Source organism: Staurois parvus, unplaced genomic scaffold (genome assembly GCF_062004578.1).
Source record: "Staurois parvus isolate SC_StPar_1 unplaced genomic scaffold, SC_StPar_1.0 ptg001448l, whole genome shotgun sequence".
NCBI lineage: Eukaryota > Metazoa > Chordata > Amphibia > Anura > Ranidae > Staurois > Staurois parvus.
In genome coordinates, this window is record NW_028319244.1 from 1 (window position 1) to 116,573 (window position 116,573).

At 46.8% G+C, this 116,573-nt stretch overlaps 2 protein-coding genes across 2 annotated transcripts; one reads left to right on the plus strand and one right to left on the minus strand.

Moving 5' to 3' along the window:
* Nucleotides 1-4,370: 4,370 nt before the first annotated feature.
* Nucleotides 4,371-32,583, minus strand: LOC149435924 (EF-hand calcium-binding domain-containing protein 12-like). The gene is made up of 9 exons (XM_089662253.1): nucleotides 31,958-32,583; nucleotides 23,913-24,807; nucleotides 21,976-22,176; nucleotides 19,372-19,540; nucleotides 15,700-15,962; nucleotides 11,430-11,643; nucleotides 8,939-9,113; nucleotides 6,848-6,973; nucleotides 4,371-4,686 (listed from the first exon to the last, which is right to left on the minus strand). The coding sequence occupies exons 2-9, from the start codon at nucleotides 24,696-24,698 to the stop codon at nucleotides 4,527-4,529; spliced, it is 2,094 nt and encodes a 697-aa protein (XP_089518379.1). The 5' UTR covers nucleotides 24,699-24,807; nucleotides 31,958-32,583; the 3' UTR covers nucleotides 4,371-4,526.
* A 2,431-nt stretch (nucleotides 32,584-35,014) lies between these two features.
* Nucleotides 35,015-92,868, plus strand: NR2C2 (nuclear receptor subfamily 2 group C member 2). Its single transcript, XM_089662254.1, has 14 exons — nucleotides 35,015-35,171; nucleotides 48,814-48,903; nucleotides 50,491-50,688; nucleotides 55,047-55,149; nucleotides 60,190-60,369; nucleotides 64,497-64,644; nucleotides 67,574-67,667; nucleotides 70,807-70,940; nucleotides 73,264-73,447; nucleotides 73,542-73,663; nucleotides 78,121-78,260; nucleotides 82,036-82,173; nucleotides 84,518-84,623; nucleotides 90,838-92,868. The coding sequence occupies exons 2-14, from the start codon at nucleotides 48,832-48,834 to the stop codon at nucleotides 91,010-91,012; spliced, it is 1,794 nt and encodes a 597-aa protein (XP_089518380.1). The 5' UTR covers nucleotides 35,015-35,171; nucleotides 48,814-48,831; the 3' UTR covers nucleotides 91,013-92,868.
* The last annotated feature ends 23,705 nt before the right edge of the window (nucleotides 92,869-116,573 follow it).

Below are 116,573 nucleotides of genomic sequence, written 5' to 3' on the forward strand. Positions count from 1 at the left end.
GGTGCGGGGCAGAGCTCTACCTGTGTGCATGCTGGGAGTTGTAGCTGTAAAGCAGGACTTGTAGCCCCCCACTGCTCCATGTAGTGTAATGCTGGGCCTTGTAGTCCTTCACTGCCCCCCCCCCCCGTAGTGTAATGCTGGGCCTTGTAGTCCCTCCACTGCCCCCCCCGTAGTGTAATGCTGGGCCTTGTAGTCCTCCACTGCCCCCCCGTAGTGTAATGCTGGGCCTTGTAGTCCTCCACTGCCCCCCCGTAGTGTAATGCTGGGCCTTGTAGTCCTCCACTGCCCCCCCGTAGTGTAATGCTGGGCCTTGTAGTCCTCCACTGCCCCCCCGTAGTGTAATGCTGGGCCTTGTAGTCCTCCACTGCCCCCCCGTAGTGTAATGCTGGGCCTTGTAGTCTCCACTGCCCCCCGTATGTAATGCTGGGCCTTGTAGTCCTCCACTGCCCCCCCCGTAGTGTAATGCTGGGCCTTGTAGTCCTCCACTGCCCCCCCGTAGTGTAATGCTGGGCCTTGTAGTCCTCCACTGCCCCCCCGTAGTGTAATGCTGGGCCTGCTAGTCCTCCACTGCCCCCCCCCCCCGTAGTGTAATGCTGGGCCTTGTAGTCCTCCACTGCCCCCCCCGTAGTGTATTGCTGGGCCTTGTAGTCCTCCACTGCCCCCCCCCCCGTAGTGTAATGCTGGGCCTTGTAGTCCTCCACTGCCCCCCCCCCCCCCCCCCCGTAGTGTAATGCTGGGCCTTGTAGTCCTATACCGCCCCCCCGTAGTGTAATGCTGGGCCTTGTAGTCCTCCTCCCCCAGTCCCTGAGTCTCTCATACACAGTGAGGAGAGCAGCGCCCAGCACCGGCCGCCATACTCCTCTCCCCGGCCGTCAGGCCCATGGGTAACATGACACTCCCGCACCTTATCCCTCTCTCCCCTCCACAATATCGCCTCACAGCCGCCCTCTATAACCTCTCCGACAGGCCGGGGTCACTCACAGTCCGACTACCGGGAGAGAAGCGGCGGATGGAAGAAGATTCACTCACCGATCCGGAGCGTCCGCCTTCTCTGCAGACAGCCCGAGGAAGAGAGAGAGCGAGAGCGTGCGGGCAGGGTATAGAAGAACTCGGCCACTTCCGGGCAGGGTAATAGCGCCACGGCATCAGCGGCGCCTGAAGGTACTGCAGGTCTGATGTGCGGCTGATTAAAATTCTTTTGCTGCTGGAACTCACTTTCTTTCTTACTTCTTCCTTTTCTCTTTCTTTCTTTCTATCTCTCTCCCTCCTTTATTTCTTTCTTTTTCTCTCTCTCTCTCTCTTTCTTTTCTTTCTCTCTTTTTCTTTCTCTCTCTCTTTCTTTTTCTCTTTTTCTTTCTTTCTCTTTCTCTCTCTCTCTCCCCCCCCTCTCCCTCTCCATCGCTCTCTCTCTCTCCCCCTCTCTCTTTTCTCTTTCTTTCTTTCTCTCTCTCTCTTTTTCTCTCCCCCCTCTCTCCTTTCTTTCTTTTTCTCTTTCTCCTTTCTTTCTTTTTCTCTTTCTTTCTAAGCATGCTTGTTATACTCACTGTGGAACCTAAGGGGTTAATCCTCCACATTGTGTAAAAGGCTGTTTGATCCTGTCTTCTCTGTTCCTCCTCTTGTTCAAATGTCCACATCTTATCTCTTGATAAGACAGACTGAACCCGTAGCCCTACTGCACACGCTCAGTTTGGTGTGTATTGCTAGAGAGATTTTTCTTTCTTTTTTTTTTCTTGGTAGAGTGCATGTGATCAGCACTGTCCAGAAGTCAGGGGTTCTGCATCCTCCTAGAGCAGAAAGAAAACTCCTCCTACAAGCTTTAACCCGTGCTCTTCTGGACACTGATGGAAGTCACAAGACTGCTCTTACCAGCCCTTTAAGAGTTCTAAAAGCTGGGGGGGGAAGACGGGCATTTGGGGCACATGACCCAATGTGATTGGCTGTTATTATTATTATACAGCATTTATATAGCGCCAAAAGGTTTGCTCAGCGCTGTACATTATAGTGGGGGGACAGTACATGAGACAATACAGTAACAATACAATACACGAGGGTTCGAGGGCCCTGGTCCTTGGAGCTTACAATCTAGGAGGGAGGGGGGTAGAGGTACAGGAGGAATAGCTGTGGGGGATGGAATGGTAGGAGGAGTGGTAGGAGGAGTGTTAAGGCCCCATATGTGTGTTCAGCTGGTATCAAGAGGTTAATCATTGAGGCTCTGCATCACATTAGGGTGGTACTTACTGCTCGGTCATACCAGTGCAAATTCAGGTGTGATTTGCAAAATTGAAAATTGAAATCGCACCTGAAATCGCATCTAATGAATGAGAATGTCAGTGTCTTAATATGCGCGATTTGCTGCAACGTGATTTCCAAAGTAATTCTTGCATTGCAGTTTATTGCAATATCACATACATAGACTATAATGGAAATCGCACTGCAAAGTAGCAGTAAGTCATCGGTCACACCGCTGCGATTTAAAATCGTGCAATTTGTGTGCAATTTCAGCGTGATGATTTCTGAAGATTTTATTGCTACTTGAGAAGATTTTCAACGATTCTTGCAATTTGCAGTGCGATTTCCATTATATTCTATGCATGTGAAATCGCAACAAAAGCGCAGAAAAGTAATGTGAAAAGAAATGCAAGAACTACCTTAGAAATCGTGCTGCAGCAAATCGCACATTCAGACATCAACATTCACAGTCATTAGATGCCATTTCAGATGTGATTTCAATTCCCAAATCACACCTGAAATTGCACCGGTGTGCACTAAAGTCTTCAGAAATCACACCTGAAATCGCACTGAAATTGCACACAAACTGCATGATTTTAAATTGCAGCTGTGTGACCGGTGACTTACACCCCGGTCAAATCAAAGCCGAGTTTGAAATTGTGCGACTTACAGTGAAGTCGAACGATTTCAAAATTTGGGTGACCTGCCGATTTCATTGTGATTTGCAAGACATGTGACACAGAGGTCTATGCAAATCGCACCAAAAGTAGTGTATGCCCTACTTTGGAAATCGGTGCGGCTCTGACCAAGTCGGAACCGCCCCGATATGATTGCTGTAATTGCGGACAATACGGTGCGACTTGGCATGCGATTTGCAAGTCGCATAGCATGCAAATCGCATGACAAGTCGCACCGGATGCGACCGGGGTGTAAAGTCTTCAGACATCGCACCCAAGGTCACGCTGAAATTGCACACAAATCACGCAAATTTAAATCGCAGCGATGTGACCAGCAACTTATTCTGCAGTCACATTAAGCCTGACTTTGAAATTGTGCGACTTACAGTAAAGTCGCACAATTTCAAAGTCAAGGGACCTGCCAATTTCAGGTGCGATTTGCAAGACATATGACACAGAGGTCTATGCAAATCGCACCAAGAGTAGTGCATGTACTACTTTAGAAATCGGTGCAGCTCCAACCATAGGACCGCTGTAATTGCGGACAATAGGGTGCGACTTGACATGCAATTTGCAAGTCGCATAGCATGCAAATCGCATGACAAGTCACACCCAATGTGACTGGGGTGTTAGCGTGATTTCAGGCGCGATTTGGGAATTGAAATCGTACCTGAAATCGGATCTAATGAATGCGAGTGTCTTAACACGTGCGATTTGCTGCAGCGCCATTTCAAAAGTAGTTCTTGTATTACTTTTTCTGCAGTTTGTTGTGATTTCACATATAGACTACAATAGAAATCGCACTGCAAAACGCAATGGATACGCAATCGCTGGTAAATCTTTACAAGTTGCAAGCAAATCTTCAGAAATCGCAAACAAAACGCGTGATTTTAAATCGCATTCAGTGTGAACCAAGTCTTACCCTCCATTCACATCAAGCCTGACTTTGAAATCGTGCGACTTACAGTGAAGTCGCATAATTTAAAAATCGGGTGACCTCCCAATTTCATTGCGATTTGCAAGACGTCTGACACAGATATCTATGCAAATCGCAACGAAAACTTTAGAAATCGATGCGGCTCTGACCAAGTCGGAACCGCACCGACCTGACCGCTCTGATAGCAAACAATAGGGTCTGACTTGGCATACAATTTGCAAATCGCATGCCAAGTCGCACCCAATGTGACCGGGTGTTCAGGTGGTCTGCATGCAAATACATCCTGCCTAGGAACGCCCACTCCTCCAGGCCGACACCCACCCATCATAGCATTTTTATATTTGCATAACTACTTCCAAGGGCCAGTCCACTGCTTCCATCAGGACTGAGGGCTCTTGAGAGGAGTACCAAGGCAGAAGGATGTGATGTTTTCAGGAAGCCATGTACAGCACCCTGCCAGCCATGATTTACCTGCACTGCATAGAGAAGCGCAGGGACCCAGTGATGACATCATTAGGTCTATGTAATAAAAGCAGAAACGTTTTATTTAAACATTTGATGATGATGATGATGATGATGATGATGATGGTTGAACAAGCGGAGGCAACAAATGATCAGATTTAATCTTTAATGACATCTGATGTCACAGGAAACGCTCAGGTGGTAGGAGGAGATGGAGGGTCTCATCCTGGGCGGGTGACCTGGCTGTTTGTCAATGAATGGTGTGGATCTGATCCAGCAGCCTGCGGAAGGTAGAAGCGGAGTTTCTCCACCAGCTGCCCGGGCCAGAATGCATTGTCGTCAGATGTAAAGAAGCGATGGGGGAATTTCCTCTTCAGGTTCCTAGAAATGAAAAAAGAAGGTGGATATAATGGGTCACTTATAACGAGTTTAATGGGTGCATTCTTAACCAATTGCCGGTAGGTGCAGGCTCAGGAAGGTCAATAAACGCTGCTGGCTTTCTTCTCGGTTTGGGGTGTGTATGCGCAATCCCACCGCTGACCCGCACTGTGATTGGACGCAGCACGAGTTTCAGCCAGTGATTTTGGCTGAAACCAGCTAATCGGCGGTGTCCAATCACAGCACAAAGTTCTGTGCTTACAAACACATAGAACTCTGTACACAGAACAGCAATCTGGCTGTTTCTTCTCCATGAAAAGCAGGGAGAAAAAAAACAGACAGATCTGTTAGTAGAAGCAGCACTCATTACACTTATTAGGCACACAGTGAACCCCTTGAGTGCCCCTAGATGTAACCCCGTCCCGGCCAGTGTCATTAGTACAGCATACAGTATTATATCTGATCACTGTATTAGTGTCACTAGTGACATCAGTGTCAGCTAGTTAGAGTCCCCCCCAGCAAGGGTCTGTTAGCGCCAGATTGCCTACCACAGTCCAACTACAAGTCACTGAGCACCACCATTACCAGTATAGCCTATACAGCTGCATTAGTTCCTATATATATATATATATATATATATATATATATATATATATATATATATATATATACACACATACATACACACACATACATACATACATACATATACACACACACTGAGCTACTAACCAGGCCTTAAGAGTTACTCGCCACCAGCAAACACACATAAACAGAGACACCTGTACACACACACAGACATGTACACACGCACAGAGACACATGTACACACACACACGTATACACACACAGACATGCATACACACAGATACATGTACATACACAGAAATACACACGCACAGACACATGTACATACACATGTACATGCATACACAGACACGCTGTTAAGTGCTCTCTCCTCTCCCCTGAAGCCACCACTGGCTGACATAGAGGATCATGTGACCAGAGTGAGCTGCAATTACACACACCCTATAAAAAAATTGCAGTACTTCGTTGTTCACGCACAGAGCCAGGTACTGCACTCTAGGGGGAGACAGAGCACAGCACACACCCCTTACTTTGCTTAGCTATTGTATGTATATATATGCATACACATACACAGTGTATATGTATATATATATATATATATATATATATATATATATAGTTATAGCATCTACAAACTATACTGTATATATACACACACGCAGTATATACTATTGATTTCACACAAACCAATCAATATACACTTTTTGGGAATTTTTTTTTCACCAAAGACATGTCGCAGAATACACTTTGGCCTAAATTTTAAAACAAATTTGACTTTTTCAATTTTTTTTTTATTGGATGTGTTTTATGACAGAAAGTAGTAAATATTGTTTGTTTTTTTTCCAAAATGTTTGGTCTTTTTTTGTTTATATAATAAAAAAAATTAAAAAAAACCCCAGTGGTGATCAAATACCATTAAAAGAAAGCTCTATTAGTGTGAAAAAATTATATCAATTTCATTTGGGTACAGTGTTGCATGACCGAGCAATTGCCAGTTAAAGTAGCACAGTGCTGAATAGCAAAAAAAAAAACGGCCTGGTCACGAAGGGGGTAAAACCAAGTGGTTAAAGAGGAACTGCACTTCTAGGTCTTTCGCATTTCACAGCTCCCTTTCTGCGCCACCATCTTCACATGTGCAGAAGTCTTTGGGGACTTAAAAACTTGAAAAGTGGGGAGCGGCACACTAGTTTTTACAGTCCATAAAAGATTTTATTCTGCAACAAAAGCCCGCTCAGTGCATCCACATCAGAGCTAATAAACGTGTATGGCAAAATGTACGGCTGCGATCGCACCGCACACAAATCGCATGTGATCTGTACAGGAATGCGGTGCGGTTTCTGTGCGAATCACATGCGATATACCGTACCGCACATATGTGAACCCGGACTAAATTGCCATTGAACCCCGTGTGTGTCCTCTTGTGTGTGTGTACCAAGGCCAAACATTCCAGGGGAGGGTAACTTTTGAGCACACCTGTAGGTAGAAGCTGGTGTACTGGGTCAGCTCCAGGGATACTCCAGCAGTTGGTGTCCGACACATGGAGGGACACAGGCGTTGTTCTGATTATTTGACTCACCCACTCATCTCCTGAAACTGCTCCAATGTCGTCCAGCATCTCAGGGTTTCTGTCCCGGCTTTCTGCTTTCCTCTCACCTTGGTTTTCACCCTGGCAACGTAGGTGTTGGGAGGGTATGGGCCACTACTAGAAAACACAGGATTGAGTGAGAGTTAGAAGAGGCAGAGACAAATTAGAGGACTGACCAGTGGACTCCAAACCGTGGCCCATTGGGGGGCGATTGCAGCCTTTCTTGCCTTTATCTGACCCTTGGGGCACTGTTCTTCCCACTGACATCAACAATGGGGCACTAGTAAATTGTAAAACTGGCCCTTTATTTAGACATTTTGGAGACCCCTGGGATAGAAGATAAAATACAAGTTTTTGGGAGTTAGATGTGGAGCAGAGGCTCAGAATATTCTGGGGATTCTTATATCTCTCGTAGACTGTAGTGACAATAAGTGTCATCTGTAGTCAGGGCTGCTGTTAGAAACCATGGGGCCCCATACAGCCAACCTAACAGCCCCCCCAAACAAAAAAACACTGCTAATGAGGCTTCAGTTATGAATGAACACAATGAGTGATTTGTACAAATCACTCATTGTGTTCATTCAGAAAAGGAAGGGGCTGGTAAATGTGACATATAGGCTGGACCCTTCCCCCACTCTCCATCCTACTGTGTGCTTGCAGCAGCCAGTGGGAAGGAGAGGAGGGAAGCCGGCAGCACTGTTGGGACACATAGTGGAGCAGGGGAAAATGTATGGTGCACAGGGAGAGTGGGAAACTACAGGAATGCTACAAGAGATGGTCAAAGAGTACAGGAATTCTACAAGAGATGGTCAGAGACTACATGAATTCTACAAGAGATGGTCAGAGACTACAGGAAAGCTACAGGAGATGGTCAGAGACTACAGGAAAGCTACAAGAGATGGCCAGAGGCTACAGGAATTCTACAAGAGATGGTCAGAAACTACAGGAATTCTACAAGAGATGGCCAGACGCTACAGGAATTCTACAAGAGATGGTCAGTGACTACAGGAATTCTGCAAGAGATGGTCAGAAACTACAGGAATTCTACAAGAGATGGTCAGAAACTACAGGAATTCTACAAGAGATGGTCAGAAACTACAGGAATTCTACAAGAGATGGTCAGAAACTACAGGAATTCTACAAGAGATGGTCAGAGGCTACAGGAAGTCTACAAGAGATGGTCAGAAACTACAGGAATTCTACAAGAGATGGTCAATGACTACAGGAATTCTACAAGAGATGGCCAGACGCTACAAGAATTCTACAAGAGATGGTCAGAAACTACAAGAATTCTACAAGAGATGGTCAGAAACTACAAGAATTCTACAAGAGATGGTCAGAAACTACAAGAATTCTACAAGAGATGGTCAGAAACTACAGGAATTCTACAAGAGATGGCCAGACGCTACAGGAATTCTACAAGAGATGGTCAGAAACTACAAGAATTCTACAAGAGATGGTCAGAAACTACAAGAATTCTACAAGAGATGGTCAGAAACTACAAGAATTCTACAAGAGATGGTCAGAAACTACAAGAATTCTACAAGAGATGGTCAGAAACTACAGGAATTCTACAAGAGATGGTCAGAAACTACTGGAATTCTACAAGAGATGGTCAGAAGCTAAAGGAATTCTACAAGAGATGGTCAGTGACTACAGGAATTCTACAAGAGATGGTCAGAAGCTAAAGGAATTCTACAAGAGATGGTCAGTGACTACAGGAATTCTACAAGAGATGGTCAGATACTACAGGAATTCTACAAGAGATGGTCAAAGGCTACAGGAATTCTACAAGAGATGGTCAGAGACTACAGGAATTCTACAAGAGATGGTCAGATGCTACAGGAATTCTACAAGAGATGGTCAGAGGCTACAGGAATTCTACAAGAGATGGTCAGAGGCTACAGGAATTCCACAAGAGATGGTCCGTGACTATAGGAATTCTACAAGAGATGGTCAGAGACTTCAGCTATGCCACTAGAGATGGTCAGTGACTACAGGAATTCTAGAAGAGATGGTCAGAGACTACGGGTTATGTAGCTTTTTTTTAACTCCAACTCCAGATTGCACAGGGCAGCTCACCAGAGCCTGGGGTAACTGTCGGGATCCTCGTCCACGCTGTGTCTTCCTTTGGACATTTTTGTTGCAGAGCTCTTCCTCGCGAATCTGTCTTTGGATGAAAGTCCTACACCTGGCTGTCGGAGGGGAAGCTGATCTCCTGATTCACAAACCAGCTTGTCTCCAGGATACAATAAAGCTGCATGAAAAGTGCAGATTCAGTTCAGAATGGTGCATAGGTGGTGGTATTGATAGTTGTTTGCCCTGTGATCAAACTAACTTGGTCAGACCCACCCCACTCTTCCTCAGTACTAGAACTCTGCATGCGAACCCATGTGATAAGGGGTTTGGCTGTTACGGTTCCCCAAAATGATGCTTGTTGTATCCAGGATCTTGGCGGGTGCTGCGTCTTATTGCCATCTACCCTTGTGCGAATAGATATAATACTTACCAATAAGATCACCTGACTGTTGCTGACCCAGATTGACCTGCCTGCTCCATTGATTTCTGCCTGCCTTCTACTCCTGCCTGGACCTGACTACTCTACTTCCTGCTGCCTGTCATGACCTCTGCCCTGGACCAGACTAATCTCTTGTTTGCCTCCTGCCAAGACCCCTGGCTGGATCTGAAAATTCTTCGATCCTGAGGAACACAACCTGGTGACAGCAAAGTAATCTGGCCCATCTCTACCTTCAGGAGCTCTGGTGAAGACCAACTGTCACTTAGACCCTGTGCCTTGGGTGTTATCTTCCATGGGAGTCATGGGGTGGACTGGGGTCACTATTGGGGTGCACTGGAGTCATGAGGTGCACTGAGGTCACTATTTGACACACTATGCCCTGGGGTGCATTGGAGTCCTAGGGACGCAAGGGGTTCGCTATTTGACACAGCATGCTGTGGGGTGCACTGGTGTTATAGGGCACACTGACACTATTGGGGAAAACTGGTGTCATAGGGCACACTGATTGACACGATTGGGGAACACTGGTGTCATAGGGCACACTGACACTATTGGGGTACGCTGGCGTCATGGGGCACACTGGTTGTCACCATTGGGGTGCACTAGGGTCCCTATTTGACATAGCATGCCCTACAGTGCATTGAAGTCCAAGGGACATACTGGGGTCAATAGATCACAGTAGACTCTCTGGGGTCCACTAGAGTGACAGAGCCCACAAAGGTGCAACTGGGTGTCCTGGGTACACAGGGCACTTTATACACTATACTGGCCACACTGGAGTCCCAGGATGCACTGGGATCATTAGATCAGACAACATGCTATGGGGTGCACTGGAGTGATGAGGCACACAAGGTGCACTGGGTGTCCTGGGTGTACAGGAGACACTCGGTACACTGGGTATACTGGCCTAACTGAAGTCCCAGGGTGCACTGGGGTCATTAGGTCACACAAGATGCTGTTGGGTGCACTGGAGTGGCAAGGTGAATAGGGGCGCACTGGTGTCACAAGGTGCACTGGGTGTCTTGGGTGCACAGGAGATACTTGGTACACTGGGTATACAGGTCACACTGGAGTCCCAGGGTGCACTTCAGTCACTAGATGACACAAGATGTTCTGGGGTGCACTGGAGTGACGAGGCAATCAGGGGTGCACTGGTGTCACAAGGTGCACTGGGTGTACAGGAGATACACTGGATATACTGGCCACACTGGAGTCCCAGGATGCACTGGGGTCATTAGATCACACAAGAGGCTATGGGGTGGACTGGAGTGGCAAGGTGAACAGGGGTGGACTGGAGTGGCAAGGTGAACAGGGGTGCACTGGTGTCATAGGGTGCACTGGGTGTACAGGAGACACTCGGTACACTGGCCTAACTGGAGTCCCAGGGTGTACTGGGGTCATTAGATCACACAAGATGCTATGGGGTGCACTGGTGTCACAAGGTGCACTGGGTGTCTTGGGTGCACAGGAGACACTTAGTACATTGGATATACTGGCCTAACTAGAGTCCCAGGGTGCACTGGGGTCATTAGATCACACAAGATGCTATGGGGTGCACTGGCGTGGTATGGCATCAAAAGGTACACTGGGTGTCTTGGGTGCACAGGAGACACTTTTGGTTTACTGGCCACACTGGAGTCCAAGGGTGCACTGGAGTCACTAGATGACACAAGATGTTCTGGGGTGCAGTAGAGTGATGGAGCACACAAGGGGTGCATTGGTGATATAAGGTGCTAGTGGTGCATTGGAGGCACTCCGTGTACTTGGCAAACTGGAGTCTCAGGCAGACTGGCGTATTGGCGTCGGGCACAGAAGACACACAGGTAAGAAGTACAGCAAGGAAAGTGGTTGGCTAAACGCCGAACCAAGGATCACATTCCAATTAAAAGCCGCACCAACCAGGATAGCTGTCACCTTATTGGCCATGACACCACTGCTCCGGGTAAAACCAGGAAATGTTGAGGACTGAGCGCTGGAGAAGAGACCCAGCACTGGATCCCAGAAGAAGTCCAATAGGTGTTACCTGTAGCAAGGTTCAGTATCTTTAGTGCCCACCTTCTTCCAGCAGCTCTTCTGTAAGGGGAACATTGTAGGCTTGGCACAGTTTTAGGATCTTATGATATTGCTGTAGGCCCTGCCTTCTGAACTGCTCCACCAGCTCGGCTGACTCCTCCTCCAGCGTAGACGGCAGGGAATGGGCGTCAACAGCAGCGTTGCCTGTTCTTACCAAACGGCATTGATCTAACCAGTCCAAGAGGCGGGTGTTGCTCTGGAAGAAGACAGTAAAGTATTAAAAAATAAACTGATAACTCAAAATTAACATTTGGATGATCTCTTTGTCTGTCCATCATCTTTTGATGATTTTCCATTATCTATTGGGCTTATCCCAGAATCTGAATATCCATTCTTCAAGTGCATGTATAGCCAAGACTTTTTTTCCAAGGTTTGGATGGAGTAAGAAAGGGTTAAAGATCCACCTTTAAACCCTTGTCTACCAAGGAACTTTTTTTAAAAGGCATGGCACAAAACGGGTTGAAGCAGGGGTGTCAAACTGGCGGTCCTCCAGCTGTTGCGAAACTACAAGTCCCATCATGCCTCTGCCTTTCGGAGTCATGCTTGTAACTGTCAATCTTGCAATGCCTCATGGGACTTGTAGTTTGGCAACAGCTGGAGGGCCGCCAGTTTGACACCCATGGGTTAAAGCGAGCTCATAGCTGCTGCGGTCTTGAAATTGATATCAATTTTTTTTTGTAACAGTTGCGGAAATTGATATAAATTTTAAAAAGTTGGCTTTCAGATGAAAGTGATTTGGGCTTCATAGAGCTCTGGAGTGTGCTCTCAACTCCGGCGGCACCAGGGGCGGACTGACCATTTGGAAACTCGGGCACTGCCCGAGGGCCTGGGGTCAGTAGGGGGCCCCATGAGATGCCCCTGGTACCTTTTTCATAGGCTTTTTTGAGTTTGGGCAAGGACACAGGGGCCCCATGATCCCCTATTGCCCGGGGGCCCCAAGAGTTGTCAGTCTGCCCCTGGGTGGCACCCATGCTGGTTTCCGGGCTATCCCATTCCTCTGTGAAGTCTGGTTGCTCCTACAGCAAGAGCAGAGAGTTATCGGTGAACATCCATTCCCCGATCCCCCCACGACTAATGAACCAATGTGTTTTATGTCACTACCAGGAGCGGTCTGACAACTCATGGGGCCCCCGGGCAATAGGGGATCATGGATCCCCTGTGTCCTTGCCCAAACTCAAAAAAGCCTATGAAAAAGGTACCAGAGGCATCTCATGGGGCCCCCTACTGACCCCGGCCCTCGGGCAGTGCCCGAGTTTCCAAATGGTCAGTCCACCCCTGGTCACTACTGGGTTCACAGCTGTCATACCTTGGATACTGTAGCTGGGGATGTAGCTAATCAAGCATGACCAGTGCTTGATTAGCTGCAGTGAAGGGCAGGGGAGACATAGGGGGGTGGGGTCCAAAAGACCACTGATGTCTCAATAAAGAGGATCTGTCACCTGCCCAATGCTATAACATAGTGGGCCTCTTAGCTTCCTTGTGATAGCAAAAAAGTTAAAGAAAAAAAGTGTAAAAAAATAAATGAACGAAGTGTGAAGTTCTCCACCTTCTATATCGCTGACATGTACCGTGATGAAGGATATAATAAAAAAAGAACAATTAAAAGAATAAATTATATAAAAAAAAATAAATTAAAGTACCCCCGTCACACCCCAATATAAAACACACAGCATAGGGAAAGCATGTGTATGCAAACATAAATTACTCCACACGTGTGAGATATCGCCACAAATGCTGGAGTGAGAGCAACAATTTTAGGGCCATAATTCACAGGCCCATGTACACGGGACACTTCTGAACGATGGAAACTGACTGCTGAAAAACGTAGGTTAAAAAAAGTCTGTTTAGCCACGTTTACAAAACGTGTTTATGTGCGTTTAGAAGCATTTTTTAAAGATAAGCACAGGAGAACCTCCCAAATGCCCAGAATGCACTGAAAAGTGGTAAATTATGAACTATTTCAGACTGTTTCAGAGAAATACAGAGAGTAGAAGCAGAGACAGCAGTATGTGTTGAGACTAGCTAAGGTGTGAATTGCTCATTAACATTTCTTTTGTTTCCAAGGGTGGGAAAGGTGTCTGGTGGAGGGAGTCATTAAGGTCACCTGGCAGGGGGTCTTCATGAAGAATTTGAGGTGTGAATGGTCATTAACATATCTTTTGTTTCCAAGGGTGGGAAAGGTCTGAGGTGTGAATTGGTCATTACAATGTGTGACAAGCTAGGTAGGAACATCCTGTGTTCAGTGTTTTGTCCATCTGAGTACCTTGAAAATGCTTTGCGTGCATTTTTCATGATGAAAAAATACTCTGGACAGCATTGGGAACTGGAAGAGTTAAAAAAATTTCAAATGCAAACGCTTATAAACGCGATTTGCTGCGTTTACAAGAGTTTTGCGTTTGAAACGCTGATAAAACTGACTGCTGAACGCAAGTTTTCTGCGTTAAAAAAACGACTGTAAACTCAAATGCCTGTAAACGACGATGTGTACATGGACACATAGGAAAACATCAGGGAGAGTTCAGGGGCTGCTGAAAAAAAACGCAGAAAAGCTCCTAAACGTGAGTTTATCAGCCGCAGTGTACAGGAGCCCTAAACTGTAACTTGACAACCTGGAAACTCTTTTAGGGATTGGCCTATAGACAGTTTTGGGTTCTTTGCCATTTCATAGCCATCCACAAGTTTAAAGCAGAGTTCGACTCATCCTGTCAAAAAATAAAAGTCAGCAGCTACAAAAACTGTAGCTGCTGACTTTTAAAAAACAGCCACCTACCTGTCCCTCGGTCCCGTGGTGTGTCCCCCGCAGCCCGTTTCACCGGCCATCCTGTATTCCAGAAGGCCGGCATCTTCAGTGTGGGCACCCGGCTGTGATAGCTTGCGTCTTCACAGCCAGGTACCCACTGCGCATGCGCGAGTACAGGGAGGGAGGACACCTTTCCGTTTCCGATCGCCTAGGCGATCGGACCGGAAGTGGAAGGGGGTACTTGTCAAATTCGGGTACCCGCTCCCCAAAGGTGCCAGTCCTTAATGGGGAGCGGGGGAGCAGTCCTTAAAGCAGAACTGCCCCTTTTGGGTGGAGCTCCGCTTTAAAACTTGGCATTCCTGATACCGATTTCCTTTTAGTTTTCCTTTTCAATTTGTTAAACAACCTCATCTTTTAGGCTGGTTTCACACCGATTCCATTTTTCATCTGCTTTTGAGAAAAAAAAAGTGGAAGAAAAAATGTGTGACCATGTATTCCTATGGAACTCTTCACACTGATCCGTTGTGGGTCACGCACGTTTTTTAAAATCTTGCTTGCTGCGTTTTTGGTGAAGGTTTGTTGTACAAAAAAAAAAAAAAACGCCCCTCCCCATTAAAATCAATGGAAAATGTGGCAAAAACACAAACAAATGCACCTGCGGTGTGTTTTTGACACACATGTCCTGTAAAGAACAGAAAAATTGCAGCAAAAATGCATATGCCAGCCGTCCATTTTACCAAACAATTGGGTATAATATTGTATTTGCACTAAAATTCTTTTTTTTGTGTGTGTTTTCCCCTGAAATTATGCTTTTTGTAAACCGCTGCACAAATATCTTGTAACATAAAAAAATGCAACTACCGCCACAGGATTTAACATAAATTCCAGCAAAGAAAAAAAAAAAATCTGATTTTAACACGTGCGTGAATATTTTAAAAATGACTGAGGACATCTTGAGGGAAAAAAGTGATTACTGCGGGTTCAACGCAGGGATTTGACCATTTGACCACTCGGGCACTTCCCCAGGGCCCAGAGTCAGTAGGGGGTCCCATGAAATGTCCCAGGTACCTTTTTAATAGGCTTTTTTGAGTGTGGGCAAGGACACCGGGGCCCCATGATCCCCTATTGCCCGGGGGCCCCATGAGTTGTCAGTCCGTCCCTGGTTCAACGCCAGATTGATGGTACAGCCTAGGTTGCTTTTTTACACCTGCTAGGGGATATTTGAAAAATACATAATTTGATGGCTTTCCATTGGTGGCCTCCTTCTGAAAATATTAGTTTCCTGGCTGTGTCTGGCTTTAATACCTCTAAATCACTGACCCAGAACAGGTAGATGGAAATCAGAACTCCTTATCTCTATAGGAGTCCTGTGACAATAGCATGGTAGCCAGGCAGAAAGCATTTCCAGAATAGATAGCAGGAAAGCAAACATAGCCAATGGCTGGAGAGTCAAGAAGTGACAGTTAGACTTTTGCTGCTGGTCGCCATCCTATAGAAATGTCATCTGCTCACTTTTGCTCTTCTTTTCCTCTCCCGATAATTCTTCCCGATCACCTCCATGTCCTCGTAGCTGAGGGGCCTCATTTCCCCCAGATTGACAGGAGGCACCTGGAGAAACTGGGATTTACTGCCTTCACTCTGGTCACTGCGGCCCACCTGAGATCTGGTCCTGGTATCCCCAACACTGAGCAGTGAGACTGAGAGTGCCGAAGAGGGTTTAGTCTCACCGGAGTCACTTTTCTGGTCAGTAGCAGGTCTGAAACACTTTACAGATGCTGCAAAAAAAAAAAAAAAGAAGATTTCTAATATTACTGTTAACATATTTCTTAATAATATTATTTTTTTTTTATGTATTATTATTTTCTTAATTAATATTATAGATTATTATTGATCATCATTGTCACGGTTCCCCCACACGCCACGCCCACAGCGACTAGCTAATCGAGGCGCACACGTGCAGCCGAGACTTGGGGTAAGAGGGAATAAAGGGGACTCAACTTTGAATATATAAAACCGTAAACAGGTGAAACTCGCAAAATTAGAATATCATGCAAAAGTTCATTTATTTCAGTGCAGCAACTTAAAAGGTGAAACTAATATATGAGACTCATTACATGCAAAGCAAGATAGTTCAAGCCGTGATTTGTCATCATTGTGATGATTATGGCTTACAGCTCATGAAAACCCCAAATCCACAATCTCAGAAAATGAGAATATTCCATGCAATCAATAAAACACAGATTGTACATAGAACAATATCGCACCTCTGAAAAGTAGAAGCTGCATATGTACTCAGTACTTGGTTTGGGCCCCTTTTGCAGCAATTACTGCCTCAATGCGGCGTGGCATGGAAGCTATCAGCCTGTGGCACTGCTGAGGTGTTTTGGAAGACCAGGATGCTTCAATAGCGGCCTTCAGCTCTTCTGCATTGTTCGGTCTCATGTCTCTCATCTTTCTCTTGGCAATGCCCCATAGATTCTCTATGGCGTTCAGGTCAGGCGAGTTTGCTGGCCAATCAAGCACAGTAATCCCACGGTCATTGAACCAGGTTTTGGTGCTTTTGGCAGTGTGGGAGGTGCCAAGTCCTGCTGGAAAATGAAGTCAGCATCCCCATAAAGCTGGTCTGCGGAAGGAAGCATGAAGTGCTCCAAAATCTCCTGGTAGACGGCTGCGTTGACCCTGGACTTAATGAAGCACAGTGGACCAACACCAGCAGGTGACATGGCTCCCCAAATCAACAAAGACTGTGGAAACTTCACACTGGACTTCAAGCATCTTGCAGTGTGTGCCTCTCCATTCTTCCTCCATACTTGGGGTCCTTGGGCCTCTCCATTCTTCCTCCATACTCGGGGTCCTTGGGCCTCTCCATTCTTCCTCCATGCTCGGGGTCCTTGGGCCTCTCCATTCTTCCTCCATACTCGGGGCCCTTGGGCCTCTCCATTCTTCCTCCATACTCGGGGTCCTTGGGCCTCTCCATTCTTCCTCCATACTCGGGGTCCTTGGGCCTCTCCATTCTTCCTCCATACTCGGGGTCCTTGGGCCTCTCCATTCTTCCTCCATACTCGGGGTCCTTGGTTTCCAAATGACATGCAAAAGTTGCTCTCATCAGAAAAGAGGACTTTGGACCACTGAGCAACACACCAGGTCTGTTTTTCTTTAGCCCAGGTAAGACGCTTCTGACATTATTTGTTGTTCAGGAGCGGCTTGACAAGAGGAATACGACATTTGAAGCCCATGTCCAGGATCCATCTGTGTGTGGTAGCTCTTGATGCACTGACTCCAGCCTCAGTCCACTCCTTGTGAAAGTCCCCAACACTTTTGAATGGCCTTTTCCTGACAATCCTCTCCAGGCTGCGGTCATCCCTGCTGCTTGTGCACCTTTTTCTTCCACGCTTTTCCCTTCCTCATAACTTTCTATTATTGTGCTTTGATACAGCACTTTGGGAACATCCAACTTCTTCTGCAATTCCCTTTTGAGGCTTTCCCTCCTTATGGAGGGTGTCAGTGATGGTGTCAGGTCAGCAGTCTTTCCCATGATTGTGATTCCTACTGAACCAGACTGAGCGACCATTGAAAGGCTCAGGAACCCTTTGCAGGTGTTATGGCTTAATTATCTGATTAGAGTGGGACACTTTGAGCCGAGAATATTCCACCTTTTCACAATATTCTCATTTTCTGAGATTGTGGATTTGGGGTTTTCATGAGCTGTAAGCCATAATCATCACAATGATGACAAATCACGGCTTGAACTATCTTGCTTTGCATGGAATGAGTCTCATATATTAGTGTCACCTTTTAAGTTGCTGCACTGAAATAAATGAACTTTTGCACCATATTCTCATTTTTCGAGTTTCACCTGTATAAGATCAGCCGTGATGTACTTCCACAGCCCGCAATACCCTTTGGCCACCACCAGAGGGAGATTCCACTCCAATCCTGCTGGTCGACCACACACTGGCAGATACAAATCTTATATACAATCTGGTGCACTTCTAAGGTCCCTCCAGCTATCCTACAGCTTGAGCCCCGGTGTTAATCACCCTTCCACTGTCCACACACCCCCACACCAGACACCACAAAAGGTATCCTGCCACCACCCAGCAGTTTATCCGCAGAACGGTCTGCTGAGACACCACACACAGATCTCCGTCTGGCCGATCTGTTACCTTTACAATCTGCATGCAATCTGCCCACACACAGTGCAATTGCATACAGATTGGCAATGAGCTTGACCGAGCGTTTTAAGGCACTACAATACAATACAATCTAATCTCTCCGGAGATATGAGCCCGAGCTTAAATACACAAAAGCCACTAATTCATTTTAAGATTTAATTTCCCGAAAGTGGGCAGTGCATAAAATATGTACAAAATATAAAAAGTTACAGAAATACAGAAAATACTAGAAGACACACAAATGACTATTCACTATAAAATAAAAAGGGAATAAAAGACAGAAGTAAAACTTTACCAGGATTTACCCTGCGACTGGAGCAAGTCAGAAAAGTCAGCAATCTGTTGGTCGATCAACCAGCTCCATACGAATCACAATGTCCCAATGCCCGGGTACTCCATTTATGGCGATATGGACGTAGGCGGGACATTAGTCCTCGGCCAATTGACCCTGGGGGTGTTCCTGCACCCGCCCACAGGATGTTCTGGGTGCTGACCTGCCCAAGTTCAATCAGGCCAAGACCGGCTTGAAACACCAAGTCGGGGATTGGATTTCTGACACCAGCGCATCAGTCCCATCGGGACAATACCAAACACTGTTCAACTGTCGCACTCCAGCGCCACCTAACCATTTCCTGCATTTTCCTGGCCTTCTACCTAAGCCGCAAATATGGTTGTCATACATCGGTGTGACGCACAGAGTGCCCTATCAGAAGGAAGTATTTCCATCTCTCTGCAACTAATATTTTAGCTTTTATGAGAGATTAAACATACCCCTTTGCTGTATGTAGACACTTTTAGCTCCCCAGACAGATCGGCGACCCCCTGCTGTCATGAAGCCGGAATGTCTCCAGCCATTTCCTTTAAACGCAGAAAAACTCCTAAACATCAGTTTATCAGCTGCAGTGTACATGAGCCCTAAATGGTGGAGGATGAGGATCAGCATTCTCCATCAGACCAGCATGTGTCCCCGTCCCCAATGTGTGCTCATAATTTATAGACCACACTGTACCTCCGGTCCCCGGACTGACAGACACGCCCCTCCTAGGTTCTCCCAGGTTCTTCTTCCACCACAAGTGCCGTCCAACACAGAGCTCCTTATAGTTGATGCGATTCGGACGTTTGTTTCCGAGAGAGATGACCAAATCGTCAAACTGCAGATCGCTGATGGGAATATTGGTCTGGAAGAGAAGGGAAGCCGAAAATAAAAAAAATGATGGCTGTCTAGTCCGATGCATAGATCTGAACAATATTTTGTAGACAATTTTCATTAAAACTGAAGTTGACATGTACTGGAGGCCAGGCGACCTACCCAATCCGTGTTTTTGGGTGCGTGTGTGCACCCCCTGCTGCGATTGTATGCAACATGGGTTAAGTCAATGGGTTTCAGCCAATGATTTTGGTGGAAACCTGCTGATCAGCTTTGTCCAATCACAGAACAGAGTCCTGTGTTTACAAAACACACAGAACTCTGTGTACACAGAACAGCCATCTGGCTGCTTCTTCTCTGTGCAAAGCAGGGAGAAAAAACAGCCAAATATGGAAGTAAAAGCAGCACGTTACACGTCGTTAGGCACACAGTTAACCCCTTGATTGCCCCTTAATAACAATGTACAATATTGTACCCAATCACTATATTAGTGTCACTAGTGAGATCAGTTTGTCAGTTAATGTCCTTCCCAGCCAGTGTCAGTTAGTGCCAGATTTCCCTCCACATTATCACAGTTACATGTTGTTAGGCACACAGTTAACCCCTTGATTGCTCCTTAATAACAGTGTACAATATTATACCCAATCACTGTATTAGTGTCAATAGCGAGATCAGTGTCAGACAGTTAATGTCCTTCCCAGCCAGTGTCAGTTAGTGCCAGATTTCCCTCCACATTATCACAGTCCACACATTACTACCAGTATAGCCTCTATAGCTGTTTAAATTGCAGTATATATACCATAGTTTGTAGGCGCAATAACTTTCACACAAAACTATCAATACACACTTCGTCCTCCTGCACACGGGATATTTTTACAGCGGCTGATTTTGGCTTTTGAGGTTTTTTTCTACAACCAGTGAACCCCCCAGCATGTTATCCTATGTGTCCATACACACAGAGACTGGAATCAACGTTTTTTGGCTGGAAAGAAACCCAGGGATAGTGGGTTTCTAGAGGAGTTTTTTAGATGTAAAAACACTCTACCGCGCTTCTGGATGAAATGCAGAAAAACGCCGCTAATCGCAGCAAAATGCAGCTAAACGCTAATGCAAAAACACTAAAAAAGCTTTAAAACTCCACATTTTTAACGTGACTTTACACAGCTAATGTTACCAGCGTTATCAAAGCGCCCCGTGTGCGTGGAGCCTTATTGGGATTTTTTTTTTTACCAAAGACATGTAGCAGAATACATTTTGGCCTGAATTTATGAAGAAATTGGATGGAAAGCCCTAGACTAGGGGTGTCAAACACCATTTCATCGCGGGCCGTATCAGCATTATGGTTGCCCTCAAAGGGCCGGTTGTATCTGTAAGGCTAGATGTCCAGAGCATTCCACCCCCCCTTACATCAGATGTCAAGAATCCCACACTCTCCCTAAAATCACAGTGCACCCCCCTTGGGGACAGAGCTGGAAAGCAGAAAGTGCAGGGTCTGGAGGAGGACCAGAGGAGGAGTGGAGTCAGTTACCAGAGTCTGCTGAATCCAGGGGAGGCAGAGATGACAGGGGTGCTGCAGCTGCACTGAAAGGTGCAGGATTTGGCAGAGGAGTTCTATTCTCCTCTCTGCTGCTGAGACAAGGTGGGGGTGGAGACAAGGGGGTACCTGCAGGAGAGGTTCAAGGGCCACATGAAATGGCCTGGAGGGCTGGATTCGGCTCGCTGGACTTGTGTTTGACACCTGTAGGCTAGATGATGCTGGACGTCCACCAGCCAGAAAATGAGGTGGAGCTCTATCTGACTTGCTGCAGCTTCTAATGCACATTGTGAGAAGCTCCCAGTGTGCAGTGAAATCAAATTAAGTAATTTCAGTCCAGGAGAGGAGCCGGTACACCTGTGCAAGACTGAAGGGGAGGAGCAGGTACACCTGTCCAAGACTGGAGGGGAGGAGCCGGTACACCTGTGCAAGACTGAAGGGGAGGAGCCGGTACACCTGTGCAAGACTGAAGGGGAGGAGCCGGTACACCTGTGCAAGACTGAAGGGGAGGAGCCGGTACACCTGTGCAAGACTGAAGGGGAGGAGCCGGTACACCTGTGCAAGACTGAAGGGGAGGAGCCGGTACACCTGTGCAAGACTGAAGGGGAGGAGACGGTACACCTGTGCAAGACTGAAGGGGAGGAGCCGGTACACCTGTGCAAGACTGAAGGGGAGGAGCCGGTACATCTGTGCAAGAATGGAGGAGCCAGTACACCTTAAAAATACTGAAGGGGAGGAGCCGGTACACCTGTGCAAGACTGAAGGGGAGGAGCCGGTACACCTGTGCAAGCCTGAAGGGGAGGAGCCAGTACACCTGAGCAAGACTGGAGGGGAGGAGCCGGTACACCTGAGCGAGCCTGAAGGGGAGGCCGGGAGTCAGATGTAAATGGAATAAAAATACAAAGTAACCATAATACATTCTGGATTGTCACCTCTTTGCGGATGGACTTCAGATCCTTGCTGGAGATCTCCTTCCTCTTTCTCTTGTCTGTTTGGTTGTAAAGGTCGACAAGTCGAAGGCGGCTCTGATGCAGATAACTGTCCAGGATGGCGAGAGCTTCGGGGTCGGGCTGTTGGATGGACGGTGTGACCGCACTGAGCTGGGAGCTCCTGGGAACGCTGCGCTCCACTTCCTGCAGGATCAAAAGAAGAATTTTGAAATAATTCGAGGCAGACACACAACCTCAGGAGGCGCCAATTACTAAAAGGAAGCAATCTGGAATCTGATTGGCTGCTGTGAGCAACACAGATATTTTGCTTTCAGTTACTTTTGAATGACAAGGCTAAACAGAGCAAATGAAGGAAATATCAAAGTTGATTTAATTGGATATGTTTTATAACAGAAAGTAGAAATATTGGGGGGTTTTCCAATTTTTTTTCTTCCAAATCGTCCTTTTTTTGTTTATAATAAAAAAAAACCAGTGGTGATCAAATACCACCAAAAGAAAGCCCTGTTTGGGTTAAAAAAATGATATAAATTTCACTTGGGTAGTGTTGCATGACTGAGCGATTGCCAGTAAAAGTAGCACAGTGCTAAATAGCAAAAAATGGCCTGGTCATAAAAGGGGTAAAACCTTCGGCAGGGCAAACGCCTCTCAGCTCCAGTCTTGGAGTGCTGAAACCTTGAACTGACTCTGCAGCTATTGAGCTAATATGGAGGCTGTGGGACAGATGTTATCGGATATCTGCCATTACTTTCACTCCCCTAGTGCCTAACTCCTTAGGATGGCCATACACTATACAACTTTCTTTAGAAAATTGCTTTAGATTTACCAAAAACCATATAATGTGAGGTCAAAACCTAAACAACACTTTCTATCTATCATCTATCTATCTATCTATCTATCTATCTCTCTATTATCTATCTATCTATCTATTATCTATCTATCTATTATCTCTCTATTATCTATCTATCTATCTATTATCTATCTATCTATTATCTATCTATTATTATCTATCTATCTATCTATCTATCTATCTATCTATCTATCTATTATCTATCTATATCTATTATCTATCTATCTATCTATCTATCTATCTATCTATCTATCTATTATCTATCTATTATCTATCTATTATCTATCTATCTATCCACTTGTATCCAACCCTTGGCGATTGCATGGACCGTCACTCGTAAGCGACTTTTCCATGAATTCTCTTAGCAATTATTTTACAGGGTAGGTTGCCGGGTCTTTCCCCGGCCCCCACCATGCAGGTTAATTGGCTCCTGTCTAAACTAGGACAATTTAGACAGGAGCCAATTAACCTAGCAGCATGTCTTTGGAGTGTGGGAGAAAACCGGAGTACCCGGAGGAAACCCACACAAGCACAGGGAGAACATGCAAACTCCATGCAGGAGGCGCCATGGTTGGGAATTGAACGCATGACCAGGGGCGGACTGACAACTCATGGGGCCCCCGGGCAATAGGGGATCATGGGGCTCCTGTGTCCTTGCCCAAACTCAAAAAAAGCCTATGAAAAAGGTACCAGGGGCATCTCATGGGACCCCCTACTGACCCCGGGCCCTCGGGCAGTGCCCGAGTTTCCAAATGGTCAGTCCGCCCCTGCCCATGACCCATTTACTGCAAGGCAGACGTACTAACCACTAAGCGACTGTGCCGCCCCAAGCAACACTTTCATTTGTATTCAATTAGGCGGGCCCTTCTGCTATATAGTTGAAGGTAAATCTAAAGAAAATTGGGCAGAAATTGGACAGAAAATTGTAAAGTATATGGCCAGCCTTACTCGAGTCCCGCAAAAATCCAACAGCAAGCCCCAACCCGTTTTACAAACCCGATATTCTGTAATTTACAATTGGTAGGCCTTTTGATTCTGTCTGTCAGAAGGAAAGAAATCAACAAAAACTTACAGAACCGGCCATATCTTGATGGGTCTGCTGCGACATCTGACTTTTTAAACGCCTCTCGGCCATTTTATCTTGCACCCGTGTCTCTAATGCGGTCAGGTTTGGTTTTCCTTGCAGCCACCTCTCTACATCCCCCATACTGTCCAGTTGTGCCCTTAGTTGCTTTCTTTCCGATATCCATTTGGAAATGTTCTGCTCACCCTCCCTGGTCCCCAGGATCTTCTCACCCTCCCTGGTCCCCAGGATCTTCTCACCCTCCCTGGTCCCCAGGATCTTCTCACCCTCCCTGGTCCTCAGGATCTTCTCACCCTCCCTGGTCCTCAGGATCTTCTCACCCTCCCTGGTCCCCAGGATCTTCTCGCCCTCCCTGGTCCCCAGGATCTTCTCACCCTCCCTGGTCCCCAGGATCTTCTCACCCTCCCTGGTCCCCAGGATCTTCTCACCCTCCCTGGTCCTCAGGATCTTCTCACCCTCCCTGGTCCTCAGGATCTTCTCACCCTCCCTGGTCCCCAGGATCTTCTCACCCCCCCTGGTCCCCTGGATCTGCTCATCCCTTGGTTTAGCGGTGACTCTCAAAGCTTCTATTGACTTTCCTGCACGATTCAAAGGGTCAGACTCTACTTTCTGCATTGGAAGGGCAATGATGCGCCGGGTCCGTGACTTCGGTGGTTCAAAAGTTCTACAAGCCACCTTGAAGAAGAGCGTCTGGGAGAGATCCCGCTGCTTGTATTTCTTGATATCATTGTCGGAGGATTGGAGGACATCCTGGAAGTTCACTTCTTTAGCCATCGCTACATTTAATGTTGGTGGTGCCCAATAATGAAGACTGCGCCAGGCTCCTCGTGGGCAGGGCTAAAGGTGGGGATACAGTGGCAGCATGACCTCTGTTCTCTGGTGGCTGCAAGAGAAAGAGTTTGGACTTAAAGGACCACTAAATCTCGAATCCTTATTCAGTTCTCATTCTTAACTGCTTAGGGGGGGACCACCTACCGTAGGTTTACTGCGGCAGAGCGTCCTTGCTGTGTATTAGAGGGTAGGTGGCGTGCACAGGCACACCCTACGTCCTGGCTGTACTGTCATTCGCTACAGAACAAGCCGATCAGTTGGTCCTGGCCAATGCTTTATGGCCCGGGGCCTACTGGTCGGCTGAGCAAATGAAAATAGAGCTCTATGTTGGTAAACAACACAGAGCTCTCTACAGAATGCAGTGATGTGGCTTGTCTTTTTTCTACCTGGAAAGCAGGGAGCTAAAACAGTCACATTGCTTAGTAAAAGCAGCACACATTACTCACTTTACAACTTGCTAAGCATACAGTTAACCCTTTGATTGGCCTTAGATGTTAACCCCTTCCCAACCAGTGTCATTAGTACAGTAACAGTGTATATTATTAACACTGAACACTGTATTAGTGTAACTGGTGAAGTCAGTGGCATTCAGTTCCAACAAAGTGTCAGTTAGTGTCGGATTGCCCACCACACTATCACAGTCCCACTATAAATTGCTGATCGCCACCATTACTCGTATAAAAAAATAAATAAAATTAAAATTCCAGTGTATATACCATCGTTTGTAGATGCTATAACTTTCACGCAAACCAATCAATATACACTATTGTTTTTTTTTTTACGAAAGACATGTAGCAGAATACTACATGTCCCATATATTGATTGGGAAACCATTGGTGAGCCTCAAAAACAGGAAGGCCAGATTAGAGTTTGCCAAACGACATGTAAAAAAGCCTTCACAGTTCTGGAACAACATCCTATGGACAGATGAGACCGACATCAACTTGTACCAGAGTGATGGGAAGAGAAGAGTATGGAGAAGGAACTGCTCATGATCCTAAGCATACCACCTCATCAGTGAAGCATGGTGGTGGTAGTGTCATGGCGTGGGCATGTATGGCTGCCAATGGAACTGCTTCTCTTGTATTTATTGATGATGTGACTGCTGACAGAAGCAGCCGGATGAATTGTGAAGTGTTTCGGGAATATTATCGGCTCATATTCAGCCAAATGCTTCACAACTCATTGGACGCTTCACAGTGCAGATGGACAATGACCCAAAGCAGACTGCAAAAGCAACCAAAGAAGTGGAATGTTCTGCAATGGCCAAGTCCATCACCTGACCTGAATCCGATTGAGCATTTCACTTGCTGAAGACAAAACTGAAGGGAAAATGCCCCAAGAACAAGCAGGAACTGAAGACAGTTGCAGTAGAGGCCTGGCAGAGCATCACCAGGGATGAAACCCAGCGTCTGGGGATGTCTATGCGTTCCAGACTTCAGGCTGTAATTGACTGCAAAGGATTTGCAACCAAGTATTAAAAAGTGAAAGTTTGATTTATGATTATTATTCTGTCCCATTACTTTTGGTCCCTTGACAAGTGGGAGGCACATATGAAAACTGTTGTAATTCCTACACCGTTCACCTGATTTGGATGTAAATACCCTCAAATTAAAGCTGACAGTCTGCAGTTAAATCACATCTTGTTCGTTTCATTTCAAATCCATTGTGGTGGTGTATAGAGCCAAAAATGTTAGAATTGTGTTAATGTCCCAATATTTATGGACCTGACTGTGTATATATATATATATATTTTTTTTATTTGATATGTTTTATAGCAGAAAAGTAAAGGTTTTTTTCCCCAAAAATTTTCTGTCTTTTTTTGTTTATAGAATAGAAAATAAAAAAACCCCGTTGGTGATCAAATATCACCAGAAGAAAGCTCTATTTGTGTGAAAAAAAGGCTAAAAATGTCTTTTGGTTACAGCGTTGTATGACAGGGCAATTGCCAGTTAAAGTAGTGCAGTGCCGAGTAGCACAACAAAAAAATGGCCTGGTCATGAAGGGGGTAAAACCTTTCCGAAGCTCAAGTGGCCATAGATGAACTCCAAGCAAGCAATATTTATATTGATTCAGTAGGTGCAATCGAACTCTGTATACGAGGTGGAGAGCATGACATCACCGCTCCTACTTTTCACTTCCTCCAATCACAGAATGCTTTGAAGATGTTAGCATCTAGCCATTACCTCTCATGCTTTAAGCTGGCCATACATAGAGAGATTTCTGTTCAAACTCGTAATATAAAAAAAAAAAAATTGTATGAACGTTCTTTCTTGCTATTATTGCTAAATCCCTTTTCTCATCAGTAGTATGTAGCAGTCTTGTGACTTCTATCAGTGTCCAACTGAGCACTGGTTAATCTTTCAGGAGATTTCATTCTGCTCTGACTGTTCTGCGAGACTGCATAACCCCTGACCCTCTGTCTAGACAGTGCTGATTGGCCCTGTGCTGATCGCATGCACTATCCCAAACAAAAAAAAAAAAACAAATCTTTAGCCATACACACTAAACTGAGCATGTGCAGAGTGACTCCTAGAGCTCTGTACCATCAGCAGATGGATTGGAAACAGTAGAAGGGGAGGATCAGAGAAGACAGGATCAAACAGCCTTTTTACACAGTGCGGATGATTAACCCCTTAGGTTCCACAGTGACTATGACAAGCATGCGTCACTGCATCTACGGACTGATTGGACTGATGTAAGCTAGTAACGCTTTAACTTTGTTCGAAAGCCCAAATTTGTCTCAGACCTGCTATCAGTACGGAATCCAGGGCCGTGGATAAGGGGGTACCACTACTCCTCCTGTACGGGGCCCAGGCCAGCAGAGGGGCCCAGCCAGCTGGGCGAATCAGATGTGGGCAGGGAGGGTAATTGGCATGGCGGGGGGCAATTACTGAAACCGATCCCCTGTACGGCTCTCTCTGCAGCAACTGAAAGCTGGTTTCTTCCCCTCTCCCTCTTTCTGGCTTTCAGCTGCAGCAGCGGATCATACCTTTCCCCCTGCTGCCCAGGCCCCCCAGTGTGCCCCCCGCAGTGCTGCTGGCGTCCCTCCTCTCCTTCGCACCGGCAGCTGGAAGCATGCAAAAGGATCCTTTAGGACGGAGGGTGGGGGAAGGGTCTGCTATATATGTCACATTTACCAACCCTTTCCTGAATGAATGAACACAATGAGAAATTGTTACCAATCAATCACTGTGTTCATTCATAACTGAAGCATAGTAAACTGTGTTTTTTTTTGTGGTTATGGGGGGGTTGTCAGGTTGACTATATGGGGCCCCCGTGGTTTGGAGGGCCCTGTCAGGTTGGCTGTATGGGGCCCCGTGGTTTCTAACAGCAGCCCTGACGGAATCCCAGACGTATTAACAGATTTAATTACGTGATTTCTCCCAAACACATACCACATTCACAGTTAGGATTCATTCACGTGCAGCTAGGGAACAGTAAAACCAGGTGGTTGAGCTGCAATTATACCGCTTTCTGACAGAGCCAATACCTCCCTTCTATCACTCTAGTCCTATCACAAATACACATCAGCATGGAACCCTGATGGGATTGGCTGCCCTAGAGTGCAAATAGCAAGTTACCAATAACCACTAAGGCCTGTTGCACACTGCAGCTTGAAAAAGGCCAATGCAGCATTTTTTTTTTTTTAAATGCACCCTATTGTTTACAATGTGCCTGTACACACAGATGAGTAAACAAGGGCTGTGTATTCTTGAGTAAAAATAGAAAAATGTGCCTTCCTGGTGAACATTTGAGCTCACGCATATGAGCAGAAATATCAATGGATTTTGCTAAGAATATATTGTATGGACGAATGCACGCAAACGTGCGCAAATACGCAAACACCTGAAATTATGTCCAGAAATGCCGATAATAAAGAACAACATACACCGATCAGCCATAACATTATGACCACCCACCTAACATTGAGTAGGTCCCCCTTTTGGTGCCATAACAGCCCTGACCCCCCAAGACATGGACTCCACTAGACCTCTGAAGGCATGCTGTGGTATCTGCTGCTAAGCTGTCAGTAGCAGATCTTTTAAGTCCTGTGCAAGGTGCAGCCTCCATGGATCGGACTTGTTTTTCCAGCACATCCCACAGATGCTCGATTGAATTGAGATTGGGAGAATTTGGAGGCCAAGTCAACACCTTGAACCTGTTGTGTTCCTCAAACCATCCTTGAACCATTGTTGTAGTGGGACAGGGCGCATTATCCTGATGAAAGAGGCCACCGCCATCAGGGAATATCGTTTCCATAGAGGGGTGTACTTGGCCACCAACAACACACGCACCCCACCATCTACATGATGTAAAAGAAAATGTCATTCATCAGACCAGGCCACCCTCTTCCGTTGCTCCATGATCCAGTTCCGAGGCCCACGTGCCCGTTGTATGTGCTTTTGGCTGAGGACACGGGTCAGCAGGGGCACTCTGATTGGTCTGCAGGTACACAGCCCCCCCCCCCCCATACACAACAGACTGCGATGTTCTGTGTGTTCTGAGAACTTTCTATCAAAACTAGACATGTGCGCTTCGTTTCGTTCTAAATCTACATTTGGATGAATCTTTTGTTACTCAAACATTCAGATGTCTCCAAATTTACCAATTACAATAGTAACAAACCCAAAAAACTAAAAGAAATTCGGACGAAATTTGACTCAAGTTTGAATCGAATTAGAAAAGAATAGAATTAACAATAAAAGAAAAGGAAAGAAAAAAGTAAAGAATAGAATAGAATACAATATAAGCCTAGATTCACATATGTGCAGTGCAGTATGTCACATGCAGGGGCAGACTGACAACTCATGGGGCCCCCGGGCAATAGGGGATCATGGGCCCCTGTGTCCTTGCCCAAACTCAAAAAAGCCTATGAAAAAGGTACCAGGGGCATCTCATTGGGCCCCCTACTGACCCCGGGCCCGCGAGCAGTGCCCAAGTTTCCAAATGGTCAGTCCGCCCCTGATCACATGTGATTCACACAGGAACCGCACTGCATTCCTGTGCAAATCACATGTGATTTGTGTGCGGTGCGATCGGAGTTGTACACTTTGTATGGCTCTAATTGCATCGCACCCGCACCAAAAACGTTCAGGACCCTTTTTTGGGTCCGCACTAGAATCGGATCGCATGGGTATTCACACCTATCCGATCCGATTCTGCACATCGTACTGCATTTTGAGGACCGATTTTGGGGGGGTTGTTAACATACACACCTGCAGTAGTTTGCATGAACGGGGTGCGATTCTGATGCGATGTGGAATTTGCACTGAAAACGCAGCGAATTCCGCACCGCATCAGTGTGAACCCGGGCTAAAAGAAAAGAATAGATTAGAATAGAAAGAATACACAGTAACAGTCTTCCAAAATTTAAATTTTCAAATAGAATAAATTTGAATAGAATAGATTAGAATAGAGTACAAAACAATAGAACAGAATAGAATAAACAGTATAATAGAATTCAAAAGAATAGAATAAACAGTATATTAGAATTCAAAAGAATAGAATAGAATAAACAATATATTAGAATTCAAAAGAATAGAATAAAGTAGAAAGAATGTAAAAGTCTTCCAAAAGTCGAATCTGTAACAGAAGAAATTGGAATAGATCCGAAAAGAATAGAAAACAAGACAATAAAATAAAATAGAAAGAATATAATTATCTTCCGTAATTAAAAAAAAAAAAAAGAAGAATAAATTTGAACTCGAACGCCGAATCAAATTTTCTGAATTTGAATTGAATTAGAAAACTAAATGAACTGAATTCTGAAAACGAATGAAATGACATGAAATTATGTAAATAACTGATCGAAACAATTGTTTTCGCTCTGCGTATGTCTAATCAAAACCAGTATTCCATTTTTCAGTAGCTCTTCTACACAGGCCAGCCATCGCTCCCCACCTCCATCAATGATCCTCGGCCACCCATCACCCTGCCACCGGTTCTCCTTCCTTGGCCCACTCGTTGTCGGTCCTGACCCACAAGAGCTGCAATCTTGGAGTTGCTCTGACCCAATCGTCTAGACCAGGGGTGGGCAATCTTTTTGACTTGAGGGCCGCAATGGGTTCATATATTGGACCCGGGGGCCGGACCAAGAGTAGATGAATGATGTGTATGTGTCATCCATAGTAAGTATAGTAATATTCCCCCATAGTAAGCATAGTAATTAATCCCCCATATAGTAATTCATCCCCCATATAGTAATTCATCCCCCCTATAGTAATTCATCCCCCATAGTAATTCATCCCCCATATAGTAATTCATCCCCCATATAGTAATTCATCCTCCATAGTAATTCATCCCCCATATAGTAATTCATCCCCCCTATAGTAATTCATCCCCCCTATAGTAATTCATCCCCCCTATAGTAATTCACCCCCCCTAGTAATTCATCCCCCCTATAGTAATTCATCCCCCATATTAAGTCCCCAAGTCCCCCCTGTGTCAATTCACTTACCTTTGCTCCACGCGTTCCTCTCGCCATGTTCCCGCGCCGTGCCGGTGTAGCATGAAAATCTGTCTCCTATGAGGATCTGTCCCCCTCGACGTATCTGCGCATGTGCCAGTTTCAGGCATTAGCAGCCGATCGGCGATCTCCGGCACATGCGCAGATACGTCGAGGGGGACAGATCCTCATAGGAGACAGATTTTCATGCTACACCGGTCTTCAGGGCGGACTGTGAGAGGAGCCTAGCGGGAGCCTAGCTCCGCGGGCCGGATTAAAAGGTCCGCCGGGCCGTAGTTTGCCCATTGCTGGTCTAGACATTGGCCCTTGTCAAATTAGTTCAAGTCCCATTTTTTCTGCTTTCAACGCATCAACTTCAGGGACAACATGTTCACTTGCTGGTTAATATACCCCACCCACTTTCAGATGCCGCTGTAACAAGATAATCAATGTCATTCACTTTTACCCGTCATAATGTTATGGCTGATCGGTGTAGATACAATGTAACATTTTATCTCTCACTACTTCAAATGGGAAATCGTTACAATGTATCCTTCAGCAGGAATAATGTCCACGTCAGCTTCTGTGGATAGAACAGACATCATTTTATTTGCCTACATTAACATCATCCACATATGACATCACACTGTGATAAACCCCGCCTCTTTATAATGAATGATATCAGAAGAATGAATTATTGATCAGACGTGACTGTGGAGGAAGGAAGGTGACTATAGCAGGATCTCAGACATACCTGCGCTGTCGGTGCAGCCATTCACTTCCTAATCCCTGCAGGCTTCTTGTTGTCTGGTTACCTTGGTGACAGCCCCGCCCACGCAGCACTGATTGGATGAGGCTTACATCCACATTTATCCCAAACACGCCCACCCTGACCTCCAGAGGTGACTACCCCAGAAGTGAGACCACCCACCACCATGGCTCTGATATTGGCTCACGAACTGAAAGCAAAAAAAAGTTACAAACTTTATTTTTTTTAAACTTTTTTTTTTTTGCTTGTCACCAGAACAGGAATAGAGGGTAAATCTCCCATTGGGGACAATAGCTTTGGTGACAACCAGGGATTCCCTTACTTTTGAGGGAATTGCAATCACTTACTGTTTTGGCTATGGGACAGGACGAGAAGGGAAATCTCCCCAATGGGACACAGATGGCAAAAACAACTGTGCTGTCACCAGACCAGGAATAAAAGGGAAATCTTCCAATGGCAACACTAGATGTGGTGACAGTAAGGAATTTCCCTCACTTTGGAGAGATTTCCTCTCCCTTCCTGTTTTGGCTATCGGACAGGAAGTGAAGGGAATTCTCCCCAGGGGGGACACAGATGGAAAAACAACTGTGTTGTCATCAGAAAGAAAAAAAAAGGAAGTCTTCCTAAGGCTGTGTTTCTCAACTCCAGTCCTCATGGACCCCCAACAGGTCATGTTTTCAGGATTTCCATTATTTTGCACAGGTGATTTGATCAGTTTCACTGCCTTAGTAATTACCACAGCTGTTTCATCTGAGGGAAATCCTGAAAACATGACCTGTTGGGTGTCCATGAGGACTGGAGTTGAGAAACACTGTCCTAAGGGGACACTAGTTCTGGTGATAACCAGGGATTCCCTCACTTTGGAGGGATTTCCTCTCACTTCCTGTTGTGGCTATGGGACAGGAAGTGAAGGGAGATCTACCCAATGAGACACAGATGGCAAAAAAAACCCTGTGTTGTCGTCAGACCAGGAATAAAAGGGAAATCTTCCAATGGGGACACTAGATGTGGCGACAGTAGGGAATTTCACTCACTTTGGAGGGATTTCATCTCACTTCCTGTTTTAGCTATCGAACGGGAAATAAAGGGAAATCTCCCCAGGGGGACACAGATGGAAAAAAAAAACTGTGTTGTAAGCAGAACAGAAAAAAAAGGGAAGCTCTGGTAACAACCAAGGATTTTCTCACTTTGGCGGGATTTCCTCTCACTTCCTGTTTTGGCTATGAGACAGGAAGTGAAGGGAAATCTCCCCAATGGGACACAGATGGCAAAAAAAGTGCGTTGTCTCCAGAACAGGAAAAAAGGGGAAATCTAATGGGGACACTAGCTCTGGTCACAACCAGGGATTCCCTTACTTTGGAGGGAATTATATTCACTTGCTGTTTTAGCTATGGGATAGGAAGTGAAGGGAAATCTCCCCAATGGGGACACTGATGTTTAAAAAAAAAAAAAAAAAAAAAAGCCTGACAGGGGTTATAACCCTCCCTTACTTTATGTAAACTAAAAAAAAAAGTTTTAGTTCTACTTTAAGTAAAATGGACATGTGCATATTATTTTTGATGGATTAGAACCCATTAGGTTTTTTATTGCTGTCTGTATCCTCGTTAGGGAGATTTACCCTCTCTATTTGTCCTGTTTACCATTATCATCAAAATTGGAGGTAAAACAAAAATTCCAAATCTTGAGTTGTCACCAGAACAGGACTACAGGGGAAATCTTCCAATGGGGACATTAGCTCTGGTGACCAGGGAATCCCTCACTTTGGAAGGAATTACATTCACTTCCAGTTTTGGCTATGGAACAGGAAATGATGGGAATCTCAATAGGACACAGATGGCAAAAATGAACCGGTGTTGTCACTAGAACAGGAATAAAGGGTAAATCTTCAAATGGGGACACTAATTGTGATGACAACCAGGGATCTCCCCACTTTGGAGGGATTTCCTCTCACTTCCTGTTTCAGCTATGGGACAGGAAATGAAGGGGAATCTCCCCAATGAGGACACAACTGTTTAAAAAAAAACCCTGTGTTGTCACCAGAACAGAAATAAAAGGGAAGTCTTCCAATGTGGACACTAGCTCTGGTGACAACCAGGGAATCCCTCACTTTGGGATGGAATTACATTCACTTCCTGTTTTGGCTATGGAACAAGAAGCGATGGGAATCTCCCCAATGGGATGCAAGATGGCAAAAAGAAAACTGTGCTGTCACTAAAACAGGAATAAAGGGTAAAACTTCAAATGGAGACACTAGTTATGATTCCCTCACTTTGGAGGGATTTCCTCTCCCTTCCTATTTAGGCTATATAACAAGAAGTGAAGGAAAATCTCCCCAATGGGGACACCATTATTAAAAAAAAAAACCCGTGTTGTCTCCAGAACAGAGATAAAAAGGGAAGTCTTCTAATGGGACACTAGCTCTGGTGACAACCAGGAAATCCCTCACTTTGGAGGAAATTAGAGTCACTTCCTGTTTTGGCTATGGAACAGGAAGTGAAGGGAATCTCCCCAATGGTTCACTGCAAAAATAAAACGGTGTTCCTAGAACAGGAATAAAAGGGTAAATCTTCAAATGGGGACACTAATTATGACGACAACCAGGGATCTCCCCACTTTGGATTGGAGGGATTTCCTCCCACTTCCTGTTTCAGCTATAGGACAGGAAGTGAAGAAAAATCTCCCCAACGTGGACAAGGATGCTGAAAAACAACAGACTGTTGTTACAACCCCTCTTACCCTACCCACAATTAAAGTTGCCTTTAGATCATTTTTATTCATATGTAATTAATATTAACCATCGTGCGCGTCATCAGGGGGTGTGCCCGTGTCTCATTGTGAGACTCATTGTCTTTGTCTCACAGCGATCATGTCTAATAAAGTTTACACGAAAAAAAGGGGCTCCAGCCGTGGGAGGAGCCCGTCTGAAGCTCAATCACGCCCCCCCCATCCCGCCTCGCCCTATCCACAACCACGAGTGGGTTACGTCACCGCCGCCCGCGCGCGCAGAGCGAGAGGGAAGAGGAAACAGCGGCGGGGGCGAAGAGGAGCGCGGGGTCACGACCTCTGACCTCTCACAGAACAGCCAGAAAATTACCGAGAAGCGCCGACAGGAGCGGGGAAGAGAGAGCGGCGGAGGACAGCGGAGGCCGCCGGGAAGCTCAGAGGATGCGGCTGTGACTGGAACCTCCGCCGGGCAGAGGTAAGGCCGGAACTCCCGGGGCCTAGTCCTCACACCGCGCCAAAAGCCTTCTCCGCCGCTGCAGCACCGAACCCGCTCGGCCTCCGTCACCCGCCGCTCCCTGCCACCACTACCGCCGCAGCTCCTTCCCGCCTGGCAGCTCGCCAGCCGCCGCCATGTTCCCTCCCTTAGTAACGGGCTGCCTTTATTTATTTATTTTGTGACGGGCTTGGCTCGTCCAATCAGCTCTTAAGGATCGGGAGCAGGGCGGTGGCAGCTGTCAGGACTGACGGGACGGACAGCCAATCAGCTGACCGAGGGGGCGTGGAGGTCAGGATGCGACGCCACTGCTTTGTCGCCATCTAGTGTCAGAGGCGTGTACTGCAGCCTAATGCGGGTCACGGATACCCAATAACCTCAGGTGACCTGCAGAGGGGGATATGTGCAGCTGGGGGGCGGGGCTGACTGCCAGGGGCGTGGCTGGCTGCCAGGCAAATTTTGCCTAATTTAACCACTTCAAGACCAGGTCTTTTCTGACACCTTTTGTTCACATTTAAAAAAAAAAAATGCTAGAAAATTACTTAGAACTCCCAAATATTATATATATTTGTTAAAGCAAAGGCCCTAGAGAATAAAATGGTGGGTGTCGCAATTTTTTGGGGGAAATAATATTCTTTAATCAATTTTAATGCACAAAACACAATATAATACCCAATTGCTTGGTCAAATATAAAAGATGATGTTCCGCCGAGTAAATAGATACCAAACATGCCACACTTTAAAATTGCGCAGGTGCGTGAAAAGACAACAGACTGCGATACTTAAAAATCTCCATAGTTTAAAAAGGTTTTTACAGGTTACCAGTTGAGAGTGACAGAGGAGATCTGGTGGTGGAATTATTGCTCTCGCTATAATGTTCGCGCCGATACCTCACATGTGTGGTGCAAACACCGTTTACTTCTGCGTGCGCGTCCTATGTACGCGTCTACCATTGCGCATGGGGGGGGGACGACAGGGGTGCTTTACATTTTTTTTTTTTTTTTAATTCTTTGTCATATTTATTGCTATTACAAGGGATGTTTATATTCCTTGTAATAGAAATAAAAGTGATAAAAAGGGGATGTTGTAAAAATTGAATTTTTTTTTTTATATTACATTTTCTATTTTTACAACGTCCCCTTTTGTCCGGACACCCCCCCCCCCCCTTCCTGCCCAGACCAATTTTCAGCTTTCAGCGCTATCACACTTTGAATGACAATTGCGCGGTCATGCAACACTGTACCCATATGAATTTTTTAGCATGTTTTTGAGACAGATAAAGCTTTATTTTGGTGGTATTCATTCACGGTTGGGATTTTTTTTTTGCTATGTAAATAAAAACAGTCCAAAAATTTAGAAAAAAAGTGTTTTTCTTATAACATTTTGCAAATAAATAATATTTCATCATAAATCTTGGCCAAAATTTATTCCGTTATCTTTTTAGGAAAAAAAAAAACCCAAATTAGTTTACAACCAAAAATTATAATTTTTAAACTTTTTTAAATTATTATTTATGTTTTTACATACTGTCACCCTAGCAGTACAGTGTTACCATGGTGACACTGTACTACTTGTGGGGGGTGATGAAGATTTTTTTTTTTTTTTTTACACTGATTGCTTTTACACCCATAAAGGCTGTAGAAGCAATCATTTCTCCTTCTCTCTGGCTGCATTCTTGCAGCCATTGAGAACTACTGAGTGACCTGTGATTGGTCACAGCTTGTCACATGGTACAAGGCTGTTGTGAATAGCCCTGTACCATGTGACCTCTGTGATTGCTGTGCTGCGCGCTCCCAGGGAGTGTGCACAAGCAGGGGGTGGGGAGGCCATTTATAAACTTCACCTGACCCTGCACTGCCACCATCCGGCCATTTATATACAACGGCTGGACGGGAAGTGGTTAAAACATCACAGCACCCCGCCTCGTTACTCCTCTCAGGAACATTCAGCCCCGATGCAAGCAGTGGGTGTCAGTCTGGGGAAGTGAGAATTCATAGGCATGCATAGCTACTGCCCACACTTAATGCTGAGCCTCGATAATTGAAAGAACTGAAATCCATCGAATGAAAGAGGTAGGGACGGGACAGTCAGGCTGAGGAGGAAAGAGCTAAATGATGTTGGACGTCCTCCAGCCAGGATATTAGGCGGAGCTCTATTTGACTTGCCGCAGCTTCTAATGCACATTGTGAGAAGCTCACAGTGTGCAGTGACATCAGAGGAAGCCATTTCAGTCCAGGGGAGGAGCCACTACAGCTGTGTGAGACTGGAGGCGAGGAGCCGCTGCAGCGGTGCGAGACTGGAGGGGAGGAGCCGCTACAGCGGTGCGAGACTGGAGGGAGGAGCCGCTACAGCGGTGCGAGACTGAAGGGGAGGAGCCGCTACAGCTGTGCGAGACTGAAGGGGAGGAGCCGCTACAGTAGTGCGAGACTGAAGGGGAGGAGTCGGTACACCTTTGCGAGACTGAAGGGGAGGAGCCGCTACAGCTGTGCGAGACTGGAGGGGTGGAGCCGCTACAGCTGTGCGAGACTGGAGGGGTGGAGCCGCTACAGCGGTGCGAGACTGAAGGGGAGGAGCCGCTACAGCGTTGCGAGACTGAAGGGGAGGAGCCGGTACACCTTTGCGAGACTGGAGGGGTGGAGCCGCTACAGCGGTGCGAGACTGGAGGGGTGGAGCCGCTACAGCGGTGCGAGACTGAAGGGGAGGAGCCGGTACACCTGTGCGAGACTGAAGGGGAGGAGCCGGTACACCTGTGCGAGACTGAAGGGGAGGAGCCGCTACAGCTGTGCGAGACTGGAGGGGAGGAGCCGCTACAGCTGTGCGAGACTGGAGGGGTGGAGCCGCTACAGCGGTGCGAGACTGAAGGGGAGGAGCCGCTACAGCGGTGCGAGACTGAAGGGGAGGAGCCGCTACAGCGGTGCGAGACTGAAGGGGAGGAGCCGCTACAGCGGTGCGAGACTGAAAGGGAGGAGCCGCTACAGCGGTGCGAGACTGGAGGGGTGGAGCCGCTACAGCGGTGCGAGACTGAAGGGGAGGAGCCGCTACAGCGGTGCGAGACTGAAGGGGAGGAGCCGCTACAGCGGTGCGAGACTGAAGGGGAGGCGCCGGTACACCTGTGCGAGACTGAAGGGGAGGAGCCGCTACAGCGGTGCGAGACTGAAGGGGAGGAGCCGCTACAGCGGTGCGAGACTGAAGGGGAGGAGCCGGTACATCTGTGCGAGGCTGGAGGGGAGGAGCCGGTACATCTGTGCGAGACTGAAGGGGAGGAGCCGGTACACTTGTGCGAGGCTGGAGGGGAGGAGCCGGTACACCTGTGTGAGACTGAAGGGGAGGAGCCGCTACAGCGGTGCGAGACTGGAGGGGTGGAGCCGCTACAGCGGTGCGAGACTGAAGGGGAGGAGCCGCTACAGCGGTGCGAGACTGAAGGGGAGGAGCCGCTACAGCGGTGCGAGACTGAAGGGGAGGCGCCGGTACACCTGTGCGAGACTGAAGGGGAGGAGCCGCTACAGCGGTGCGAGACTGAAGGGGAGGAGCCGGTACATCTGTGCGAGGCTGGAGGGGAGGAGCCGGTACATCTGTGCGAGACTGAAGGGGAGGAGCCGGTACACTTGTGCGAGGCTGGAGGGGAGGAGCCGGTACACTTGTGCGAGGCTGGAGGGGAGGAGCCGGTACACCTGTGTGAGACTGAAGGGGAGGAGCCGGTACACCTGTGCGAGACTGGAGGGGAGGAGCCGGTACACCTGTGCGAGGCTGCGCCTGTATTGTTTAAAAAAAAAAAAAAAAAACAGACGCTCCCCTTTAATAAGAGACACACTGAGCTCACCAATCCAGGCAAACAAGATCTTCTTTTTTTTTTTAGCACAACATAATCCCAGCTAGACAAGTGAGCTCCATCACCCACACAGATTTCTCTTGTAATTTACATTCGGAGATTTCCCAGAGATGAGATTCTGATTCCAATTTTCGGAGTTTGAACGTCATCCGCGTTGCGCTGAGCGCGGCTGAAGAGTATGTGCAGTAATGAGGCGTCTCTTCTGGATGAGGGAGTTTGTGCCGCTCTCCTGCCTATAATTAGACTCTTCTGGATGTGTGGGAACGTCCCTCAGGTTTTATTAGGGGGCCGCCAGTGCGATCGCTGGTGGAGATACACGTCCCTCATTACATAGATGTTCATCTCTCCCCTAAGCGCGCCCACTGATGCCCTACATTGCCGGGCTTCAAACATTTGCATGTGCGTTGTGTTCGTTCGTGGTTTGCATAATGTGTTCATTTCGTCAAAGCCGAATACTGACAGCCACAGAGTATTATAATACGGACATTATTAACCTCTTCACTGCCGGCGCCTCCCGGCCCTTTAACCACTTCCAGTCTGGACACTTTCACCCCCTTCCAGTCCGGACGCTTCCCCCCCCCCCTTCCAGTCTGGACGCTTCCCCCCCCCCCCCCCTTCCAGTCCGGACGCTTCCCCCCCCCTTCCAGTCCGGACGCTTCCCCCCCCCCTTCCAGTCCGGACGCTTTCCCCCCCTTTCCTGTCCGGACGCTTTCCCCCCCTTTCCTGTCCGGACGCTTTCCCCCCCTCCCAGTCCGGACACGTTTTACCCCCCTTCCAGTCCGGACACTTTCACCCCCTTCCAGTCCGGACGCTTTCCCCCCCTTTCCTGTCCGGACGCTTTCCCCCCCTTCCTGTCCAGGCCAATTTTCAGCTTTCAGCGCTGTCGCACTTTGAATGACAATTGCGCAGTCATGCAACACTGTACCCATATGAATTTTTTAGCATTTTTTGACAGATAAAACTTTATTTGGTGGTATTTATTCACCACTGGGGAAAAGTCCAAACATTTTGAAAAAATTTCTTGGCCACAATTTATTCAGTTATCCTTTTTAGTAAAAAAAAAAAAAAAATAACTCAAATTAGTTTATAACCAAAAATTATAATTTTTCTAAATTTTTTTTTTTTACATTTTTTTAAATTGTTTAATATTATTTATTTAAATTTTTTTACATACTGTCACCCTAGAAGTACAGTGTCACCATAGTGACACGGTGCTACTTGTGGGGGGTGATGAATATATATATATAATTTTTTTTTTTTACACTGATTGCTTTTACACCCATAAAGGCTGTAAAAGCAATCATTTCTCCTCACTGGCTGCATTCTTGCAGCCATTGAGAAATACTGTGTGAGCTGTGATTGGTCACAGCTTCTCACATGGTACAAAGCTGTTGTGAATGGCCCTGTACCATGTGATCTCTGTGATCATTCACAGATTTCACATGTAGTAAGCAATGATGTCAGGAAGTGCCCGATCACTCAAATTTGATGGTCGCACAAAAACCGCCTGTTTCTGTAACCCATTAATTTTATTTACCAAATTTTTCGCTCCATAAGACGTACCTAGATTTTGGAGGAAAACAGGGCAAAAAAATATTCTGAGCCAATGGACTGCAGACATAGTATGGGAGATGACCAGAGACTGCGGACACAGTACAGAGGATGACCAGAGACTGCGGACACAGTACAGGAGATGACCAGAGACTGCGGACACAGTACAGGGGATGACCAGAGACTGCGGACACAGTACAGGGGATGACCAGAGACTGCGGACACAGTACAGGGGATGACCAGAGACTGCGGACAGGGCACAGGGGATGACCAGAGACTGCGGACAGGGCACAGGGGATGACCAGAGACTGCGGACAGGGCACAGGGGATGACCTGTGACTGCGGACAGGGCACAGGGGATGACCAGTGACTGCGGACAGGGCACAGGAGATGACCAGAGACTGCGGACACGGTACAGGGGATGACCAGAGACTGCGGACACGGTACAGGGGATGACCAGAGACTGCGGACACGGTCCGGGAGATGACCAGAGACTGCGGACACGGTCCGGGAGATGACCAGAGACTGCGGACACGGTCCGGGAGATGACCAGAGACTGCGGACACGGTCCGGGAGATGACCAGAGACTGCGGACACGGTCCGGGAGATGACCAGAGACTGCGGACACGGTCCGGGAGATGACCAGAGACTGCGGACACGGTCCGGGAGATGACCAGAGACTGCGGACACGGTCCGGGAGATGACCAGAGACTGCGGACACGGTCCGGGAGATGACCAGAGACTGCGGACACGGTCCGGGAGATGACCAGAGACTGCGGACACGGTCCGGGAGATGACCAGAGACTGCGGACACGGTCCGGGGGATGACCAGAGACTGCGGACACGGTCCGGGGGATGACCAGAGACTGCGGACACGGTCCGGGGGATGACCAGAGACTGCGGACACGGTACGGGAGATGACCAGAGACTGCGGACACGGTCCGGGAGATGACCAGAGACTGCGGACACGGTCCGGGAGATGACCAGAGACTGCGGACACGGTCCTGGAGATGACCAGAGACTGCGGACACGGTTCGGGGGATGACCAGAGACTGCGGACACGGTCCGGGGGATGACCAGAGACTGCGGACACGGTACGGGAGATGACCAGAGACTGCGGACACGGTCCGGGAGATGACCAGAGACTGCGGACACGGTCCGGGAGATGACCAGAGACTGCGGACACGGTCCGGGGGATGACCAGAGACTGCGGACACGGTCCGGGGGATGACCAGAGACTGCGGACACGGTCCGGGGGATGACCAGAGACTGCGGACACGGTCCGGGGGATGACCAGAGACTGCGGACACGGTCCGGGGGATGACCAGAGACTGCGGACACGGTCCGGGGGATGACCAGAGACTGCGGACACGGTCCGGGAGATGACCAGAGACTGCGGACACGTGCGGGAGATGACCAGAGACTGCGGACACGTGCGGGAGATGACCAGAGACTGCGGACACGTGCGGGAGATGACCAGAGACTGCGGACACGTGCGGGAGATGACCTGGCTTCTTTGTCCCTGTACCTGTAATGATTGGAGTCCGCTGTTGCCGCCCACTTCTTGGCTCTCTCTGGCTTCAATTCTGTGTCTCTGCCCCGGAACAAGCATGCAGAGTACAGTCAGAGCACCTCATTTGCATACTTGCTCCATGGCTCAGAAAGTATTGAATGCAGAGAGAGCCAGGCAGTTAGTATTTTCCTAATGGGCAGCAGACTCATTTATTGCAGATCAGGCACTAGGTGAGTTTAGTTACCACCTTAGGCTGGCCATACATTATCCATTTTTCTTGAGATTTTTGGTTTAGATTTACCAAAAACCATATAATAGGAGGTCAAACCTAACAACACTTTCATTTGTATCCAATTAGGCCGGCTCTTGCACTACATAGTTGAAGGTAAATCTAAAGGAAATTGGGCAGAAATTGGACAGAAAATTGTATAGTGTATGGCCAGCCTTAATCGGCCTCAGAACCCGTGTCATTGATGTGTTCTCAGTTTTAAAGTGGATGAGGTGGCAAACCCTTCTTCATACCTCCTCTGTATAGTGGTCCTTTATTTTGCTGTGACGCACGGCCATGCTCATCAGAGGCCTGAAAAACAAAGCAAAGTGTGAACAGTCCCTTTATTGTTCTCACTGCTGCAAAGTTATGAAAGGGGGGGAAATTGTTGCCATGGTAACAGCCTTGTTAAATAACCCCGTAGGCGGTGGGAAAGCATGGCGAACAGTTGATAACTGACTGCAGCAGAAGCTTTTGTATTTCGGCATTATCATGGCCTACATTAGTGATGTGCGTAATAAACAAACTTCTTTTTTTCTGTGTTGTAGATGAAAACATAACCATGGCTAGCACTGCATATCCAAATGCAGGAAAATGGCAAACAAGTGACAATGGTGTGCTTGCTTTGTGGTACCAAAAGCACTTAAAAGACCAATCCTTGCCCTAAACCCCACACTTTGAGGCTACAGGGAGAGTCCATATCCCGTCTCTTTTTTTTTTTTCTCTTTCCATTGAGGACACAGGAAGTCTTCCACCTTAGGGTTATACTGCCACCTACAGGAGGATTGGAGGCTGGCCAGCCCATGATACCGCCTCCTCTGTTGTTTGTTAGTGTCCTAGGACAGTGGCGGGCAACCTTTTTTTTCAACTGAGCCAAATCTCGCCAAAACCACGATTGAAATTTATTTTGAGAGCCACATTTTTAAAACTGAAAATACATCCCCCATATAGTAATTCATCCCCCATATAGTAATTCATCCCCCACAGTAATTCATCCCCCATATAGTAATTCATCCCCCATAGTAATTCATCCCCCATATAGTAATTCATCCCCCATATAGTAATTCATCCCCCATAGAGTAATTCATCCCCCATATAGTAATTCATCCCCCATAGTAATTCATCCCCCATATAGTAATTCATCCCCCATAATAATTCATCCCCCATATAGTAATTCATCCCCCATATAGTAATTCATCCCCCCTATAGTAATTCATCCCCTCTATAGTAATTCATCCCCCATATAGTAATTCATCCCCCCTATAGTAATTCATCCCCCCTATAGTAATTCATCCCCCCTATAGTAATTCATCCGACCTATAGTAATTCATCCCCCATAGTAATTCATCCCCCTATAGTAATTCATCCCACCTGTAGTAATTCATCCCCCCTGTAGTAATTCATCCCCCATATAGTAATTCATCCCCCCTATAGTAATTCATCCCCCATATAGTAATTCATCCCCCATATAGTAATTCATCCCCCCTATAGTAATTCATCCCCCATAGTAATTCATCCCCCATATAGTAATTCATCCCCCATATAGTAATTCATCCCCCATAGTAATTCATCCCCCATATAGTAATTCATCCCCCATAATAATTCATCCCCCATATAGTAATTCATCCCCCATATAGTAATTCATCCCCCTATAGTAATTCATCCCCTCTATAGTAATTCATCCCCCATATAGTAATTCATCCCCCCTATAGTAATTCATCCCCCCTATAGTAATTCATCCCCCCTATAGTAATTCATCCGACCTATAGTAATTCATCCCCCATAGTAATTCATCCCCCTATAGTAATTCATCCCACCTGTAGTAATTCATCCCCCCTGTAGTAATTCATCCCCCATATAGTAATTCATCCCCCCTATAGTAATTCATCCCCCATATAGTAATTCATCCCCCATATAGTAATTCATCCCCCCTATAGTAATTCATCCCCCATAGTAATTCATCCCCCATATAGTAATTCATCCCCCATATAGTAATTCATCCCCCATATAGTAATTCATCCCCCCTATAGTAATTCATCCCCCATATTGTGTCAATTCACTTACCTTTGCTCTGCGCGTTCCTCTCGCCGTGTTCCCGCGCCGTTCCGGTCTTCAGGGCGGACTGTGAGAGGAGAGGAGTTCGTCACGCTGCCCCGCCTACATCCTGACAGCCAATGTTTGCCACGCTCCGCGTGCCGGATTAAAAGGTCCGCCGGGCCGTAGTTTGCCCATTGCTGGCCTGACTTTTGGGGTGGCCGCCTGAGAAGAGGGAGGGGAGCGGGCCGCCCGGCACACAGAAGAGCCGCATTAGAGTGTTTGAAGAGCCGCATGTGGCTCGCGAGCCACGGCTTGCCGACCACTGACCTAGGAGGATGACGGTCTTTTCTGTGAAAGACGAACCAGTTGCAGCTTTCTTTTTTACTCTTCAACATTTTTTTTTTCTCAAGTCGAGACTCTTCTGTACATTACAGCAAGATGAGGCTTAGCCCCCCCCCACTCCCTCCTCACTGGCTATGATTGACAGCAGCAGGAGCCAATGGCTCTCGCTGCTGTCTCTGAGCCAATGAGGAGAGAGATGAAAGCGTCTCGACTCTTGTGCACATTACTGGATTGAGTTGGGGCTCATGGAAGGAGTTATTGGAGGGGGGGGGGGGGGGGGTCTGCTTGCAGAAGATTTTTTACCTTAATGCACTTTACTTTTAGGTTGGTTCCCGCTGCCCATCCACAGTGACTTTGGTCACCTCTGGCTGTCCATCCCTCTCCTGCTACCAGCTGTCCAGGCCAAGGATATTTACTAGTCTAATGGCCAGAGGCTCTAGTTCTGTAGCAGCCAATCTTCAGCATCAAACGCACATTTCAGTTGGATGCAGGGTGGATAAAAATCAATGATTTTTTTTAAAAAATAAAAAAAATCAGATTTTTTTTTTAATTTAAATCTGATTTTTTTGATTTAAATCGGATTTTTTTAGATTTAAATCGGATTTTTTTTATTTAAATCAGATTTTTTTTAAATAAAATGCTTTTTGAGGAAAATATATTACCATCCAAAGGTTATTCCATTATGAAATAACGATTAGTTTTTTAATTATGTAGAATAAGGCTGTATATGTTTAATTTTTTTGGTAAATAAATGCCATGACTCCATTCACAATGTCACGCTCTCCAGAGGTTTGTGTAAGATTATTGGGCAGTTTCTCTGCCTACAAGATATTATCACAGATGATTGGTTTACTTTTGCAGTTCTCAAAACTGAATTGAACTCAGCGGAGATCACATGCCTCTTCTTCACAGCAAAAATGTTATAACATGAACAGAGTTAAGAAAAAGACCTTCATCCTAACTTCTACAAACCGATGAATACAGAATCAACCCCTTCAGTGCCAAGGTGCAAGAAGTTCAGTGAATAGAATAGAAACAATATTTTTCTGATTGTTTGGAGTGGAATAGATCTGCACAAGAAGAAAGTGAAACGAAGTGTGAGGAGGAGGGGCTGACGGTGCGAGGAGGGAGGGGCCGACAGTGCGAGGAGGAAGGGGCCGACAGTGCGAGGAGGAAGGGGCCGACAGTGCGAGGAGGAAGGGGCCGACAGTGCGAGGAGGGAGGGGCCGACAGTGCGAGGAGGGAGGGGCCGACAGTGCGAGGGGGAAGGGGCCGACAGTGCGAGGAGGAAGGGGCCGAGGAAGGGGCCGACAGTGCGAGGAGGGAGGGGCCGACGGTGCGAGGAGGGAGGGGCCGACAGTGCGAGGGGAAGGGGCCGACAGTGCGAGGGGGAAGGGGCTGACAGTGCGAGGAGGAAGGGGCCGAGGAAGGGGCCGACAGTGCGAGGAGGGAGGGGCCGACGGTGCGAGGAGGGAGGGGCCGACGGTGCGAGGAGGGAGGGGCCGACGGTGCGAGGAGGGAGGGGCCGACAGTGCGAGGAGGGAGGGGCCGACAGTGCGAGGGGGAAGGGGCCGACAGTGCGAGGGGGAAGGGGCCAAGGAAGGGGCCGACAGTGCGAGGAGGGAGGGGCCGACGGTGCGAGGAGGGAGGGGCCGACAGTGCGAGGAGGGAGGGGCCGACAGTGCGAGGGGGAAGGGGCCGACAGTGCGAGGGGGAAGGGGCCGACAGTGCGAGGGGGAAGGGGCCAAGGAAGGGGCCGACAGTGCGAGGAGGGAGGGGCCGACAGTGCAAGGCGGGAGGGGCCGACAGTGCGAGGCGGGAGGGGCCGACAGTGCGAGGAGGGAGGGGCCGACAGTGCGAGGAGGGAGGGGCCGACAGTGCGAGGGGGAAGGGGCCGACAGTGCGAGGGGGAAGGGGCCGACAGTGCGAGGGGGAAGGGGCCGAGGAAGGGGCCGACAGTGCGAGGAGGGAGGGGCCGACAGTGCGAGGAGGGAGGGGCCGACAGTGCGAGGAGGGAGGGGCCGACAGTCTAAGTTTCTTCAAATATATATATTTTGTTTAGCCAAATTAGTTACCAAACATGGATGTTTAAGCAAATACCATATGCTGGAATGTTATTGTTTCAGATGAATAAATCTATTTAAATTGTTATTATTAAGGTAATGATTATTCTTCTCCTTCCTAAGTACAACAGAAAAGTTGTCCAAATATGAATGATTAACCTATTAAACTGGGGATAAAAAAACGAATATGAAAAGTTGTTATTCTACAAATCTTCATCTACTTGTATATTACAAGTTATACCAGCAAGAATTAGTCTTTATGTAGAAAACTAGGATTTACATCCAGCCTTACTGACTAGTGATTTAAATCAAATCCACCCTGGTTAGATGTCTGCAACCCTGATCCCCCTGACCCCGCTGTGGTTTCGGTCACTACATCAACACAATAATAATCTATGGGTGAAACCACAGTATGCAGCAGGGGGATGCAGGCATCCAACAAATCCTGAAGTACACTGCACACTGAAAATCCAATTCCAATTTTATTCTTCTCGTGTACTAAGGTTGAACAATTTATACCAATGTATCATTGAGGAAAGAGACACTTCAAGCCAAATATCATAAGAGTGGAACATAAATTGTCCTTTACATTCCAGGTTGATAGAGACTTCTTCTTTTTTTCATATTAGCGAAGGTTTGTTGCAGAGATTAGGTTTACACCCCGGTCAAATCAAGCCCGACTTTGAAATCGTGCGACTTACAGTGAAGTCGCACGAATTTCAAAGTCGGGGGACCCGCCGATTTCGGGTGCGATTTGCTAGACATCTATCTACACAAATTGTACCAAATGTAATGCATGTACTACTTTAGAAATCGGTGAGGCTCTGGCCAAGTCGGAACCACACTGATATGACCGCTGTAATTGCGGACGATAGGATGCGACTTGGCATGCGATTTTTCAGGTCGCAGGGTATGCAAATCGCATGCCAAGTCGCACCCAGTGCGACCAGGGACTGACGGTATTCCCGAGTGTAGCTCGGGGTAAAATTTCAGCACCACAAGCGGTAAAACCCCCCCCCCCCCCGAGCTACACTCGGGAATACACTGCAGCGTTGCTCCGGGATCTCTTCTTCACTTACCTTGTCCTGCACTCCCGCGATGTCCCCCCTGCAGTGTCCCCTGTAATGTCCTCCGGCCGATGCCGGCATCCGTCTTCCGGGTTCCGTTCCCTGCGACGTCAGGACATACGGGGGATGGAACAGCGGGACATTTGTAAGTTGTAAAAGTGACATCCACTAAATTCACTAAAATCACAGAGTATAACATTCCTGTATCAAACCATTTCACATACATTGTGTCCCGAGTGCTTTGTCCGGCGCCCTGCCTGCATTTTTACTGTTCTTTCTGCCTGGAAACTGAGAAACGTCCATGGCGTCCAAAAAGCGTCCCTTTAGGTCAGACGCGGTTTTAGACCGGCTAGAGAACAGCGATAGTAAATCAGAACCACTTGCAGAATTGAGTGATAATGATTGGTGGGGGAAATTCCTCATCAGACACTGAAAACGATTCTGCGACTGAGCTCAGCGATGTGCGAACTTGGCGCTCTATTTCACATTTCAGTGTTTTTGATTTGATTACATTATTGAATTACATTTATTATTATATTATTTTTTTTATGATTATTTATTAAATTATAATTTATGATTTCGTGTTTCAAATTTTATCATCCCCGGGATGTTTACTAGACTCTTGTTCGGACAGATTTCAGTAAGTTATTCCTAAAAATTACAGGCCTACAATAAAAAAAAATACATATTTCCATGCAAAAAAATGTACCGCTTTGAGCACAGAAATACTGACATAATCAGACTGCTAGGGAGGCTACGGCCTCATGGCTGCCTGTTTGGCTCAGGATTGACGGTAAGGTTGGACAGGCTTGTGCAGAGTTCTGGTACCAGTTAGGCAGATCTCAGGACTGTGGATCTCATAAATGTTGGGTCCCAATTGTGGCTTTTCGTAGAGTCTTTCGTGTTTCATGGCACAACAAATGTTTTATGAATGTTGTATTTTTGATTTTTCAGGTTCAGGAATCTTCAGTGATGACCAGCTCCTCCCAGCGCATCCAGATAATCTCCACAGACTCAGCCGTGTCCACTCCTCAGCGTATACAGGTATTTCAATATGTCAGTTCAATTTTTGGCAACAAATTTGTTGCACAGTTTGACCAGCTCAATACCGCCACACGTGTATATATACGGCGTTGTATTGAGCTGCTTATACTAGGATCATGATTGAGGCTACAACCATGATTCTGGTACCGTTTTTTTCAGGAGGTGATTCTCTTTTTTGAAAAAGTGATCTGAGCAGCTATACAGCAGCTGGATTGCTTTTACGGGTAGTGGAAGGGGGTCCCCCCTCCTGCCGCCGCCGCTGCCTTTACCCGGCTCTCCCGTATCAATGCGACTGCCTCAATCACATTTGCGGAGAAGAGTGACAGGAACGGAAGTTAGCACCTCCGGTTTCGATTCTTTGTTCAGTAGCCAATCAGGCTGAAATGTATCTGATTGGCTGCACTGGAGGTCAGTGAGGCCATAAAGAAGAACAAAAAAAAACGCGCACCAACCTTGCGCATTACCTCAGTAAACCATAATTCAGAATGATACAAACAACGAAGTAAATCAAGCATGTAAGTCCTCAAAGGAACTTTAGAAATGTGAAGCCTGTGCGAGTCACATCGTAGGGGTAGACACGCAGAGTTTGGCTGACGCGTTTCGAAGGGCATCCCTTCTTCATCAGAGTTTTGAGGACTTACATGCTTGATTTACTTCCTTGTTTGTGAGTATCATTCTGAATTTAATAGAATCATGGTTTACTGAGGTAATGCGCAAGTTTGGTGCGCTTTCTTTATGGTTTCACTTTGCAGTACTGGTCGGGCTTCCCCAGCCTTGTTTAGAGCTATATTCGACCACCCTATATGCATTGGTGGTCGAATTTTTTCAATTTCTGGTTCCATCCATCCACCCCTATTCTGGGTCAAAGAGCGCAGGAGAGGTCGTTCCAGGCCATAAAGAGGACCTGTCCCTTGTGATAGCAATAATGTTGATTAAAAAAAAAAAAAATTAGAGACAGTGTAAAAAAAAAAAAAAAAAGAAATGTAATAAAATAAAAAAAAGTCCCCCACACATATGTAAATGGTGATCACACCACACATGTAAGGTATCGCCGTGAACGTCAAAGCGAGAGCAATAATTCTAGCTCCAGACCTCCTGTGTAACTCTAATCTAGTAACCTGTAAAGTCTTTTTAAGCGTGACCTATGGATAACTTAATATACCATATTTTTTCATCATTCCACGGGCGCTCGTAATTTTACAGTGTGACATGCTTGGTATCTATTTACTCGGTGTAACATCATCTTTTATATTTCACCAAAAAATGGGTATTTTGTGTTCACTGAAATTCATTAACATGTATTCTTTCCAAAACAATTTGCGTTTGAAAAACTGTTGCGGAAATATCGTGCGAAAGAAATTGCATCACCCACCATTTTATTCTTTAGGGCATCTGCTTAAAAACGATGTACTTTTCTGCAGTTCTAAGTAATTTTCTAGCAAAAAAAAAATGTTGGAGCAAAATGTCAGAAATGGCCTGGGGGCCAAGCGGTTAAAGTGTCTGTATGAAGATTAACTTTATGCTTCATTGGGGTGTTCGGGTCGGGATGTAGCCGGATATTAGAAATGTGGTCCGTTGTCTTCACAGATTGTAACAGATCAGCAGACAGGACAGAAGATCCAAATTGTAACAGCTGTAGACTCCTCGGTGTCACCCAAGCAGCAGTTCATCTTGACCAGTCCGGATGGATCTGGAGCAGGGAAGGTGATATTGGCCACCCCAGAATCTCCCAATACCAAGCAGCTGATTTTCACAACAGAAAACATCGTCCCGGGGAGGATTCAGGTACGAGGATGTCCTGTTCTTCTGTCAAAAGAACAACTGTAGGCAAAACTTTTTTTTTTTGTTTTCATTTTGGATAGAGCACGGGAGGGTTATAACCCCTGTTAGATTTTTATTTTTTCCCCCCATCTGTGTCTCATTGCGGAGATTTCCCTTCACTTCCTGTCCCATAGCCAAACAGGAAGTGAGATGAAATCCCCACAAATTAAGGGAATTTCTTGGGGACCCTCCAGGTCACCAAAACTAGTGTCCCCATTGACAGATTTCCCCTCTTACTTTCCTGGGGACAAGTCAAAATTTGGGATTTTATTTTACTTTCACTTTTAATGAAAATCGTAAACAGGACAAATAGAGAGCGTGAATCTCCTTAAAGCAGAGCTCCACCCAAAATGGGAAGTTCTGGTTTTAAGGATTGGCACCTTTGGGGAGAGGGTACCCGAATTTGACAGGTACCCGCTCCCAGTTCCGCTACGATCGCCTAGGCCAGTGGTGGGCAACCTTTTTTTTCAACTGAGCCAAATCTCGCCAAAACCACGATTGAAATTTATTTTGAGAGCCACATTTTTAAAACTGAAAATACATAGGATGGTACACTGTTTTTAGTTTCAATAAGTTTTTATAGTAATTCATCCCCCATATAGTAATTCATCCCCCATAGTAATTCATCCCCCATAGTAATTCATCCCCCATATAGTAATTCATCCCCCCTATAGTAATTCATCCCCCCTATAGTAATTCATCCCCCCTATAGTAATTCATCCCCCCTATAGTAATTCATCCCCCATAGTAATTCATCCCCCATATAGTAATTCATCCCCCATATAGTAATTCATCCCCCATATAGTAATTCATCCCCCCTATAGTAATTCATCCCCCCTATAGTAATTCATCCCCCATAGTAATTCATCCCCCATATAGTAATTCATCCCCCATATAGTAATTCATCCCCCATATAGTAATTCATCCCCCATAGTAATTCATCCCGCATATAGTAATTCATCCCCCCTATAGTAATTCATCCCCCCTATAGTAATTCATCCCCCATAGTAATTCATCCCCCATATAGTAATTCATCCCCCCTATAGTAATTCATCCCCCATAGTAATTCATCCCCCATATAGTAATTCATCCCCAATAGTAATTCATCCCCCATATAGTAATTCATCCCCCATATAGTAATTCATCCCCCATAGTAATTCATCCCCCCTATAGTAATTCATCCCCCATATAGTAATTCATCCCCCATATAGTAATTCATCCCCCATAGTAATTCATCCCCCATATAGTAATTCATCCCCCATATAGTAATTCATCCCCCATAGTAATTCATCCCCCATAGTAATTCATCCCCCATATAGTAATTCATCCCCCATATAGTAATTCATCCCCCATATAGTAATTCATCCCCCATATAGTAATTCATCCCCCATAGTAATTCATCCCCCATAGTAATTCATCCCCCATATAGTAATTCATCCCCCATATAGTAATTCATCCCCCATAGTAATTCATCCCCCATATAGTAATTCATCCCTCATATAGTAGTAGTAAGTAGCAAGTAGTAAGCCAAGTCCCCCCCTGTGTCAATTTACTTACCTTTGCTCCGCGCGTTCCTCTCGCTGTGTTCCCGCGCCGTTCCGGTCTTCAAGGCGGACTGTGAGAGGAGCCTAGCTCCTCTCACGTTCGTCACGCTGCCCCGCCTACACACATCCTGACAGCCAATCACTGGCTATCAGGATGTGAGTGGCAGCGAGACTGGCCAGTCATTGCATTTGAGCGCGCTGCCCTGGCTGTTTTTTTTTTTTTTTTTTTTGGATCACGCTGCAGAGTCCCTGCCGCCCGAGAGGAGGGAGGGGAGCGGGTGCCCGGCACACAAGAGCCGCATTAAAGGGTGTAAAGAGCCGCATGTGGCTCGCGAGCCGCGGCTTGCCGACCACTGGCCTAGGCAATCGGAAGCAGAAGTTGTCCTCCCTCCCCGTAGTCTTTTGGGACACGTGACAGGTGCCAGAAGACTATTATTATTATTATTATTATACAGTATTTATAAAGCGCCAATAGTTCGCTCAGCGCTGTACATTACAAAGGGGGACAGAACATGTGACAGAACAATACCAATACAATGCAAAACATGAGGGGATCGAGGGCCCTGCTCCTTGGAGCTTACAATCTAGGAGGGAGGGGATGGTGGCACAGGAGGAGATAGCTGTGGGGGATGGGGTGGTAGGAAGAGTGAAGGAGGTCGGCAAGTTAGCAGGGGGCGGGGTAGGCTTCCCTGAAGAGATGGGTTTTCAGGGTGCGCCTAAAGGAGAGGAGAGTAGGTGATAATCTGATGGGTTGGGGCAGGGAGTTCCAGAGGATGGGTGACACCCTGGAGAAGTCCTGGAGGCGGGCATGGGAGGAGGAGACCAGGGAACTAGAGAGAAGGAGGTCTTGTGAGGAGCGGAGTGTGCGTGTTGGGCGGTACTTGGATATTAGGTCAGTGATGTAGTTCGGGGCAGTATGGTGGACAGCTTTGTACGTCAGCGTTAGGATTTTGAATTTGATCCGTTGCGCAATCGGAAGCCAGTGGAGGGATTGGCAGAGGGGGGTGGAGGACACTGAGTGGAGGCCAGTGGAGGGATTGGCAGAGGGGGGTGGCGGAAACGGAGCAGTTGGAAAGGTGAATGAGTCTGGCAGCCGTATTCAGGATGGACTGAAGCGGGGATAGCCAGCGGCGAGGCAGGCCAGTGAGGAGGGAGTTGCAGTAGTTGAGTCGCGATATGATGAGGGAGTGGATGAGCTGTTTAGTGGTTTCTGGAGTTAGGAACGTGCGGATTTTGGCGATGTTGTGGAGGTGGAGTCTGCATGTTGCGGAGGTGGAGTCTGCATGTTGCGGAGGTGGAGTCTGCATGTTGCGGAGGTGGAGTCTGCATGAGTTGGTTAAAGATTGGACTTGGGGCTGGAAGGATAGGTTGGAGTCTAAAATGACACCAAGTACTCTGGCCTGCGGGGCGGGTTTGATGGTGGCGTTGTTGGACGTGATGGAGAAGTCAATGGGGGGTGGTGTCCGGGCTGGGGGGAAGACAAGAAACTTGGTTTTGGAGAGGTTCAGTTTAAGGAAGTGGAGTGACATCCAGTCTGATATGTCGCTCAACAGGTGTGTGATTCGGGCGGAGACCGAGGGGGTGAGGTGGGGGGTTGAGAGATAGATTTGTGTGTCGTCGGCATAGAGGTGGTAGTTGAAGCCGTGAGAGTGTATGAGTTGGCCAAGGGAGGAGGTGTAGATGGAGCCATTCAAGAAGCACAGCGCTACTCGCGCATGCGCAGTGGGCACCCGGCTGTGAAGCCGCAAGCTGTCACAGCCAGGTGCCCACACTGAAGATGCCGGCGCCTGGAACACCAGACGGCTGGTGAAACGGGCTGCGGGGAGGACACCGCGGGATCGTGGGACAGGTGAGTGGCTGTTTTTTAAGAGTCAGCAGCTACAGTTTTTTATTTACAGTGTGAGTGGAACTCCGCTTTAACAGGTAGCAATGAACACTGACCGGTGTTGTAATTACTCTGCACTCTATCCATCTTTAACTGACCTATTTAAATGCCAATCTGAACCTTCAGTTTAAATTAGCTAAATTAATTCAAGGTACATTAACCCCTGGTTCACATCTGTGTGGGTGGTGCCGCTGAGGATCCGCACGAAAATCCGTGCAGCCGCACCAACCGCACAGAGAATTGCGGACCCGTGGGCGGGTGCCATTAGTTCTAATGGCACGCCGCCTGCACTAGGAAACGTAACCGTACTGAGAACCGAGGTTCCTGTGCGGGCTGTGTTTTCCAAAGAAGTGCAGGGACTTCTTTCCCTGCGTGTCACGGGCACGGGAGTCCATTCAAATGCACGGTCGCATAGGTGCGAACCGAGGGTAAAACAAAAGGTGTCCAATGTCTTACAGTTTTTTTTTTTTTTTTTAAAAAGCAGCCACAGCCTGCATGCTTTAAAATGGGACCCTTATTCTCCGTGGAAGCAGCAGCCTCATTGCAGAGGTGCAACACACCCTCTACTAAGTCAGAGCTGTAACTATCCAATCAGCAAAGCTCATGCTTCCGATCGGAGAGTCCTGGCTCAGACACAGCAGGAGGGAATACCAGACCTCTGCCTAAAGACCATTGCATTGCTCCCACACAGAGATCATTGGTTTTCAGCTAAGTACATGAAAGTGATACCTTTCGGGCAATGGGGATGATATGGTAATCTGTTCATTCACACAACACTATGTTTGCAGTTGCTGTCAGATTCTTTCTTGAATGCAGTGCGGCTATGTCGTTCGTCAATGCTGTATCGTTGCCTCTTCTCATTTTATTTTTTACACGTCCTATCTTTCCTGTAGATAGTAACGGATGCAGCGTCTGTGGAAAGACTTCTGGGAAAAACAGAAGTGCAGCGGCCTCAGATTATCGAATACTGCGTAGTGTGCGGGGACAAAGCATCAGGTTTGTTGAAAATTGTTTTGTGCGTTGATAATCTATTACAGGGGTGTCAAACTGGCGGCCTTCCAGCTGTTGCGAAGCTACAAGTCCCATCGTGCCTCTGCCTTTGGGAGTCATGCTTGTAACTGTCAGTCTTGCAATGCCTGACCCCAGGTTCACATCTGTGCGGGTGGTGCCGTTGCGGATCCGCACGAAAATTCGTGCAGCCGCACCACCCGCACAGGGAATTGCGGACCCGCGGGAGTTAGTTCTAATGGCACGCCGCCCGCACTGGGAAACGCAACCGTACTGGGAACTGAGGTTCCCATGTGGGCTGCGTTTTCCAAAGTCATGCAGGGACTTCTTTCCCTGCGTGTCAGGGGCACGGGAGTCCATTCAAATGAATGGGCTCTCGTGCCGATGCAAAATGCGGCCAATACGGCGGCATAGGTGTGAACCTAGGGTCATGGGACTTGTAGTTTGGCAACAGCTGGAGGGCCGCCAATTCGACACCCGTGATCTAGTACATCAATGGTACTTTTTAAAGGATAAGTTCACCTTTGGAACATGTTACATGTTCTACCTATTTTTAGGGTGGAACATGTAACATGCGCCAGAATCTGCATCCTTTCCTCCCCAATCCTCCCTCCCTATGACAGTGGGCGGAGGATCCTCTGCCTGCACCCGCTGTCACTTTTTGAAAACAGCTTGACCATGCGGGGCTCCGGCCACAAGGCCAGCCGCTTCATTCATTCATAGTTTCCTGTGAATGGATAAACTACCAGTAACGTCAGCCATTGCAGCTGACGACTTGTAGTTCTCAAGGAACTACAAGGGCACTGGTGAGCGCTCTCATAGTTCAGTTATCTTCCTGCTCTCTAGTAACTGCCTGCCCGAGCAGACAGTGATCCTGATAGTCTGCAGGAGCCTCAGATTGCACCCACGATCTGCTGATCACAGGTACAATGCTCTGCATGCTCTTTAGAATGCTAATTTTTTTTACGTGCAAATTTGTGCATTTATTGTTTTTAAAAGATGAATATGGCCTTTAAAGAGAAAATAAAGTGTGTTTTTTCAATGGGTACAGAATTTAAAAGAGAAGTGTGGACTCTCTTTTTCCTCCCCCCCATTTATACTTACCCAGGTGGATGCATCATCGGTCCCCCCACCGGCTCTAAGCGTGAGAACTCAGCGATCACATGACCTCTGATTGCTGAGTTCTCACAGCTGTCAGTCACCACAGTCTGCTCTGCACCTCCCAGCGCTCACTGCAGCGATGGGCTGTGGAATGGGAGGGAGCGGCTGGCTCAGGCTCTCAGCGGCTCGCTGTGAGGCTGAGCCAGGTTTTGCTCCAGACTCTGAAGTGGATCCCGTCTTTTGAAGTCAGGATCTTTCCCCAATCTGGACCAGCTGAGTGATGTCATTTTTTTATAGATAGCGATTAATTGGGGGTGGGATTAAAGCTGGACCTCAGAGATTTAAAAAAAATCCTTGCAGTGAGGCCTCCCTGCATTGCAAGGGTTAATTTCTTGTTATGTCTCGGGGCTGTTTGTTCCCATAGATCAGCCTTAACCGCTTGCCGCCCTGCCACTGTGTATATACGGGTTTAAAAACGGGTTCCGCGCTCCCGACACTTTCGCCGGCAGGGGGCGCGCGCGCGCGCTCCCGCCGACCCGCGGGTGACACTATTTGATCCAGGAGGGATCAATCATTAGATTTCAGCCAGTGATTTCTGGCTGAATTCACATGATCGGTCCCTGTCCTATCCTGTCCTGTGTTGACATACACAGGGCAGGATATGATGTCATTCTTCTCTGCCTGGACACATTCCGTTCCAGACAGAGAAGAAGACATCCAAAAAGTGAGTACACAAGCACTACACTACAGTTAGAACACTCTAGGACACATTTAACCCCCTGATCGCCCCCCCCCCTCCAGTTAACCCTTCACTGCCCTGTCACCAGTGTTACTGATCAGTGAAGCGATTTTTACTGATCAGTGTCGCTGGCGACTTTCGATAGAGTTAGCGCCCCTCCCAGATAGCGCCAGATTGCCCGCCAGTACACCAGTAATCCCGTTTAATCCCTTGATCGCCCCCCCCCCTCCAGTTAACCCCTTCACTGCCCTGTCACCCAGTGTCACTGATCAGTGAACCAATTTTTACTGATCACTGTATCAGTGTCGCTGGCGACTTCCGATAGAGTTAGCGCCCCTCCCAGATAGCGCCAGTTTGCCCGCCAGTACACCAGTAATCCCGTTTAACCCCTTGATCGCCCCCCCCAGTTAACCCCTGCACTGCCCTGTCACCAGTGTCACTGATCAGTGAACCAATTTTTACTGATCACTGTATCAGTGTCGCTGGCGACTTCCGATAGTGTTAGCGCCCCTCCCAGATAGGGCCAATTTGCCCGCCAGTACACCAGTAATCCCGTTTAACCCCTTGATCACCCCCCCCCAGTTAACCCCTTCACTGCCCTGTCACCAGTGTCACTGATCAGTGAACCAATTTTTACTGATCACTGTATCAGTGTCGCTGGCGACTTCCGATAGTGTTAGCGCCCCTCCCAGATAGCGCCAGATTGCCCGCTAGTACACCAGTAATCCCATTTAACCCCTTAATCTCCCCCCCCCAGTTAACCCATTCACTGCCCTGTCACCAGTGTCACTGATCAGTGAACCGATTTTTACTGATCACTGTATCAGTGTCGCTGGCGACTTCCGATAGTGTTAGCGCCCCTCCCAGATAGCGCCAGTTTGCCAGCTAGTGCACCAGAAATCCCATTTAACCCCTTGATCGCCCCCCCCCCAGGTAACCCCTTCACTGCCCTGTCACCAGTGTCATTGATTACAGTGAACAGATTTTTACTGATCACTGTATTAGTGTCACTGGTGACTTCCGATAGTGTTAGCGCCCCTCCTAGATAGCGCCAGTTTGCCCGCTAATGCACGGGATTTTTTTTACCAAAAACATGGAGCAGAATACATTTTGGCTTAAATTTATGACTAACTTTGAGTTTACGATATATTTTTTATAGCTGAAAGTAGAAAATATTGTTTTTTTTCAAAATTTTTGTGGTTTTTTTGTTTATAGCGCAAAAAATAAAAAGCGCACAGGTGATCAAATACCACCAAAAGAAAGCTCTATTTGTGTGAAAAAAAGGACGTAAATTTCGTTTGGGTACAGCATTGCATGATCGTGCAATTATCATTTGAATTAGTGCAGCGCTGTATAGCAAAAAAAGGCATAAATTACAGCATCTATACGATAGTTTGTAGACGCTATAACTTTCACACAAAGCAATCAATATACACTTATTGGGATTTTTTTTACCAAAAACATGGAGCAGAATACATTTTGGCTTAAATTTATGACTAACTTTGAGTTTACGATATATTTTTTATAGCTGAAAGTAGAAAATATTGGTTTTTTTCAAAATTTTCGTGGTTTTTTTGTTTATAGCGCAAAAAATAAAAAGCGCACAGGTGATCAAATACCACCAAAAGAAAGCTCTATTTGTGTGAAAAAAAGGACGTAAATTTTGTTTGGGTATAGCATTGCATGACCGCGCAATTATCATTTGAATTAGTGCAGCGCCAAACAGCAAAAAAAGGCCTGGTCATTAAGGGGGGTAAATCCTCTGGGGCTCAAGTGGTTAAAGTGGTTTTGAACCCATACATATACCCAGTGAAGTGACCGGCCTCGGATGATACACAGAGATGAAACAAATTCTCCTACATAGATTGTACCTGTTTATCTGCAGTCTTCTCTTCTCTACAGCTGCTCAAAGTGCTGCATTGATAAAGCTTGTCTGAGAGCTGAAAGTACACTCTGCAGAGCTCAGTGAGGAGAGCTCTGAGAGCTGATTGGAGGTCAGAAACACACCCTCCTTCACATAGCTCACAGGAACAGAGCTAAGGCTGTCAATCTGGTGGAGCTCCCTCCCCTGTCACCATTTTTTTCTTGGTGTCAGGAAAACTTGTCAGAAGTGACTCATGCTATTGGCAGAGGAAGGAGGCAACAGGCAGAAAAGACACTTTGTGCTCTGGATTGAGACAAGTACACATTATAGAGGGATATGCTTTGTTCATATTTCAGTGGTTTACAACGATTTTAACATTGTTGGTTTAGGTCAGGGGTAGGCAACCTGCAGATCTCTAGCTGTTGTGGAACTACATTTCCCATGAGGCATTGCAAAGATTACAAAACTGGCAGTTACAGCTATGACTTGCAGAGGCATGATGGAACTTGTAGTCCTGCGGCTCTCAGGTTACCTACCCCTGGTTTAGGTGATGGTAGTGATCTGGCCAATATTGGATGAGCTCACAGTAGGGTTGATTTATTAAAACTGGAGCACTCAGAATCTGGTGCAGCTCTGCATGTTAGCCAAATCAGCCTCTATCTTCAAATTGTTCAATCAAAGTGGAGTTCCACCTGAAAAACAAAAAGTCAGCAGCTGCAAAAACTGTAGCTGCTGACTTTTAAAATACAGCCACTTACCTGTCCCTCGGTCCGGCATTGTCCTCACCACCGCTGGTTTCACCGGCCGTCTTCTCTCCCTGGCGCCGGCATCTTCAGTGTGGGCAACCCGGCTGTGACAGCTTGCGGCCTCACAGCCGGGTGCCCACTGCGCAGTCGCAAGAAGCGCTGCGCTTTGTGAATGGTCCGTAGTCTTCTGGGACCTGTCATGTGTCCTAGAAGACTACGGGGAGGGAGGGGGGAAGAACAACTTCCGCTTCCGATTGCCCAAGCGATCGCAGCGTAAGTGGGAGCGTGTACCTGTCAAATTCGGACACCCGTTCCCCAAAGGTGCCAGTCCTTAATGGGGAGCGGGGAACAAAGGCTTAAAGCGGAACTTCCCCTTTTGGGTGGAGCTCCGCTTTAAGCTTTGACGATGAAACCTGGAGGCTGATTGGTTTCTATGCAGACCTGCACCAGATGTTGCACTCTCCAGTTTAGTAAATCAGTTCCAATATGTCTTCCCTCTTCTCAATGACGGGTATTTTTTTTTTTTCAGGTTGCAGACCCTTTTTTCAATGTGCACCATATTTTTTTCCCCCCCTCAGGTCGCCACTATGGGGCTGTCAGCTGCGAAGGATGCAAGGGCTTCTTTAAAAGAAGCGTCCGGAAAAGCCTGACGTACAGCTGTCGCAGCAGCCAGGACTGCGTCATCAACAAGCACCACCGGAACCGATGCCAGTTTTGTCGCCTCAAGAAATGTCTAGAAATGGGCATGAAAATGGAATGTGAGTTTGAGAGTCTGACTTCACTTTTCCCTCATCTGCTCAATAAGAACAGCCTCAAAAAAGGCAACCTACTATTCAGGGAAGTCTAAAGATGGCGTTTTTTTTAGCACCCATACCTTTTAAAGCTAGCCATAGATGATTCAATGTTCTTTCCTGCAGCCACGGGTTGCCGGAAGGAAAATATCTTGATACCCCCTTCAACACAGTATTGATGGGGGAATCCTTCCCATGAAGCTATTGTATTCTGTAGTGTTAAGTGAGCCTTAAGCTGGCCATAGATGGTTCGAATCTTGGCTGGTTCATCTATAGGCAGACTGATTGTACCCAAATCAACTGTTCGACTTTGGTACAACCAACTTGTCAGATTTTTCATGCGATTATTGCCTGCTGTCAATCACCTGGTCCCGGCTGGTGATTACTCGCCGGCGCTCGGTGTTTTCCATGGATTCTCGATGGGGAGGAGAACTGTTTTGTTTACTAACAGTTCTCCTCCCTGTCAGCTCATGCACAGCCATCCAAAGCAGTGTGCTTACAGTGAAGCACACTGACACCACCCCACAGGAAAACACACCCAGCACACAGTTAACCCTTTGATCGCCCCTCATGTAAACCCCTTCCTCCCCCGTGCCATTAGTACAGTGTCAGTGTTTTTTTTTTTAGCACTGATCACTGTATTGGTGTCACTGGGGATGTCAGTGACACCAAGTCACTTCCCCCCAGTGTTAGAATGTCCGCTGCAGTCCTGCTATAAGTCGCTGATCGCTGGCGTTACTAGTAAAAAAAAAAAAATACAATCCCAGTATATATATATATATATATATATATATATATATAAAATCGCCATTTGTAAACGCTATAACTTTCACGTAAACCAATTAATTTACATATATTTACATGTCGCAGAATACATTTTGGCCTAAATTTATGACGAAATTAGAATTTTTACATTTGTTTTACTGGACATTTATAATGGCAGAGTCAACAATATTGTGTTTTTTTTTTTCTCAAAATTGTCTGTCTTTTTTTTTTTTTTCATAGCACAAAAAATTAAAAATGCACAGGCGATCAAATGCCACCGAAAGAAAGCTCAATTTGTGGGGGGAAAAAAAGGACGCAAATTTCATTTGGGTGCAGCATTGCATGACCGTGCATTTTTCAGTTAAAATAATGCAGCGCCGTAACGCAAAAAATGGCCTGGTCAGGATGGGGGGGGGGGGGGGGGAATCCTCAGGAAGGTGAGGGGTTAACTTACTGAACTATTTTTTACATCACACATGTGCGTTTTTTGCCCTGCGGCATTCTATTACTGTACATCCTGAGCACTGCGCTTCTTATCTAATTAAGCTTTGAAGGGACAGACCTAATCTAAATAAAAAATGGTAACATCAGTAAACATCTGTATTTTTAGCTAGTAAATTGTATATCCACAGTAAGAGCCAAAATTATTTCCGCTGCAGTGAAGTCGCGTCTAGAAATGCGTAATAAATGTGCCATCTATTTGTCCTCGGGCTAGCTTTACAATGTTTTTGTTGCGAGTGACATTGCCGCCCTGTTTGCGTGAAGAAATGCTGATATCTGGTGCGACTTGTGTACTTATGATGTCAGATGTGTGGGCGATGAACAAGTTAGGGGCTGTAGGATGAATTTTATACCAGGGACTTTCTTGTAGTGTGATCTGCAGCCTTACAGCGAGACTGAGCTGAAGAGAACGTGGGAGAACTCACCATAATGTGCAGCTGAGTTTCTAAACCGGCAAAGATCGCTCTGCTCATCACTGCCACCATTTTTCTCTGATTTTTTCTTTTCATCTTCTTTGCTCAGCCTTTGCCAATAGGCCGGACGGGAAAGGTTTAACCTCTTTATGCTGGCTGAACGCAAATGTGCGGTCTCCCGGCGTCTGGGCCTAGACGCCAAGCGGCCGCACATTTGCGTTCTATTAAAAAAGGACATGTGCCGAGAGTGCGCGCTCCCAGCACACATGTCCGGTACTCACGGAAAGGTCCCGATCTCCTCTTTTGATCAGGACCTTTCCCGATCATGTGACCGCCGTGACGGTGGTCACATGACCCTAAACCCCGCCTCGCCTTCCGGCTTCTGAAACTCTTAAAGGGCCGGGAGGTGCCGGCGTGAAGGGGTTAAACAAGTCACTGGCCATCCAAATGACAGTCAAGCGGGCGCTCCCTAGATCTGGGAGAATGTCATTATTATTATTATACAGGATTTATATATTATTATTATAATTATACAGGATTTATAGCGCCAACAGTTTGCTCAGCGCTTTACAATATAACGGGAGACAATACAGCAACAATACAGTTCAATACAAGAGGGTTAGGAGGGCCCTGATCCTTGTCATATGACGTCCTCCCAGTTACACGCCCTGCAGCACGTCCTAGTAGGTGCGCTGCAACGCGATCTGTCACCCGCTGTGTCCTGTGGAGGACAGATGACATATTGGTATACCGGGCCAGTACCACGTGACCTCTGCGACAGCAATCACACGACATTGGTACACAATGAATGGCTTTTATTCATAGCCATTCATTGTGTACTATTGCGATGACCTCTGTGATTGATCACTGTGATCATGTGGTACATACAGGGCCAATCAGAGCCCATCTTTATCATGTGATAGCTGTGGCCAATCACAGAGCAACTATACTTTGATTGGAAAAGATAAATCCCCTGTCTTAGTGATTAATGTACATTGCAGGGATTTTAATAAACGCTGTTACAGATTCCTACCTGTTTCTGCTTTGAAGAAAAAGCTGTTTGTTTAATTATGTGACTGTGATTGGGAGAGACATTTCATTGCTAATCAGCTGGTGCACTTGCAGTGTTCTAATGAGAAAAGTTGCAATGTCAGCATCCCTTTAGAAGAAATAAACAATTAACCCTTTGGGATTATTTCATCAAAAAGCAATCTTTTTTTTTCTTTTTCCTTATCCTCTTTCTTTTTTCTTCTTTTTTTCTTTTCTTCTTTTTTTCCATGACTCAGCAGCTCTGCCCTCTCAGCAGTGGCACTTTAGATCAGCTCTGTCTTCTCTGTGACACAGCAGCTCAGCTCCCCTTGCTATGTCCCCCACTGGTGACTTTTTTTTCTTTTTCCTCTTTTTTTTCTGTTTTCCTTTCTTCTTTTCTTCTTTTTTCTTCTTCTTTTCTTCCATGACTCAGCAGCTCTGCCCTCTCAGCAGTGGCTCTTTAGATCAGCTCTGTCTTCTCTGTGACACAGTAGCTCAGCTCCCCTTGCTATGTCCTTTACTGGTGAATTTTTTTTTCCTTTTTTCTTTTTCCTCTTTTTTTCTTTTTCCTCTTTTTCTTCTATTTACTTTTCCTTTTTCTTTCTTCTTCTTTTCTTCCATGACTCAGCAGCTCTGCCCTCTCAGCAGTGGCTCTTTAGATCAGCTCTCTCTGTCCTCTCTGTGACACAGCAGCTCAGCTCCCCTTGCTATGTCCTCTACTGGTGACTTTTTTTTTTTCTTTTTTCTTTTTCCTCTTTTTTTCTTTTTCCTCTTTTTCTTCTTTTTACTTTTCCTTTTTCTTTCGTCTTCTTTTCTTCCATGACTCAGCAGCTCTGCCCTCTCAGCAGTGGCTCTTTAGATCAGCTCTGTCTTCTCTGTGACACAGCAGCTCAGCTCCCCTTGCTATGTCCCCCACTGGTGACTTTTCTTTTTCTTCTTTTTCCTTTTTTCCTTTTTTCTTTCTGCTTCTTTTCTTCTTTTTTCTTTTCTTCCATGACTCAGCAGCTCTGCCCTCTCAGCAGTGGCTCTTTAGATCAGCTCTCTCTGTCCTCTCTGTGACACAGCAGCTCAGCTCCCCTTGCTATGTCCCTTACTGGTGACTTTTCTTTTTTTTTTTCTTCTTCTTTTTACTTTTCCTTATTCTTTCTTCTTTTTTCTTTTCTTCCATGACTCAGCAGCTCTGCCCTCTCAGCAGTGGCTCTTTAGATCAGCTCTCTCTGACCTCTCTATGACTCAGCAGCTCAGCTCCCCTTGCTACGTCTCCCACTGGTGACTTAATCTGAAAGTTGAGTGTATTACTCTTGTTACTGTTGTTTTTGTACAAAAAAGAAAAAAAAAAGTGACGAGTTAGCAAAAATTGTAATCAGAAATGCTGGTCTGTTGTAGCGGTGCAAAGTGAGCGGAAACCATTTGACATTCAGCGGGAGAAGCCATCCAACTGTGCAGCATCTACAGAAAAGATCTACATCCGGAAGGATCTGCGAAGTCCGCTTATAGCGACGCCAACATTCGTCTCCGACAAAGATGGTGGGAGGTTAGACTCGGCATAATGTACTTTTTTTTTTGGATGTGTTTGACAATATCTGTCAGTGAATTGATTGTTATATACTGTATATGTCATGGTTATCATTTTCTCCCTGGAATCCCTTAGCTCAGGCATTCATGCGGGGGGGGGGGGGGGGGGGTTCTTATCTGAGAAAACCCCTCCTCCCGTGAAGAGATGTATGACATCATTTGCCTAGGCATGGAAACCAGGAAGCAACTGAAGACTTGTAAAAAAAAAAAAAAAGGTGTAAAACAAGTAAATATGATAAACTTTCCTCTCTAGTTACTAATGTTAGCAGCATAAGGAGTACAAATGGTCATTGTTGATTAGGAGAGTGAAGTTCCGCTTTAATACATTCTTCACTAGATGAAAACGCCCAACTACCTGTTCTGCCCACATCCAACTTTAAACACTCACCTGGCTTCTTTCATCGCTCCAGCACTGTCACGGCTGCAGCACCGCTTCCCTCGCTTCCTGGTCTCGAAGGAGTTGCTGCGGACAGTGGAGCCATAGACTCCTGCTGCTGTTGGTCAAACATCTGTGAGGACAGAGTGGGGGGACTCATGGCTTGCTGGCACTGTGTGTATGTGTGTGTCTATGGAAACACACAGCCCGTCTCAGGAGCACGCCTGCATGGGTACCTCCTTAGCACCTGACTTGCTACGGAGGCACCTGGAGGAAGGAGAAGCGTCGGCGGAGGGTCCATTGGGGGTCAGTGGGAAGAATGCTCCTTACATTGGGGGTCAGTGGGAAGAATTTCCCTTACATTGGGGGTCAGTGGGAAGAATGTCCCTTACATTGGGGGTCAGTGGGAAGAATGTCCCTTACATTGGGGGTCAGTGGGAAGAATGTCCCTTACATTGGAGGTCAGTGGGAAGAATGCCCCTTACATTGGTGGTCAGTGGGAAGAATGTCCCTTACATTGGTGATCAGTGGGAAGAATGTCCCTTACATTGGTGATCAGTGGGAAGAATGCTCCTTACATTGGTGATCAGTGGGAAGAATGTCCCTTACATTGGGGATCAGTGGGAAGAATGCTCCTTACATTGGTGGTCAGTGGGAAGAATGTCCCTTACATTGGGGGTCAGTGGGAAGAATGTCCCTTACATTGGGGGTCAGTAGGAAGAATGTTCCTTACATTGGGGGTCAGTGGGAAGAATGCTCCTTACATTGGGGGATCAGTGGGAAGAATGCTCCTTACATTGGGGGTCAGTGGGAAGAATGTCCCTAACATTGGTGGTCATGGAGAAGAATGCTCCTTACATTGGTGGTCATGGAGAAGAATGCTCCTTACATTGGGGTCAGTGGGAAGAATGTCCCTTACATTGGCGGTCAGTGGGAAGAATGTCCCTTACATTGGAGGGTCAGTGGGAAGAATGTCCCTTACATTGGCGGTCAGTGGGAAGAATGTCCCTTACATTGGCGGTCAGTGGGAAGAATGTCCCTTACATTGGGGGTCAGTGGGAAGAATGTCCCTTACATTGGAGGGTCAGTGGGAAGAATGTCCCTTACATTGGAGGGTCAGTGGGAAGAATGTCCCTTACATTGGTGGTCAGTGGGAAGAATGCTCCTTACATTGGTGGTCAGTGGGAAGAATGTCCCTTACATTGGGGGTCAGTGGGAAGAATGTCCCTTACATTGGGGGTCAGTGGGAAGAATGTTCCTTACATTGGGGGTCAGTGGGAAGAATGCTCCTTACATTGGTGGTCAGTGGGAAGAATGCTCCTTACATTGGTGGTCAGTGGGAAGAATGTCCCTTACATTGGAGGGTCAGTGGGAAGAATGTCCCTTACATTGGCGGTCAGTGGGAAGAATGTCCCTTACATTGGTGGTCAGTGGGAAGAATGTCCCTTACATTGGTGGTCAGTGGGAAGAATGCTCCTTACATTGGGGGTCAGTGGGGAGAATGTCCCTTACATTGGGGATCAGTGGGAAGAATGCTTCTTACATTGGTGGTCAGTGGGAAGAATGTCCCTTACATTGGGGGTCAGTGGGAAGAATGTCCCTTACATTGGGGGTCAGTGGGAAGAATGTCCCTTACATTGGGGGTCAGTGGGAAGAATGTCCCTTACATTGGTGGTCATGGAGAAGAATGCTCCTTACATTGGTGGTCATGGAGAAGAATGCTCCTTACATTGGGGGTCAGTGGGAAGAATGCTCCTTACATTGGTGATCATGGAGAAGAATGTCCCTTACATTGGAGGGTCCGTGGGAAGAATGTCCCTTACATTGGAGGGTCCGTGGGAAGAATGTCTCTTACATTGGGGGTCAGTGGGGAGAATGCTCCTTACATTGGGGGTCAGTGGGGAGAATGTCCCTTACATTGGAGCCATAGACTCCTGCTGCTGTTGGTCAAACATCTTTGAGGACAGAGTAGGGGGGCTCATGGCTTGCTGGCACTGTGTGTATGTGTGTGTCTATGGAAACACACAGCGCGGCTCAGGAGCACGCCTGCATGGGTACCTCCTTAGCACCTGACTTGCTACGGAGGCACCTGGAGGAAGGAGAAGCGTCGGCGGAGGACCGTGAGAAGAAAAGGTAAGGGATCTTTCTTTGCAATAATGGTGCACAGAGTAGGTAAGTATGACTTTTTTTTTTTTTTAACAAAAAAAAAAGCCTTTAGCATCACTTTAAGTGGTAAATTATGTGAATGAAACGTTTTTTTGAAGGATTACTGCATTTTTTTTGGTCGCATTATTTGTGAAAAGTAAAAACTTCTTGCTTTTAGAATGAGTTTGTTGCAACATGTATTACTGAAGAGAATATTCAATTCGATAAGCAGCAATAAACTGAAACCTGATTGGTGGTTCAGGTTGGTGCACTTACTTCGGTCATTGCTATTTGGCTGCTTTATTGAATGCACACCTGTCTGTACCATGACCTTTAAAAAAAAAAATACCCATTTCTCTGTTATAAGGCAATCAGGACTTCTCGATCCGGGGATGCTGGTCAATATACAGCAGCCACTTGTAAGAGAAGACGGCACTGTGGTTCTGTCTGGAGACTCCAAGGTGAGCCCAGTAATTGTAACTATTACTTTAGACTTCCTAATTGCCCATTAAATGCTTAAAATAATTTTAAGTACTTGGGGAACCCCTACTAAATTAATTCATTGGTGGTCATGGGGAAGAATGCTCCCTACATTGGGGGTCAGTGGGAAGAATGTCCCTTACATTGGAGGTCAGTGGGAAGAATGTCCCTTACATTGGTGATCAGTGGGAAGAATGTCCCTTACATTGGTGGTCAGTGGGAAGAATGGCCCTTACATTGGTGATCAGTGGGAAGAATGTCCCTTACATTGGGGGTCAGTGGGAAGAATGTCCCTTACATTGGTGGTCAGTGGGAAGAATGTCCCTTACATTGGCGGTCAGTGGGAAGAATGTCCCTTACATTGGCGGTCAGTGGGAAGAATGTCCCTTACATTGGCGGTCAGTGGGAAGAATGTCCCTTACATTGGCGGTCAGTGGGAAGAATGTCCCTTACATTGGCGGTCAGTGGGAAGAATGTCCCTTACATTGGTGGTCAGTGGGAAGAATGCTCTTTACATTGGGGGTCAGTGGGAAGAATGTCCCTTACATTGGTGGTCAGTGGGAAGAATGTCTCTTACATTGGTGGTCAGTGGGAAGAACGTCCCTTACATTGGTGGTCAGTGGGAAGAATTCCCCTTACATTGGTGGTCAGTGGGAAGAATTCCCCTTACACTGTTGGTCAGTGGGAAGAATTCCCCCTTACATTGGTGGTCAGTGGGAAGAATGTCCCTTACATTGGAGGTCAGTGGGAAGAATGATCCTTACATTGGTGGTCAGTGAGAAGAATACCCCCTGCACTGGTGGTCAGTGGGAAGAATGTCCTTACAGATAGCTAATAATATCAATAGTGTTTTGCTGCTGGTTCTGACAAGTGTCTTTGAGACCGATCGGACCGGCCTGAGAAAGGAGCGCGCATGCTCCGAAATTGCGCCATTTTTTAATTCTGGCTTGTGCTGTGACACGATGGGGTTTATTTACTAAACCTGGTTCACTCAGAATCTTGGGCACCTGTGCATGGTAGCCAATCAGCTTCTAACCTTAGCATGTTCAGTTAAGCTTCAGCAATAAAATCTGGAAGCTGTTTTTTATGCAGAAGTGGACAAGATTCTGAGTCAACCAGGTTTAGTAAATAAACCCCAATATGTCCAAGCCTCCCTGCGCCACTCTGCTACCCCCCAAGCCCTGGAAGCCACCGGAGTGATGGGTACCAACCAGAAGCACCGCATAGGACTACCAGTACACCGGACGCTTCTGTTATACCATGACATGCCTTTCTTTAATCTTCTACTCTTGTGAGTGAATTTGGGAACGTGTGCCTTTTAACCATCTACACTTAGAGTGGCACCACTTTCTCTCTTCTCTATGATAGATACCCAACTTGTCAAGCCCTAAAATTGTGTGCACCCCTGAAACAATGACAAACTTCGGTACCCTAAATTTTTCCCTAGGTGATTCTACGGGTCAAACATTTAGAGTTAACCGTGAATAACGGCCCCAGATTTATTGCTCTCACTTTTTGGGGGTGGAGAGAGGTTGAGTGCTTAGGTGTAACTTATTTTTTTTCCATTTTGTTGAAATTTTAAAAGTCCCCTGTATGATATAATTTTGTTGTGACAGGTCTCTTTATTGAGACTGTGACGGGAGTCACTTTGGGTGGGGGGGCCCATGGAACCCAGCTCACTTTGGAGAGGTGGGGAGACCCCTGTCTCAGCTCCCCATATCCCTCTTATGTGTAAGTCACCCTGTGCCTGTTTGGGGTACAAGGAGATCTGTCCTAATATTGGGGTGGGGAGTTGTTGATTGTTTAATGCCATGTGGTTGCATCCCATTGTTCTATTGTGTGTCTTGCTTGGGAGCAAACTATTATGGGATGTTTGTGTTTTATGGGTATTGGCTTGGTGGGGGGTGTCTCCAGCAGCCTTTCCTCTTGATGAGACTGTCTGCTGGTGTGTCTCGTTACTAAATGTAGATTGCCCCGCCCTGTGTCATTATGCAGGGAGGGGGGATTGTTCCCTTGAGTGTATATATCTTGTATCTGTGTCAAAATAAAATAGTCTACTCTGGTTTACTTCAAGTCTGGTGTCGTCTAGTCTTGTTTGGTCGGCTGTGGTGTCTGTGGTCGGTGTTTGGACAGGGAAGCGGTATTATAACGAAAGTACCCAACGCAGAATGGGGCCGGTTCCATTACAGAGATGACACCCCCTAATGTCTCACTTGCTGTTTATTTACGCTAAAAGAGAGCAGATTGGACTTGATTAGCTTCTTCCCCAGCCACAGCAGGCAGGGAAACTGACAGCCGGAAGGAATGTAAGTCTCTAACGGAACCGGAACCCAGACCGCACTGAGTTTTTCCGTTATAGCACAACTTCCCCTGTCCGAACACTATCCATGGACCACACCCTTGAAATCCCTCAGGAAACAGACAGCACCCAGCTCTGCTTAATACAGGAAGCCAACAAATCTTTATTTTACACAAACAACATGTTTTATACAGAGGGCGGGGAAACACAACCAGGAACAGGAAATACATCATCAGCCCGCCCCATCCCACCCAGACACAGAACAATGGGATGAAACACATGGTAAAGGACATTGACCAACCCCCACACCAATACACAAACAGTACATCCCATAATAGTTGGCTGGACAGGAAGACACAGCACAATGGGGGGTAGCACATGGCAAACAGACAATGGACAGCCATGTGGCCTAGACAAAGGAACACACACTATACACAAGACTCAGACATTCACATACACACCCTGTACCCCTTAAACAGGCACAGGGTGGGTTAAACATAATGATTTGGGGAGATGATACAGAGGTCCCCCCACCCCCAAAAGTCACTCCCGTCACAAAGTCGCTTCCAGATTTTTACTAGGTAGTGGATATCATCAAATGGATGTTAGTGTCCCTCCCCTCTACCCAGCAGCACCTGCCAGGGGGTTCCTAGGGCTGCAGTTGGGAGAGAGGAGACTGGGAATTGCATGCTGGGGGGTGATGTTCTGGGGGTGTGTGGAAGTGATCGATCGGCTTGTCAGATTTACATGCTTTCCCAGTGTAGGTAAATGAAGGTAGTTGCACCCATTTATTCTTTAATGCACGTTTTCTAAATCCCTAGACGGAAGCCAGTCAGGGTGGACTGGGAACTCTAGCAAACGTTGTCACATCGCTCGCCAGTCTCACGGAGTCGGAAAACAATGGGGACACTTCAGATGCCCAACCAGAGGACCAATTCTCCAGTGAGATTACGCGGTAGGTGCCTGAAAATTGTGGATATGAATAGTGTGCAGAGAATGAGAGTTGGGTCCCTGTGACAAAGCGGTACAAACACCCAATGACTGACCTACGCTTCATGAAAGATCAGGTCCACCAAAACAGGTTTGTGTGTTTTGATCAGAGTGGGGCAGGGTTCAAGCACCCTATTGATGTCCACTGCTCTCCAGAAATAGGAGATCCTCTCTTGCCCCTGATGCGGCTGTGAAAGCTGAGTTTTGTTTTTCAGGGGTCCCACGGTTGTCACTGGTTTAGTGGGCTCAGGACACAATTTTATATTACCGCCCTCTAGTGCATTCTTCATAGCATTACATAGGGAATTCGCTCCAGCCGGTGACAGAGATAGCTCGGCTGCAAATCCTAAATGACATGCCACAGTCCTGTAAAGAAGAGGGAGGGGTCCAAGATAACTGTATAGACCAGGGGTGGGCAACTGTGGCCCTCCAGCTGTTGGCGAACTACAAGTCCCATCATGTCTCTGCCTTTGGGAGTCATGCTTGTAACTGTCAGTTTTGCAATGCCTCATGGGACTTGTAGTTCTACAACAGCTGGAGGGCCACAGTTGCCCACCCCTGGTATAGACCCAACAATTGCTGCTACAAATTTGCAAGTGTGATGTCTCCCTTGTACATAAAGTACAACTCTTAGGCCTGGTTCACATGGGTGCACCACAGTGTACACCCATGCAAGGGCCCTGTTTACCCACATGGGGATGCACAGGTGTTTGCATATCCCGTCCCATTCATGTCTGTCTGCATTCAGGGCCATGCACTAGCATGACTATCAAATTGGGAACAGCGGCTGTGTTTGTGTTACCGTTGCATCCCATTTGATATGAATAGGAATTAGGGATGCACCTAAATTTTGGCCACCGAAACACATCGACTGAAAATAGCCCTATCGGCTGAGAAAGGCAGGAGGGGAGCAGTGTATATAGTGACAGTATGTATATGTCAGTGCCACTTTTTAAATGTAATTACCGGCTTTTTTTTTTCTGTTCACTATGGCTCACAGAATTAGCTGTCACTTCCCCGCCAGCTAAAAGAAACAGTTTCCTTTTAGTTTCTTTCCTGAGTTAAAATAAACAATGTTTCCTTTTAGTTTCTTTCCCCCCGAGTTAAAATAAACAATGTTTCCTTTTAGTTTCTTTCCCCCGAGTTAAAATAAACAATGTTTCCTTTTAGTTTCTTTCCCCCGAGTTAAAATAAACAATGTTTCCTTTTAGTTTCTTTCCCCCGAGTTAAAATAAACAATGTTTCCTTTTAGTTTCTCCCCCCCCAGTTAAAATAAACAATGTTTCCTTTTAGTTTCTCCCACCCCAGTTAAAATAAACAATGTTTCCTTTTAGTTTCTTTCCCCCCAGTTAAAATAAACAATGTTTCCTTTTTGTTTCTTTCCCCCGAGTTAAAATAAACAATGTTTCCTTTTAGTTTCTCCCCCCCCCCCAGTTAAAATAAACAATGTTTCCTTTTAGTTTCTTTCCCCCCAGGTAAAATAAACAATGTTTCCTTTTAGTTTCTTTCCCCCCAGTTAAAATAAACAATGTTTCCTTTTGTTTCTTTCCCCAGAGTTAAAATAAACAATGTTTCCTTTTAGTTTCTCCCCCCCCCAGTTAAAATAAACAATGTTTCCTTTTAGTTTCTTTCTTTGTTAAAATAAACAAAGTTTCCTTTAGCTCCGGGAAAAGTGACAGCTAATTCTGTGAGCTATAGTGAAGAAAAAAAAAAAAGTTGTCAATCTGCACCGACCTATAGTAACAGCGAGGGAACCTTTCTGTATACACTGCTCCTCTCCTGCCCCCTCCTTACACACACTGCCCCCCACCCCCTCCCCCTTACAAAGACGACCTGTCACTCTTTTGCTGTCACATAGGGGACTAAATTAAAATTTTTTATATATATATATATATATATATATATATATATATATATATATATATAAAAAAAATGTGTGTGTGCGTATACATACACACACACACACACACACACGCATACAGATACATGAAAGTAGAAAAAAAAAATTGGAGCCTCCCCACCCCCACATACGCAGACGTTTCAGTTCGGTTTTCGGCCACGCGCATTCTGAATTTTCGGTATTGGTTTCGGCATCAGAATTGATGGTGCACCACTAATAGGAAAGCCTGTACGGGATGCATAGAACACCTGTGCATCCCCTTGTGTGCAAAAAAACGGCCCTCTCAGGGGTGTACACCGTAGTTTGTCTGTGAATGAGGCCTTATTGTATGTGTGCTGCTTTATTTTTTCTATATCGCACATTGAGATTTGTCCACTGACTCTCGTAGGGCTTTTGACACGTTAGCAAAAGCACTTAACACATCAGAGTCAGCTGGAGGACAGAACCAGCCAGAAGCGGACGGGGTGGACCCAGCAGCTGGAGGGAACATTCACGTCATTAGCCGGGATCAGGCCACCCCTATCCTGGAGGTGGAAGGACCCCTTTTGTCAGACACACATGTCACATTTAAGGTAGGTGGCGATACCCCGTAAACGTGCATGTTTACTAAGGCTCAGACCTCAGGGTTTTATGTGATCTGCATCTGTTTTCTTTTTTTTGCTGCAGCTAACTATGCCGAGTCCGATGCCGGAGTATCTGAATGTACATTATATTTGTGAGTCAGCTTCCCGCTTGCTTTTCCTTTCCATGCACTGGGCTCGATCTATTCCTGCCTTCCAGGCCTTGGGGTAAGTCTGATTGTCACCTCTTCAGCTAATAGCTAGTAATAGGTTTGTGGCTGTGTTGCAGCAGTTCAAGACTTCATGTCTTCATGTATTACTTTTAAGTATGTATTACCCCTGATCAGGTGCGGACTGACAACTCATGGGGCCCCCGGACAATAGGGGATCATGGGGCCCCTGTGTCCTTGCCCACACTCAAAGCACACCCAAAAAAGCCTATAAAAGATACCAGGGGCATTTCATTGGGCCCCCTACTGACCCCGGGGCTCTCGGGCAGTGCCCGAATGCTCAAATGGTCAGTCCGCCCCTGCCCCTAATATTGGATGATGGTGAATAAAATGCAGGAGAATTAGAGGATTGGAGAAGATGCCTCAAAAAAAAAAAAAAAAAAAAAAAGCTACAAAGCTATCCCAGCACTAAGCATTGTTAGTTAGCAAAGGGGACCTAATTAAATCTGGTTTCTAACATTTTAGTTAAAGGTTTAGTTGCATAAATTTGCAAGTCTATTTTGTATTTTAATGTTTTTATTAATTTATAAACAATTTAAGACAGGAGCAACAAAACAAAACGCAGGGGCTATCAATTGGACATAAAAAAAAAATATTAAAAAAAAACAGTGCTCTAACACCAACAGAGCTAAAGGTGCGCCCACGCAGGGCCTATCAATGGCACATAAATGACAAAAACATTAGTATAACACCGACAGTTACTCAAACTAAAGGCAGCTATCCACCGCCACACCAAAAACAAACAGAAAAGGAAAGAGGAGTACAAAAGGAAAAAGATAACAAGACTAAGAGCAGGGGTCAGAGAACGCCAATACCAAGCAACATCACATCTCCAGATTAGCTGGGGGGGGGGGGGGAGCGTGGGAAAGGCATATTGCAACCACGGCTCCCATATTTTCAAGAATTTCCATTGGGAGTCGTTAGATACTCAACATCTGTTCATTGAGCATCATAGTGATCATACGGTCCCGCACCCCCTGAAGCGGGACAAACGGGCTCTTCCATGCCTGAGCAATTGTTCTAATGGCCGACAAAAACAAATAGGAAGCCAACTTCTGCTGGTGAGCCAAGAGGGTCGGTATGTGCAAGTATATTTTGAATTTGCACACCATGCAGTTTCCGATCTAAAAAGTAAACCTGTGTCCGGGCAACAGACATTCAAAGAATTACATATTCTTAACGAGCATTATATGCTTTCAAACAAACCTTCAGTGACCATTGTTGCTGCAGGCACTTTGGAGCAATTTGTCCTTAAAGTGGAAATTTAGTCAGAAAAGTAAGTCTTGCTAGATCACTTCAGGCTGGCCCCTTTAGCTATGTAAACCATTATAAATTAGTGCCTATACTGTTTATAATCCAGTAAATACACTCACCGTTCTCTGCACATGCTCAGTTGCTCTCTATTTTTAGGCACTGCTGAATTTGTAGAGGTCGATCTGCTGACAGCCTTAAGACTTTGTTCACATCTGTGCGGGTGGTGCCATTGCAGATCTGCTTGAAAATCCGTGCAGCCGCACCACATGCACAGGGGAATGCGGACCCGCAGGTGGGTGACATTAGTTGTAATGGCACGCCGCCTGCACTGGAAAAATCAACCATACTGGGAACAGAGGTTCCCGCGCGGCCTGCGTTTTCAGAAGAAGTGCAGAGACTTCTTTCCTGTGTGTCACGGGGCACGGGAGTCCATTCAAATGAATGGGCTCTCCTGCCTGCACAAAACGCGGTCCGCACGGCCGCCTATATGTGATCCAGGGGTAAGACCCTTGTCACACTGAATGCGATTTGCATGCCATGCGAGTTGCAAATCGCAGCCTATTGTCTGCAATTAGAGCAGTCATATCGGTGCGGTTCCAACTTGGTCGAAGCCGCACCGATTTCTAAAGTAGTACATGCGCTACTTTTGGTGCGATTTGCATGGACATTGTATCAGATGTCTTGCAAATCACACCTGAAATTGGCATGTCGCCCGACTTTGAAATCGTGCGAACTGGTCAAGTCGGGTTTGATGTGACCAGGAAGGGGGGGGGTAAACTGATTAAACCCTCCTATCCCTTACCCCTGGATCACATCTGTGCGGCCGTGTGGGCTGCGTTTTGCATGGGCACGAGAACCAATTCATTTGAATGGACTCCCGTGCCCGTGACACGCAGGGAAGAAGTCCCTGCACTACCTTGGAAAACGCAGCCCTCACAGGAACCTCGGTTCCCAGTACGGTTGCATTTTCCAGTGCGGGCGGCGTGTCATTGGAATGAATGGCACCCGCCCGCGGGTCCGCATTTCTCTGTGCGGGTGGTTTGGCTCCACTGATTTTCATGCGGATCCGCAGTGGCACCACCCGCACAGATGTGAACCTAGGGTCACAGCCAAGGAAACTGCTTGTTTTTGATCTGCAACTGCCATGGCGCTGCACATATGACACCAGCCATTCGATGGCTTGACAGTTTAGTTGATAACACAAGCAAATGTGACAGTTGGCTATCCCAACATTCCAGGAATGTAACTTTTTTTAAATTATTAACCACTTGCCCTCCAGAGGATTCCCCCCCCCCCCCCCTTCCTGACCAGGCCATTTTTTGCTATACAGCGCTGTGTTACTTTAACTGACAATTGCGCAGTCATGCAACGCTTCACCCAAATTAAATTTTATGTCCTTTTTTTCCCCCACAAATGGAGCTTTCTTTCGGTGGTATTTGATCGCCTGTGCGGTTTTAATTTTTTTGCGCTATAAACAAGACGACACTTTTGAGAAAAAAAACCAATATTTTTGACTTTTTGCTATTAAACACGTCCAGTAAAAAAATAAAAAAAATCAAATTTTGTCATAAATTTAGGCTCTGTGTTTGCTAAACAAAAATCCCAATATGTGTAAATTAATTGGTTTACGTGAAAGTTATAGCATCTACAAATGACGGTCTATGTATGTAATTTTTTTTTTTATATATAGTAGTAATGGCGGCGATCAGCGACTTAAAGTGGGACTGCGGTGAACATTCTGACACTGGGTGGGAACTGCCTAACTGTCACTGACATCCCCAGTGATACCCATACAGTGATCAGTGCTAATAAAAAGCCCTGACACTGTACTAATGACACAGGACAGGAAGTTCGAGCCTTACCTTGTCCTGCGATCCCATGAGGTCCTCCTGCTGTGTTCCCAGGCCATGCCCCCCGGTTGATGCTGGCATCCGTCTTCCGGGTTCCGTTCCCTACGAGCGTTGGGATGTACGGGGGGTGGAAGCGGCGGGAGATTCAAAAAAGTAAAACTTTGACATACACACAATACATTGTAATCTGTTAGGATGCCATTACTGTATCAAACCATTTCACATACATTGTGTCCCGAGTGCTTTGTCCGGCGTCCTGCCTGCATTTTTACTGTTCTTTCTGCCTGGAAACTGAGAAACGTCCATGGCGTCCAAAAAGCGTCCCTTTAGGTCAGACGCGGTTTTAGACCGGCTAGAGAACAGCGATAGTAAATCAGAACCACTTGCAGAATTGAGTGATAATGATTCGTGGGGGAAATTCCTCATCAGACACTGAAAACGATTCTGCGACTGAGCTCAGCGATGTGAGAACTTGGCGCTCTATTTCACATTTCAGTGTTTTTGGTTTGATTACATTATTGACTTAACTTTATTATTATTATATTATTTTTTATAATTATTTATTATATTATAATTTATGATTTCGTGTTTCAAACTTTAACATACCCGGGATGTTTACTAAACTCTTGTTTGGACAGATTTAGGCGAGTTATTCCTAAGAATTACAGGCTGACAATATAAAACAACAAATTTCCATGCAAAACAATGTACCGCTATGACATTCAAAAATATTGATTAACCGCCAGGAAGGGTAAAAGAACAAATATTAACCTCTTCACGCCGGCTGAACGCAAATGTGAGACCTTCCGGTGTCTGGGCCTAGATGCCGAGCGGCCGCGCATTTGCGTTCTATTAAAAAAGGACGTGTTGAGAGCGCGCATGCTCCCAGCACACATGTCCGGTACTCACGGAAAGGTCCCGATATCCTCTTTCGATTGGGACCTTTCCCAATCATGTGACCGCCATGACGGCGCGTCACAGCGGTCGCATGACCCTAAACCCCGCCTCTCGGGCTTCTGAAACTCTTAAAGGGCCGGGAGGTGCCGGCGTGAAGGGGTTAATCCAGCATTTTCTTCCTTGTAGTCAAAATTTTTCTTGCACTTCTGTGTGTCTCCTTCGGTAATTAAGACTAGTTAAGCTGCTGCGTTTTTTCCTTTCACCTCACATACACTCATTTGTTGGCGTTTCCTCTCCAGTGAGAACCAGTGCAACAAACTTCCACTAAGAGTAAACCTTACCATCGCCCTAAAGTAAACCTGACCCCACACCAGATGACTTCTACAGGATAATGTGTGAAATGACTTCGGCAGGCATTTAATATCTGATCCGTACTGTCCAAATTCTTTTCCAGGCAGGATTGTAACACCACTCTCGTTCGTGCCTGCTGGAATGAACTGTTCACGCTCGGCCTTGCACAGTGTTCACAAGTGATGAGCCTCTCCACCATCCTGGCTGCCATTGTTAACCACCTACAGAACAGCATACAGGAAGGTACTGGATTCTATAGATGTTTGCTGTTCCATATTCTCACTGCAGTATTACATATTCAGATTTGTAGAGGCTTCTTTTAGGGGCTTTCAGTATAGCTGGCTATAGCCAGGCAGATGTTCCCTGAGAATGACAGGTAGGTAAAGTTTTTGTAATATAGGCAGACATCTACCTGTTCACTCTAGGGCTGGTGCTCTGTTGTGACTTTTCGGTTTGGTAGAAGCTGGTGTGACATTAAAGCGGAGCTCCACTCACTCTGTCAAAAAATAAGTTGGCAGCTACAAAAACTGTAGCTGCTGACTTTTAAAATACAGCCACTTACCTGTCCCTCGGTCCCGTGGTGTGTCCTCCGCAGCCCAATCCACCAGCCATCCTGTATTCCAGGAGGCTGGCATCTTCGGTGTGGGCACCTTGTTGTGATAGCTTGCGGCTTCACAGCCGGGTACCCACTGCATGTGCGCGAGTGGCGCCGCGCTTCATGAATGGTCCTGTAGTCTTCTGGGAACTGTCACGTGTCCCAAAAGACTACAGGGAGGGAGGGCACCTTCCGGTTCAATGACCTAGGCCAGTGGTGGGCAACCTTTTTTTTCAACTGAGCCAAATCTCGCCAAAACCACGATTGAAATTTATTTTGAGAGCCACATTTTTAAAACTGAAAATACATCCCCCATATAGTAATTCATCCCCCATAGTAATTCGTCCCCCATATAGTAATTCGTCCCCCATAGTAATTCGTCCCCCATAGTAATTCATCCCCCATATAGTAATTCATCCCCCATATAGTAATTCATCCCCCCTATAGTAATTCATCCCCCCTATAGTAATTCATCCCCCCTATAGTAATTCATCCCCCCTATAGTAATTCATCCCCCATATAGTAATTCATCCCCCATAGTAATTCATCCCCCATATAGTAATTCATCCCCCCTATAGTAATTCATCCCCCCTATAGTAATACATCCCCCCTATAGTAATTCATCCCCCATATAGTAATTCATCCCCCATATAGTAATTCATCCCCCCTATAGTAATTCATTCCCCATATTGTGTCAATTCACTTACCTTTGCTCCGCGTGTTCCTCTCGCCGTGTTCCCGTGCCGTTCCGGTCTTCAGGGCGGACTGTGAGAGGAGAGGAGTTCGTCACGCTACCCCGCCGACATCCTGACAGCCAATGTTTGCCACGCTCCGCGGGCCGGATTAAAAGGTCCGCCGGGCCGTAGTTTGGCCATTGCTGGGCTAGCTGCAGAGTCCTGACTTTTGGGGCGGCCGCCCGAGAGGAGGGAGGGGAGCGGGCGCCCGGCACACAGAAGAGCCGCATTAAAATGTGTAAAGAGCCGCATGTGGCTCGCGAGCTGCGGCTTGCCGACCACTGACCTAGGCGATCGGAAACGGAAGTAGGAGCGGGTAGCTGTCAAATTCGGGTACCTGCTCCCCGCCCCCCAAAGGTGCCAATCCTTAATGGGGAGCGGGGGAGCAGTCCTTAAAGCGGAACTTCCCCTTTTGGGTGGAGCTTCGCTTTAATAATGGACTCTAGGCAGGAAGAACCTAAAGGCATAAGCAGTGTAAGAACCTGAATTTCATTGGGTATCAGCCTCTTCCAATCTGTGTACAGCAGAGTTCAAAGTGGTTCTAAAGCCTAAGGTTTTCTTTTACTTTAACGCATTATATGCATTAAAGTAAAAAAAATTCTATTGCAAGAGGATTCCCTCCCCTGCCCTATACTTACCTGAGCCCGAGCCCGATCTCAATGCAGCGCTATGCACTAGAGTGGCGGCTCTGTCCTTCCTCACTGGGCATATTCATAGCAGTGGTAGTCATTGGATCCCGCTCCTGTCAATCAAGTCCAATAATGAGTGAGTGGGGGGGACAGTCTGACACGAGGCTTGGGAGCGAGCCAGCATAAGTGCCCCCATAGAAAGTGGCATTCTATGGGGTTACTCATTGGGGCTGGAGGAGCCGCCATGAGTGCCAGCGGTGGAACTGGGAAGATGAGTTTTATTGCACAGAGTAGGCAAGTATAACATGTTTATTATTTTAATTAAAAGAAAAAAATTAAGCTGTAATATCACTTCAAACTGGGGAAAGGGATGCAAAGCAAGGAAACAATCAGTTGTGCTGCAAAGCAAGGGGCATACTGTTGGGAGGAGAGGGCAGAGTGACAGAGATCACCAGTCTGCTGCTTCTCTTTTCCTGTCTGGTCACGGTGGGGGTGAGGAAGAGACCCATCAATGTAAGGACTTGTGTAAATGGCATCAATTTTAGAGGCTTCTAAGAGCCCTCATAGTCCAGTGACATTTAACCTGCAGTTTGCCTCCTTCTGGCCTGCATTTGTCCTGCTTCAAGGAGGTTTTGCAGTCACATAGTTTTGTACAGGAATGCAAAATCTGCTTGAAGCGAACAAAAGTCCGTCAAGACAGACCCTTACTGAACTGCAGCAGAGAAAAATTCAGTCTCCTGCCCAGCAAGACCAGGCTATGGTGGTTGGCTGCCTATCCCAACACCGGCATGCAAAGCACAGATTAACTTTAAAATACATTGATAGGACAATTGTAGAAACGTATTATAGATTCCCCTTAAATACAGTGGTACCTCGGTTTACGGACACCTCGGTTAGCGTAATTTTCGGTTTACGAATGAAAATCCATTGAAAATAATGTCTCGGTTTATGAATTTTTTACTAATTTTTATCGCAATACGAAGTGTATGTCGGTGCTGATTTTTAAATGCAATTGCCGGCTTTTTTTTTTCTTCAATACTGCTCACAGGATTAGCTGTCACTTTCCCCGGAGTTAAAGGAAACTTTGTTTCTTGTAAGAAACTAAAAGGAAACATTATTTCTTTTAACTTGGGAAAACTAAAAGAATTCTCTCTTTTAGCTGGGGGGAAAGTGACAGCTGCATTTCTGAGCTATAGTGAAAATAAAGCATTAATTTACATGTTTTTTTGTGAATGAGTATCGGGATCATGTACCCCATACTCATTCAAATGGGGGGGGGGTGCGATCTGGGGGCGCCCTTGGTCCTGCGGACCCCCACAACCACCGGCCAGGGTTGTGGGGAAGAGGCCCTTGTCCCCATCAGCATATGGACAAGGTGCTTTGGGACAGGGGGGGGGGAGAGCCCTCCTGCCCCAAAGCACCCCCCCCATTTTGAGGGCATGTGGCCTGCTTTGGTTCATGGGGGGTGGGGGGCTCGCTCGTCTCCCCCCCCCTCCTGGCCTGCCGGACTGCATGCTCAGATAAGGGTCTGGTATGGATTTTGAGGGGGACCCCCACGCCATTTTTTTTACATTTTGGCGTGGGAGTTCCCCTCAAAATCCATACCAGACCCGAAAGGCTTGGTATGGATGGGAGGGGGGACCCCACACCGTTTTTTTTTTTTTTTAATTTCTGGCAATTCTTTTACATTCAGCTGTCAGTGGGGAACCCTGCTGACAGCTGAAACAGTAACACATGGTTGTCACTACTAAAATATGGCATGACTTGATAAAATAACTCATGTGGTATTTTAGTAGCGTTTATTTTTTTCTGACTTCCGGAGCAGATTAATTGGTTTTCAATGCATTCTTATGGGAAATGGCGTTTCAGTTCACCAATTTTTCGCTATACGAAGAGTCCTGCAGAACAAATTAAACTCGTGAACCGAGGTATTACTGTATAACCCTTTGTGACACATCACATCCTGGCTTTTGGTAGTTGACATTCTGAAATAAAAAAAAAAAAAATCTGATTTTTTTCTTAACTCTTGTGGACAGCTGCAAATGCTTTCATTTTCACAGACAAGCTATCCAGTGAGAGGATAAAGCAGGTGATGGAGCACATATGGAAGCTGCAGGAGTTCTGTAACAGCATGGCCAAACTGGACATCGATGGCTACGAATACGCTTACCTGAAGGCCGTGGTCCTCTTCAGTCCAGGTTAGAGATTTTCCTCCATTCCGTTGACATTCCAGCCTCCTGGGTTCCCTTTTTGCTGAGTTAATCATTTAGACCAGAATACAAACACCTATAGAACAATGAAGAGAACTTTCTAAATCTGTTTTCTTTAAAGTAGATGTAATTCCAAACTTAAAAGCAAAATTATTTTTTCTAAATAAAATAGTTTTCACTTTTTTTTTTTTTTTTTTGTAATCCATTTTTGCATCTCAGTGCTGCCAACCTCCTGCAACCTTTTAGAATCCACTTCTTTTCTATATGGCCTCCAGCAGCGGCAGTAGTGTTTCTCAGGGCGGGTTTTCTGATGGTGACAACCATGGCTGCGTAATGGTAAAACTTTCAGTGTCCTTCGGAAGCCCATGTGACAAAATGACTACGCTGGAATACATCTGGGAGAACAAGGCAGGGACTAGGACCTCCAAGGCGGGATCACTAGCGGTTATCTTAATGAGAGCTGCAAATTGTGATTGAAAATGGTTTTTGAAATTACATTAACTCCTTGGCGCCAGCGCCTCCTGGCCCTGTAAGGGTTTCAGAAGCCGGGAGGCGGGGTTTCGGGTTATGGCGGTCACATGATCGGGAAAGGTCCTGATCGAAAGAGGAGATCGGGACCTTTCCGTGAGTACCGGACATGTGTGCTGGGAGCGAGCAGGGCGCGCACTCTCAGCACATATGTTCTTTTTAATAAAACACAAATGTGTGGCCGCTCGGCGTCTAGGCCCAGATGCCGGGAGGCCGCACATTTGCTTTCGGCCGTGAAGAGGTTAACATGTTAAAGCCTAACTCAGGGATGCTTGAAAATGATCCCTTGCAGTTGAGCTGCAAGGGTTCATTGCTAGTGGTGCACCAAAATGAAAATTCTGGTGCCGAAATCAAAAACAAAAATTAAAAATGCACTTGTCCGAAAACCGAAATGCGCAGTTTTTAAAAAATGAATATATCGTTTTTGGAAAAAAATACACGTTGATTGAAAAAAACAATATATACCCCAATTGTTTTGTAAAATATGAAAGAGGATGTTACGGCGAGTCAATAGATACCCAACATGTCAGGCTTTAAAATTGAGCACGTTCGTGGAATGGCGTGAAACTGCGATACTTAAAAAGCTCCATGGGTGACACTTTAAACATTTCTACAGGTTAGCAGTGTAAAGTTACAGAGGAGGTCTAGTGGGAGAATTATTGCTCTTGCTCTGACGTTCGTGGCGATATCTAACGTGTGTGGTTTGAACACCATTTACATATGTGGGCATGGCCTACCTATGCGTTCACCACTACGTACGAGCATGGGGGGGCGGGGGCACGTTAAACGTTTTTAAAAAAAAATTATTTTTTGCAGTTCCTTTAAAAAAAAAAAATGTTAGTCACTTTTATTCTTATCACAAGAAATGCATGCATCCCTTGTGAGAGAAATAATTAGTGACAGGTCCTCTTTATGGAGAGATGTGGGGTCAACAGGCTGTGGGAAATCTCCCCGCAGCAACTCTAGGCATGCAAATGGATGCAGCTCGGTATTCATTAAATGTATTTTTTATGCAAGCAGTGTAAATACCTGTGTTTTACCTGGTAGCAGCCTCCTGCAGTCCCTGCACAGCAGGACTAGAGTGTGAGAGGATGAAACAGCACCAAGAGCCAATCGGTTCATGTGCTAACAAGGAGCATGCTGACAAGCGGAAAGAGCAGAGAGTTGAGTTTATCAGTGTGCTGATTCTCTTTTCACTGTCCAGTCACATGCTAGAGGCAGTTCCAGGGCAACCTAGGCTCTGGAGAAGTAGGTTGAATGACGCTGGCCTTTAGACTGAGGATATTTACCAACAGAAGCAATGGGGTTGATTTACAAAGGGAAAATAGACTGTGCACTTTGCAAGGGCATTTGCATTCTGCAAGTGCACGTGCTCCAGATCTTAGTAATTGACTTTGCAAAGACTACTCAGTCACATGCGAGGAAAATTGAAAAAACAGCTTTTTTTTTTTTGCATGATTGGATGGTGGAAATTTAGAAGAGCTTCCCATCATTTACTAAGCTCAAGAGCAAATGCGCTTACAAAATGCAACTGCACTTGCAAAGTGCACAGTCTATTTTCCTGTAGTAAATCAACCCCAAAGTACTTTAGGGGAAATCACTGCAATGAAGGTGAATATTGCAGCAAAAACTGGTGTTTATTTTATCCTTTCATAGACCTATTCCTTTTTATTGTATTTTTGGCTGGAGTTCTGTTTTATACTTTTATCACAAAGGAAATGTTTTTGACCGTGTTTACACTTTTAAAATGTCTTTGGCAAAAATGTCCAGCAAATTTAAACCGTTGTGGGATCTTTCTGTCCAGATCACCCAGGACTGTCCAGTACGGCACAGATTGAAAAGTTTCAGGAAAAGGCACAGATGGAGCTCCAGGACTACGTCCAGAAAACCTACCCTGAGGATACCTACAGGTAACGTTCAATGCACAGCAGTGTTCACTGAAAGATTGAATGCTGAGCTATGTTGCTTCACCGCCACGCAGTCTGTTTGTAGACACGGGGGACAGTCCCCACCTCTCACTCTACTAATGATTCCAGTGCTGCTTGCAGCCTGCCTACTGATGTGGTCCTACATCAGGAATTTGCGTGCCTTGGTGCTCCTGAAGACAGAGCCATCTTCAGGGATGGCTGCCTCCTCTGCTGGTTTCAAGGACTTTTTTGTTCCCTCATTGTTACATGCGTTTATGGCCCAAATTACACAGACCCTAAGGTGTAGATTTTGTATCTGCCTGCGGCCTGATTGCACCTTCCACTCCATACTATACAAACATACCTTTTGAGGAGTCAGTTTTCTGTAATTGCTTCCAAACTGAAAGAGACCGTTTTAGCTCTTATTGATGCAGTGCACACCACTTTGCAGCTGGGAGGATCAGCCTGTTGCTTCAATCATGCCTGGGTGTGGGCCGTGGTCTCCAGGAGCTTCAAGCTACAGTTTCCATCTCAGCCTATCCTTGGTTGATCACATCCAACCTTCCTGTGTCAGCGCACAGATAAGCAGATCTTCAGGCAGTACTGGCTGGTCTTCTGGATCAGTGTGTCTTTGACCCAAGTCCTGTGGCGGAATGGTTTCCGGGATTTTACTCCAACCTGCAGTTCCCAGATCTAAAGGGAGGGCATATAAAAGCTCTGGACCAGCAATGGGCAAACTACGGCCCGGCGGACCTTTTAATCCGGCCCGCGGAGCGTGATACTGTCAGGATGGCTGTCAGGATGTGTGTAGGCGGGGCAGCGTGACGAACGCGAGGGGAGCTAGGCTCCTCTCACAGTCCGCCCTGAAGACCGGTGTAGCATGAAAATCTGTCTCCTATGAGGATCTGTCCCCGTCGACGTATCTGCGCATGTGCCGGAGGTCGCCGATCGGCTGCTAATGCCTGAAACTGGCACATGCGCAGATACGTCGAGGGGGACAGATCCTCATAGGAGACAGATTTTCATGCTACACCGGAATGGCGCGGGAACACGGCGAGAGGAATGCGCGGAGCAAAGGTAAGTGAATTGACACAGGGGGGACTTGGGGACTTAATATGGGGGATGAATTAATATGGGGAATGAATTACTATATGGGGGAATGAATTACTATATGGGGGATGAATTACTATATGGGGGATGAATTACTATAGGGGGGATGAATTACTATATGGGGGATGAATTACTATGGGGGATGAATTACTATATGGGGGATGAATTACTATATGGGGGATGAATTACTATATGGGGGATGAATTACTATATGGGGGATGAATTACTATGGGGGATGAATTACTATATGGGGGATGAATTACTATGGGGGATGAATTACTATATGGGAGATGAATTACTATATGGGGGATGAATTACTATATGGGGGATGAATTACTATATGGGGGATGAATTACTATGCTTACTATGGGGGAATATTACTATACTTACTATGGATGACACATACACATCATTCATCTACTCTTGGTCCGGCCCCCGGGTCCAATATATGAACCCATTGCGGCCCTCAAGTCAAAAAGTTTGCCCACCCCTGCTCTGGACACTTTTATTTTTTTATCTAAAGTTCTGTACGGAATCCACCGGGTCTGTCATTGCCTTCCTCCACCAGCGGGTCTTTGTGGGCATCAAAGACACACACTTCTATGTCCCTATCTTTTCGGCGCACCAGTATCATTTATGCTTTCTTTTAGTTCTCTGCACTTTCAGTTCTGGGCCCTGTCATTCGACTTCACCCAGGTTCTTGTCCCGGCGCTAGTTTTGTTGCAATGCCATGGCATTACCCATTGTGGGATATCTTTAACCACTTGGCAACCACGCTATAGCCGAATGACAGCTACAGCGCGATTGTCCAGTCCTGGGAGGGCGTCATATGATGTCCTCCCAGAACATGCCCTGCCACGTGCCCCCAGTGGCGAGCACCTGGTGATCTTCCTACGGACACAGCTGATCACATGATGTGGTAAAAGGCCATTCACAGCAGCCTTTTACCATGTGATCAGCTGTGTCCAATGACACAGGAGATCACCGGGTAAATGCAGTTGCCTGTTATTGGCTGCACTTTCCTCACACTGTCACTGCGTGAGGAAAGTACTGCTGATAACCAGCAATTGTCAGAGGACAGATCGGCACTGATGATCAGTGCCCAGCAGTGCTACCCAGCATTGCCACCCACCTGTGCCCATCAGTGCCCAGCATTGCCTCCCACCTGTGCCCATCAGTGCCCAGCATTGCCTCCCACCTGTGCCCATCAGTGCCCAGCATTGCCACCCACCTTTGCCCAGCATTGCCACCCACCTGTGCCCAGCAGTGCCTAGCAGTGCTGCCCACCTATGTCCAGCAGTGCCGCCAGTCAGTGCCCATCAGTGCCGCCTATCAGGGCCCATTAGTGCTACCTATCAATGCCACCTCATCAGTGCTGCTTATCAGTGCAGCCTCATCAATGCACATCAGTGAAGGAGAAAAATTACCTGTTTGCAAAATTTCGAAACAAAGAAAAACTTTTTTTTTTTTGTTTATAGCGCAAAAAATAAACCACCCAGCAGCAAGTACATAGCACCAAACGAAAGCTCTATTTGTGTGAAAAAAATGATAAAACTTTCATATGAGTACAGTGTTGCATGACTGCCCAATCTCCATTCAAAGTGCGACAGCGCTGAAAGCTGAAAATTGGCCTGGGCACGAAGGGGGTCTAAATGCCTGGTAGGCAAGGGGTTAAAATCTTTTACTAAGGGAACAATCAGCACAAGTCCTGGTGGACCATGCAACCTTGGTGGTCCGGACCTTGCAGAAGTTTGGTTGGATACTAAACTTTCATAAGTCAGCGTTGGAACCAACTCATTGCTTGGAGTATCTGGGCTTTGTTCTAGGCACAGGTTAAAGACACAGGTTTTCTTCCACAGAAGACCCTACAAACTCTCCAGCCCCAGACGTGTACTCTTCAGTCCAAGAATCCTTGAGGCCCAGGTTGTCCCTGGCTCGGAGACTCTGGAATCAGAGAAATCCTTTCTTCACGCCTTTTTGGAGGGTCCTCTTGAGTGATGCCAGCCTCTTGGGTTGGGGAGGAGTTCTGGGCACTTGGTGCAAGGGGCTAGATTATCGGAGGAGTTTTGTCTCCTGATCAGCATCATGAAGCTTCAGGCAATTTTGATGTCTCTGCCACATTGGACTGTCCTGCTGGGAGGGTTTCAGTTGGACAACACCACGACATTGGCGTACATCCACTGTTGGAGGGAAACCAGAAGTCCTATCCCAGCAAGAGAGGTAGATCAGATCTTCTCCTGAGCAGAATTTCATGTTGCAGCCATGTCCACTGTGTACATCCCAGGATTAGACGGCTGGCTGGCCTCCCAAAGTCCAGCAAGATCTATGGATGTGGAAGGTGAACGCCACTTGGTGCGAGTCTCGGAGCTTCCACGTGAAAAGTGTTCTGTGTGGAACAAATCCTTTCCCCCCTGCCACTGGATCAGGACCAGCATTTGGCTCTCATCAAGAGCCAGGTTCTGCCCTTTTTTTGTTTTGTTTCAGACTCCATTGGCCTTTCACACCTTAAAGTGGTTTTAAAACCTTACATATACCCAGTGAAGTGACTGGCCTCAGGTGACACACAGAGATTTAAACCAACCTTCCTACCTAAGTTGTACTTGTTTATCTGCTGATTTCTCTTCTCTACATCCATTCAAAGTGCTGAATTTATAAAGCTTGTCTGAGAGTCCAGAAAAAAGGTGTCAGAAAGCTGAAATTACACTCTACAGAGCTCAGTGAGGAGAGCTCTGTATGCTGATTGGAGGGACAAGACCCCCCCCCCTTCAAACAGCACGCAGTAACAGAGCCGAGGCTGTCAATCTGCTGGAGGTCACTCCCCTGTCACCATTTTTCTCTTGGTGTCAGGAAAACTTGTTGGAAGTGACTCATGTTGATAGCAGAGGACGGAGGCAGCAGACAGAAATGACAATTAGTGCTATGTATAATGTGCTCATTTAACCCATTAGAGACTTTCCGCTCTCAGTTGAGACATGCTAGTAGTAAGAGGTGTTATCTGGGATGGTCATTTTTTTTTTTTTGCTTGCCAGTGTCCAATCCTCACATAGGCAGAAAGATAACCTGAAGGATTTGGACTTTCTGGGAGTAATGTGCTAATGAGTGGAAAATCTAGTGCAACTCTGCATAGAAACCAGTCGGCTTCCATTTTTTTTTTTTTTTTTTTTTTTTGTCAAAGCTTCATTGAACAAGCTGAGGTTAGAAGCTGATTGGCTACCATGCACAGCTGCACCAGATTCTGAGTGCTCCAATTTTAGTAAATCTCCCCCTCTGTGTCCCAGTGCTGCAAAATTAATTTCTCCAGGTGTACAATAAATTATGTTTAGAATGCCCAAATATTAATTAACCACTTCCCGTCCGGCCAATGTCTATAAATGGCCGGAGGGGAGCACTGCCGAAGCGGGTTGACGTTTCTAAACGTCACCCACATTCACTGCCTGTGTGCACTCCCTTTCGGTGGTATTTGATCGCCTGTGCGTTTTTTAATTTTTTGCGCTATAAGCGAAAAAAAATCTGACAATTTTGAGAAAAAAACTATATTTTGGACTTTTTGCTATTAAACATGTCCAGTAAAAAAAAAATCACATTTCCGCATACATTTAGGCCAAAATGTATTCTGCTCCATTTCTTTTCTAAAAAAAAAAAATTCCAATACGTGTAAATTAATTGGTTTACGAGATAGTTATAGCGTCTAGAAATGGCGGTATAGATACTGGGATTTTTTTTTTTTGCCCCCTACTAGTAATGGCGGCGATCAGCGATTTTTAGCGGGACTGCGGCGGGCATTCTAATACTGGGGGTAACTAACTTGGTGTCACCGACATCCCCAGCGACACCAATACAGTGATCAGTACTAAAAAACAGCACTGACACTGTACTAATGGCACTGGGCAGGAAGGGTTTAATGTGAGGGGCGATCAAAGGGTTAACTGTGTGCTGGGTGTGTTTTCCTGTGGGGTGGTGTCAGTGTGCTTCACTGTAAGCACACTTCTTTGGATGGCTGTGCTGTGCACAGCCATCCAAAGCAGTGTGCATGAGCTGACAGGGAGGAGAACTGTTTGAACAAAACAGTTCTCCCTGTCGGAGATCCACGGAAAACACTGGATGCCGGCGACACTGTACTAATGACATTGGGCAAAAAGGGGTTAATGTAAGGGGCGATCAAAGGGTTAACTGTGTGCTGGGTGTGTTTTCCTGTGGGGTGCTGTCAGTGTGCTTCACTGTAAGCACACTTCTATGGATGGCTGTGCTGTGCACAGCCATCCAAACCAGTGTGCTCGAGCTGACAGGGAGGAGAACTGTTTGAAGAAATCAGTTCTCCTCCCTGTTGGAGATCCACGGAAAACACCGGGCGCCGGCGACACTGTACTACTGACACTGGGCAGGAAGGGGTTAATGCGAGGGGCGATCAAAGGGTTAACTGTGCGCTGGGTGTGTTTTACTGTGGGGTGCTGTCAGTGTGCTTCACTGTAAGCACACTTTGGATGGCTGTGCTGTGCAAAGCAGTGTGCACGAGCTGACAGGGAGGAGAACCGTTTAAAGAAATCAGTTCTCCTCCCTGTCGGAGATCCACGGAAAACACCGGGCGCCGGCAACACTGTACTCATGACACTGGGCAGGAAGGGTTAATGTGAGGGGCGATCAAAGGGTTAACTGTGTGTAGGGAGTGTTTTACTAGGGGGCGGTTGTGTGTGCTTCACTGTAAGCACACTGATCGGGATGGCTATGCTGTGCAGTGTGCCCGAGCTGACAGGGAGGAAGACTGTTTGTTTGTAAACAAAACAGTCTTCCTCCCCGTTGTGATTGTCAATAATCACCGGGCGCTGGTGGGTAATCACCGGCCGGGACCTGCTGATTGACATCCACGGCTCACGCTCGCTCCCTACCCAGAAATGCAAAATCACGTGTATATATATATATATATGTACATGATTTTGCGCACCTGCGCCGCCGCGTAGCAGTATATCTGGTATACTGCGGCAGGTAAGCAGTTAAAATAAATAAATATTTCCTAAAAACCGGCTAGGCGCCTCTACAGATCTGTTCTAATTGGTTGCCTTACTATCATGGCTTCTTCCACCCCTAAAGCCCATTGTGTATTCTCTCACAGGCTGGCGCGAATCTTGGTGCGGCTCCCGGCTCTGAGACTTATGAACTCTAGCATCACCGAGGAACTCTTTTTTACTGGCCTGATCGGCAACGTCCCCATCGACAGTATAATCCCATACATCCTGAAGATGGAGACGGCAGAGTACAATGGGCAGATCACGGGGACCAGCGTATAGCGGACTAGCACTTGTGTACAGATCAAGCACTTTGCAACGCACCCTTCCGGAGAGCAAGATAACATAGTAACCTTCGGGGGGGGGGGGGGGGGGGACGTATCCCAACACCTCAGTTGGCAGTAATATCTGCCCCGTAGGGGCTTCGGCCGAACATTTCAGTAACCGATTTCATTTCCTAAGCAGAACCACAGCTTCTACAGCCATAATCAGACTATCAGGTAGGAACTCGTACGTGTTACACCTTTCACATTCTATGAAATGGCATTGCAGCCAATTTAACACAGTACCATAAGTGTGTAGTTTAGGGCGGGGGTGTCAAACTCCATTTCACCGCAGGCCGGGGAGCGGGGGACTACATGTCCACCCTCATTACATCAGATATCATGAATCCCACACCCTCCCTAACATCACCGTGCACCAGAGATGGAAAGCAGAAAGTGCAGGGTCTGGAGGAGGACCAGAGAACCCCCAACACCCCATTACATCAGATGTCAAGAATCCCACACCCTCCCTAACATCACCGTGCACCAGAGATGGAAAGCAGAAAGTGCAGGGTCTGGAGGAGGACCAGAGCACCCCCACCACCCCATTACATCAGATGTCAAGAATCCCACACCCTCCCTAACATCACCGCGCACCCCGTTTGGAGGCAGAGCTGGAAAGCAGAAAGTGCAGGGTCTGGAGGAGGACCAGAGCACCCCCACCACCCCATTACATCAGATGTCAAGAATCCCACACCCTCCCTAACATCACCGTGCACCCCCTTTGGGGGCAGAGCTGGAAAGCAGAAAGTGCAGGGTCTGGAGGAGGACCAGAGCACCCCCAACACCCCATTACATCAGATGTCAAGAATCCCACACCCTCCCTAACATCACCGTGCACCAGAGATGGAAAGCAGAAAGTGCAGGGTCTGGAGGAGGACCAGAGAACCCCCAACACCCCATTACATCAGATGTCAAGAATCCCACACCCTCCCTAACATCACCGTGCACCCCGTTTGGAGGCAGAGATGGAAAGCAGAAAGTGCAGGGTCTGGAGGAGGACCAGAGCACCCCCAACACCCCATTACATCAGATGTCAAGAATCCCACACCCTCCCTAACATCACCGTGCACCCCCTTTGGGGGCAGAGCTGGAAAGCAGAAAGTGCAGGGTCTGGAGGAGGACCAGAGCACCCCCAACACCCCATTACATCAGATATCAAGAATCCCACACCCTCCCTAACATCACTGTGCACCCCCTTTGGGGGCAGAGCTGGAAAGCAGAAAGTGCAGGGTCTGGAGGAGGACCAGAGCACCCCCAACACCCCATTACATCAGATGTCAAGAATCCCACACCCTCCCTAACATCACCGTGCACCCCCTTTGGGGGCAGAGCTGGAAAGCAGAAAGTGCAGGGTCTGGAGGAGGACCAGAGGAGGAGCGGAGTCAGTTACCAGAGTCTGCTGAATGCTGAGAGCAGGGGAGGCAGAGATGAGGGGGTGCAGCAGCTGCACTGAGAGGTGCAGGATTTGGCAGAGGAGTTCTATTCTCCTTTCTGCTGCCGACTGCTAAGACAAGGTGGGGGCGGAGACAAGGGGGTACCTGCAGGAGAGATGCAAGGGCCACATGAAATGGCCTGGAGGGCCGGATTCAGCCCGCGGGCCTTGTGTTTGACTCATTGTGGTTTAGGGGAAACAAAGAAGTCATAACTGCCCAGCTGACAGCTAATATAATAGATATCCAGCAGATGTGTCGGCACAGTTACTGCAGTCAGGAGAGAGCTTTTCTTTTTAAAGGACCAGTAGACCTCAGGACGGGGCAAACGTTTGGCCACCCCAAAATCGAATTAAACTAAACAAGCAAGCGAGTCAATTCACATGATTTGTTGATTTTTAACAGTGAAAAAAGATTTGTAGAGGCTTCTTTTAGGGCCTTTCAGTATAGCTGGCTATAGCCAGGCAGATGTTCCCTGAGAATGACAGGTAGGTAATGTTTTTGTAATATAGGCAGACATCTACCTGTTCACTCTAGGGTTGGTGCTCTGTTGTGACGTTTCTGTTTGATAGAAGCTGGTGTGAACTTAAAGCGGAGCTCCACTCACTCTGTCAAAAAATAAAAGTCAGCAGCTACAAAAACTGTAGCTGCTGACTTTTAAAAAAAACAGCCACTTACCTGTCCCTCGGTCCCTTGGTGTGTCCTCCGCAGCCCGTTTCACCGGTCGTCCTGTATTCCTGGAGGCCGGCATCTTCAGTGTGGGCACCCGGCTGTGACAGCTTGCGTCTTCAGAGCCGGGTACCCACTGCGCATGCGCGAGAAGCGTTGCGCTTCATGAATGGTCCTGTAGTCTGGGACCCGTCACGTGTCCCAAAAGACTACAGGGAGGGAAGGAGGACACCTTCCGATCACCTAGGAGCTCGGACCGGAAATGGGAGCGGGTACCTGTCAAATTCGAGTACCCCCGCCCCCCACCCCCTAAGGTGCCAATCCTTAATGGGTAGTGGGGGAGCAGACCTTAAAGCAGAACTTCCCCTTTTGGGTGGAGCTCCGCTTTAAGTCCTAACTGGATGATATTCAGGGGGTTACTTACTAAAACTGGCAAGCATAAAATCTGGCGCAGTTCTGCATTGAAACCAATCGGCTTCCAGCTTTTATTGCCAAAGCTTAACACTGGCCATACATTATACAATTTTCTTGAGAATTTTGATTTACCGAAAACCATATAATATGAGGTCAAACCGGAACACTTTCAACTGAATCCAATTAGGCCGGCCCTTGCACTACACAGTTGAAGGTAAATCTAAAGGAAATTGGACAGAAAATGGTATAATGTATGGGCAGCCTACCTGAACAAGCTGAAGTTAGAAGCTGATTGGCTACCATGTGCAGCTGTACCAGATTCTGAGTGCTCCAGTTTTTAATAAATCTGTCCCTTAGGCCGGCCATACACGGGTCGAAATTCGACCAATTTTTTTAGTTTGAAAATCGGACCTAAGAATAATCGGCCAATTTTCGCTCTGTTAGTGGGGTCAATGGCAACGGCCGATTTTCGTGGTTCCTCCCCTTTTTGGTGATCGGGCATGTTGGTAAAATTCATGAAAAAGACCGATTTTTCGTCTCGATGATGGTCAAATCGTACGATCGTTTATGCGCATAAGCCATGACCTGGAAGGAACTGAAGTTTCGCCAGTTATATGGGGTGAACTTTATGACTCGGTCGGCCGTTATTTGAAATCATCGACGGCACCATCGGATTACCGAGCGAACAACGTTTTCAAAATCAAAAAATCGTTTGGAATTCGAACCATGTATGGTCTGCATTAGTTTGCTAAAGCACCATGTGGCATAAACAGTTAAAGTGGACCCTCCCCCTTCGCTAAGTCCTCTTGCACACGGCACGTTTTTACAGCGGCTGTTTTTGGTTTTTGACGTTTTTGTTTTCTACAGCCTTCCCCCAAAAGGCCTCATGCAGGGGCCATTTATCTGCATACACCAGATTCCATCAAGAAAAGGACGATTTTTGTGGCTGGAAGGACAGGTATGCGAATAGCCGCGGCCGCTGTACAAAGCATATAAAGGCTGACAGCAGCTGTCGCTGTTCAGCTGCGCACCATGTGGTCACCTGCGGTTAAAGTGATACTAAAGCTAAAAACGTTTTTTACCTTAAAGTGATTTGAAACGTTCGTTTCTTCGTTTTTTTTTTTTCCGTATTAAAATAACAAACATGTCGTACTTACGTGCTCTGTGCAATGCTGTTGCACAGAGCAGCCCAGATCCTCCTCTTCTGGGGGCACTTTTGGCCCCTCCTCTTTGGTGGGTGTCCCCCACGGTAAGCCGCTTTCCATGGGGGCACCCATGCGGGCTCATTCATGAGACACCCTGTCTGTGTCTATTGACACAGAACAGGTGGCTCGGCCCCTCCCCCTGCTCCTGTGACACATTTGATTGACAGCAGTGGGAGCCAATGGCTCCTGATGCTATCAGTCTCTCCAGTGAAGAGGGAGACAGTGGCTAGAGCCACTACTCTTGTGCACGTCACTGGACCGGATCGGGCTCAGGTAAGAAAAAGGGGGGGGGGGGGCAGTGGTATTATTTAGGTTTCGTGCTGCCCTAGGCAACACAAAAATTGGCTCCATTCCCCCCCCCCCATAGGGATGGGGAGACCCTGACACCGGCCAACGCCTCCCTCCCATACAAAGAGAGCCTGACATTGACCAAAAACACCCCACCCAAGATAGCCTTTGAGCCTTCCCACGTGTTGCAAAAGACTACAGGGGGGAGGACACCTTCCGCTTCCGGTTGCCTAGGCGATCGGACCGGAAGTGGGAGCAGGTACCTGTCAAATTCAGGTAACCGCCCCCCAAAGGTGCCAATCCTTCATGGGGAGCGGGGAAGCAGTCCTTAAAGCGGAACTTCCCCTTTTGGGTGGAGCTCCGCCTTAATGTCTACATGCACCCCCTCCGACCTTCTATTTCCCTGTCACAGTTCAGTAACACTTGCAGGGTTTGTAACCTCCCCCAGCCTGTGATTGGACCGGATCTGCAAGAGCTGATCTCTCTGTCACTCTGCTCTCTCCTTCTATCAATATGCCCCTTGCACCGCAGCACAACCGACTGGCTCCTTGTGCTGCATCTTCCTCCCAAAGCTCTGCTGTACAGGGACCGCAAGACAGGGACTGTTATCAGGTCAAATTCATTATTGCATTTAAAAAATACATTTAATGATGTATTTTATTTTTTTTTTTTACACAAAGCTGCATTTTTTTGTCTTTTTTTTATATCTGGAGCTCAGGTTTAAGTTTTTTTTTTTTTTTTTTTTCTGCAAATTTTCACGTTAAAAATAAAATCAACAAAACATGTCATTTGACCATGTGAGGAGGGGAGGGGATTTCTTTTTTTTCTTTTTTTTTATAGAGCAAGGTAGAATTCAAGGTTCCATATTGATTCCATGCCATAGCTGCCCCTATAGTATTGAGCTGATAGGATTTGTTTTTTTTTTTCATTGAATCCTTTGTTTTCTTTTCCACAGTTAGCCATCCTCCCTTCATGTGGGCTTCATGTATCTCTTAGTAGTTTTTGTATTTGGCTGTCTGCCAGCATATATTCTGCAGGCCATACATGGTTCGAATTCCGAACGATTTTTCGTCCAAAAAATTGGAAACGTCGTTCGCTCGGTAATCCGATGGTCCATCATTGATTTTGAAAATCGGATGACTGAGTCATAAAGTTCACCCCATATAACAGGCGAAATATTCTTTTCGGAAACGATCGTATGATTTGACCATCGTTGAGTCGTTTTTCACGAATATTCCAACATGCCCGATCATCGAAAAGGGGAGGAACCACGTCAATCGTCCGGTGACATTGACCCACTAACAGAGTGAAAATCGGCCGATTATTCTTAGGTCCGATTTTCAGACCAAAAATCGGTCGGTTTTCTGCCCGTGTATGGCCGGCTTTAGTCAATTGAAGTGCAATAGGATAATCCATATACACAATCATGAAACCGGTTTAAAGTGCACAATCACCTACCCAAAGTTTACTCCCTGCAAGTGTGTTTTTTTACGCTCTGCTTGCACGTTGTTTCTCTTTTTTTTTTTCTTTTCAGTCACATGATCGGAAACCCACTTCCTGTCGTTCAGAACTTTCTAAAGCAGGGGGTCTTCAAACATTCTAAGGCTAGGTTCACACCTATGCAGGTTGCTCTTGAGCCATTTCTGCATTGTGTGTCGAGTTGCGTTTTGCGTTTTTGTCGTGTTTTTGATGCATTTTGCAGTTTTTTTTTTTTTGCTTATTGCTAGGCAGATTTAAAAAGCAAATCGCAGCAAAAACTGCGGCGTTTCCATTGAAGTCTATAGAACCAAAAACGCAACTTTTAGCATTGACCCCTACCCTTTCCAAAAAACGCACCGTGGTGAAAACGCTGAGATGTGAAAATGTCCCATGGGATATCATGTTACATGGACTGTATTGCGTTTGTGCAAAACGCTGCAGAAAACACTTAAGTGTGAACCTGGGGTAAACAGAGGGCAGTTTACTGTCCTTCAGATTTTAGGGGGGCAGGCTGTGGTCAGAGGGTGTAGAGAATGTCTTGGGCTTGGTGGTCAGTAGGAGTAAAAAAAAAAAAAATTACATAGTACCTTTGCTTAGTAGGAGGAAGGATAGTACCCCATCATTGGTGTCAGTGAGAGGAATAGTGCCCCATCATTGGTGTCAGTGGGAGGAATAGTGCCCCATCATTGGTGTCAGTGGGAGGAATAGTGCCCCATCATTGGTGTCAGTGGGAGGAATAGTGCCCCATCATTGGTGTCAGTGAGAGGAATAGAGTCCCATCATTGGTATCAGTGGGAGGAATAGTGCCCCATCATTGGTGTCAGTGAGAGGAATAGTGCCCCATCATTGGTGTCAGTGAGAGGAATAGAGTCCCATCATTGGTGTCAGTGGGAGGAATAGTGCCCCATCATTGGTGTCAGTGGGAGGAATAGTGCCCCATCATTGGTGTCAGTGGGAGGAATAGTGCCCCATCATTGGTGTCAGTGGGAGGAACAGTGCCCAATCATTGGTGTCAGTGGGAGGAATACTGCTCCATCATTGGTGTCAGTGGGAGGAATAGTGCCCCATCATTGGGGTCAGTGGGAGGAATAGAGCCCCATCATTTGTATCAGTGGGAGGAATGGTGCCCCATCATTGGTGTCAGTGGGAGGAACGGTGCCCCATCATTGGTGTCAGTGGGAGGAACGGTGCCCCATCATTGGTGTCAGTGGGAGGAACGGTGCCCCATCATTGGTGTCAGTGGGAGGAACGGTGCCCCATCATTGGTGTCAGTGGGAGGAACGGTGCCCCATCATTGGTGTCAGTGGGAGGAACGGTGCCCCATCATTGGTGTCAGTGGGAAGAACAGTGCCCCATCATTGGTGTCAGTGGGAGGAACAGTGCCCAATCATTGGTGTCAGTGGGAGGAACAGTGCCCCATCATTGGTATCAGTGCAAGGAACAGTGCCCCATCATTGGTGTCAGTGCGAGGAATAGTGCCCCATCATTGGTGTCAGTGAGAAGAATAGTGCCTCATATCAGTTGGATCAACAGTGCCACAAGGACCAGATAAAAGCAAGCAAACGGTCACATCTGACCCAAAGGCCACAGTTTGGAGAGCACTGTCCTAAAGGGCAATGGTGGTGGCAACAAGGGGTTAATGTACACCCTTATCTTCCCATCATGTCCTGCTCTGGTTTTTTACATCCTTGTGCAGAAACATTTGGCACACTGATTGCCCCTTGCCTTTTGGAATACAGCCCCATTCACTTAAATACGGAGTTACTGCACAGGCTTGGCTAGTTCCAGAGGTTTCTTCACTTAGGATGGAAGATTCTGCTGCATTCAGAGAGGTTAGTAAACGCCTGGATACGGGATTCTACTTTAGGTTACGGGGTTAGGAAGGAAGGCTGGGGGAGTGTTTGGCCATACTAATCTTGACCTTTATGTTGACCTCCATGACTAAGCCCTTGGGCGGGCGAAACGCGTCGGGGCGTGTGGCTTGAACTAAGCCAAGCTGAGGCTGTGACCGCTGGGTCTGTATGGTGTGCGGTGTCCGGGATCTTTCTTTTCTCTTTCTGATTACACCAAGCCAGGATGAGCTCTTTACCCAATCAGGACCCGTAGTGGAGTCTCCTTGACTCCTTTGCCTAGTGTTTTTTTTTTACATGAAAGCTGAAGAATGAAAAAAAAAAAAAAAAAAAAGCATATGCAATAAGTACATTTTAATATTGGAATTTTAAGGATTTAGTTTTCATTTTTCGAAATGCACAGGTGAACTTGCACTTTAAATTCAGTTTCACATAGAACAGTTGAATGAAGGACAGATCTCAACACCACACCACCTTCCCGTTGTGCACTCCATCACCATTTCAGAAGCTCCTAATGCAAAACCTCAAAGCAGATTCACAGGAATAGAGCCCCATCATTGGTGTCAGTGGGAGGAATAGTGCCCCATCATTGGTGTCAGTGGCAGGAATAGTGCCCCATCATTGGTGTCAGTGGGAGGAATAGTGCCCCATCATCGGTGTCAGTGGGAGGAACAGTGCCCCATCATTGGTGTCAGTGGGAGGAATAGTGCCCCATCATTGGTATCAGTGGGAGGAATAGTGCCCCATCATTGGTGTCAGTGGGAGGAATAGTGCCCCATCATCGGTGTCAGTGGGAGGAATAGTGCCCCATCATTGGTGTCAGTGGCAGGAATAGTGCCCCATCATTGGTGTCAGTGGGAGGAATAGTGCCCCATCATCGGTGTCAGTGGGAGGAATAGTGCCCCATCATTGGTGTCAGTGGGAGGAATAGTGCCCCATCATTGGTGTCAGTGGGAGGAATAGTGCCCCATCATTGGTGTCAGTGGGAGGAATAGTGCCCCATCATTGGTATCAGTGGCAGGAATAGTGCCCCATCATTGGTGTCAGTGGGAGGAATAGTGCCCCATCGGTGTCAGTGGAAGGAATAGTGCCCCATCATTGGTGTCAGTGGGAGGAATAGTGCCCCATCATTGGTATTAGTGGGAGGAATAGTGCCCCATCATTGGTGTCAGTGGGAGGAATAGTGCCCCATCCCCCCCCCCATGACACAACCGAAAAGCTGAAAGTCCCATTTCCCTTGTGAAGGGAAAATGGCAGATTTGGTGCAAGGCCCCCCCCCCCCAATGTTTGGAACCAAGTTCCCTTATTATCGTCACTTTTTATTTCCTCTCTGTGAACTCTATATAATTTGTGACTGAAGCACTTTCCTTGTGAACCTTCTTTGATGACTTAACACGTGGAGCAGATTGCGTTACCCTGGTCTGGTCATAGAAATACATGACGCAACGACGCACTGCGCCGCAGACAATCACGGATGCAGGACGGTGGGATATCGGCTGCTTGAGTGGTTTTTTTTTGTTGTTTTTTTTTTACCACCATGGTGATTTTTTTAAAGTGACACCTCTACGGTACAGAGATAACAGCGAAACAAAATCAGGAACAACTGAGAAACGAAAAAAAAAAAGCCATGAATAACTGGACTGATCCAAAGGCATACGCCTCAGTACAATGAAGTATTGAAGACGCATTGGTGGCATTCACAGAAGTAAGTCTAAAGGTTCCAGAACTGAACTTTTTTTTTTTTTTTCATGGGATGGGGGGAGGTATTTTCCCGCAGCCGGCTCCCCATCCAGTATACCCACCGTTGCCTCTCTGCAGCCTCCCGTGGCTGAATAGATAGAACAGGTTTTATTCAGCTATGCAGAAAACGTTCCTACAGCGTGATACGTCTTATCTTCTGAATATTAATGCTTCTTTGTGTCGTCTAATGCACTTTTTTTTAGAAAGGTTCTCCAGGAAAGGGTTAATTCTTTGCCACAAGGGCTCATTCAAACCCGAAATTTGCATATAAAACAGAAAAAGTACGGCAATCCAAAAGAACAAACGAAACCAGCGCTCAAATCTTCATGCAGACTAGAGGGTGTTCGGAATGTCACAGGATGAGGTGCAGCGCTTCAAAGATTGGAAAATCTTGGGACTGGTGAAAAAAAGAAAAACGAGGGCGCGCTCTCATCGTGCATTACTGTGGTACAGCATATGAAAAAACATATACCGTATTTTCCGGCGTATAAGACGACTTTTTGACCCTTGAAAATCTTCTCAAAAGTCGGGGGTCGTCTTATACGCCGGTACACGTCAGGGGGCACTTTTTAGGGGGGCGGCGCGGTGCTGCCGCCGTCCCCCCTTCCAACGGAAGGGACACCAAGTACAGGGGTGGGCAGAGGGCTGCAGTCTCTGACCTGGCTCCCACGACGATCCATCCAGGAAGCGCTGCTCCTTCAGTCACTCCGGCCACTCCCTCACTCCTGCCGCTCGGCTCCGCCTCCTCACCGGTGATTGGCCGCCAGAACTGTAGCTCAGGAAAGGCACACAGGCGGCCAATCACGGGCGAGGAGGCGGAGTCGAGCAGACCCGCGAAAATCAAGTGAGGCCCATCATTGGAATACCATACCATATTGAAATCAAATCTGATGTTTTTTAATTTTTGGTGTGCGTTGGAAGAGGGGTAGTCTTATACGGCGAGTATAGCCCAAACCCTATATTTTAACAGGAAAAGTAGGGCGTCATCTTATACGCCGGCAAATACGGTAGATATATACAGTGGGGATGGAAAGTTTGGGCACCCCAGCTAAAAATTTGTATTAATGTGCATAAAGAAGCCAAGGAAAGATGGAAAAATCTCCAACAGGCATCAAATTACAGATTAGACATTCTTATAGTATGTCAACAAAAGTTGGATTTTATTTCCATCATTTACACTTTCAAAATAACAGAAAACAAAAAAATGGCGTCTGCAAAAGTTTGGGCACCCTGCAGAATTTATAGCATGCACTGCCCCCTTTGCCAAGCTGAGACCTGCCAGTGTCATGGATTGTTCTCAATCATCGTCTGGGAAGACCAGGTGATGTCAATCTCAAAGGTTTTAAATGCCCAGACTCATCTGACCTTGCCCCAACAATCAGCACCATGGCTTCTTCTAAGCCGTTGTCTAGAAAACTGAAACTGAAAATAGTTGACTCTCACAAAGCTGGAGAAGGCTATAAGAAGATAGCAAAGCGTTTTCAGATGTCAATATCCTCTGTTCGGAATGTAATTAAGAAATGGCAGTCATCAGGAACAGTGGACGTTAAAGCAAGATCTGGAAGAACAAGAAAAATATCAGACAGAACAGCTCGCAGGATTGTGAGAAAAACAATTCAAAACCCACGTTTGACTGCACGATCCCTCCAGAAAGATCTGGCAGACACTGGAGTTGTGGTCACTATTCCACTATAAAGAGATACTTGTACAAATATGGTCTTCATGGAAGAGTCATCAGAAGAAAACCTCTTCTACGTCCTCACCACAAAAATCATCGTTTGAACTTTGCAAATGAACATATAGACAAGCCTGATGCATTTTGGAAACAAGTTCTGTGGACCGATGAGGTTAAAATTGAACTTTTTGGCCGGAATGAGCAAAGGTACGTTTGGAGAAGAAGGGGCACAGAATTGAATGAAAAGAACCTCTGTCCAACTGTTAAGCATGGGGTTGGATCAATCATGCTTTGGGGTTGTGTTGCAGCCAGTGGCACAGGGAACATCTCACGAGTAGAAGGAAAAATGGATTCAATAAAATTTCAGCAAATTTTGGATGGTAACTTGATGCCATCTGTGAAAAAGCTGAAGTTAAAGAGAGGATGGCTTCTACAAATGGATAATGATCCTAAACACACCTCGAAATCCACGGGGGATTACATCAAGAGGCGTAAACTGAAGGTTTTGCCATGGCCTTCACAATCTCCTGACCTCAACATCATTGAAAATCTATGGATAGACCTTAAAAGAGCCGTGCGTGACAGACAGCCCAGAAATCTCAAAGAACTGGAAGACTTTTGTAAGGAAGAATGGGCAAAGATACCTCAAACAAGAATTGAAAGATTCTTGGCTGGCTACAAAAAGCGTTTACAAGCCGTGATACTTGCCAAAGGGGGCAGTACAAGATATTAACTCTGCAAGGGGCCCAAACTTTTGCAGACGCCATTTTTTTGTTTTCTGTTATTTTGAAAGTGTAAATGATGGAAATAAAATCTAACTTTTGTTGACATATTATAAGAATGTCTAATCTGTAATTTGATGCCTTTTGGAGATTTTTCCATCTTTCCTTGGCTTCTTTATGCACATTAATACACATTTTTAGCTGGGGTGCCCAAACTTTCGATCCCCACTGTATATCTGCGATATCAGTCCAATGGAATACTGAGCCCTCTCCCTACAAAGGGATCAGTTTTCCATTCAGGGGTGGACTGACAACTCATAGGGCCCCCGGGCAATAGTGGATCATGGGGCCCCTGTGTCCTCGCCCACAATCTAAGCACACCCAAAAAAGCCTATAAAAGGTACCAGGGGCATTTCATGGGGCCTCCTACTGACCCCGGGCCCTCGGGCAGTGCACGAGTGCTCGAATGGTCAATCCGCCCCTGATTCCATTGGACTGATATCACGGATTAGCTGCTCTGTTTTTATTCTCTTTTGGTTTGTGAGGATATATCTGTATGTTTTTTTCAATAAATACATGGTGTACCGCGGTAATGCAGTGGGAGTGCGCCCTTGTTTGCTCTTGTTTACCAGAAAAAGTACGGCGCTATAATTAAAAAAAACTAAAACTAAACGTAAAATAAAAGTAAAAAGTTCAATGATTTGCAGCAAAAATAAAAAAAAAATACAATAAAAAGTCTCTCATGACAAATATAAATTCCAAAAGTTCAAAAAACGCCATGGGAGTCCACCATCACTAGCGCCTGAAGAAATATACTGCCTCTTACCAGACTGGAATGAGCACACAATTAAGTGCCGGTCAGGAAAAGCGTAGTGCGGATATCAAATTAGAATGACGAATTCCGACACTATTGCCTGTGGGAGGATAAATGAGCCCCCAGGCTGGTGTTGGGAGCTTTGCGTGCCGCGTTGGTTCAGCCGCGGGATGAATGAGGTCCTGACACGCGGGATGAATGAGGTCCTGGCACGCGGGATGAATGAGGTCCTGGCACGCGGGATGAATGAGGTCCTGGCACGCGGGATGAATGAGATCCTGACACGCGGGATGAATGAGGTCCTGACACGCGGGATGAATGAGATCCTGGCACGCGGGATGAATGAGGTCCTGACACGCGGGATGAATGAGTTCCTGACACGCGGGATGAATGAGGTCCTGACACGCGGGATGAATGAGTTCCTGACACGCGGGATGAATGAGGTCCTGACACGCGGGATGAATGAGATCCTGACACACCTAATGAATGAGGTCCTGACACGCGGGATGAATGAGGTCCTGACACACCTAATGAATGAGGTCCTGACACGCGGGATGAATGAGGTCCTGACACGCGGGATGAATGAGGTCCTGACACGCGGGATGAATGAGGTCCTGACACACCTAATGAATGAGGTCCTGACACGCGGGATGAATGAGATCCTGGCACGCGGGATGAATGAGGTCCTGACACACCTAATGAATGAGGTCCTGACACGAGGGATGAATGAGGTCCTGACACGCGGGATGAATGAGATCCTGGCACGCGGGATGAATGAGGTCCTGACACGCGGGATGAATGAGATCCTGGCACGTGGGATGAATGAGATCCTGACACGCGGGATGAATGAGATCCTGACACACCTAATGAATGAGGTCCTGACACGCGGGATGAATGAGGTCCTGACACGTGGGATGAATGAGGTCCTGACACGCGGGATGAATGAGATCCTGACACGCGGGATGAATGAGATCCTGACACACCTAATGAATGAGGTCCTGACACGCGGGATGAATGAGGTCCTGACACGTGGGATGAATGAGGTCCTGACACGTGGGATGAATGAGGTCCTGACACGCGGGATGAATGAGGTCCTGACACGCGGGATGAAAGGTCCTGACGCGGGATGAATGAGATCCTGACACGCGGGATGAATGAGGTCCTGACACGCGGGATGAATGAGATCCTGACACGCGGGATGAATGAGGTCCTGACACGCGGGATGAATGAGATCCTGGCACGCGGGATGAATGAGATCCTGACACACCTAATGAATGAGGTCCTGACACGTGGGATGAATGAGGTCCTGACACACGGGATGAATGAGGTCCTGACACGCGGGATGAATGAGGTCCTGACACGCGGGATGAATGAGGTCCTGACACGCAGGATGAATGAGGTCCTGACACGCGGAATGAATGGCCAGTGGTTTGAATTAAGAACCTGCAGAATCACAAGTACTCATTTGTACAGTGCATTCATAAAGTATTCAGCCCCCTTGAATTTTTTTCAATTTTGTAATGTTGCAGCCTGATACTACAGCTGTTTAAATTCATTTTTTTTCTCATTCATCTACACTCCGTGCCCCATAATGACAGTCAAAACAGAATTTTAGAAATGTTGGTGGACAGCCACTTTTATGTCTCTTCAGAGTCAGGCCTCTGGCTGGGCCACTGTAGGACATTCACAGAGTCGTCCCTAAGCCACTCCTGTGTTGTCTGCTTAGGATCGATGTCATTTATTTATTACAGACACTTATATATCGCCGTCATTGTACGCAGCACTTTACATACATATTGTACATTCACATCAGTCCCTAACCCTCAAGGGGCGTACAATCTAAGGTCCCTAACCCTCAAGGGGCGTACAATCTAAGGTCCCTAACCCTCAAGGGGCGTACAATCTAAGGTCCCTAACCCTCAAGGGGCGTACAATCTAAGGTCCCTAACCCTCAAGGGGCGTACAATCTAAGGTCCCTAACCCTCAAGGGGCGTACAATCTAAGGTCCCTAACCCTCAAGGGGCGTACACTCTAAGGTCCCTAACCCTCAAGGGGCGTACAATCTAAGGTCCCTAACCCTCAAGGGGCGTACAATCTAAGGTCCCTAACCCTCAAGGGGCGTACAATCTAAGGTCCCTAACCCTCAAGGGGCGTACAATCTAAGGTCCCTAACGCTCAAGGGGCGTACAATCTAAGGTCCCTAACGCTCAAGGGGCGTACAATCTAAGGTCCCTAACGCTCAAGGGGCGTACAATCTAAGGTCCCTAACTTACATTCATACATACACATACTAGGGACAATTTAGACAGGAGCCAATTCACCTACCAGCATGTCTTTGCAGTGTGGGAGGAAACCGGAGGACCACCACGCAGGCACAGGGAGAACATGCAAACTCCAGGCAGGTGGTGCCGTGGTTGGGATTTGAACCAACGACCCGAGTACTGCAAGGCGGAAGTGCTAACCATTTAGCCACTGTGCTGCCCCATGATGCTTTTTGTTCTTGGGTTTGGATACGCTTTAACTCTTTCCTTGAGAACCAATACAGCCAAGCGATGTCTCGGATCACTTAATGCTTTTTTGACTGTTTTAAATCCCTAAGCACTTAATATTTATATATTCCGGTCTATGTAGTGTACTTGTAAATATTGCCCATTGTATTTTTTTTTTTTTTTTAAATTGACATAAAAACCTGACAGGCTCTAGCCCGTCCTCCTGCTATTCTTGTCCCCATTAGATTTCTTTTTCACTTCCTGTTCTGGTTTCCAACACGGGGACACAGACGGGAATTAGAACCTTACAAAGGCATTAACCCTTCCACCGCTTTATCCAGAATGTTAACCCCCGGTTCACATCTGTGCGGGTGGTGCCGCTGCGGATCCGCATGAAAATCCGTGCAGCCGCACCACCCGCACAAAGGAATGCGGACCCGCGGGCGGGTGATATTAGTTCTAATGGAACGCCGCCCGCAGTGGAAAATGCAACCGCACTGGGAACCTCGGCTGCGTTTTCCAAAGAAGTGCAGGGACTTCTTCCCTGCGTGTCACGGGCCCGGGAGTCCATTCAAATGAATGGGCTCTCATGTCCCGCACGGCCGCATAGGTGTGAACCCGGGGTCAATGTTTTTGGACTGGAATTCCACGTTTATTAGTCACGGTGTTGTAATATCGGCGCAATGTGGTGCAGCTGGACTAAAAGATAGGAGCAGCAAGAACTGTACATACCGCTTTCAAGAGACCCTGTCAACAGAGCACTCATTTCAACAAAAATCTTTCAATATTACATGTACATTTAAAGTACAACTGTAGGCAAAACTTTTGTGTTTTTTTATTTGTTTGTTTTTTTATACTCCTGTAAAGTTTATTTTTGCCATCTGTGTCTCCACTGGGGAGATTTCCCTCTACTTCCTGTCCCATAGCCAAAACAGGAAGTGAGAGGAAATCCCTGCAAATTAAAAGAATCCCTTGGTCACCAGAACTAGTGTCCCAATTGGAAGATTTCCTCTCTAGTACTTTTCTGGGGGCAAGCCAAAGTGTTGGATTTTTTTTCACTTTCAATGATGATGGTAAACAGGACAAATAGAGAGGGGGAATCTCCCTAAGCCCCGGTTCACATATATGCAGCCGTGCGGGCTGCGTTTTGCACGGGCACGAGAGCCCATTCATTTGAATGGACTCCCGTGCCACGCAGGGAAGAAGTTCTTACTTCTTTGGAAAACGCAGCCCGCACGGGAACCTCGGTTTCCCAGTGCGGGCGGCGCGCCATTAGAAATAATGGCACCCACCCGCGGGTCCGCATTCCTCTGTGCGGGTGGTGCGGTTGCACAGATTTCCGTGCGGATCTGCAGCGGCACCACCCGCACAGATGTGAACCTAGGGCAGTGTTTCTCAACACCAGTCCTCATGGACCCCCAACAGGTCATGTTTTCAGGATTTCCCTCAGATGAAACAGCTGTGGTAATTACTAAGGCAGTGAAACTGATCAAATCACCTGTGCAAAATAATGGAAATCCTGAAAACATGACCTGTTGGGGGTCCATGAGGACTGGAGTTGAGAAACACTGACCTGGGGTCATAGGGGCACAGATGGCAATACGAATTGACGGGTTTTAATCCCTCTTCACTCCATCCAAAACACAAAAAACGTTTTGCCTTTTAGTTCTACTTTAATGCGTGTTATTTACCTGTAAAAGCCTCCCTATAAAGCCTGGAGACTGTTGCTGGGTGCTGCCATCTTGAATGTGATGTCAGCAGACACAGCTGTCATTCATGTGACACTCGACAGCAATGTCCCTTTGTTCCTCCCACGGCAGCTACAGAAAAGGGAGGGGTGGAGGAGCTGGATCAGCACAGACTGCAATTAGACATTCAAAGAGGAGAGTGATATGGCGCGCAAGGAGGGAGGCTGCTGTGCTATGGAATTGACTCTTTGTGAAGTAGTCCTTTTTTTTTAGGTACATTGTAATCTAATAAAAAAGTAAGCATTTAAAACCCTGGATTTTTCTGCGCTTTCACCTGCAATTTATTTAATTAGGTGACAGGGTCTCTTTAAGACTCCACTATGGGCTGACCTCTCCCCTAAGGTACTCCCAGCATTTTATCCATTTTTTTTTCACTTTTGTTTTTTTTTAAATTTCCCTTTTGTTTTTTTCTTTTTAATTTCCCTTTTGTTTTTTTCTTTTTAATTTCCCTTTTGTTTTTTTTTCTTTTTAATTTCCCTTTTGTTTTTTTCTTTTTAATTTCCCTTTTGTTTTTTTTTCTTTTTAATTTTACTTTTGTTTTTTTCTTTTTAATTTCCCTTTTGTTTTTTTTTCTTTTTAATTTCCCTTTTGTTTTTTTCTTTTTAATTTCCCTTTTGTTTTTTTCTTTTTAATTTCCCTTTTGTTTTTTTTTCTTTTTAATTTCCCTTTTGTTTTTTTCTTTTTAATTTCCCTTTTGTTTTTTTTCTTTTTAATTTTACTTTTGGTTTTTTCTTTTTAATTTCCCTTTTGTTTTTTTCTTTTTAATTTCCCTTTTGTTTTTTTTTTCTTTTTAATTTTACTTTTGTTTTTTTCTTTTTAATTTCCCTTTTGTTTTTTTCTTTTTAATTTCCCTTTTGTTTTTTTTTCTTTTTAATTTTACTTTTGGTTTTTTCTTTTTAATTTCCCTTTTGTTTTTTTTTCTTTTTAATTTTACTTTTTGTTTTTTTCTTTTTAATTTCCCTTTTGTTTTTTTCTTTTTAATTTCCCTTTTTGTTTTTTTCTTTTTAATTTCCCTTTTGTTTTTTTTCTTTTTAATTTCCCTTTTGTTTTTTTTTCTTTTTAATTTTACTTTTGGTTTTTTCTTTTTAATTTCACTTTTGTTTTTTTCTTTTCAATTTCACTTTTCTTTTTTTTTTCTTTTTAATTTTACTTTTGTTTTTTTCTTTTTACTTTCACTTTTGTTTTTTTCTTTTTAATTTCACGTTTAGTTTTATTTCTCTTCTTTTTCACTTACCGCCCTGATACAAATCATGAGATTTCCCCTCACCTCCTGTTTGGTGAAACCATTGCCACAGTACAGACACCAAGGGGCCTATTCACACCATTGCATTGCCATTACGTGCAGCGACGCATATTTGCATGCATTGGTGCTATTTATTCTAAATGGACCCCCCCCTCCCCCCAGTGCACCTTGCAGACTGATGCATGTTGTAATGCACTAGAGCACTGCCAAAAATGTTGCTCGTACAGTTTTTTGGTCCGTTGGGCAGCCAATTTAACCCCCTTCATACCAGGCCAATTCTGACACTTCTCTCATACATGTAAAATCAGGCTTTTATTTGCTGGTAAATTACTTGGAACCCCCCCCCCCCCCCCCAAACATATATATGGCCCTGGAGAATAAAATGGTGGGCGGTGCAATTTTTTATGTTGCGGCTATTTGCTCAGCAGTTTTCCAAATGCAATTTTTTTGGACAAAATACACTTTATTGAACTTTAATGCACAAAAACACAACATACTATTTTTACTTTTTCATTTTTTTTCTGCAAAAGGCGAATTAACCCTTTAAGTTCACATAACCACCTAGCAGGAATGAGCATTCCCACTACGCGATTCTGGATGTCGCAGGGGGGTCAGCCCATTCACCTGTGCACGTTTGTCGCCCGAAAATAGGCTCCTGCTTCTTTTCAGGTGAAAAGCTTCACATGATATTCAGTGGCGCGGTTTGCTGCGATCGCCACGCAATCCTGTTGCGTGACAATTGTGGCAGAATCGCATCTCATTTTGGGTCCCGCTAAGATCAATGGCACTTTGAATGCGCGTTGTGCAGTGATTTGCTTTTCAGGTATAAAGCTTTATGTGATTTTCAAAGGCGCGATTTGCTGAGTCGCCACGCGATCCTGTTGCGTGACAATTGTGGCAGAATCGCATCTCATTTGGGGTCCCGCTAAGGACAATGGCACTTTGAAAATCATGTGAAGCTTTATACCTGAAAAGCAAATCACTGCGCAATGCGCATTCAAAGTGCCATTGTTCTTAACGGGACCCCAAATGAGAAGTGATTCCGCCACAATTGTCACGCAACAGGATCGCGTGGCGATCGCAGCAAACCGCACCATTGAAAATCATGTGAAGCTTTGTACCTGAAAAGCATATCACTGCGCAACGTGCATTCAAAGGCGAAGTTTGCTGCGATCGCCACGTGATCCTGTTGCGTGACAATTGTGGCAGAATCGCATCTCATTTGGGGTCCCGGTAAGGACAATGGCACTTGAATGCACGTTGTGCAGCGATATGACGTCGTGGGCAGAATCACGACGATTCTGCCCACGGATCCCAAATTACAACAGGACCTTAACCCTAGGTTCACATCTGTGCGGGTGGTGCTGCTGCAGATCCGCACGAAAATCCGTGCAGCCGCACCACCCGCACAGAATTGCGGACCCTCGGGTGGGTGCCCTTAGTTCTAATGGCTCGCCGCCCGCACTGGAAAACGCAACCGTACTGGGAACCTCGGCTGCGTTTTCCAAAGACGTGCAGGGACTTCTTTCTCTGCGTGTCACGGGGCACAGGAGTCCATTCAAATGAATGGGCTCTCGTGCCCATGCAAAATGCGGCCCCCACGGCCGCATAGATGTGAACCCGGGGGTAAAGTATTGAACACTCAACATCCAATCAGCTGGTCTCTGACTAGATCTCATATTAGAAGTCACCTGATCTCTGCTCCCAGTCGTTTTGTGGTTTCTGATCCCCCTACACTCTAGACTCTGGCTGTTTTTACTTTTTTTTTTACACGTCAGAATTGTATGTGAATTTTCTTTTCTACTCATAAATGTAAAATGTTTTCTACAATTTCTATAACCAGTCAGGAGGGACGTCCTACTGCGTTCCGAAGGAAAACAGCGTCTCCTCTTCAGTCATTCTAACTCATTTCCAGGCTAGAATCTGAAACCGCAAACTTCGGCCAAAACCGAACGGGCGCTGCTTTTTGGCTGTTGTAGTTCCTTAAAGACCAGGGACTACCGAGTCTAGCTGGAAATGTTTCCCCCCCGCTGCCCAAGTTGCTTTTCATGTCATTTTCCACCCCCCCCCCCCTTCAGCCTTCTGTGATGTTTTACATAATGGCATGTTTTATTTTTTTTGTTTTTTTAACCTGAATTTTCTATCTAATCGTGGTCTTCGTTCAGGAAGAGATTTGCATTGTTGTTTTTGTATATGGAGTATTGCAGTGCATGAACTAGCGTATGCATTTTATGAAATGCTGTTTTGATGTGCCGCTGTTTTTTCTCGTTGCTTAATGATACCTGAATGAGGTTTATACTATTATTAAAGTGGATAACAGACTTTCACAATGGCCTGCGTGCTTTCGGTTATTTCACCATGACCTCGTACCTGGGGGGGAGGGGGAGGTGTACAAGTAGCCTATGTGTAGGGCTTCGTTCACACCATGCAGGCGTGATGGAGTGCGCATGTATGTTCTGCACGCTCCTGCACATCAGGTGTGGGGCAGCCCGTTCAAGTCCTTGACTTTTTTTATTTATTTATTACAGACACTTATATAGCGCCTTCAATTTACACAGCGCTTTACAAGCGCTTTACATATATATTGTACATTCACATCAGTCCCTAACCCTCAAGGGGCGTACAATCTAAGGTCCCCAACCCTCAAGGGGCGTACAGTCTAAGGTCCCTAACCCTCAAGGGGCGTACAATCTAAGGTCCCTAACCCTCAAGGGGCGTACAATCTAAGGTCCCTAACCCTCAAGGGGCGTACAATCTAAGGTCCCTAACCCTCAAGGGGCGTACAATCTAAGGTCCCTAACCCTCAAGGGGTGTACAATCTAAGGTCCCTAACCCTCAAGGGGTGTACAATCTAAGGTCCCTAACCCTCAAGGGGTGTACAATCTAAGGTCCCTAACCCTCAAGGGGCGTACAATCTAAGGTCTCTAACCCTCAAGCGGGGTACAATCTAAGGTCCCTAACCCTCAAGGGGTGTACAATCTAAGGTCCCTAACCCTCAAGGGGCGTACAATCTAAGGTCCCTAACCCTCAAGGGGCGTACAATCTAAGGTCCCTAACCCTCAAGGGGCGTACAATCTAAGGTCCCTAACCCTCAAGGGGCGTACAATCTAAGGTCCCTAACCCTCAAGGGGCGTACAATCTAAGGTCCCTAACCCTCAAGGGGCGTACAATCTAAGGTCCCTAACCCTCAAGGGGCGTACAATCTAAGGTCCCTAACTCACATTCATACATACACATACTAGGGACAGTTTAGACTGGAGCCAATTCACCTACCAGCATGTCTTTGGCGTGTGGGAGGAACCCGGAGTACCCGGAGGAAACCCACGCAGGCACAGGGAGAACATGCAAACTCCAGGCAGTTGGCGCTGTGGTTGGGATTTTGCAAAGTTAGGCCGCACTGACACGCAAAGTGCTTTTGGAGCATACTAAAATCCACGTATTAGCAGATTCTGCAGGGGGTCCAATGAGAATTAAAGTTATTGTAAAGGCTGAATTTTTTTTTTTACCTGAATGCATTCGGGTAAAAAAACGTATGTATGCAGCCCCCCCCCCCCTTCCCCCAGCCACCCTTATACTCACCTGAGCCCAATCTCGATCCAGCGCTGTGCTCAAGAGCAGTGTCTCTCTCTGCTCTCTCCCTCCTCATTGGCTAAGAGCCATTGGCTCCTGCTGCTGTCAATCACAGCCAGTGAGGAGGGAGCAGGGGCTCCCTATAGACACACAGAGCTGCCTCAGAAGGGCCCTCATAACAAGCAGGATGTGGGACCCCAGAAGAGGAGGATCAGGGCTGCTCTGTGCAAGACCATTACACAGAGCAGGTAAGTATGACATGTTTATTATTTTAAAACAAGGCCATTGGCTCCTGCTGCTGTCAATCACAGCCAGTGAGGAGGGAGCAGGGGCTCCCTATAGACACACAGAGCTTCCTCAGAAGGGCCCTCATAACAAGCAGGATGTGGGACCCCAGAAGAGGAGGATCAGGGCTGCTCTGTGCAAGATCATTACACAGAGCAGGTAAGTATGACATGTTTATTATTTTAAAACAAGGCCATTGGCTCCTGCTGCTGTCAATCACAGCCAGTGAGGAGGGAGCAGGGGCTCCCTATAGACACACAGAGCTTCCTCAGAAGGGCCCTTATAACAAGCAGGATGTGGGACCCCAGAAGAGGAGGATCTGGGCTGCTCTGTGCAATACCATTACACAGAGCTGGTAGGTATGACCTGTTTTATTATATTAAAACAAGAAATTCCTAATCTTTACAATCACTCCACTGCTGCGCGCCTGTTAAAAGGCAATACGTTTCTATGCAGGTCGGGAAGTACGCATGTTTGCGTACGCTCCCAGCGCGCACAAGCCTAAGGGCTGGTGTAGATGAGATTTGTTGCCACACACATTGCTGCTCAACTAGATACTTGAGTGCGAATCCATGTCATCGGCCTGCTCTTCCTGCAGCACAGAGATATCCCAGTGGAACTTGCTGCGGCCAGAGAAATACAAAGCTGGTCCAATGCACCCCTGGGGCATCATTTCTGGCTATTTATTAAACTTTATTACTCAGAGTGCGCTTCCCTACTCATGGTTAGCCAACAGCTAGCTTGCAAAACTGAAGCAGCGTTGTTTCATTCCAAAACTGAATTTACTTCTGTCAATAGTCCTGTAAAACTGCAATACAATCACATAAACTGAAATTACAATATGCTTGCCTACATGTCTCTCACAAATGCAAACAATTAACCCATTTCTTACAAACGGCTATCTACAAATCGCACTGAATACATTGACTGCGATCTAGCTATGTATGTGACTTTACAGACACAAAGAACTTGCAGGCATATGTGTATCAAAAGAAGAATGAAATAGACCTTCATTGGTGTTCTGCTGGAAGCTAAAAAGGGCTGCAGTGGTTTATGGGAAATCTTTATGCCTCACAAACATGAGACACTTCCTGTTCTTTTATTGATCAGAGTTCAACAGTAAACGCCCAATCGCTGGCTCCCTCCTCTACACAATGATGATATACAGAACACAGAGTATTTGGTTGTCCTTCATGACTAAGCCTCTATTTGGGAGAAACGCGTCGAGCAGGTCTGGCAGAGAGTAACGTGCAAATACTTTGCTGGGATATGCATGCAGCAAAGACTTATTCCAGTAGAACCTGCTGTGTCCAGAGAAATACAAAGCTGGTGAAATGCGCCCTTGGGACTGCCATAATTTCTGGCTTTTTATTAAACTTTATTGCTCTTCCAGTAAACTTACAAACCCAGAGTATTTAGTAGTCCTTCATGACTAAGCCTCTGCGGGGGAGAAACGCGTTGAGTGGGTCTGGCAGAGAACGATGTATAAATTCTCTGGCTTGATGAGGGAGTCTCAGCAGGGAAGATGTTTTTCCCTCTGTGGAAGCAGTGATCTCTCTGCAGAGGTCCAATATGCCCCTGCTGAGTTAGACCCAGATCTCTCCCGTCAGCGAAGCCTCTGCTCCGTGCTGATTGGAGAGCTGTAGCTGTAACCTACTGCTGCATGTAGTAGGGAAGCCGATTTTTGAGCCACCTGTAAGTGTTATATACCTGTGGCGGCTGGGTGCAAACAGGTGGTCCCCGAAAGGTAAGTATGCGCGCTCTTCATTTAGAGTGCGGGCTTTGTTGACAAGTGACCCTGTGGTGTTGAAGTCAGAGGATCAACATGACAGCCAGACAAATAGCATTTTTAAAAATGTACGCTGCAGCCTGTACGCACAACCCCCCCCCCCCCCACTTGGGGTTTCCAGATTTCATCCAGTCCTCATACCAGCCCACCACAGGAAGCCAGGAGAGAGAGGAGCCACAGGAAGCCAGGTAAGGGGGTGGGGGGTGCAAGAAAAAGGGGCAACAGGGAGCCAGGTAAGGAGGGGGGCAGGTGAGAGAAAGAGAGGCAACAGGGAGCCAGGTAAGGGGGTGGGGGGTGCAAGAAAGAGGGGCAACAGGGAGCCAGGTAAGGAGGAGGGCAGGTGAGAGAAAGGGGCAACGGGGCCAGGTGAGAGAGACGAGCCACAGGGAGCCAGGTAAGGAGGGGGGCAGGTGAGAGAAAGAGGGGCAACGGAGCCAGGTAAGGGGGTGGGGGGGTTCAAGAAAGAGGGGCAACAGGGAGCCAGGTAAGGGGGGGGGGCAGGTGAGAGAAAGAGGGGCAACAGGGAGCCAGGTGGGGGGGGCAGGTGAGAGAGAGGAGCCACGGGTTCGCCAGGTGACAGAGAGGAGCCACGGGGGGCCAGGTGAGAGAGGAGCCACAGGGAGCCAGGTAAGGGGGGGGGCAGGTGAGAGAAAGAGGAGCAACAGGGAGCCAGGTAAGGGTGGGGGGGGGGGGCAGGTGAGAGAGAGGGGCCACGGGTGTCAAGTGAGAGAGAAGAGCCACGGGGCCAAGTGAGAGAGAGGGTTGGCCACATGGAGCCTGGACAGAGAAGGGCTATTGGGGGCCAGGTGAGAAGGGGGGGAAAAGGGGCCAGGTGAGAAGGGTGGGCCCAGTGGGCCAGGTGAGAGAGGGGCTACAGGGAGCCTGAGGAGAGAAGCAGGCCAAGGAGCGCCAGGTGAGAGAAGGGGGGGCCACAGGGAGCCACGTCAGAGAGGGGCTACAGGGGGCCAGGTGCAAGGGGCACAGTGGACCAGGTGAGAGAAAGGGGGGCCACAGGGAGCCAGATGAGGGGGGCACAGTGGGCCAGGTGAGAGGGGGGCCAGGTGAGAGGGGGCCACGGAGCCAGGTCAGTGAGGGGCTACAGGGGGTCAGGTGAGAAGGGCACAGTGGGCCTGGTGATAGAGAGAGGGACCACAGAGAGCCAGGTGAGAGAGGAGGAGCAGAGGGAACCAGGTCAGAGAGGCAGGCCACGTGGTACCAGTTGGGACAGGGGAGCCACAGTTGTCCAGGGGAGAGAGGGGCCAAAAGAGAGCCACAGGGGGCCAGGTGAGAGAGAGCAAATGATTGACGCCATTGGATTAGCATGGCGACCAGAAAACAAGGCTGCCATCTGCCCTCTTGTACTATATGCTTGTTTTCTGGCTGTCATGCTTATCCAGTGGTTTCAATTATTCCTGACACACACAGCCGGATATTATGCCAACCAGGATCTCGGACTTCACTTGCTGCATGCTCATTACAGCTCATTGCCTTAGAGAGTAGAGAGCCAGGCAGTTAGCATTTGCAGGAGCCCAGCAATGGCGACTTGCATGACTTCAGGAAGCTGACCCCTCCCACTGCGCCCACCTGGGGGCGGAGCTTTTGTGAATTTGGCTGCATCATACAAATGGCAAATAAAACGAATTCCTGTAACCATCAGAACCGCCCCATGAGCTGCGAATGACGTCCAGCAAACCGTGCAACCGCGCTAAAGCCAGACAGTGCGCCGTTATTGGCATCCAAGCTGATTTCCAGAGGAAAAACATCTAAATCCATCGATAAAATACAAATATGAGTCGTCTTATGTACCAAATCTGTATATTTCCCGTCCATCCAGTTTTGTTATTTACACAGCTCTGCCCGCACAGTACAGCTCTGTCTGGTAGGACAGGAGACTTGACCTATTCTATTCTATTCCATTCTATTCTATTCTGGGTCTTTATATCTGTCTAGAGTTCCGGCCTTAAATTACCCAGAGATCGTCTTCATTGGTTAGATTACAGGGAAAAGCTGGTCAGTGATTGGTGGGAAGTGGAGCAGACTCCTCCCCCTGATCAGCGGTCTTGCTTTCATCCCTCCCATTGTACAGAGCAGTGACGTTTTAGGAGGG

What these genes read in the sequence shown, in the direction of transcription:
- LOC149435924 (XM_089662253.1), bottom strand. Translation starts at nt 24,698, where the DNA reads ATGGCTAAAGAAGTGAACTTCCAGGATGTCCTCCAATCCTCCGACAAT. An exon ending in AGAGGAAAAGAAGAGCAAAA is followed by an intron (nt 11,644 to 15,699) that starts GTGAGCAGATGA and finishes GTCTTCTTCCAG; the next exon opens with AGCAACACCCGCCTCTTGGA. An exon ending in CAGTTTCAGGAGATGAGTGG is followed by an intron (nt 4,687 to 6,847) that starts GTGAGTCAAATA and finishes TTTCATTTCTAG; the next exon opens with GAACCTGAAGAGGAAATTCC.
- NR2C2 (XM_089662254.1), top strand. Translation starts at nt 48,832, where the DNA reads ATGACCAGCTCCTCCCAGCGCATCCAGATAATCTCCACAGACTCAGCC. An exon ending in CCACTCCTCAGCGTATACAG is followed by an intron (nt 48,904 to 50,490) that starts GTATTTCAATAT and finishes TTGTCTTCACAG; the next exon opens with ATTGTAACAGATCAGCAGAC. An exon ending in ACAGAACAGCATACAGGAAG is followed by an intron (nt 78,261 to 82,035) that starts GTACTGGATTCT and finishes TCATTTTCACAG; the next exon opens with ACAAGCTATCCAGTGAGAGG.